We start from the raw sequence: 144,179 nt of genomic DNA, 5'->3' as shown, positions 1-144,179 counted from the left end.
TTTACCACCTGGTGATGTCACCAAAAACTCCATCCCACCAAAACAGGCAGAAATGTAAAGCAGTTTTTTTCAAACAGCTCTTACACTTAAAGGGCATTATCAATATTTTCACAATTTAACAGTATTATTTAAATATTGTATTTGTGGAAATACTGTACTTATAAAACACAGGAAAATCACATTTTTAACTGCATTGGGCCTTCAAGTGGATACAATTAACTCATTTGAGATACTGTACATGCCTCTGATAGCACGCTACATTTATTTGAGATTCGAAATTGAGAGCAACAAGGAAAGTCAGAATCAGAATGCCTATCAATGAAGTTGTGGCAACATTGCATTGAGGCTAAGCTATGAGATAGCTGAGCCAGGTGGAGCTAATGTGAAAGCAACATGCAGCAGATTGAGATATTCTAGTTCAACTATTAATTTAACTACATTTTGCAGTAGCTTGGTGGTAGTTTAACTAAATTCAAATCTACATGTAGGTGGTGTTTTCAGTAGTTAATGTACTTTTTTCCCCATGTAGCAGTGTAGCTAACTACTGGAATGGACTACACAATACTTTTTAGCAGCCATGCCGGGGTTCAAGCTTTGGCCCCACAGCGCCACCATCAAGACAAATTGGACACATTGCCCTTGGATGAGCTACTTCTGTACTTCTTATCACTTTTGCCAAATATTAGAACTCAAAATCGAACAGATCATGCAATATGCTTTTGATGGATTTAGGATAGTTTTTTAAATTATGTTGACTTCTACTCTAGAACCGCTTGACCAATCGGCACCACATTTGGTATATAGCATCTATAGACTCATCTTTAAACAACATTTTCAAAGCCTGTAATTCAAATAACATGGCAGTTATAAACCAGCTTGCATGAATGTGTTTTCCTGTCCAACAGCACCGCCAAGTTCCAAACTGAACCAGGTTAGCTAGACTCATATCCCTGAGCATATGTGCCAAATTTCATCACTCTGAGTCAGATCAAGAGATATAAACATGTCCCCATTATACACCACTGTGTGGTTGTTCTGAATGTTTATAGAAATATTGAGTCTGGACAGTGTTTGGAACATGTGTACCAAGTTTTGTTACAATACGAATATCTGTGTCAGAGTTATATGCATCTATGTGCCAGACCATGCCCACGTGAAAGTTTATTGTTTAGTAGCGGCCATGTTGTTTGAAATGTGAGTGCTTGGTCCATAGATGCCATGTATCAAGTTTTGTGCAGATCGCTCATTCGGTGCCAGAGGAGTAGCGTTTTAAGTGTTTTTCACAAAATTCTAAATTGCGTAAAATCCATCATGGCGGACCTTTAGGGTCCTTGAGGCAAATTTTCTCCTTGTGAGGAGAGGGACCTATGTACTACATTTTAGGACTCTAGGTCACACAGGGTGAGGGGCTTGACCTTTCAACGTTTGCAATTTAAATTGCTTGTCATAGCGCCACTATGTGACCAATTGGCATGACATAGCATGAGAGGGTGTGGCCCTTGGCCCTTTACCATCACGCAAGGTTGCAACCTCCTAGGCCTTACCATGCAACAGACATTTGTATTTTCTTCACAAAATTGACGGAAGAACCCGAACAAGAATACATAATAATGAATACCAACAAATACAATAAGGTTTTTATTTTATTTTTAACCTTTATTTAACTAGGCTAGTCAGTTAAGAACAAATTCTTATTTACAATGACTGCCTACCCCGGCCAAATCTGGACGACGCTGGGTCAATTGTGGACTGCACTATGGGACTCCTAATCACGGTCGGATGTGGTACAGTCTGGATTTGAACCAGGGACTGTAATGACTCCTCTAGGTCCCAGCTTTGATGCACCTGTWCTGACCACGCCTTCTGGATGATAGCGGGGTCAAAAGGCCGTGGCTCGGGTGGTTGTCTTTTTGATGATCTTTTTGGCCTTCTTGTGACATTGGGTGCTGTAGGTGTCCTGGAGGGCAGGTAGTTTGCCCCCAGTGATGCGTTGTGCGGAGCCCTCACCTCCTCCATGTAGGCTGTCTCGTCATTGTTGGTAATCAAGCCTACTACTGTTGTGTTGTCTGCAAACTTGATGATTAAGTTGGAGGCGTGCTTGGCCCCGCAGTCATGGGTGAACAGGGAGTACAGGAGGGGGCTGAGGACGCACCCTTGTGGGGCCCCAGTGTTGAGGATCAGCGAAGTGGAGGTGTTGTTTCCTACCACCACCTGGGGGCGGCTGGTCAGGAAGTCCGGAATCCAATTGCACAGTGCGGGGTTCAGACCCAGGGCCTCAAGCTTAATAATGAGCTTGGAGGGTACTATGGTGTTGAATGCTGAGCTATAGTCAATGAACAGCATTCTTACATAGGTATTCCTCTTGTCCAGATGGGATATGGCGGTGTGCAGTGTGATGGCGACTGCATCGTCTGTGGACATATTGGGGCGGTAAGCAAATTGAAGCGGGTCTAGGGTAACAGGTAAGACTGAGGTGATATGATCCTTGACTAGTCTCTCAAAGCACTTCATGATGACAGATGGGAGTGCAACGGGGCGATAGTCATTTAGTTCAGTTACCTTTGCATTCTTGGGTACAGGAACAATGGTGGCCATCTTGAAGCATGTGGGGACAGCAGACTGGGATAGGGAAAGATTGAATATGTGCATAAACACACCAGCCAGCTGGTCTGCACATGCTCTGAGGACGCGGCTAGGGATGCTGTCTGGGCCGGCAGTCTTGCAAGGGTTAACACATTTAAATGCCTTACTCACTTCGGCCATGGAGAAGGAAAGCCCACAGTCCTTGGTAGCGGGCCGCGTAGGTGGCACTTTGTTATCCTTGAAGCGGGCAAAGAACGTGTTAAGCTTGTTCAGGGAAGCAAGACGTCGGTGTCCACGACGTGGCTGGTTTTCCTTTTGTAATCCGTGATTGTCTGTAGACCCTAACACATATGTCTCGTGTCTGAGCCGTTGAATTGCGACTCCACTTTGTCTCTATACTGATGTTTTGCCTGTTTGATTGCCTTGCGGAAGGAATGACTAGGAATGACTACTCTGTTTGTATTCTTCCATATTCCCACCTTGCCACGTTTAAATGGGGTGGTTCGCGCTTTCAGTTTTGCGCAAATGCTGCCATCTATCCACGGTTTCTGGTTAGGGTAGGTTCTAATAGTCACAGTGGGTACAACATCTGCAATACACTTCTGATAAACTCAGTTATCGTTTGAGTGAATTCGTCAATATTATTCTCGGAAGCTACCCGGAACATATCCCATTCCGCGTGATCAAAACAATCTTGAAGCGTGGATTCCGATTGATCAGACCAGCGTTGAATAGTCCTTATCATGGGTACTTCCTTTTTGAGTTTCTGCCTATAGGGAGGGAGGATTAAAATGGAGTTGTGTTCAGATTTGCTGAAAGGAGGGCGGGGGTTTCGATGAGGTCCAACTTCCGTTGCTAGGGTTGTTGCTAGAACTTGCAAAATTCTGACTGGCCTATGTAATGAACCAAAGCTTCCGTTGCTATGTTGGTTTCCTGGCACTATTTGTCCTCGTAGGTGTCGCGGAAGACGGAGGACGTGGGCAGTTATAGTTCTATTCCACCTCATCAGCTCTCGCTCAGTCTGCACAAAATGATTACCTCAGAATTGCTCTGACGGTGACTAACTGCTGATTGAGGTATGTAGCTATAAGTTAACTCTGATCAATCAAATGGACAGGTGTAAGCAATTATGGTAATCCCATCTACCCTTAACTCGGTGTCTTAGCTAGTCAGGCAGACACAGACAGACAGACAGACAGACAGACAGACAGACGAGAAGACGCAAGACAGACAGACGACGTGAGAGGAAAGAGGTGGGAAGAAAGTGAGAGGTGGGAAGAAGTGAGAGGTGGGAAGAAAGTGAGAGGAAGGGGGAGAGGTGGGAAGAAAGTGAGAGGTGGAAGAGGAGAGGAAGGAGTGGGAAGAGAAGTGGAGAGGAGGGGGAAGAGAGAGGAAGAGAGGTGGGAAGAAAGGTGAGAGTGGGAAGAGAGAGAGGTGGGAAGAGGGAGGAAGAGGTGGGAAAAGATGAGGGTGGAAGAGAGGTGGGGAGAAGGAGAGGAAGAGGTGGGAAGAAGTGAGAGGTGGGAGAGAGAGGAAGAGGTGGGAAGAGAGTGGAGAGAGAGGAAGAGGTGGGAAAGAAAGTGAAGAGTGGGAAGAGAGAGGAAGAGGTGGGAAGAAAGTGGGAGGTGGAGAAGAGGAGAGGTGGAAGAGAGAGGTGGGAAGAGAGAGGGGAGAGAGAGAGGTGGGAAGAAGTGAGAGGTGGGAAGAGAGAGTGTGGAGAGAGGTGGAAGAGAGAGGTGTGGAAGAGAGAGGAAAGAGGTGGGAGAAAGTGAGACGGTGGGAAGAGAGAGGTGGAAGAGAGAGGAGAGGTGGGAAGAAAGTGAGGTGGGAGGAGAGAGGTGGGAAAGAGAGAGCAAGAGGTGGGAGAAGTGAGAGTGGGAAGAGAGAGGTGGGAAGAGAGAGAAGAGAGAGAGGAAGAAAGTGAGAGAGGTGGAAGAGAGAGGAAGAGAGAGGAAGAACGAGAGGTGGAAGAAAGAGGTGGGAAGAGAAGGAAGAGAGAGGAAGAAAGGTGAGAGGGTGTGGAAGAGAGAGAAGAAGTGAGAGAGAGGGGAAGAGAGAGGAAGAAGGAGAGGTGGAGGAGGAGGGAGAAGAGTGAGAAGAGGGAAGAGAGAGAGAAGAAGTGAGAGAGGGGGAAGAGAGAGGAGAAAGTGGAGAGAGGTGGGAAGAGAGGAGGTGGGAAGAGAGAGGAAGAGGAGGAAGAAAGTGAGAGGTGGAAGAGAGAGGTGGGAAGTGAAGGAAGAAGAGGTGAGAGAGAGGAAGGAGAGGAAGGAAAGTGAGGAGAGGTGGGAAGAGAGAGGAGAAAGTGAGAAAGAGATGGGAAGAGAGAGAAGAAAGTTGAGAAGAGATGGGGGAGAGAGAGGAAGAAAGTGAGAAGAGATGGGGGAGAAGGAGAGGAGAAAAGTGGGAAGAGATGGGGAGAGAGAGGAAGAAAGTGAGAAAGAGATGGGAAGAGAGAGGAAAGAAGTGAGAAAGAGATGGGGGAGAGAGAGGAAGAAAGTGAGAAAGAGATGGAAGAGAGAGGAAGAAAGTGAGAAGAGTAGATGGGGGAGAGAAGGAGGAAGAAAGGTGAGAAGAGATGGGAAGAGAGAGAGGGAAGAAAGTGAGAAAGAGATGGGAAAAGAGAGAGGAGAAAGTGAGAAAGAGATGGGAAGGAGAGGGAAAAAGTGAGAAAGAGATGGGAGAGAGAGGAGAAAGTGAGAAAGAGATGGGGGAAGAGAGGGAAGAAAGTGAGGAAAGAGATGGGGAGAGAGGAGAAAGTGAGAAAAGAGATGGGAAGAGAGAGGAAGAAAGTGAGAAAGAGATGGGGAGGAGAGGAAGAAAGTGAGGAAAGAGATGGGAAGAGAGAGGAAGAAAAGTGAAGAAGAGATGGGGAGAGAGAGTAGGACAGTGAGAAGAGATGGGAAGGAGGAGAGGAAGAAAGTGAGAAAGAGATGGGGGAGAGAGGGAGAAAAGTGAGAAAGAGATGGAGTGGGAGAGAGAGAGAAAAGTGAGAAAGAGATGGAAGAGAGAGGAAGAAAGTGAGAAAGAGATGGGAGAAGAGAGAAGAAAAGATGAGAAATGAGATGAGAAGAGAGAGGAAGAAAGTGAGAAAGAATGGGAGAGAGAGGAAGAAAGTGAGAAAAGATGGAGAGGAGAGGAAGAAAGTGAGGAAAGGATGGAAGAGAGGAAGAAAGTGAGAAAGAGGATGGAGAGAGAGGAGAAAGTGAAAGAGATGGGAAGAGAGAGGGAAGAAGTAGAGGAAAGAGATGGGGAGGAGAGAGAAGAAAGTGAGAAAGGATGGGGAGAGAGAGGAAGAAAGTGAGAAAGAGATAGGAGGAGAGAGAGAGGAAGAAGTGAGAAAGAGATGGAAGACGAGAGGAAGAAAGTGAGAAAGAAATGGGAGAGAGAGGAAGGAAAGTGAGAAGAGATGGAAAAGAGAGAGAAGTGAGAAGAGATGGAAGAGAGAGGAAGAAAGTGAGAAAGAGATGGGAAGAGAGAGGAAGAAAGTGAGAAAGATGATGGAAGAGAGAGAAGAAAGTGAGAGAAGAGATGGGGAGAGAGGAAGAAAGTGAGAAAGAGATGGGGAGGGAGAGAGGAAGAAAGTGAGAAAGAGATTGGGGGAGAGAGAGGAAGAAAGTGAGAGAGATGGGGAGAGAAGAGGAGAAAGATGAGAAAGAGATGGGGGAGAGAGATGGGGAGAGAGAGAGTAAAAGAGAGAGGAAGACAGCATGTACCTACGGGGGGTGATTTCACTGAGGAGAAAGCAGCCGTGCTGACCAACATGCATGTTGGCCATTTCGGAGTGAAGCGCATGATTGCCAAAATCAACCTACGCTTCTTCTTGCATGGATTGTCAAGGTGTGGACAGCTGGGCAAATGAATACCTTTGTTTTATCAATCATTCTATTATATCTGAAATTATTATGATTTCAATGAATGTTATCAGAGAGCACACAATGTTTAAATTTGTACTTTTTTGATTAATGGTCATACCTGGTTTCCCAGAGTTTGAGAGGGTGAAGACTGTGGGCCGGAGTTGAAACCCATCAGTTGTTCACCATGGCACATGATCGGTAATTGTCACCAACATTTTTGCCCTGATTGTTGTTTGTTATGGTTGCTTTATTTGACCACAGCAGAGTTCAAATTATAGAATGTGTGTGTGTCAGTATCCTTACAAATATGAAAAGCTGCATACTGTATGACACAGATACAGTTAAGAATTAAGTCAATTTTCTCTAACACTTTAAATGTTAGGGGTGGACCTCATCGGACCCTTTACGAAATCCAGGAATGGCAACAGCTGGTGTCTGACGGCGACCGATTACTTTACCAGTGGTGGAGCATACCCTTTAAAGTCAGTAAAGGAAGAGCATATGCTCAACTCTAAATTCCCTTCTGTAACCCATAAAAAGAGTGATTTGAACAAAAATATTTTTTCGTTTTTGACCAAGTAAAACAATTCTGGCTTTCAAATCAAATCAAATCAAATTTTATTAGTCACATACACATGGTTAGCAGATGTTAATGCGAGTGTTGCGAAATGCTTGTGCTTCTAGTTCCGACAATGCAGATAACCAACAGTAATCTAACCTAACAATTCCACAACTACTACCTTACACACACACACAAGTGTAAAGGGATAAAGAATATGTACATAAAAGTATATGAATGAGTGGTGGTACAGCGGCATGGCAGATGCAGTAGATGGTATAGAGTACGGTATATACGTATGAGATGAGTACTGTAGGGTATGTAAACATAAAGTGGCATAGTTTAAAGTGGCTAGTGGTACATGTATTGCATAAAGATGGCAAGATGCAGTAGATGATATAGAGTAAGTATATACATATGAGATGGGTAATGTAGGGTATGTAAACATTGTATTAAGTGGCATTGCTTAAAGTGGCTAGTGGTACATTTTTACATAATTTCCATCAATTCCCATTTTTAAAGTGGCTGGAGTTGAGTCAGTATGTTGGCAGCGGCCGCTAAATGTTAGTGGTGGCTGTTTAACAGTCTGATGGCCTTGAGATAGAAGCTGTTTTTCAGTCTCTCGGTCCCTGCTTTGATGCACCTGTACTGACCTCGCCTTCTGGATGATAGCGGGGTGAACAGGCAGTGGCTTGGGTGGTTGTTGTCCTTGATGATCTTTATGGCCTTCCTGTGACATCGGGTGGTGTAGGTGTCCTGGAGGGCAGGTAGTTTGCCCCTGGTGATGCGTTCTGCAGACCTCACTACCCTCTGGAGAGCCTTACGGTTGTGGGCGGAGCAGTTGCCGTACCAGGCGGTGATACAGCCCGACAGGATGCTCTCGATTGTGCATCTGTAGAAGTTTGTGAGTGCTTTTGGTGACAAGCCGAATTTCTCAGCCTCCTGAGGTTGAAGAGGCGCTGCTGCGCCTTCTTCACAACGCTGTCTGTGTGGGTGGACCAATTCAGTTTGTCCTGATGTGTACACCGAGGAACTTAAAACTTTCCACCTTCTCCACTACTGACCGTCGATGTGGATAGGGGGGTGCTCCCTCTGCTGTTTCCTGAAGTCCACAATCATCTCCTTTGTTTTGTTGACGTTGAGTGTGAGGTTATTTTCCTGACACCCCACTCCGAGGGCCCTCACCTCCTCCCTGTAGGCCGTCTCGTCGTTGTTGGTAATCAAGCCTACCACTGTAGTGTCATCCGCAAACTTGATGATTGAGTTGGAGGCGTGCATGGCCACGCAGCGTGGGTGAACAGGGAGTACGGAGAGGGCTCAGAACGCACCCTTGTGGGCCCAGTGTTGAGGATCAGCGGGGTGGAGTGTTGTACCCTCCTCACCTGGGGGCGGCCCGTCAGGAAGTCCAGGACCCAGTTGCACAGGGCGGGTCGAGACCAGAGGTCTCGAGCTTGATGACGAGTTTGGAGGGTACTATGGTGTTAAATGCTGAGCTGTAATCGATGAACAGCATCTCACATGGGTATTCCTCTTGTCCAGATGGGTTAGGGCAGTGTGCAGTGTGTTGCGATTGCGTCGTCTTGGACCTATTGGGTCGGTAAGCAAATTGGAGTGGGTCTAGGGTGTCCGGTAGGGTGGAGGTGATATGGTCCTTGACTAGTCTCTCAAAGCACTTCATGATGACGGAAGTGAGTGCTACGGGGCGGTAGTCGTTTAGCTCAGTTACCTTAGCTTTCTTGGGAACAGGAACAATGGTGGCCCTCTTGAAGCATGTGGGAACAGCAGACTGGATAAGGATTGATTGAATATGTCCGTAACACACCAGCCAGCTGGTCTGCGCATGCTCTGAGGACGCGGCTGGGAATGCCGTCTGGGCCTGCAGCCTTGCGAGGGTTAACACGTTTAAATGTTTTACTCACCTCGGCTGCAGTGAAGGAGAGCCCGCAGGTTTTGGTAGGGGGCCGTGTCAGTGGCACTGTATTGTCCTCAAAGCGGGCAAAAAAGTTGTTTAGCCTGTCTGGGAGCAAGACATCCTGGTCCGCGACGGGGCTGGTTTCTTTTTGTTAATCCATCGACCCAGTTCTAGCGTGATTGACTGTAGACCCTGCCACATACCTCTTGTGTCTGAGCTGTTGAATTGCGACTCGATTTTGTCTCTGTACTGAGACTTAGCCTGTTTGATTGCCTTGCGGAGAGAATAGCTACACTGTTTGTAGCTATATCTCTTTCCAAGAGATATGTAAGAGATACAGTATATTTGTAATAATATGAAATATAATTGCATTTATTTCTATTATCAATCAAGGTGAGACTGAACATCGACAAGGCGTAGGAGAAACAGATGGAGAGCTACCGGAGGAAAAGCAAGAAAGACCCCAGTGCTTCGACATCCAGGCGAGTGACTTGGTTTGGAAGAAGGACGAAAGGAAGGCGAGACCTGGAAAACCATGCTTTTTCGCTCCTAGCGGGGGTCACCATATGTTAAGGTGAATATAAAAATCTCAGATAATAACAATTTGCATTTGCAAACAAAATAACCTGAAGCTAGTTTTAGTTATATTTTTCTTTGTTCTCCTTTGGTTACCTTGCTGGAAGCCAACAATCTTCTCCAGTTGGAGCAGTTGGACGGTCGACCACTGAAAGCCCTGGCGCCCTACACTTCGGTGAAGTCCATGAGACAAAARATGTTAAGCTTTGGTTGACATTTAAGAAAGCAAGAAATGGTAGTTATGCTGAGCTTACAAAATGTACCTCTTCAATTGACCTCTCCAAATGACTTTAGGACCATTGACTGTCCAAGCCACCCATGAGGTATACCATCTACCAGAGCCAGTGAGTTCGGAACAGTCTGATGATTCTCTGTGCTCTGAGTCGGAGGGGGACCAGCTTGAGGTAGGCTATACCTTCGAAAACTGTTGAAAAGTACATATCTATCCTTCATAAAACTGCACAAATCCATCAAATGTTCTCACAGGTGGCTTGTGTCGACTGGAGGAACAGGGGCAGGTAAGTCCAGTCACTGGACTAGAAGACACTGTTCAGGTTCTCGTCACTAGTGTCCAATGGTGGCAAGTAAGGCCAGCTACTCTCTGTGGCCAGATGTAGGACATCCTTCCATCACACTCCTGGTTAGACAATTTTACAAATCATCATGTTCAAGCTCTTTTGCAGGTGTAGCATCCAGGAGTGGAAAGCCTCCTCGCAGTGGGCGCAAGTTTCTCCCACAAGTTTCTCTCACAACTCACCTCTCTCTTATCTTTTCCAGGGACCATCCCTTACCTACCTCATCAACCACACTGACATAAACAATTACAGACAGGTATCCTTTCTTTTCTGTCTTTTCTGTCTGGGGGGGCAGCAGTTAGCCTAGTGGTTAGAGAATTGGGCCAGTAACTGAAAGGTTGCTGGATCAAATCCCTGAGCTGACAAGGTAAAAATCGGTGTATCTACCCCTGAGCAAGGCAGTTAACCCACTGTTCCCTGGGTGCCAAAGACGTGGATGTCAATTAAAGCGGCCCCCCAAACCTCTCTGATTCAGAGAGATGCGGAAGACACATTTCAGTTGAATGCATTCAGACTTAACATTATTGCATGTCTAATCGAACATTTCATTTAAATCATTAAATAAATGTATTTTGACATACCTGATCAACCTGTAATATGTATGTTTGCTTGTTTACGTCTCTGTCTCCTACTCTGTTCCCTTTCCTCTGCTCTTGTTCTCCACGACCTAGGGTTTCTTCTAGGTTGACCTGATGTCAACCTGATTTTCTCAATTTCCAACCACCCTCCAACTTTTCATTACATAATATACAGCTACTGTTATTGTATGTTGTCATTATCTGCTAAGAAAGTTTTCTTGCTCTATCATACTGGGCACATAATATGTGAGATACACAGATGAACTAAAAACACTAGCACTGCAGACACTCAGAACAAAGAAAGCAGCAGTGCCTGGACTTGGCAGTCTCCCTCTTCGAGTCCTCCTTCCGAGACTGGCTGCCTGTTGAGAACAAGTGACAGGCAGAACTTCCCACGCACACAGCAGTTACCTCCTCTCTATTACACACACCAACATTTTGTATTGCAGTCTATGATTACCATGTGTGTACAAAAAAATCTGTGAAAATAAATGAATGACACACCTGTACCAAAAAAAGTTCAAAGATAATATACTTAAAATATATTTAAATATTGCCAGGTTGGTTTTCACAGCTGTTTCATAAGGTGTTCATTGTTGTAAATTATAAGGAATACCTTGATGGTATTTGTTAGTTCAACATTATTCATTGTTGTATTCTAGGACCTACAATAGATACATATTTATTCAACCACAAAAGTGTACTAATGAGCTATACGAGATAAAAAGAAATTAATCATAATAGAGGACTACTGAAATAATATTATTTCACTGTAGATAAGGGAAGGGCAGCTTCAAATAAAAACATGCCAGCCAGACAAGCCAGTTTATGAATCAAATATATTTGCATATGATTGGAGCAGAAATTCGCTGACTTTGTGATCTGTAAGTAACATTAACGTGTCAAGCAGATTAAACATTTGCTTTGCTATTTCCGAAACGTAGCAACGTTTAAGACATGGATTTCATGTTGTTTAAATGTTAACAAGGTACCCAAAAGTTTAAATCAATCTAGTTTAAATCAAATCAAACTTATTTATATAGCCCTTCTTACATCAGCTGATATCTCAAAGTGCTGTACAGAAACCCAGCCTAAATCCCCAAACAGAAAGCAATGCAGGTGTAGAAGCACGGTGGCTAGGAAAAACTCTCCAGAAAGGCCAAAACCTAGGAAGAAACCTAGAGAGGAACCAGGCTATGAGGGGTGGCCAGTCCTCTTCTGGCTGTGCCGGGTGGAGATTATAACAGAACATGGCCAAGATGTTCAAATGTTCATAAATGACCAGCATGGTCAAATAATAATAATCACAGTAGTTGTCGAGGGTGCAGCAATTCAGCACCTCAGGAGTAAATGTCAGTTGGCTTTTCATAGCCGATCATTAAGAGTGTCTCTACCGCTCCTGCTGTCTCTAGAGAGTTGAAAACAGCAGGTCTGGGACAGGTAGCACGTCCGGTGAACAGGTCAGGGTTCCATAGCCGCAGCGGAATTGTCGCAGAACTCAGCTTTGTTTGCATTGTGGGGATGAAAAGAATGTCATTTAGGCTGTAATGATCTCCAAAATTTAACGCATTAGCTCATCATACCGTCGATATAGCAACGGACACTAAAAGTTTAGCAAATCCCACTGTGATGCATGGGGGGAAACTTTTTGGTAGAGGGACACTATTTGGCATGACAGACCCCCTGGAGGTCAGGGCCCCTGACAAGAGGAAAACTGCTGATGCACAAACAAATTAAGAAATTGCACCTTGTGTATTGTACTATTAACAGCTCAACAGTAAGTCAAGACCCCTTTTTTGATCAGCGGCCCCTTAGTTGCCGGTGGCCCTAGGTGTCTGCCTATGTCGCTTAGGGCCGGTCATGTTGGTCTGCACTATGCTATAGTGGCAGTGTTTGTACTGGTTTTATTTGGGGTAGCAAATTGTGCTTTCCAAGCTCACATGCCCTTGCGACTGTCTGATCATCCATCAGCTTTACCGCTTTCCCATAGAAATCATACTGTACTGTAGCCTACATATGAAGGTTCATGACAGTCATGCGATCCAGCCATGTCCACATTCCTCATGCAGCAGCTGCACCAGGAGCAGCTGCTTTTTATTGGAGGTTTTTACAAGCCTGCTGAATCCCCCCAGAATGTTTCTGGCACATCATGAAATGATAAGTGTTAATCAGAGATCAGAGTCAGACCACGCCAAGGTAGCTGAAGGCAATGAAGGACAATCCCAAAGAATAGTCTTAATACATTCTTAGAAGTGCATGGCCTAGATATAATCGTATTATCAACTCCTGCAACTTTATTTTAGTAGGAAAATCTAATATCTGCTGAGATAAGTCAAAATGGCAAGGAAATTGCCTGACAAAAGTTGAGGAAATATTCCTCATTGTGCAACAGTCTTAATTCAATTTACTTATTCTGTCCCGTGAGTCGATAGCCATTTCCCCTGTCTCATCTAGCCATGGCTGATTTATAATATTCCAAGGCAGAGTAGTTTCTGTAGAGTAGTTTAAATAAAGTGTTTTTAAGTTAGTATTGTTCCATTCTCACAACCCTGAGAGCACTCAGGGGGAGGGGGTCCTCTCGTCCTCTCTCCTATTGTGGGTTATGCATATTCAGCAATAAGCTCGCTCCTTGAGAGAAGTGCTCGCCTCTACTGTCATAGCAAATAAACACAAAAGCAACCATAATTGTTCCTGTAGTTCCATAAAAATCCTAATAAACAATTCCGTCATTGATTCTATAATGCTGTTGTCTTGGTATTGTTAAATCTTTCTTGAAAGCCAAACATTAGAGGGACACAATGGCTCCCTTTGAAGCAACATTTAAATATTGGATGACAAGAAAATGTGTCATTATACAGTTTTATAATCAAATCAAATCAAATTAGTCACCTGCGCCGAATAGAACAGGTGTAGACCTTACAGTGAAATGCTTATTTACGAGCCCCTAACCAYCAATGCAGTTTAAAAAAATACGGATTAGAATAATAAATAAAAGTAACAAGTAATTAAAGAGCAGCAGTAAAATAACAATAGGGAGACTACATACAGGGGGGTACCAGTACAAAGTCAATATGTGGGGGCACCGGTTAGTTGAGGTAATATGTACATGTAGGTAGAGTTATTAAAGTGACTATGCATAGATGATGACAACAGAGAGTAGCAGCGGTGTAAAAAAGGGGGGCAATGCAAGTAGTCTGGGTAGCCATTTGATTAGGTGTTCAGGAGTCTTATGGCTTGGGGGTAGAAGCTGTTTTGAAGCCTCTTGGACCTAGACTTGGTGCTCCGGTACTGCTTGCCGTGCGGTAGCATAGAGAACAGTCTATGACTAGGGTGGCTGGAGTCTTTGACAATTTTTAGGGCCTTCCTCTGACACTGCCTGGTATAGAGGTCCTGGATGGCAGGAAGCTTGGCCCCAGTGACGTACACACTACCCTCTGTAGTGCCTTGCGGTCGGAGGCCGAGCAGTTTCCATACCAGGCAGTGATGCAACCAGTCAGGATACTCTCGATGGTGCAGCTGTAGAAACATTTGAGGATCTGAGGACCCATGCCAAATCTTTTCAGTCTCCTGAGGGGGAATAGGTTTGGTCGTGCCCTCGTTACAACTGTCTTGGTGTGCTTGGACCATGTTAGTTTATTGGTGATGTGGACACCAAGGAACTTGAAGCACTCCCTGCTCCACTACAMCCCCGTTGATGAGAATGGGGGTGTGCTCGGTCCTCTTTTTCCTGTAGTCCACAATCATCACCTCTGTCTTGATCACGCTGAGGGAGAGGTTGTTGTCCTGGCAGCCAGGTTCCTGACCTCCTCCCTATAGGCTGTCTCGTCGTTGTCGGTAATCAGGCCTACCACTGTTGTGGCATCGGCAAACTTAATGATGGTGTTGGAGTCGTGCCTGGCCGTGCAGTCATGAGTGAACAGGGAGTACAGGACGGGACTAAGCATGCACAACCTGAGGGGCCCCTGTGTTGAGGATCAGCCGTGGCYGATGTGTTGTTACCTACCCTTACCACCTGGGGGTGGCCCGTCAGGAAGTCCAGGATCCAGTTGCAGAGGGAGGTGTTTAGTCCCAGGGTCCTTAGCTTATTGATGAGCTTTGAGGGCACTATGGTGTTGAACGCTGAGCTGGAGTCAATTAATAGTATTCTCACATAGGTGTTCCTTTTGTCCAGGTGGGAAAGGGCAGTGTGSAGTGCAATAGAGATTGCATCCTCTGTGGATCTGCTGGTGTGGTATGCAAATTGGAGTGTGTCTAGGGTTTCTGGGATGTGAGCCATGACCAGCCTTTCAAAGCACTTCATGGCTACAGACGTGAGTGCTATGTGTCGTTAGTCATTTAAGCAGGTTACCTTAGTGTTCTTAGTAGTCTGATTCGATCATAGTCCTGTATTGACGCTTTGCCTGTTTGATGGTTCGTCTGAGGGCATAGCGGGATTTCTTATAAGCTTCCGGGATAGAGTCCCGCTTCTTGAAAGCGGCAGCTKTAGCCTTTAGCTCAGTGCGGATGTTGCCTGTAATGCATGGCTTCGGGTTGGGGTATGTACGTACCGTCACGATGTCATCGATGCACTTACTGATGAAGCCAATGACTGATGTACTCCTCAATGCCATCGGAGGAATCCCGGAACATATTCCAGTCTGTGCTAGCAAAACAGTCCTGTAGCTTAGCATGTGCTTCATCTGACCACTTTTTTATTGATCTAGTCACTGGTGCTTCCCGCTTGTCAGCAGGAATCAGGAGGATAGAATTATGGTCAGATTTGCCAAATGGAGGGCGAGGGAGAGCTTTGTATGCATCTCTGTGTGTGGAGTAAAGGTGGTCCAGAGTTTTTTTTTCTCCTCTGGTTGCACATTTAACATGCTGACAGAAATTTGGTAAAACGGATTTAAGTTTCTCTGCATTAAAGTCCCCGGCTACTAGGAGCACCGCCCCTGGGTGAGGGTTTTCTTGTTTGCTTATGGAGGAATACAGCTCATTCAATGCTGTCTTAGTGCCAGCCTCTGACTGTGGTGGTATTTAAACAGCTACGAAAAATACAGATGAAAACTCTCTAGGTAGATAGAGTGGTCTACAGCTTATCATGAGATACTCTACCTCAGGTGAGCAATAGCTCGAGACTTCCTTAGATATCGTGCACCAGCTGTTATTTACAAAAATACATAGTCCGCCGCCCCTTGTCTTACCAGACGCCACTGTTCTATCCTGCCGGTACAGCGTATAACGAGCCAGCTATATGTTGATAGTGTCGTCATTCAGCCACAACTCTGTGAAGCATAAGATATTACAGTTTTAATGTCCCGTTGGTAGTATAATCTTGCGAGTAGGTCATCGCTTTTATTCTCCAAAGATTGCAAGTTTGCTAGCAGAATGGAAGGAAGTGGGGGTTTATTCGATCGCCTACGAATTCTCAGAAGTAAGCCCGCCCTCTGGCCACTTTTTCTCCGCCTCCTCTCCACGCAAATCACGGGGATCTGGGCCTGTTCCCGAGACAGCAGTATATCGTTTGCGTCAGGCTCGTCAGACTCGTTAAAGGAAAAAAAGGATTCTGCTAGTCTMTGGTGAGTAATCTCAGTCCTGATGTCCAGAAGTTACTTTCGGTCATGAGAGACGGTAGCTGCAACATTATGTACAAAATAAGTAAAAAAATAAGTTACAAAACAACGCAAATAAACTAACAAAAATACGTGGGGACACGTAAAACGTCTGCCTTCTTCTCTGGCGCCATTAAATAATTGATGACACATTTTAGACCCTATAATTACACAAGCCCCACACTGCAGTAAGCCCTGAAGTTTTAGCCACTTCAAGTCCTATCCAAAACAGCACCACTCTTTCCTTTGCTCTGACACACACTGAGTTATGTGCTTTTCAGTTGCTCTTTGGACTTATATATTTTTCCACATAGAACCTCTTATTAATTTAGAAAGACAAAACCCCTGTTTTGAAAAAAATCTGTAGACACATCATATCTCTGCATTCTCTTTCAGTTATCTAAGTTGTATATTGTATCATCAATGATTTATCAGAGTTGACTGCACCAAAGGTTGGCTACATTCCAGTAGGCGAGGTCTCTAATGACATCAGAGGCACATCTATGGCTTTCAGCATCTCTAAAGTTCTGCTAACATGAGGGCCATAAGTCACCTATGTGATGTTGCTTTAGCTCTTTCTCACTCRCCCTCTCTCTTTCCCTCACTCCCTGTCTATGTATTTCTGAGAGTGTTTTGCAAATGCGGTTCTCTTTCAAATACTTGTTTCGGTATCTCATGATGGGGAAGCCCTTCGATGCATTGACCACAATGAAGCTTCAATCACACAACATCTGTCATAGACAGAAAGGAAGTGTGGCGAATAGTGGGGAACCTTATAAGGTGCCACGATCCCGCCCACTAGTCATTATTGTTTTCTCCCCTAACGGAGATCATAAACTCTCACCAACTCCCCTCAGCATGACTTGAATTACTGCTTTTCTGCTTAACTGGTAACAGGTGAGCCGCTAGAACTCACCTCCAAGAGTAGGATTACAGATTTTCCTCAAGAGGGTTGAGTACTTTTACAGAAAAGAATAGCGTTCGCCCCTCTAGCCCGCTTAGCTCCTGCTTCTTGCTGCTTTTTCACACCACGGTGGAATCTAAGATACTTTTTAGATTTGGTTAGCCCACGTTGCAAGGCAAAACCAATCTAGCAAACGCTCGGTACTACGGTATTGGGGGGTTTTCAGCCTGTAGAGCAACACCACCATGCAGTGCTTTCTTGGTAACAAAGTGCTAACTACAGCTACGCTTTAGCCCACTAGGCTGCTACTCGTTAGCTAAGCTGTACAGACCTCACGGTTAGGCTTGAGTAGCACACATATAACCTGGCTGAAAAAACCATCTCTCTCAGAGTTATGGCTACTGCTTTCCCCTTACTAGGCGAACTAAGCCAAGCACTCAAATTCCTGGAATTACTAGCTCCGGCTACACTGACTGGTTACACCGCATGGTACTAAGGTTAAAAGAGGCTCTCAAGAACGAAGAGCACATCATTTGCGCTGTTCTCTTCGGCTAACACAGTGCTAGCATTAGCTAGAAAAGTAGCCCACTGGGTGAACACTAGCTAGCTAATGAACACTAGCTAGCCAATTATGAGAAGCTCACAGCTAAGCGTCATCTAGCATATGCATTAGCCGGTTAACATGCTCAGGTAGTCCTGCGAGTATTGTACGGCGTTACTGAGAACCGGTCTTCTCAGTGATCCGGTCCAAAAGACGGCATAAAACAAGCTAGTTCACACGGCAAGGCTAACGTTACCACTGCTAACCTAAGCTAGGCTAAATGGTCCCGCGGCTTACCTCAGCTGGCACAAGGCTAGCTTAGCTCTCTTGCATAGTTCACCTGAGCTCAGTAGGTCATCTTGCTTACTTAACAGGTCCCACCTACACAGTACTCCAGTCCAAGAGACTCTAAAACCAAGTCAGCCACCCATGTCAAGGCTAGTCTTTATAACCAGTAGCTGAAGCTGGGATAAAACACGGTGTGTTCTGTGCACAAGTGCCTTCCAAGCTAAAGCTCTCCCCTCGGTACTGTTTTATGTTCAAGCCGAGGCTGGATGGGTAAATATCAGTCACCACCAAGCACTGTCTACAGTACATGCTTACAGCACTCTGCCTCCAAAAATAAACCACTCTCTAACCCCTTGCTGTCTCTGTCCACATGCAAACTTAACAGTGAAATGCTTACTTACAGGCTCTTCCCAACAATGCAGATGGAAAGAAAATAGAGAAATAATAGAAAAGTAAAACATGTAATAATAAAAGTAAAAATAAACACACAATGAGTAACGATAACCTGGCTATATACAGTTGAAATCGGATGTTTACATACACCTTAGCCAAATACATTTAAACTCAGTTTTTCTCAATTCCTGACCTTTAATCCTTGTAAAAATTCCCTGTCTTAGGTCAGTTAGGATCAGCACTTTGTTTTAAGAATGTGAAATGTCAGAATAACAGTATAGAGAATGTCACGACTTCTACCGAAGTCGTTGCCTCTCCTTGTTCGGGCGGTGTTCGGCGGTCGACGTCACCGGTCTTCTAGCCATCATTGATCAATTTTTCATTATTCCATTGATTTTGTCTTGTCTTCTCACACACCTGTTTCCAATCCCCTCCATTACATGTTGTGTATTTAACCCTCTGTTTRTCCTCATGTCTTTGTCAGAGATTGTTTCTTGTTAGTGTTGTTTTTTATGTGTATAGGTGCGCGACGGGTCTTCGGACCCATATTTGTTTATGTTCGTTTCTTATTAGTGTTATGGAGCATGTACTTGGACATTCATTAAAAGACTCCATTTTACACTCCGTTTGACTCTCCTGCGCCTGACTTCCCTGCCACCTATACACACGACTCTGACAGAGAATGATTTATTTCAGCTTTTATTTATTTCATCACATTCCCAGTGGGTCAGAAGTTTACACACACTCAATTAGTATTTGGTAGCATTGCCTTTAAATTGTTTAACTGGGGTCAAATGTTTCGGGTAGCCTTCCACAAGATTCCCACAATAAGTTGGGTGAATTTTGGCCCATTCCTCCTGACAGAGCTGGTGTAACTGAGTCAGGTTTGTASGCCMCCTTGCTCGCACACGSTTTTTCAGTTCTGCCCACACATTTTCTATAGGATTGAGGTCAGGGCTTTGTGATGGCCACTCCAATACCTTGACTTTGTTGTCCTTAAGCCATTTTGCCACAACTTTGGAAGTATGCTTGGGGTCATTGTCCATTTGGAAGACCCATTTGTGACCAAGCTTTAACTTCCTGACAGATGTCTTGAGATGTTGCTTCAATATAGCCACATCATTTTCCTGCCTCATGATGCCATCTATTTTGTGAAGTGCACCAGTCCCTCCTGCAGCAAAGCACCCCCACAACAAGATGCTGCCACCCCCATGCTTCACGGTTGGGATGGTGTTCTTTCGGCTTGCAAGCCTCCCCCTTTTTCCTCCAAACATAACGATGGTCATTATGGCCAAACAGTTCTATTTTTGTTTCAGCAGACCAGAGGACATTTCTCAAAAAAGTACAATATCTGTCCCGATGTGCAGTTGCAAACCGTAGTCTGGCTTTTTTTATGGCGGTTTTGGAGCAGTGGCCTCTTCCTTGCTGAGCAGCCTTTCAGGTTATGTCGATATAGGACTCGTTTTACTGTGGATATAGATTATTTTGTACCTGTTTCCTCCAGCATCTTCACAAGGTCCTTTGCTGTTGTTCTGGGATTGACTTGCACTTTTCGCACCAAAGTACGTTCAGCTCTAGGAGACAGAACGCTTCTCCTTCCTGAGCGGTATGACGGCTGCTTGGTCCAATGGCGTTTACACTTGCATACTATTGTTTGTAGTGGTACCTTCATGAATGAATCATGGATGAATCAGACTTGTGGAGGTCTTGACTGATTTCTTTTGATTTTCTCATGATGTCAAGCAAAGAGGCACTGAGTTTGAAGGTAGGCCTTGAAATACATCCACAGGTACACCTCCAATTGACTCAAATTATGTCAATTAGCCCATCAGAAGCTTCTAAAGCCATGACATAATTTTTTGAAATTTTCCAAACTGTTTAAAGGCACAGTCAACTTAGTGTATGTAAACATCTGACCCACTGGAATTGTGATACAGTGAATTATAAGTGAAATAATCTGTCTGTAAACAATTGTTGGAAAAATTACTTGTGTCATGCACAAAGTAGAAGTCCTAACCGACTTGCCAAAACTATAGTTTGTTAACAAGACATTTGTGGGGTGGTTGAAACATGAGTTTTAATGATTCCAACCTAAGTGTATGTAAACTTCCGACTTCAACTGTACATGGGTTACCAGTATTGAGTCAATGTGCAGGGATACGATGTAATAGAGGTAGATACAGTGTATTTGGATGGGATTCAGACCCCTTCACCTTTTCCACATTTTGTTACGTTAAAACCTTATTCTAAAATAGAGTACACACAAAATGTTCCTCATCAATCTACACACAATACCCCATAATAACGAAGCGAAAARAGGTTTAAAAAAAKCAACAGAAATAACTTATTTACATAAGTATTCAGAACATTTGCTATAACACTCTAAATTGAGCCCAGGTGCATCCTGTTTCCATTGATCATCCTTGAGATGTTCCTACAACTTGATTGAAGTCCACCTGTGGTAAATTCAATTTATTGGACATGATTTAGAAAAGGCACACACCTGTCTATATAAGGTCTCACAGTTGACAGTGCATGTCAGAGCAAAAACCAAGTCATGAGGTCGAAGGAATTATCCGTAGAGCTCCGAGACAGGATTGTGTCGAGGCACAGATCTGGGGAAGGGTACCAAAACATTTCTGCAGCATTGAAGGTCCCCAAAAACACAGTGGCTTCCATTATTCTTAAATGGAAGACATTTGGAACCACCAAGACTCTTCCTAGAGCTGGCCGTCTGGCCAAACTGAGAAATCGGGGGAGAAGGGCCTTGGTCAGGGAGGTGACCAAGAACCCGATGGTCACTCTGACAGAGTTCCAGAGTTCCTCTGAGAAACAAGATTATCTGGCCTGAATGCCAAGAGTCACGTCTGGAGGAAACCAGGCACCTCTCATCACCTGTCTAATATCATCCCTACCATGAAGCATGGTGGCGGCAGGGTCTAGGAGACTAGTCATGATTAAGGAAAAGATGAACAGAGCAAAGTACAGAGAGATCATTGTTGAAAACCTGCTCCAGAGCGCTCTGGACCTCAGACTTGGGCGAAGGTTCACCTGCCAACAGGACAACGACACTAAGCACACAGCCAAGACAATGCAGGAGTGACATCGGGACAAGTCTCGGAATGTCCTTGAGTGGCCCAGCCAGAGCCCGTACTTGAACCCGGTCTAACATCTCTGGAGAGACCTGAAAATAGCTGTGCAGCTCCCCATCCAACATGATCTGCAGAGAAGAATGGGAGAAACTCCCCAAATACAGGTGTGCCAAGCTTGTAGCATCATACCTAAGAAGACTCGAGGCTGTAATCGCTGCCAAAGGTTCTTCAACAAAGTACTGAGTAAAGGGTCTGAATACTTATGTAAATGTGATATTTCCATTTCTTATTTGTAACAAATTTGCAAACATTTCTGAACACCTGGTTTTGCTTTGTCATTATGAGGTATTGTGTGTAGATTGGAGGGGTAAAAAACTATTTGATCCATTTTAAAGTAAGGCTGTAACTTAACAAAATCMGAATACTTTCCGAATGCACTGTATGTGCATTTGACTAGGAATAAAGTGACAGATAATAAACCGTAGCAGCAGCATATGTGATGAGTCAAAACAAGTGAGTGCAAAAAGGGTCAATGCAGATAGTCCGGGTATCTATTTGGTTAACTATTTAACTACGTATTTATAAATCTTATAGCTTGGGATTAGAAGCTGTTCAGGGTCCTGTTGGCAGAGAGGTCAGTCTATGACTTGGGTGGCTTGAGTCTATGACAATTTTTAGGGCCTTCCTTTGAAACCGCCTAGTATAGAGGTCTTGTATGACATGGAGCTCAGTCACAGTGATGTACTGGGCCATACACACTACCCTCTGTAGTAAAGCCCTGCATGTGTATGAATTTTAAACCCAAGCCCTACCCATGCACACGACGTTCAGGCACTACCCTACCCAGGCCTGATTGATCTCTGCCCGGGCCTGCCAAACCCAAAATCAGAAATAACTTCCTCCGTTAGTATCCATTAGCTGCTTATCTGTCGGTCCCTTGCTGCCTGCATACCTCGCGCTGCATGTGCTCTGTGCATGGCTCTGCTTGTGTGAGTATCCATAGCAACGCCTCTGTTTGCTGTTCTGCTCAATAATGAAACAGAGAGCAATTAGTTATAAACTAGCTACTTCCGTCACTCTAAACTCAAGGAACATTATTTTCTGTAAAATAATCTCMCCTGTGGACTCGGATAATGTTCTGGTCTTATATTTGAAGAGGTTGAGGCACTTTGCTTGTGCTCTGCGCAGCATAGCTTCACAACAGTGGAATTATAGGTTCATCCACCAGTAGGCTAGGCTATCAGTTCACATCCGAATGTGGACAAATGCAGCAACAGTATTAATCATGATATGTAATTAAGACTTACAATAATCAGTTACTGACACCACCTTTACACAGACGCAGCYTCACACAGAAGGGAAATGAAATGCAAAATGCAAATAACACTGAATAAACTTACAAAACAATAAAACGAACGTGAAGCTATATATAATAAGTGCAGACACAAATAAGTGCAGGCATATAACTACCTAGACTAGTCAAAAACCCATAGACATACAAAACCCCCTAGACAAGACAAAACTAAACAAACCACCCCTTGTCACACCCTGACCTAACCAAAATAATAAAGAAAACAAAGAATACTAAGGTCAGGGCGTGACATAACTACTGGAACTACACAATACTTTTTTTTGCAAAACATAACATTTTTTTATATGAGTGAGGTAGGCAATAATTTATTTCGTTTTTCCACATCAGACCTGCCCAATTTTCACTTGAACATTTTTTTGTATTTAACTTCTTCCAGTGTGATGTGCTTGGTAAACTATATTTTCAGAGTAGCTTCCCCAACACTGCACGTGATCTCTTCAACTGTGCAGACTAGCCCACAAGCTTATACTCTGGAACAGCGCACATCTTCTCTCTTTACTTTCGACTCATGTTCCAGACCTTATGAACACAGAAGGAATCCCCTATATAGGGACAGGAGACTCCATCCCCAAGTGGTGGCCAAAGTGTGGGAGAAATACAGACAAGTGTCCATTGATCTCTTCGCATCACGCAAAGACACACTGTCTACTTTTCTTTGCACTAGCAAGCAGCAATGTGCCACTAGGGGTGGACAKGCTGGCACACGTGTGCCCAAGGGAGTGAAGGAACAGAGCTTATTCCTCATTCTTATAGCACCTCGATGACCAGGACAGCTGTGGCTAGTGGAGATAATTTCATTGCTTTTTATGGCCAGCCCTGTCAGCTGCCGTTGTGCAGGGATCTGTTGACCCAAGCAGACGGAGAGATTTTCCATCCTCATCCGGATATTCTGGCTCTTTGGGCCTGGCCCATGAGAGGATGAATCTTAATGCAACAGGCCTACTGCTCAGTCGTTGAGACTATTCAGAGCGAAAAGGCCCCTTCTACATGCTCACTATGACAATAAGTGGCATGTGTTTGAGGGATGGTGTGAGCAGAAACAGAGAATTCCCCTCCAATGCTCCATTTCCGAGGTGCTATGCTTTTTACAGGACTTTTGGACAAAAGTAAAGGTGTCCCTGGCTGCCATCTCTGCCTGTCATATAGGCTTTGACAATAATACAGTGTGACCCCCCCAATTTGTCTCTTTATGAGGGCGCATATTGCTTACGGCCTGTGTCCAAGCCTTTAGTCCCCTATCMATTGTGCTTGAGGCCATTTCACAGCAGCCGTTCAAGCCGCTGGAAAGCGTTGGAATAAGATATCTCTCATTTAAAACCGCTTTACTTATAGCCATTACATCTGCAAAGCGGGTGAGTGAGCTGCATGCACTGTCAGTCCACCACATGTGCCAGCAATTTGTCCCTGGGGTTATCCAAGGTTACCTTACAGCCTAACCCTGATTTTGTGCCTAAAGTCAGCAGTGCTTACAATTGCCTCACGTTAGAGCTGTTAGTCTTTCACTCACCGCCCTTTTCCTCTACGATAGAAGAGCATCTCCATCGCTTGTGTCTTGTGCACGCCTTACATGTCTACATGGACAGGACGTAGGGCTCTCGTCTCTTGGGCACCTCCCTATACGGACAGGCCCATTTCTCGCCAGTGCCTATCCTACTGGATAGTGGAGGCTATTATAGTGGCTTATAATAGAGAGGGGTTACCACCTCCGGAGGGCTTGAGAGCTCACTCCACCAGAGGTAGGGCTGTGTCATGGGCATTGTTCAATGGCATCTCTTTTAGAGAGATCTGTAATGCTGTTCTACCGACTGGACTTCGTTGGCGCATACAGTGCTCAGTGTCAGGGCCTTTGAGGGGTGATGCTCTTGAGACTATTTAGCTTCGGAGAGTATATGGGAGTTGGCTATATCTCCATCGTGAAATACGAAAATAAGTATTTGAAAAACAACTTTGCGTACTCTAATATTATGAGTGAGGTATATCACCACGCTTCCCTTCATGCTATGAATAACAAAGAAAACATATTCTTGATAATGGCTTGAGGGCTTGATCATGACACCTTATAAGGAGTGGGGTTCCCCACTATTGGCCACACTTCCTGTCAGTCTAAGTTGGGTGATTGGAGTTTCCTTGTGGTCATCGCCTCAAAGTGCATTCCCCATAGTGAGATACCTCACTTATATTATCAGAGAACCGGGGTTATGCAAGTAACCTTAAGTCAATACTTATATTTGGTCGGGTTGTGTTTTGACTAAACTCACCGGCTCACATTCTGAGAAAAAACAACAACTTGTGATACTGTATCTTTTCAGTAGTCTCACCGCCACATTCTAAAACCGAGTAAGAGCCATTCTGTTTCATAATCAATGCACCATCTGCTGACATGGTGAGAGAAAACAGCATTTTTCAAATTTTCAATTTTTTCAATTTTTTTCAATTGAGCATTTTTCACATCAATTATACAGTATATTCGAAAACTATTCAGACCCCTTCCTTTTTCCCCACATTTTGTTAKGTTACAGCCTTACTCTAAAATGTATTAAATTACATTTTTTCCTCATCAATCTACACACAATACTGGAAATGGCGCCAGAAGAAATGGCAGCAGTTTAACGGGCGCCCAACCAATTGTGCTATTATGTGTTTTTTTATTTATTTTTTACTTATTTTGTACATAATGTTTCTGCAACCATATCTTACGGCAAAAAAAGAGCTTCTGGATATCAGGACAGCGATCGCTCACCTCAGATTAGACAAAGATTWTTTTCTATAACAAAGACGACGCACAAGACATTCTCCAAACACCCCACAGGACCGACATKCCCGTTATTTGCAAGAGGAAGCGACGCAGGTACAGAGGACAAAGAGCCGGATGCCTGGTCAGGACCCGGCGAAGGCAACTGGGAAAGCTGCCGTTACCGTCAATACTACTCGCCAACGGCAATCATTGGACAATAAATTAGACGAGGTACGATCACGAATATCCTACCAACGGGACATCAAAAACTGTAATAACCTATGTTTCACGAAATTGTGGCTGAATGACGACATGGATTTTCAGCTAGCGGGATATACACTGCACGAACAAGATAGAACAGCACACTCCGGTAAGACYAGCGGGGGCGGTCTGTGCATATTTGTAAACAACAGCTGGTACACGAAATCTAAGGAAGTCTCCAGATTTTGCCTGCCTGAAGTAGAGTATATTGTGATAAATTGCAGGCCACACTACTTGCCTAGAGAGTTTTCAGCTATACTTTTCGTGGCTGTTTATTTACCACCACAGACAGAGGCYGTGCTCCTAGTGGCCAGAGACTTTAATTTTATTTTACCTTTATTTAACTAGGCAAGTCAGTTAAGAACAAATTCTTATTTTCAATGACAGCCTAGGAACAGTGGGTTAACTGCCTGGTCAGGGGCAGAACYACAGATTTGTATCTTGTCAGCTCGGGGATTTGAACTTGAAACCTTTCGGTTATTAGTCCAACGCTCTAACCACTAGGCCACCCTTCCACCCCAAACGCAGGGAAACTTCATTCAGTTCTACCATATTTCCATCAACGTGTTAAATGTGCAACCAGAGGGAAAAGAATTCTAGATCACCTGTACTCCACACACAGAGACGCGTACAAAGCTCTCCCTCGTCCTCCATTTGGTAAATCCGACCACAACTCTATCCTCCTGATTCCTGCTTACAAGCAAAAATTAAAGCAGGAAGCACCAGTGACTCGGTCTATAAAAAAGTGGTCAGATGAAGCAGATGCTAAACTACAGGACTGTTTTGCTATCACAGACTGGAACATGTTCCGGGATTCTTCCGATGCCATTGAGGAGTACACCACATCAGTCACTGGCTTTATCAGTAAGTGCATCGAGGACGTCGTCCCACATGGACTGTACGTACATACCCCAACTAGAAGCCATGGATTACAGGCAACATTCGCACTGAGCTAAAGGGTAGAGCTGCCGCTTTCAAGGTGCGGACACTAACCCGGAAGCTTACAGAAATCCTGCTATGCCTGCGACGAACCATCAAACAGGCAAAGCGCCAGTACAAGGCTAAGATTGATCATACTGCACCGGCTCCGACGCTCGTCTTATGTGGCAGGGCTTGCAAATATTTACAGACTACAAAGGTAAGTACAGCTGCGAGCTGCACAGTGACACGAGCATACCAGATGAGCTAAATCACTTCTATGCTCGCTTCGAGGCAAGCAACACATGGGCATGCATGAGAGCATCAGCTGTTCCGGACGACTGTTTGATCACGCTCTACGTAGCCGACGTGAGTAAGACCTTTAACAGGTCAACATACAAGGCTGCGGGCCAGACGGATTACCAGGACGTGTGCTCTGGGCATGTGCTGACCAACTGGCAGGTGTCTTCACTGACATTTTCAACATGTTCCTGTTGAGTCTGTAATACCAACATGTTCAAGCAGACCACCATAGACCCTGTGCACAAGAACACAAAGACAACCTGCCTAAATGACTACAGACCCGTAGCACTCACGTCCGTAGACATGAAGTGCTTTGAAAGCTGGTCATGGCTCACATCAACACCATTATCCCAGAAACCCTAGACCCACTCCAATTAGCATACCGCCAAACAGATCCACAGATGATGCAATCTCTATTGCACTCCACACTGCCCTTTCCCACCTGGACAAAAGGAACACTTATGTGAGAATGCTATTATTGACTACAGCTCAGCGTTCAACACCATAGTACCCTCAAAGTTCATCACTAAGCTAAGAATCCTGGGACTAAACACCTCCCTCTGCAACTGGATCCTGGACTTCCTGACGGGCCACCCCAGGTGGTAAGGGTAGGTAACACACATCCGCCACGGCTGATCCTCAACACAGGGCCCTCAGGTTGTGCATGCTTAGTCCCGTCCTGTACTCCCTGTTCACTCATGACTGCACGGCACTGACGGGCCGCCCCCCAGGTGGTGAGGGTAGTAGCAACACATCTGCCACGCTGATCATCAACACTGGAACTCCCCAGGGGTTCGTGCTGCTCCTCCTGTACTCCCTGTTCACCCACGACTGCATGGCCAGGCACGACTCCAACACCATCATTAAGTTTGCAGACGACACAACAGTGGTAGGCCTGATCACCGACAAGACAGCCTATAGAGGATCAGAGACCTGGCGCGGGTGGTGCCAGAATAACAACCTATCCCTCAACGTAACCAGACAGAGGAGATGATTGTGGACTACAGGAAAATAGGACAGAGCACACCCCATTCTTCATCGACGGGGCTGTAGTGGAGCAGGTTGAGAGCTTCAAGTTCCTTGGTGTCCACATCAACAACAAAACTGAACATGGTCCAAACACACCAACAGTCGTGAAGAGGGCACGACAAAGCCTATTCCCCTCAGGAGACTTAAAAGATTTGGCATGGGTCCAGATCCTCAAAAGGTTCTACAGCTGCAACATCAGGAGCATCCTGACTGGTTGCATCACGCCTGGCGGCAATTGCTCGGCCTTGACCGCAAGGCACTACAGAGTAGTGCGTACGGCTTCAGTACATCACTGGGGCTAAGCTGCCCTGCCATCCCAGGACCTCTACACCAGGCGGTGTCAGGGAAGGCCTAAAAAACTTGTCAAAGACCCCAGCCACCCCGTCATAGACTTGTTCTCTTCTACTACCGCATGGCAAGTGTTACCGGAGTGCCAAGTCTAGAATAAAAAGCGCTTCTCACAGTTTTTACCCCCAAGCCTAAACTCCTGAACAGGTATTTTTTTTAGCGCTGCTGCTTACTCTCTGTTCTATCCATATTGCATGTCACTGTTAACTATACTTCATGTACATACTACTCAATTGGGCGCGATCACCAGTGCTCCTGCACATTGGCTAACCCCCGCTATCTGCATTGTGTCCCACCCACCACCCGCCAACCCATCTTTTACGCTACTGCTACTCTCTGTTCATCATATATGCATAGTCACTTTAACCATATCTACATATACATACTACCTGTCACGGCTGTTGAAAGATGAGGACCAAGGTGCAGCGTGGTCAGCGTACATTTTCTTTTATTTTCGAAATGACGCCGACAAAACAATAAATAATACAAAACAAACCGTGAAGCTCAAAGGCTATGTGCCCTAAACAAAGTCAACTTCCTTTTGCGGACTCCGGCCGCAAAACCTAAACCTATAGGGGAGGGTCTGGGTGGGCATCTATGCGCGGCGGCGGCTCAGGTGCGGGACGCAGACCCCGCTCCACCGCTGGCTCACCCCACTTTGGTGGCACCTCCGGTGCGGGGACCCTCGCCGCCGGCCCCGGACTGGGGACCCTCGCCGCCGATCCCGGACTGGGGACCCTCGTAGCGGGACCCGGACTGGGCACCCTCGCTGCGGGCCCCGGACTGGGCGCCCTCGCTGCGGGCCCCGGACTGGGCGCCCTCGCTGCGGGCCCCGGACTGGGCACCCTCGCTGAGGGCCCCTGACTGGAGGCCGTCGCTGGAGGCACCGGACTGGAAGCCGTCGCTGGAGGCTCCGGGCTGGAGGCCGTCGCTGGAGGCTCCGGGCTGGAGGCCGTCGCTGGAGGTTCCGGGCTGGAGAACGTCTCTGGAGGCCCCGGGCTGGAGGCCGTCTCTGGAGGCTCCGGGCTGGAGGCCGTCTCTGGAGGCCCCGGGCTGGAGGCCCCGGGCTGGAGGCCGTCTCTGGAGTGGAGAGACACACAGGAGGCCTGGCTCTGGGAGCAGGCACAGGACTCACCAGGCTGGGGAGACATACAGGAGGCTTCTTCCTTGGCGGAGGCACCGGATACACTGGGCCGTGGAGGCGCACTGGCGGTCTCGAGCGCAGAGCTGGCACAACCCCTTCTGGCTGGATGCCCACTTCCACCCGGGAAAAATGCGGGACACTGGCACCAAGCACACCGGCCTGTGAATGCTCAACCGAGACACAGTGCACATCACCCCATAGCACAGGGCCTGACCAGTCACATGATCGCCACGGTAAGCACAGGGAGTTGGCTCAGGTCTCCAACCTGACTCAGCCACACTCCCCGTGTGCCCACCCCCCACCCCCATTTTTTTTTTTAGGGCTGCCTCTCGGGCTTCCTTGCCAGCCGTGTTCCCTCATAACGCTGCTGCTCCGCCTTAGCTGCCTCCATTTCCTCCCATGGACGGCGATACCCCCCGCCTGCCTCCAGGGTCCCTTACCATCCAGGATCTCCTCCCATGTCCAGGAGTCCTCTCTACCACGCTGCTTGGTCCTTTGGTGGTGGGAAGTTCTGTCACGGCTGTTGAAAGATGAGGACCAAGGTGCAGCGTGGTGAGCGTACATTTTCTTTTATTTTCGAAATGACGCCGACAAAACAATAAACAATACAAAACGAACCGTGAAGCTCAAAGGGTATGTGCCCTAAACAAAGTCAACTTCCCACCAAGACAGGTGGAAAAAAGGGCTACCTAAGTATGGTTCCCAATCAGAGACAACGATAGACAGCTGTCCCTGATTGAGAACCATACCCGGCCAAAKCATAGAAATAGAAAATCATAGTAACACAAAACATAGAATGCCCACCCCAACTCATGCCCTGACCAAACCAAAATAGAGACATAAAAAGGATCTCTAAGGTCAGGGCGTGACACTACCGCAATCAGCCTGTCTGTATGTAGCCTCGCTACTTTTATAGCCTCGCTACTGTATATAGCCTGTCTTTTTACTGTTATATTTCTTTACTTACCTATTGTTCACCTAATACCTTTTTTGCACTATTGGTTAGAGCCTGTAAGTAAACATTTCACTGTAAGGTCTACTACACCTGTTGTATTCGGCGCACGTGACAAATAAACTTTGATTTGATTTGAATACCCTGTAATGACAAAGCGAAAACTGACTTTTAGAAATGTTTGCAAAATGATTAAAAATAAACAACAGAAAAAACTTATTTACATAAGTATTCAGACCCTTTGCTATGAGAGCTTAGGTGCATCCGGTTCCATTGATCTTCCTTGAGATGTTTCTACAAGACCTGTGGTAAATTCAATTGATTGGACATGATTTGGAAAGGCACACACCAGTCTATGTAAGGTCCCACAGTTGACAGTGCATGTCAGTGCAAAAACCAAGTCATGAGGTCGAAGGAATTGTCCATAGAGCTCCGAAACAGGATTGTGTCGAAGCACAGATATGGGGAAGGGTCTGCAGCATTGAAGTTCCCCAAGAACACAGTGGCCTCCATCATTCTTAAATGGAAGAAGTTTGGAACCACCAAGACTAATCCTAGAGCTGGCAGCCCGGCCAAACTGAGCAATCAGGAAGATGACCAAGAACCCGATGGTCACTCTGATAGAGCTCCAGAGTTCCTCTGTGGAGATGGGAGAACCTTCAAGAAGGACAACCATCTCTGCAGCACTCTACCAATCAGGCCTTTATGGTAGAGTGGCCAGACGGAAGCCACTCCTGAGTAAAAAAGGCACATGACAGCCTGCTCGGAGTTTGCCAAAAGGCAAACAAGATTCTCTGGTCTGATGAAACCAAGATTGAACTCTTCGGCCTGAATGCCAAGCGTCACGTCTGGAGGAAACCTGGCACCATCCCTACGGTGAAGCATGGTGGTGGCAGCATCATGCTGTGCGATGTTTTTCAGCAGCAGGGAGTGGGAGATTAGTCAGGATCGAGGGAGAGATGAATGGAGCAAAGTACAGAGAGGTCCTTGATGAAAACCTGCTCCAGAGCGCTCAGGACCTCAGACTGGGGCAAAGGTTCACCTTCCAACAGGACAARGACCCGAAGCACACATCCAAGACAACGCAGGAGTGGCTTCGGTTCAAGTCTCTGAATGTCCTTGAGTGGCCCAGGCAGAGTCCGGACATGAGCCTGATCGAACATCTCTAGAGAAACTTGAAAATAGCTGTGTAGCAATGCTCCCCATCGAACCTGACAGCGCTTGAGATGATCTGCAGAGATGAATGGGAGAGACTCCCCAAATACAGGTGTGCCAAGTTTTTAGCATCATACCCAAGAAGACTCAAAGCTGTAATCGCTGCCAAAGGTGATTCAACAAATTACTGAGTAAAGGATCTGAATACTTAAGTAAATTTGATATTAAAAAAAAAATAATAATAATAATTCTGTAGATTGACGAGGGGAAAAAAACAATTTCATCCATTTTAGAATAAGGCTGTAACGTAACAAAATGTGGAAAAAGTAAATGGGTCTGAATACTTTCGGAATGCATTGTATATAGACAATGAACTTTAGATAGAGAACCCCTTTTAGAGCTAATTAACACACATAATTTCTAACAACAGTAGACCTTCTTTTTCATAGTTTAAATTGGTACAGCGATGCAGCAATGTAAGGGGAATGTAATAATGTAATTTCTAATTTTACAGTAAAGGTACAGTATGACATCAGCAGGTACAAGATGGCCAAACAAATGTTAATGTTCAGAAACTATGTTTTCTATTAGACCATTTATTATGGTATTGATCTACAGTCGTTGCCAAATGTTTTGAGAATGACACAAATATTAATTTTCACAAAGTTTGCTGCCTCAGTTTGTATGATATCAATTTGCATATACTCCAGAATGTTATGAAGAGTGATCAGATGAATTGCAATTAATGGCAAAGTCCCTCTTTGCCATGTAAATGAACTGAATCCCCCCAAAATATTTCCAATGCATTTCAGCCCTGCCACAAAAGGACCTGCTGACATCATGTCAGTGTTTCTCTCACAGGTGTGAGTGTTGACGAGGACAAGGCTGGAGATCACTCTGTCATGCTGATTGAGTTTGAATATCAGACTGGAAGCTTTTCAAAAGGAGGGTGGTGCTTGGAATCATTGTTCTTCCTCTGTCAACCATGGTTAACTGTAAGGAAACACGTGCCGTCATCATTGCTTTGAACAAAAAGGGCTTCACAGGCAAGGATATTGCTGCCAGTAAGATTGCACCTAAATCAACCATTTATCGGATCATCAAGAACTTCAAGGAGAGCGGTTCAATTGTTGTGAAGAAGGCTTCAGGGCGCCCAAGAAAGTCCAGCAAGCACCAGGACCATCTCCTAAAGTTGATTCAGCTYWWGGAMCGGGGCACCACSAGTACAGAGCTTGCTCAGGAATGGCAGCAGGCAGGTGTGAGTGCATCTGCACGCACAGTGAGGCGAAGACTTTTGGAGGATGGCCTGGTGTCAAGAAGGGCAGCAAAGAAGCCACTTCTCTCCAGGAAAAACATCAGGGACAGACTGATATTCTGCAAAAGGTACAGGATTGCGACTGCTGAGGACTGGGTAAAGTCATTTCTCTGATGAACCCCTTTCCGATTGTTTGGGGCATCCGGAAAAAGCTTGTCCGGAGAAGACAAGGTGAGCGCTACCATCAGTCCTGTGTCATGCCAACAGTAAAGCATCCTGAGACACTTCATGTGTGGGGTTGCTCTTCTCAGCCAAGGGAGTGGGCTCACTCACAATTTTGCCTAAGAACACAGCCATGAATAAAGAATGGTACCAACACATCCTCCGAGAGGAACTTCTCCCAACCATCCAGGAACAGTTTGGTGACGAACAATGCCTTTTCCAGCATGATGGAGCACCTTGCCATAAGGCAAAAGTGATAACTAAGTGGCTCAGGGAACAAACATCGACATTTTGGGTCCATGGCCAGGAAACTCCCCAAACCTTAATCCCATTGAGAACTTGTGGTCAATCCTCAAGAGGCGGGTGGACAAACAAAAACCCACAAATTCTGACAAACTCTAAGCATTGATTACGCAAGAATGGGCTGCCATCAGTCAGGATGTGGCCCAGAAGTTAATTGACAGCATGCCAGGGCGGATTGCAGAGGTCTTGAAAAAGAAGGGTCAACATTGCAAATATTGACTCTTTGCATCAACTTCATGTAATTGTCAATAAAAGCCTTTGACACTTATGAAATGCTTGTAATTATACTTCAGTATTCCATAGTAACATCTGACAAAAATATCTAAAGACACCGAAGCAGCAAACTTTGTGAAAATTAATATTTGTGTCATTCTCAAAACTTTTGGCCACGACTGTACTATGTCATACAGTTGTTGAGGTCATCTGTCTGTAAGTCCATAACCAGTAAAAACACAAGAGGAAATCCATAGCCAAGAATGATCTAAATGAAAATGTCTCGCCACAGTGGCTGCCTTTCATTGGATATGTATTTAGAACGTCAGTTTAAACAGCCAGCTCTAACATAAAACTGTCCAAACACACCTCTTAGTACCAAAAAGTAGTCCATCTTTTATCAATAAACTAATTTTCCCTTGTGGCGCAGCGGTCTAAGGCACTGCATCTCAGCGCAAGAGGCATCACTGCAGTCCCTGGTTCGAATCCAGGCTGTATCACATCTGGACGTGATTGGTAGTCCCATAGGGCGTCGCACAATTGGCCCAGCATCGTCCGGGTTTGGCCGGGGTAGGCCGTCATTGTAAATAAGAATTTGTTCTTAACTGACTTGCCTGGTTAAATAAAGGTTAAATAAAAAAGATATAAAATGACGACAACTAGCTGCATCCATCTCCCTCTTACTGGATGGCAAACATGGCTTGAATTGATATGCATACAAACAACAATTTATAATATGTGTCTGGTTGATGGCAATTGCAATCTGAGAGTAACTCTGCATTTCATACTTGACACAGAACTATACAGCTGATTATATTCAGTGAAGCTGTGCATTTCTCAAGGGCAAAACAGTAGTGTCCACATCTGGGAATTAAACCTGGCCACATGCCAATCCTCTGCTACATCATACTGCTGGATTCCTGGAGCATTTCACTACATGCCTGAATGGTATTTTCAATAAGTGTCATATTCAAATGAAGACCTATTTGTCTTTTCCTCCCTTATTCCAAAGGTTGAAATAAATGAGGTTGGAGAAACTTCTACATAGTCTACTCTCATGCCATGATATCAGGTTATATCAAATAAGCAAACTGCAATGTAAAGTTGCTATAGGTGTCTATCCTAAGTAGGTCACCAATCAAACATCTAGTTTAGAGCAATGAGTTATTTTTAGAGACCTGCCATAGATGAAGTTACAGCAATATGAAAAGGTCACGTATTCCTGACTTTGTAGAGATGCATCTAATGCTAACCATGGCTTGAAACACAACTATGAAAACAGTTGTGCTCTAACTTTACATTTTTAGAATTAGTTCGTTTTTTGGTGTATAAGCACAATCTTACTAGGTAGCTTAGGTTAAGGCTTGTGTTGAAATGTGATTTAAGAAGAAATAGTTTACATTGGAACCATATCGAGATATTTATTAATCAATAACAAATGTTAAATACACATTATAACTGGTAAAAAAGTTAGTTAATACGTTTTGAAAGAGCAAAGAGCATTACTATAACCAAGTAATGACTTTACAATAGGCTGCCATAACGTTGATATTAAACATCATTTCACTTCAAAGGCATCAAATATATTACAAGCAGGGAAACGTTTTAGGATATAACATAATAGGCCTATAATAGAATAGAAACAGAATAGATACAGCAAGATCCACTCGTGATAATGCGTTCTGTTTTCCCACAACGTTTCCACCCATTCCAATAGAGGGCAACATTGTCAAATGAGTATTGCAAGCCATCTTAGACCTACAAGAGTCACATAGAATAGCCTACCATCTGTAATGGGAGACTCGAGGAAACTTTAAAAATTTATATTTTGGATTATATCAAAACATCTTATAAGTAGCCCATGTAGTGAGCAAGATCTGATAATACATTTACCGTGCACTGCTACGTTAAACCTTATGTAGGCATACTATATTACCTGTTGATTGTGGAGACAAGTCTAGGCCACCATATTCACCATGTCTAATCAATTCATAGTTATGCAACATAGTCCGTGCATATGTTGAGAAAGATAATTATCTCTTAATTATAATGTATTCACTGTAAAGGCCCAAGCTGCACTATGCCTGAATCTCTTCAGTCAAAAGAATGTTCACCAACTGAATAACGAGAGGACTTCGKCAAGCTTCCTTGATTGGTTAGGAGGCCAGGGCTATCTAAGCGTTGCATTACGTACGCAGCAGTGTGTGCGAAAAAGGAGTATCGAATGCTAGTTTGGTGTGCACTGTACGCTGGAACCTTCACTGGTAAAATTCATTGCGAGTTCAAGTTAAATWGGCACAATATTGAACTTTATTTACAAACTGGTTTATTTTTTTTAGAGACTCTGAACTGGATTACTCACTCGTATCAATGACGTGATGTTTAAGATACTATTCATGCCCTTTGGAAAAAGCAGTTCTGCGCGGACTTCGAACATGAGTTGGTGTCCACAATATACAGGCAGACTGTAACATTTCAAGTGGATTCTAAGTTCAATGCATCGGAGCCTAATGTCCACCTGAAATAAGGATTTTGCGCATTTTATCACGACTGTTTTTGAGTCTGCTGCTACACTGATGGAGTAGGCTACTTTGGAGGTACGCAAAATATTTTCTGTCAGAGCGTTTTTTTTTTAATAGTCGCTAAAAATTAAATGGATTTATCTATAGACAACGGCTTCACCATACAAAGAAGACACAGTTGCACCAACTGGACAAAACAGATGTTTACTGAAGAAGCAAGAACAAAAGGGTCACATTTATTGTAGTCTGCTTGTTAAATGTGCATCAACAACCGAAAAACGCACTCCAGCGCACGGGTTCGTGGGTGAAGACTCCACTTGTTACCGGATTCAACATTATTTTCTGACCAGTAACAAGAAACTTGTTATATCAATGCGTTTAAACGTGCGCATATCCTACCTTACAAATATATTCGACACCGGTAAGGTGATGAGATAAAGAATCCAGAACATTGACTCACCTGCAAGATACTCTTGTTCTGCTTGCATAGCCTACACGAAACGGGAAAATAAGATTTCATATATTATATTCAATTGCTGGTTAATATTTTTCTATCGTCAACGTGGTTTTACGCATAATCTAGGCTAGGCTACATGCGACACTAGTGAATGGGATCTAGATTTGTGCGAGATTTACACTGTATCCACATTTTCGAATGATTTCATCGTGCCGTTGACTAATTTGCCTGACTGAATAAGCGTGGAAATGGCAGGCTCCGGTTCCAATTGGAAGTACTACCTTTGGATTTTGACAGTCTTGTGCAGGTCGCTGTTGCCCTTTGCCAAATCGTTGGAATCGGTGATTTGGAACTCGCAAAACCCCAAGTAAGTGTTAAATTTGCTAATCTAGTCTATAGAATACTTAAACTGTATTACCATGCATTGAATAAAACACTGAATACTTATGTTATTCTATTAGCATGCGTAAAGCTTGCTAATGGAAATAAATATGCATTGACGCCTGGACATGTTTTCGACTACTGTTTACGCTGAATGACATTCAGGACTCTGTGGTTGTGCTGGCTCTGAAGACTCACACCGTGTTGAATGAAACAGCATGCTGTAAAACAATATGAAAGAAGGCATCATAGGATAAAGCCAGACATTGTTTGATAGCATGTATCAGATAGGCCATAGTTTAAACTATACAACAATAAGCATTCAGTTCTGCCTAATGAGTCATTAATAGATTTCTACATGTTGTGGTAAATGTCTTTCATTTAAAGTGTATAGGTTATTTTTGATAGGATTCATTAACTCGTGTTTGCCATTAATCAACTTCCAACCAACATTTATGAGGTGCCAATTTCACCTAGAATCAACCAGGCCCCATCATTTACGGGTAGCCTGCATCTCTACTGCAGAGTGGTCTCTACAATTAAGGGAGAGGCAGCAACTGCTGTTTGTGTGTGTGTTCTCATATGTGTTTTTAGGTGCTCTCCTCTGGCTGGAATGCCACATTTATAAGTGTGTTTTCCAAGTTTAATCAATCTCTTTCTGGCTTTGATGGTAGACACATTGCCTAAGATAACATCCCAACTTAAGTCCCCAGAGAGTAACAGGGACTTTGCTTTTAGAATATGTAGGCCTTTTAATGTTATTTTGTTATTTGATCTAGATTAATATATATCAAATGTCTATATATTTGTATTTCAATCCAAGTTAGTCCTGGAATTATTTATATTACCTAGTCTTCAATAGATTCTATTAAGTTTTTCGCTGTTGCGGTCTCTGTCTGTCTACAGTGTAGAAAATAACACATATACAGTATATAAATAAATAACCCTTTGGCAAAATCCCTTCAATTAAACATTTCATTAATATAAGGGGGYAAAGTTGTGGTACCACAATGTAGCAGAGTTATGTATCATGCATATAAATATATATGGGCTGATAAGGTGAATCACACATTTCATAATCAACTCCMCAAAATGTGAAATGTTGAGAACACATCTCTATTATTCTTGAAAGCAGTTACCAAGGGACTCAATATTCAGGATCTAAACACCAGCTGTGGATGTAGACAAGTGAAGTGGCCTAGTCCTGGCCTTGTTCACTCATCAGTACACAGTTTAAAAGAAGTCACGACACTGAACAACGTAAAAGACAAGACTTCAATTGCCGTTTACCATTTGTTAAAATAAAGGCTATGTTGTTTTAAAACAGTTGGTGGCTGTTTTCTCAAGTAAGTTAATGTTTGTTTACTTATCCCACCAAGGGGTGATGCTTTGCTCTTCCTACCTCTACAATGCTGGTAGTTAGGTCATCCAGAGTGCAGACAGGCACTTAAAAGCTGATTACAGATCTATCTGGACATGAGGACATGCTCATGTTCATAAAGGCATTAAAAAAAACATCATTGATTTGTTATAAATTGAATTCACACAAACAAATGCAGGACTGCACCTCCAGAGAAGCTTACCTCAAAACATAAAATACAGATTTTCTTTCCAATGTATGAACTAAAATAATTAATTTTATACAGAGGCACAATGTTTATTTTGCTGAATTGGTGCAGACTAAGTTTGCTCCAACTGCAGCTGTAGTTTTTGAATTGGAATGCAGCAGCCATTTTGTATCAAGATATTGTATGTCAAAGTTGTCAGTAGTTGGGATTAGTTCCAGTGTGGATATAAACTCAAACTTCAGTTCTCAGATGATGAGCAGAGCCCACACATGTTTGTTGAAGAAGACATTGTCTCAAGTGTTTTATATTGCCTAATAACAAAAAAGGCCAAAGCAAGTCTTTTCAGGGAAGCTGAAAAAAGACATGTTTGAGTTCTTGTTGGCTGTAACGATGGTATGACTCGAGGTGATGGCCCTGCAAGAGGCTTATACATGTCTAACTCGGAAACAGACATATGGAATAACACTACCCCCATGCTAGCATTGGTAAATCACTCTGTAAAGCATTTTACAGGACTTTCCACAGTAATTTCAGGCAAATTGGCTCSCCCCCCCCCCCCCKAAAAAAAAGAAGCACATTCACGCAAATGCCCCTGGTATAAAATATTGGCTGATAGTATGTTTCAAAAGAACTGGTTATTACATTAATTATTATATTGTATGAATTTGTGATTTCCACAATTTTCTAAAAAAATAAACACATTCACCTGGTATATAATATTGGCTGTTAGTATGTTTCGAAAGCACTGGTTAATACATTAATTATTATATTGTATGATTTTATGATTTACACATTTTTCCAATGGGATACTTCACTTCTCTGTCAATGTTCACTCAAATGGTCTTTTACTTTGTCACTCAGTATTTCTGTTTCTTGTTCAGATTAACAGACTAACAGAAATGTTTTTGGGTTGCCACCATTCCCTTCTCCGGCTCTTTATTATTTTGCCTCATTAAAGTTATGCAGACGGTCTACCACATTGAGTCTTATACACTTCAGCCACACTGTCTGCTGAATTCTCACCAGTACCAGACCTCTGGCTTGGCTAGCCCACACCGGTACAGCTATAAACTTACGAAGAACGTTCCTTTCATTTAATCACATGAATCATGAAGTCACACTGAAACATGTAGATAGGCCTACTGAGATGCAGAGACCAAACTTGTACAGCATAAAAAGCAGAGCTGGTGATTGGGCACATGAGGAAAAGCTTGTGGTAGACCAAGGAAATTGACAGAATGCTTAAAAGTGTGAACTCTAGACAGAATGCAAAGATTAATGCACTTAAAAGCTGTTCTTTGGTCACAAGCCAACATTTTAAGATACTGTTAACATTTTGGACAAGTTGTTTCTTGCAGACTTCTAATTTAAACATTCAAATTAGGGCTGTCAAAGTTAACGTGTGACATGTATACCGCCATAATTTCTTTGCCGCATCTCCATTTCTTCAACGCACAGAACCATATTAAGTGCACATTTCCACACTGACCCTTTTAAGTGCAGAACACAACATGGAACACAGCTAGTCAATGCTTGCTTGCTCCTTTACATAGCTGAAGACCGTGTGCCTCTAACCAAAATCATGTGAAAGTTATGCCCAATATTACCAGAGTTATGCTTTTTCTTTCTGCCGTTGATTCGTGCACATGTCACGGGCCGTTTTAAACTACTTGTGAGCCTCTATTTTCTGGTTTGATAACAAACATTGTTTAGCTAGCTAGCAACCTGATAACTTGACCACTGACTGGGCTATACACAGTTGGATGGTATAGCCCATCCAAATAGATGCTTCAACACACACACACACACACACACACGGTATAGATGCTTCAACACACACACACAGCGAGCGCGTGCGTGTGTGAGAGAGAGGTGTTTGAGGGAGGGAGAGTGTGTAGGCCTATGTGTGTAAAGTTATCTGAAGATTACAGATGGTTACGGTGTTTTCTTAACATTGTTGGACATGTTTAAATGTCTTGTTATTTGTATCCATATAGCCAGTAATTATTTCCTATAGTCACACTCATTTAGAATGCCTGAAGATTTAATAGTACTTAAAGCTGTGTGTGTGTGTGTGTGTGTGTGTGTGCAAGTGTTAAACTTCAAGAACGTTGATAAGAGAGAGTAGTTCTACTTAAACATTGGGAGCATTAATAGCTGTATGCTTGTGACTTTTGTGTTGTTTATGGTGAAAATGCTATTAAAACATTCTGATGTTTCCGTCCTTTACAATCAAAGTATATTATTCTTGTAACTCAATGCACTACTTTTTAAGTGGAAAAATCTTTATTTTGGGCCAAATTGTAGAAAATAAAAAAATTGTGATTAAGTCGATTTTATTATTTTAATAGTTTCACAGCCCTAGTTCAAATCCATCATAGGTAAAGGTATCACACATTGTATTTCAGGTGTATATTTATAGATATAACTATTACAACCAATAGGTTGTTATTTTATTTTATTTTGCTGTGATATTGCTGTAGGAGTGCTGTTTCTTCTGCAAGAAGGATAGATAACCGTATATATTATTTGAGCTTTTTCTCTCTTCTGAGACAGCAGCTAAATGGAGTGTTTGCAAGGGGGAAATAGCTGTAATTGGATTTATTGATATTGAACAAACCTGCTTCTCTCTAATTTCTCAGGATGGAATAAAATGAGGTAATTGAAAATCTCAGAAGTGAGCTCACTATTAACTTAATATAGATTTACCTGCATTTACTACAGATCTACCATGATTTTTTTCAAAGCACAATCAAATATATTATGACAAACTTGTGTTTATTTTGTTATGCATGTTATAGCCTTAGAAAATATACTTGATGTCATATTTGTCATTTTATAATATAGTGTGGTATAGCAATTCCCATGTTGGTCTGGGACTGGTATCTCACAAAAACATTGAGAAAGAATATAGTCATTTGTCACCTTTATCTGTTTTTGAGACCCATCACTGCTAAATCTCATACATTCACCCTGCCATCTCTCTCCCTTGTGTGAACAATATGTAATTCTGGCCTTGTAATGTAATTCTGGCCTAGTAATTCCCGAGATTATGAGTTRGGTGTCAGACAGACCCAAGCAGGTGGTGGCCAGTTAGGCCTACTGTATGTCGTCAAGAGACTATATTTGTTGTGTTTAACCATTGGCACGTGAAATACAGGCAATGGTAAGCTTTCAGACAACTTGCACTTACATGCAAACAGTAATAGTTTTATAATATCTCCATGAGGCCATTTTCTGAAAGGTCTTCTCACAGAGGTTATGATAGGACAACACGAAGCTGGCTGTTAAGAAAAAAATAKGTTTGAAAGCAGTTTCATTCCATTTGATGGTGCACTTCATACCATAATTATACTTTTGCCAATGATTCAGAAATGATCTTTGCCTGTTAAAGCCAGGGAGTATTATTTTTGTTTGCGCAATCTTGAAATAAGACCCTCCAGCTTTAGGTAATTCAACAAATCCCTGATTTAATTCCTCAAGGAAAAACAAGTGGAGACAAAAAAAAGAGAAGGGAGACACCAGTCAGTTAATGTTTTAACCATTCAGCTAATGTGTTATTGAAGTTATCTTTAAGAGGGGTGAAACCTCGGAATTCTCACTCTGTGAAGACCGACACGAGGGACTGTCTGCAGTGACTGGTCTACGGTTATGTCAACAGTTTGACATCACATTGTAAAACGGGAGAGAAAATTGATATTGATCTGTGTTTTAATTGTTCCCACAAAGTCACATGGCCTTCCATACAGACAATTACAGATCTAGCTTGGTCGGAAGATTCAGCAGTGTATGATAAATTGAGCAAATATCGAGTGGCCTGTGTGTTTAATGCATTAGAGCCAAGTGAAGTAGCTCGAGCTTTGCCTGACTGTGCCATCATGATCAATGCTCCTGTGATTAAAAGTGACAGTCTAGAGATTAACTCTGTCACTGTTTAAATAGGCTGTGCCAACCCTGCAGCCTTTAATAAACCCACCCATGCCCCTGCTCCCTAGGTTTCAGCCGTAGTTTACACAAGAAAGAGATTCCTTTGAGAAGTGTCACAGGAGTGGTTTTGTTCTCCTCCTGGCCTCATCCCTTCACGCTGGTTCTGATAACGTTTCACAGAAACCCAGACCCCATCACAAAGAGGAGAGACTTAGAGCCACCTCAGGGCGGCTTAGTTCAAGAATGAAAGGAAAGTAAAAGCAGTCAGTCATTAGCAGTGTTGGGGTTAACGCGTTACAAAGTAACCCGTTACAGAAATAATATAKGTTTTTGTGGTAACAAGTAATATAATGGAGTACTGTTCCAATTTGAGTAATAATATTACAGTTACTGATCACAGATAGTTCATTGTTACTTCGTTACTTTTGTTATCATTCCCTTCCTATTACAGTTATTGATCCAAATAAATATTTTTGAAGATTATTATTCCCTCTCTGTTGGCGCAATATTTAAAATCTCACCAAGTTCCTGTTTACACTCACATGTTACTACTAACTGCTTTAGTGAGGGAGATTAAACATGGCAGAAGCGTTGAGTTTCTCAGCGTGGAAGTCCTCCCATTACTTTGATTTGGTAGGAGGATAAAATGACAAGAATATAACTGTAAAATATAAACTGTGCTCTCCACTGCTAGAAACAGAACTTCCAAATCTCTTGAAGCACCTGCAAAAGCAAGACAAAACTTGTAGCGAAAGATCCCTGAGGCCTGACCACTGCTGCTGAAGATGTCTTTAGGCCTACCTCATCCAAACAACCAAGGTTTGATTTCAATAGTTCTGGAGGACAGGCTGTAACCCGGGGGGAGCTGAACAAGCTTGTAACTGGGTATGTTGTAGAGGAAATTCTGCCCTTATCCACGGTAGAATAGTCCTACGTAATGTAGAGATGTAGGATCTTAATTTGATAATTTTTTTGATGCTGAGAATTTTACTGCACACAGGAAATGCAACATTTTAGTGTTTTTTGAGTTTTAAAAAGGCTTATAAAGTTTGTAATTTRCACTTTGACATTTCAGACTTGATTTGCCCTAACAACAAAATCTATCAACCCCGACAAAAATGTCCATAAATTATAATCCACATAATAATTCTAATTTCCTGTTGCTGCAGAATTATATTACTGCTGTAGCAAACTGGCACAAATTAAGATCCTACCGCTGTAATGTTGTTTACATTGAGCAACCTTTTGGGGTGTAAGGCAAAAGTAATATAAAGAGTATTGTAACTAATCACTTTTCRCATTAAGTGATAAGTAAAGTAATTTGTTACTGTTAAAAGAAGTAATGAGTAATAGATAATATGACGTTGTTGGAGTAACAACCCCCAACCCTCTTACAGGCCTGGGCAATTTCAGTAGTCCTCGGGGTCCTGATTGGTGTCACACTTTTCCCCTATCCCTAGCAAACACACCTGCTTTTATACTAATTGCATTTTTAACTGAAGATCATGATTAGTTTATTATTGGAGTCAGGTGTGTTAGCTGGGGCTGGAGCAAAAGTGTGACACCAATCAGGCCCCCGAGGACTGGAGTTGCCCTGCAACATCTGCTACTTACTAGCCAGCTAGCTAGGTTGCAATGGAGCCTGCTTCGCCTGGAATAGCTAACGAACGTCTCCAGCACTGTAGCAGCTGTGTTTATTACGCTCTTTTCCGGGACAATATTGACAATCCGGAGTTTCAATGCAGCAATTGTTTGCTTGCGGAGGATTACAGGAATGAGGTGGCTATCCTTAGCAAGCAAATTTCAATTCTGTGTGAACTTATGGGGGAAAACGCAAATTGGAACTTTTTCTCTCAACTCCTGTGCCTGGACGCCACTCGGGCTTAATGGATGTATCCCCACCTTGTCATCTGTCCCTATCTGAATGGCCTATGCTACCTAGAACTTGCCTGCCAAGGAAGTCGTCTCCATCTGCTTCTCCTCTTCCATCTTGCAGTGGAGTAGACAGAGAACAGCAAGAGGATTGTTCCAATCAGCGCTGGTCCCATGTCACAATTCGTGGAAAACGAAGGCAGRGGCATGCTGCTAAGCGGACTGGAATGCCTGCGAGAAGTCCGGAGCAGATTGACATGAGGAATAGCTTCGCCGCCCTGGTGCCTGATCTAACTGCGCCTTCATCGCTGGGACTACCTATGTCTGTGACGGCTGCGCTGACTCCAACTAGGCTGAATCCAGCAGCAAGTTCAGCTCCTTTCCTTCTCTCTGGATCTATCAGGGCACTGCCTGCTGAGGGAGGGCTGGACCTATCGCCCGGGAGCTGCGGGCGTATGCTATCCTGCTTCTTGTGGGCCTATGAAAGGTTCCACGAATTGTGTGAGGCGTAGGAATGAGCAGATTTCTTCATCCCCTTCTGTGTCCGTTGTATTGGGCAGTTCAATGGTGAGAAATGTCTCAGTTCTTGGAGCAAAACTTTGTGCTATCCAGGAGCACGAGTACAGGACATCAGTAAGCTGCTCCCAAACAATTTAAACATGCATCAGGAAATTGACTCTGATTCAAATACATTAAGGGCAGCTCAGAACAGCTGAAGATTGATTTTAAAGAACTGATTGGATCTCTGCTTGACACCAACTCCCCATAATATATGTCCCTGTGCCCTCCCTAAATCGTGGCATTGAARGTTTCAGCAGACTTTTAGCCCTCCATAACTGGCAGTTATGTGACTACTGCAGCTCTGTGGGTGTAACATTTATTGACAATTTTGATACCTTCTGCAAACAAAGCTATTTTTATAAAGAGGATGGGATCCACCCAAATCATTTGGGTTCCTGGATCCTTTCTCAGCATTATAAGGCACTGAGTTGTCATAATGCTTCAGCAAATGTACATTATCCCAGGGGTGTTGGAAGACAAAATGTAAGTAACCAAATGTATGTCCCTCTAACTGCCCTGAATGCCTCTGCTGATCCTACAGCTAATGTATGCAGTAATCATGTGCCTATGAACCACCGAGGCGGTGTCCCTAGTAGAAAGTCCACTGTGTGCAGCTCAACCTGCACAAACATAAATAACATGATCCTGTCTGCTTCTGCCATACTTTCCAGTAAAGCAATAAAAACAATCAAGCATCCCAAAAAAGTGGTAAAAATAGCCCAGGTTAACATATGTAGCTTAAGAAACAAGGTTCATGAAAACAATAATTTGCTAGTAACAGATGACATTAATATTCTGACAATATCTGAAACTCAGATAATACCTTTGATGATACAGTGGTAGCAATACATCGTTATAAGATCTACATAAAATACACAAATGCCAAAGGTGGAGGTGTGGCTGTTTATATTCAGAACCACAATCCAGTTAAGCTTAGAGAGGATCTCATGTTAAATACAGTTGAAGTAATATGGCTACAGGTTAATCTGCCTCACCTCAAGCCCACTCTTGTAGGAAGCTGCTATAGACCACCAAGTGCTAAAAGTCAGTATCTGGATAACATGTGAAATGCTTGATAATATATGTGATATCAACAGAAGTATATTTTCTGGGTGATTGAAATATTGACTGGCTTTCATCGAGCTGCCCACTCAAGGAAAAGCTTCAAACTGTAACTAGTGACTGCAACCTGGTTCAGGTTATCAATCAACCTACCAGGGTAGTTTACAAACAGCACAGGAATGAAATCATAAATATATATTGATCACATCTTTACTAATGCTGCACAAATTTACTTTAAGCCTTTGACACGTCCCAACATAGTGATCCCTGCGGGAAATGCTCAAACCGGTGTGATTATAACGCTTATTTAGAACGTCCAGTTTTGATTGACGCAACAGTCAGCGTTTGAGTTGGACACTTTTTTCACAGAAACATTTTGTACAAACACAGTCCTAATAAAGTTCTGTCCTGAATGTGTCCAGTTTATTTTTTAGATGCAATGGTCAGACATTCACAGAAGTAGTGACAGCATAACACAATCATCCAAACTGGAAAATGTAGGCTACATTAGTCCTAGCACTAACTGAGGAAAGATTGATCTAACACAAGTGGTCATATTTAGCTTGGCTGACAAACTCTTGGCTGACAGAAGCCACAATATGAATTAGCTTATAGCAATTACTATTTAGAATTCATTACATCATGGGTGAGCTCCACATTAATCTAAATAATTGATTAAAACACTTTATAGTATCCGAAAGTAATCTGACGATGGGTAGTTTGTGTGCGCCACCATGTTTTGTTTTTTCGTGTCAACCAAAGATAAGAAGAGGAGACGAGTTTGGTCTGTTTGCAGTATGTATGTTGAAGGGAGTGTGTCATCTACGATCATTCACTTCCCTTCATTCACTTCCGTAAGTGAATGATCGAAAGATGAGTGAACCATTCCTTCACCTCGAAAGATGAGTGAACCATTCCTTCACCTCATTATAACATCTTTGGTCTGACAGACTTTACGTGACACCCAGAATGCATTGTATAATGTCAACAAGCATATGGTACCACACYWAGCTGGCAAATAGCTTAGCATTAGCTCATCATAATCAGGACAACCTTCAAAAAAGTATTTTACACACATCATAAGTGTCTATTAAAATCTATGCAATAATCGGAATGCATTATTTGTCACCAGMACTTGAAAACATGTGAATAAAACTGTAAATACATCATGCTCCATACCTACTGTATGCTACAGTAGAAATGACAACACGATATACATAAAATAAGGCACTGACTTGGATAGGAACGCACAGATGTCCAAAGGTATTATTTGTAAGGAAAACAACAATGTAGGCAATTGGAGCGACAGACAGAAAATGTGCCAGTTCGTGCAAATGTATACTTGATCTGTCGGAAACACTGGGGAAGTGCTTGGGTTCTCCTCGAAGAGAGAAGTTTGTCCAGCTCAGTAAAGCATCAAACCTAAATTGTCCGCAATAGTGAAATGGGCTACTTCTATGTGAATTYATGAGGKGGAACACACCTCAATTCAAACTGTTGTTTTTTAAAGAAAATCATTTGAAATTGACAAGTTGAAACATATAGATAATGAGGCATATTGTCACGATCGTCTTGAGGATAATGAGTGGACCAAGGCGCAGCGTGTGAAAAATACATTCTCTTTTATTAGAGATGAGTGAAACACGAAACGAACACTTAAAACAAAACTAAACAAAACAACAAACGACCGTGAAGCTACAAACGTAAGTGCAATACAAAAGCTACAAACGTTCTACATAGACAATTACCCACAAAACCCAATGCCTATGGCTGCCTTAAATATGGCTCTCAATCAGAGACAATGAACCACAGCTGCCTCTAATTGAGAACCAATCTAGGCAGCCATAGACATACAAACACCTAGACAAGACACTGAACCCATTCAACATACAAACCCTAGACAATCCAAAAACACATACATTCCCCATGTCAACACCTGACCTAACTAAAATAATAAAGAAAACAAAGAATACTAAGGCCAGCGCTCTGGCAGATCCTGGCTGACTGGCGGCTCTGGCTGCTCATCGGCTGGCATCTTGGCTGCTCATGGCGTGGCATCGCTGGCTGCTCTGGCTGGCGACTCTGGCTGCTCATGGCTGGCTGGCGACTCTGGCTGCTCATGGCTGGCTGGCGACTCTGGCTGCTCATGCTGGCTGGCGACTCTGGCTGCTCATGGCTGGCTGGCGACTCTGGCTGCTCATGGCTGGCTGGCGACTCTGGCTGCTCATGGCTGGCTGGCGACTCTGGCTGCTCATGCTGGCTGGCGGACTCTGGCTGCTGCAGGCTGGCTGGCACTCGGCTGGTCGGCTGCTGGGCTCTGGCGCTCCTGGCTGGCTGGCTCTGGCAGCTCTGACTGGCGGCTCTGGCAGCTCCTGACTGGCTGGCGGTCTGGCAGCTCCTGACTGGCTGCGGCTCTGGCAGCTCCTGACTGGCTGGCGGCTCTGGCAGCTCCTGACTGGCTGGCGGCTCTGGCAGCTCCTGACTGGCTGGCGGCTCTGGCAGCTCCTGACTGGACTGGCGGCTCCTGACTGACGACGGCTCTGCGCGCTCGGGACAGGACGGATGGCTCTGACGGCTCGGGAACAGACGGATGGCTCAGATGGCGCTGGGCAGACGGATGGCACAGATGGAGCTGGGCAGACGGATGGCTCAGATGGCGCTGGGCAGACGGATGGCTCAGATGGCGCTGGGCAGACGGATGGCTCAGATGGCGCTGGACAGGCAGGCAGCTCAGAGCGGCGCTGGGCAGACGAGCAGTGCAGGCGGCGTTGAGCAACAGAGCAGTGCAGGCGCGTTGGGCAGACGGCCAACTCTGACCTGCTGTGGCGCACAGTAGGCCTGGTGCGTGGTCCCGGAACTGGTGGTACCGACTGGAGACACGCACACAAGGCTAGTGCGGGGAGAAGGAACAGGGCATACTGGACCCTGGAGACGCACATTAGGCCTAGTGCGTGGTGCCGGAACTGGTGGTACGCGGCTGGGGACACGCACCTGAAGGCTAGTGCGGGGAGAAGGAACAGGGCATACTGGACCCTGGAGACGCACATTAGGCCTAGTGCGTGGTGCCGGAACTGGTGGTACCGGGCTGAGGCACGCACCTGAAGGCTAGTGCGGGGAGAAGGAACAGGGCATACTGGACCCTGGAGACGCACATTAGGCCTAGTGGTGCGTGGGCCGGAACTGGTGGTACCGGGAACACGCATCTCAGGGCTAGTGCGGGAGAAAGAACAGGGCATACTGGACCCTGGAGACGCACATTAGGCCTAGTGCGTGGTGCCGGAACTGGTGGTACCGGGCTGGGGACACGCATCTCAGGCAGTGCGGGGAGCAGCAACAGGACGCACAGGACTCTGGAGACGCACAGGAGGCTTGTGCGTGGTGTAGCACTGGTGGTAATGGGCTGGAGACACGCACCACAGGCTAGTGCGTGGAGGAGGAACAGGGCTCTGGAGACGCCCAGGAAGCTGGTGCGTGGTGTAGGCACTGGTGGTACTGGGCTGGGGGGGGAGGTGGCGCCGGAAATACCGGACCGTGCAGCGTACTGGCTCCCTTGAGCACTGAGCCTGCCCAACCTTACCTGGTTGTATGCTCCCCGTAGCCCGACCAGTGCGGGGAGGTGGAATAACCCGCACTGGGCTGTGTAGGCGAACCGGGACACCATGCGTAAGGCTGGTGCCATGTATGCCGGCCCGAGGAGACGCACTGGAGCCAGATGCGTTGGGCCGGCTTCATGACATCCGGCTCAATACTCAATCTAGCCCGGCCGATACGAGGAGCTGGTATGTACCGCACCGGGCTATGCACACGTACAGGAGACACCATGCGCTCTACCGCATAACACGGTGTCTGCCCGTACTTTCGCGCTCCACGGTAAGCTCGGGGAGTTGGCGCAGGTCTCCTACCTGACTTCGCACACCCCTTCTAGCCCCCCCCCCCCAAATTTTTTTTGGCTGACTCACAGGCTTCCTACCGCGTCGTCGTGCTGCCTCCATTCGCCGGTATCCCTCCTCGCACTGTTCCAGAGAATCCCAGGCGGGCTCCGGCATTCGCCCTGGGTCGATCGCCCACTCTGTCGATCTCCTCCCACGTAGTATAGTCCAGATCCTGCTCCCATTGCCATAAATCCTGTGTATGTTCCTGCTGCCGCTTGACACGCTGCTTGGTCCCGTTGCAAACCCCACAAGACATGCCACCAAAGGTCTCTTGACAATCCCCAAGTCAAGAACAGACTATGGGAGGCGCACAGTACTACATAGAGCCATGGCTACATGAAAATCTATTCCACATCAGTATCTGATTCAACAGTAGAATCAAGAGAAAAAAATCTAGCTTATGGAACAGCAGGGATTGTGAAGACACACAGGTACAGACACACATACACATGATAAGACATGCACTCTACACACACGTATACATGGATTTTGTATTGTATATATGTGATAGTAGAGTAGTGGTCAGAGGGAACACACTTAATGTGTTGTGAAAAGTGTTATGAAATGTAATGTCATGTAATATTTTAAATTGTATATAACTGCTTTAATGTTGCTGGACCCCAGGGATCCTTAATGGGGATCCTTAATAAATACAAACACTGGTTATTAGGCACTCTAATATTCCACTTTTAGAATGCACTGGAGCTACTGGTCTAGACAGTTGTCTGGGGCTTCCTTTTGCAGCCATCGATGGCTTGATTTTGAGCAACTGAGATCCTGAGTAAAGCCTTTGTACGTACATGCCATTGTTAGATATGGTTTTAGACATTTTGAAATGAATACATGAGAAAAAAAATCCATAAACTGTTACTACATCTTATGTCTATGAGAACATTGATGTTTCTTCATTCTCATGTGGGCCACATTCTCATATCTGAGTGCTCTAGTCTAGCTGACCGATCAAGTCGCTCTAAGTGGCCTTTTCCCTTCTTGTTACTTATTTAAATCAATACATGAAAAGGGAATATTCAGGGGAATGTTTTACAGCATGTTTTCTCAGGGCTACACCAGGGAGTGAGTTTTCCAGACAAATGAACTGTTAATGGACAACCCAAATCTCGTGCAGTAAATATGTACTTTCTAGCTGTTACAATAATTTTTTTCATGTGGCGACTTGTATGTGCAGAATCCTTTTAGGAATCTGTCGACAGTCTGGCTGTAAAGTTCCTTAACAGTGACTCATGCATACACAGCCCTCTTAATGAAATACTCAGCTCTCCAATGCAACGAAAGATACCCACATGCTTAAGGGACAACTAATAATTAATGTTGTCTGTTAATGTCCTATTGTTGCACATGCGTCATTATATTGGACCCCAAAGCAGTTACCATTACATAGGTGCTCATATGTAGACAGTATCTGGAGGCAAATTCAGAATTGTAGTACATTAGTGGTAGCCATATAAAATGAAAGAAAATAGCCAGAAAAGTCATATTTTTCATTACTGACATTTTGTTGCATGAGAAAATGGATGCATGTGTTTTTCTATCTCTTGACACAGCCGTTACATACAGTTGACTCAAAGCCATTGAGTTTATATTTATTGGCAGAGTAGGCTGAGTCATTGTTGAACACCACAAGAATACCATTGTTTGGCACACTTGATCCATGACCATTCCTAAGTTAACTACAACATTCATGGGACTCTACTAAATAATCAAGGGCTTGGGATATGGGGGTTGGGGGGGTCAGCTCTACATGCCTAGCTCATGCTTACACCAACAATGGCGGAGAGGTTTCTGTACAGAATGAGGATTGTGTAGCACAAGGAGAGAGGAACAGATGTTAGATATCAGAGGCATAGGTCACACAAATGGGTATTCCACCAGACACTCTCTCCTTGAAACTCAGTACACATATCACCCAAACCAACTGTGAGATTTGGATCCAGATATTGCTTTCCATAAATGCATATGGCTCCCCTAACAATGTGCTCTCTGTCTCTGAGGGCTGCAACAATATAATCGTTTTTGCATTCACAGTTTGCAGCAGTACCACAGTTTGCAACAGGTGGTCTGTGTTAATAGTGTACAGAGGTTTTCTTTAAACATGCTTTGAATCGTTTTGTTATAAGGACGGCTAAAGGTATGGTAATGTGTAGACATGCTATGTCTCTTCTTGTGTTATCTTTTATCTTAGGATCAACGTTGTTATATCCTCAATATTTCGGAGAACACACACACACACACACACACACACACACACACACACACACACACACACAGACTCTGATTGGATCTTACTCCATTAGTTACACCTATGTGTTGAGCAGGATCCCAAACAGTGGTTTGATCTCCTTTATGGAGAAGACAACAGTAGGGAAACCCTTGTGTCTCGCTGCATTCCAGATCTAGTCCCTGGCTCTGGAACGGATGGGTGTGACAGCCAGTTCAAAGCCCATTAGAACCGGCGTTTCAAAGCAGATTTAACTAAACGGCTGATGCCATGGGCCTGCTGGGCCTAGTCCTCTGTAAGTGTGTCGCTGCGCCAGATGTACTTTTAGCTAGAATACATTTTATTATTAATTATGAAACGGACCCTTTAATTTCCACTGTGTGTAATGAGAGAAATTACACAGCAGAAATTGCGTGACACAGACATAGTGATTATAACCATAGGCCCTGACAGTGGCAAATAGCCATATCTTTCACATTTCATAAACCTGAGTATACACATCAGATGGGAGCCATCTTGAGCTACGCTGAGGTTTTCCTCTCTCCTTTGTCTGTCCGTCCAGCTCTACAAAGGCTAGTGATCCAATGTGTCTGTAAGCCAGGGCTTTCTCCATGCCACCTTTAACCCATTCTACTGGGGCTCCTCAAAGCCCTCTCGAGGCGTTGCTATGTGAATGACCAGCATGAAAGGATTCCCTAGTCCACTGCACAGTTGGGGGGGGGTGGATTAAAAGTCACGCTGTTAACGCCACAGCTCCCTAGGATTGGCGGACCCTCAAACCGCCGAGTGCCCTGGCAGCTGGAGAGGCCAGCTCAATAGCCCCATGCCGGGAAGCATTCTCTCCCGCTCTTTATAGGAGGCTGCTAAGGAATCTGCGCATACACAGAGAAAAAACAATCCCCTTTTCTCCCATTTTTGACAAATTTTAGGTAAACTATAGACGGCCCATAGCGGATGATTTGTAGTGCATATAACTTTTGACCATGTGGATGTACAGTACCAGCCAAAAGTTTGGAAACACCTACTCATTCAAGGGTTTTTCTTTATGTTTATTATTTTCTACATTTTAGAATAATAGTGAAGACATCAAAACTATGAAATAACACATATGGAATCATGTAGTAACTAAAAAAGTGTTAAACAAATCAAAATATATTTTAGATTCTTCTTGATGACAGCTTTGCACACTTGATGACAGCTTGATGACAGCTTTGAATTCTCTCAACCAGCTTCACCTGGAAGGCTTTTCCAACAGTCTATGCAGAGCACCTGTTGGCTGCTTTTCCTTCACTCTGTGGTCCAACTCATCCCAAACCATTTCAATTGGGTTGAGATCTGGTGATTGTGGAGGCCAGGTCATCTGATGCAGCACTCATCACTCTCCTTCRTGGTCAAATAGCCTTTACACAGCCTGGAGGTGTGTTGGGTCATTGTCCTGTTGAAAAACAAATGATAGTCCCACTAAGCGCAAACCAGATGGGATGGCGCATTGCTGCAGAATGCTGTAGTAGCCATGCTGGTTAATTGTGCCTTGACTTCTAAATAAATCAACAACAGTGTCACGTGCAAAGAACCCCCTCAACATCAAACCTCCTCTTCCATGCTTCACGGTGGGAACCACACACAATGTCATCATCCGTTCACCTACTCTGCGTCTAACAAAGACAMGGCGGTTGGAACCAAAAATCTAAAATTTGGACTTGGAATTCAGACCAAAGGACAGATTTCCACCAGTGTAATGCCATTGCTTGTGTTTCTTGGCCCAAGCAAGTCGCTTCTTCTTATTTGTGTCCTTTAGTAGTGGTTTCTTTGCAGCAATTCGACCATGAAGGCTTGATTCACGCAGTCTCCTCTGAACAGTTGATGTTGCGATGTGTCTGTTACTTCAACTCTGTGAAGCATTTATTTGGGCTGCAATCTGAGGTGCAATTAACTCTAGTGAACTTATCCTCTGCAGCAGAGGTAACTCTGGGTCTTCTTTTCCTGTGGCGGTCCTCATGAGAGCCAGTTTCATCATAGCGCTTCATGGTTTTTGCGACTGCACTTGAATAAACTTTCAAAGTTCTTAATGTTCCGGATTGACTGACCTTCATGTCTTAAAGTAATGATGGACTGTCATTTCTCTTTGTTTATTTGAGCTGTTCTTGCCATAATTTGGACTTGGTCTTTTACCAAATAAGGCTATCTTCTGTATACCAACCCTACCTTATCACAACTTAACTGATTGGCTCAAACGCATTAAGAAGGAAAGACATTTCACAAATTAACTTTTCACAAGGCACACATTTTAATTGAAATGCATTCCGGGTGACTACCTCATGAAGCTGGTTGAGAGAATGACAAGAGTGTGCAAAGCTGTCATCAAGGCGAAGGGTGGCTACTTTGAAAAATCTAAAATATATTTAGATTTGTTATAACACTTTTTTTTGTTACTACATGATTCCACTATTATTCTAAAATGTAGAAAATAGTAAACATAAAGAAAAACCCTTGAATGAGTAGGTGTTTCCAATCTTTTGACCGGTATGTTACATCCACATGGTCAAAAGTTATATGCACTACAAATCATCTGCTATGGGTGGTCCATAGTTTGCCTAAAATGTGTCAAAAATTGGAGAAAAGTGGGTTGTTTTTTCTCTGTGCGTGCACAGATTCCTTAGCAGCCTCCTAAAACGAGCGTGAGAGAATGCTTCCCGGCGTGGTTACTACATGATTCCATATGTGCTATTTCATTGTTTTGATGTCTTCACTATTATTCTACAATGTAMAAAATTGTAAAAATAAAGAAAAACCCTTAAATGAGTAGGRGTGTTATATATAAATAAATAAATAAAATTTGAGAGAGATTCTGAGAATAGTGGTTTTGAGCTTCATACACATTCTGTTAGGCTTCAGTTAAATCCTTAGTGGCTTAAAGCAAGTGGGATTTGAGGTCCATTTAATGAATTATTTTGATTGCTGGTTTGATGGAAAAAGTCAGATTTTCGGCAAGTTCTCTTTTTATGACCCTGATGTAATTATTTTACCTAACTGCAGTGTTGCGTTAGCTACTCTGAAAATATAGTTTACCAAGCTACCAATTACTTCACACTGAAAGAAGTTAAGCTACACTGAAGTTATCCTTAAACATATACACTACAAGGTCAAAGTATGTAGACACATTTTTGATTCTTGGAGATTTGTGAAAAATTATCATTCACTACAAATTGCAAGAACAGATCACTCTGGAGTCAGATGTTAACAGAATATGTAATTTGGCCTATTAAACACAAAAACGATGATTCAAGTGAGAATTAGGCAGGTCTGATGCTGAAAAAGAAAACATTCTTCCCTACTTTATCCATATTTTCCTTTCTCTTAGCAAAAATATGGTGTGTAGTTCCAGTAGTTAGCTACACCACTACATTGCAAAAAATGTATGTAAATAATAAAAAACAATACAGAGATTTGAATTTAGTTCAACTACCACCAAGCTACTGCAAAATGTAATTAAATTACTAGTTGAACTACATGTAGTTCACTACTCCCTAACACTGCCTGACAGTCAGGGACATTGGAAAATATTGAAGACAATGCAGGCATACCAATAGAGAATTAATCCTGCAAACAAAAGCATTTGTTTTGAGAAGAGGCGGTGAGCTGTCAGGTTAAAGTTTCAGAAAGAAAATAGGACAATGAAGTCCACACAAAGCCATATTGAAATTCCTCCCAGTGTGGCCTTTCACATGAAAATTAATGACATTGTTTGGAGACCAGGTACTCCTCTGGGGGAATGGGTCATTGTCTGGAGACCAGGTACTCCTCTGGGGGAATGGGTCATTGTCTGGAGACCAGGTACTCCTCTGGGGGAATGGGTCATTGTCTGGAGACCAGGTACTCCTCTGGGGGAATTGGTCATTGTCTGCCAGCAGTGGGGTTACAGTGTGGCTGCAAGTCACCGCGCCAAGGCTCTGACTGATGATGAGGCTGTGACACAAGCCACAGCTTCCTCCCAACAGAATGGCCTTTATGGATCTGGCAGATTAAAAACTTTTAAAGGCACTCTGAAGTAAAATATGACTGTGAAACCCCAGGCTATGCATCTCTGAAGCCTGTTTTGCATAATAGCAGCAAAATATATGCACGTTATATCATCTTGCCTCAGTAATGCTTGTAACGTAAACAGTAACAAGAGCACAAAACATTTCAATTCCGAGTTTTCAAGCAAGTTGTTTCAATAGAGTGGTCATGGTTATCCTCTGACTGTATTGGCTGGAACTTGATTGCTTGACAACCATTGTTAGGAGGGACATCAAATGTTATAGTAATGGTGGGAAACTGATTTACTGAGTTGAGATTCTGTGTAAAGAAATGTATGCTCCAGTGACTGATTTAACCTACTGTTTGAGTTAGAATTTTCTCCACACTAAAACTTAGAGCAATTAGTCTTGGTGCATTTGTCATGAGTGCAGGCTGGTGCACATGCYTAGCTGTAGGGGAAATTAAACTTTATTATATAAACTAACAGATGTATTGTAAGTCTAAGGAAAAGGCAAGTAACTCGATGGACTCCTTACACAAAGGAACAATATTTTCACGGTTGACTGCTGTGTTTTTGAAGAGAGGGTAGAGTTTGAGCAGTTGACACCTCAAACAGCTCCGTTAGCTCAACATCTGCCATACCAAAGCACCTAACACACATGCCCAAATCCTAATAGTTATTTGATACAGGGAACAATATCCACGGATCAGAATTCTCTGCCATATTAGGGGAGCTGCTGTGCAATGATTCCAATGTTCCCAAATTTTGTCGGACTGAATAGTCTGCTGAAAGAAGAGGGTAGGAAGAAGCTCAGAAAACAGCAGTCCTCTGATACATTATGCTGCCATTAAGATTGCCAGCTGCGTGACAAGTGCTATTATAGTGTGTCAGCATTTATCCCCTCAGAGCGAGGTTTGTAAAATAGCCTGGCTTAGCACACAACAAGTATTTTCAGGATTTTTAATACATTTCTTGTTCTCTGTGTGTTGAAAGCAGAACCAGGGAAGAATCAAATCTCCAAGAATCAAACATGTAGAAAACATCACATGGTTAGAGTTTAATTTCTAAATCTTAATAAAGAGGATGAACTAGTCTTATGCAATATTTCATTAAGACATTCCTGGGGAAAAAAGTTGCCGTTATGGCTGTGGTGGTCTTCTGCATTTGGCATTGTCTGCTTAAGCACAGTTATCACTTTGTATCCGTGTTCTGGTCAAGTGCTAGAAGAACAGTGCGTGTCCACAGTCACATTGCAAGGCAAGGTTGCAGCTGTCTCCAAAAAAGGGAAGACTTGTTGGGTAGAGGAAGGCTCCGGTGTCAATGTGGCCGATCTCAGTGAGATTAAGGCCCAGTATCTGTTGCAGATGGTACTAATGGTGATAATATAGCTTCCCTAATAGCGTGTCTTTCCCCCTGCTGTCTTAAGCTATTAGCCAGCTGTTCCTCAAAAACAAAAACAAATTGTTTCTTGAGAAGACTATAATTAAAAAGGGAACAACCCTACTGAAACAACAACGAAAGAACAGGACTGTCAACTTTCTGTCTGTCAGACCAGAGCTGTAATACACACCCCAGGCACTAAAGCAGACCTGTTCCAACACTATCACAACAGCTTTGTTTAGACTGCTCCTGTTTCTTCTGACTCTTGTCAGATAATGTTGAAACTCGAGTTTCACAAGAGAGATTAGCCTTTTTGTTATTAGCTATTCAAATGAAATGGTGCATTAGCAAATGTAGTATGTTCTATACACATCTGTCTAGTCTTACTCTTAAGCTATATTTTTGTTTACTGGTTGACCTTTCCATTGAGTGTGTTGAGAAGATTGAGATTACATTGTGTCAAATAATATACAATTATCCCCTTTATTAACATTGTTCTGTGGTCAGCTGTTTCTGTAAAGTCCCTCCTATGTATCACTGCTAATAGGCAGATAGACAGCAAATGTATGTCATTGCTTTGGGGTCTAACTAGTTCACAACCAGTGTGACAAAGAATCACACAAAGTGCTGAAAAGGTCAATAAGTTGTTTTAACCTTGTTTCCTCTTGACAGTGAACAGAATGTTCCCACGTGTTGGGTGGAGATTCTATTTGCATTTATTTAGATGTCACCTGGTTATACAAGACAGACCAGCAGTGTGATATAAAGAGGGTCCATTTTAGATGTTGATATGATCACAAGCTATGCCCTCTAATCAACTGTGATCCCCACAGTGGAATTGTTACATTGTGTTACTCTCAAGTAACCAATATGAGATTGAGTTGTCTTTCCCAATGACAGGCTGGGCTCCTTTTTGTTCCCTTGTGTACAATTACCCCATGTTCTTTTCTCATCCCCGGCTTGACTCTGAAAGGAGTCTCTTTTGGTTTGGTAGTTAATACGGGGACGAGGGCCATCAGACACAAATCTGGTCAGGCCAAGACATGTACTTACTTTGATTTTATGTGTTCATTTGGTGGGTTTTGGTTAAACACATTAGAAATGACTTTTCGGTTGTGCAGGGCTCAACATGTAAAGTGGTGTAATGCTCCTCTAGAAAATGATCTGTGCTTGATATAGTTTTATTGCAGTCTTTCCATGTTCCTGAGACAAGCCTTGACAATCAAATGGCTGTTGTGTCATAGATGTTTCAACTTGCACTGAACCAGGTGTTTTGTGAGCCTACCAATTTTTTTTCTTAGAAGAGGTGTTAGCTAGGCAGACTAGTCACAGTCGGCAGCTTCAATATCAGCTATTACTGCCAAATGATTTAGTTCTGTCTTCTCTAATGGTGAATTAGTGCTACAGATTCCTGTTATAGGATAGAAGACACCATTCATGCCAATGCAGCTCATTGAGCAAATCAATTGATCACATTACCCGTCTGTCTTAAATCTAAGGCTAGGGACTTTTTTTATTCACCCTAATGGAATTTATATGATAGTCATTGACATGGGTCTCTCAGGCTACTCAGGTTATCCATTCTTATAGTTTGCCAAGTAAAACCTGTTTATTTGCTGGTTTTTGGGCAGAGGGTAATCAGTTCTGTGTGTAACCTGATCAGCAACACCATCACGGTGCCAGATCCTCATTAAGTCCAAGTGGTGGGAAAAGTATCTCATTTTCATACTTGAGTAAAAGTTAAGTTTCCTTACTTGAAAAGGACTAAAGTAAAAATGACTGTCACCCAGTAAAATACTAGTAAAAGTCTAAGTATTTGGTTTAAATATACTTACGTATCAAAAGTAAATGTAATTGCTCAAATATACTTAAGTACCAAAAGTATAAATAATTTCACATTCCTTATTAATCAAGCCAGACGGCACAAACAAAGCATTTGTGTTTCATGAGTCCACCAGATCAGCGGCAGTATGGATGACCAGGGATGTGCTCTTGATAAGTGTGTGAATTGGACCATTTTCCTGTCCTGCTAAGCACTCGAAATGTAACAAGTACGTTTGGGTGTCAGGGATACTGTATGTGAGTAAAAAGTACATATCTTTTCTTTGGGAATCTAGTGGAGTAAAAGTTAGTTGTCAAAAATATAAATAGTAAAGTTACAGTTCATATAAGGAAATCAGTCAATTGAAATAAATTCATCAGGCCCTACTCTATGGATTTCACATGACTGGGAATACAGATATGCATCTGTTGGACACAGATATCTTGAAAAAAATGTAGGGGCGTGGATCAGATAACCAGTCAGTATCTGGTGTGAGCACCATTTGCCTTATGTAGTGCGACATCTRCTTCACATAGGGTTGATCAGGCTGTTGATTGTGGCCAATGGAATGTTGTCCCACTCATCTTCAATGGCTGTGTGAAGTTGCTGGATATTGGCGGGAACATGAACATGCTGTCATACACGTCGATCCAGAGCATCCCAAACATGCTCAATGCGTGACATGTCTGGTGTGTATGCAAGCCATGGAAGAACTGGGGACATTTTCAGCTTCCAAGAATTGTGTACAGATACCTGCGACATGTGGCTGTGCATTATCATGCTGAAACATGAGGTGATGGTGGCGGATGAATGGCACGACAATGGGCCTCAGGATCACGTTGTCACGGTATCTCTGTGCATATAAAATGCCATCAATAAAATTAAATTGTGTTCATTGTCCGTAGCTTATGCCTGCCCATACCATAAACCCACCATGGGGCACTCTGTTTACAACTTTGACATCAGCAAACCGCTCAACCACACAACGCTATACATGTTGTCTGCCATCTGCCCGGTTGTGAGGCCGGTTGGACGTTCTGCCAAATTCTCTAAAACGACTTTGGAGGTGGCTTATGGTAGAGAAATTAAAATTAAATTCTCTGGCAACAGCTCAGGTGGACATTCCTGCAGTCAGCATGCCAATTGCACACTCCCTCAAAACTTGAGACATCTGTTGCATTGTGTGACAAAACAGCACATTTTAGAGTGGCCTTTTATTGTCCCCAGCACAAGGTGCACCTGTGTAATGATAATGCTGTTTAATTAGTTTCTTGATATGCCACACCTGTCAGGTGGATGGATTATCTTGGAAAAGGAGAGATGCTCACTAACAAGTTTGTAAACAAATTTGTGCACTTTTCTTTAATGTATTTTTTTTTTTAAATAAGCTTTTTGTGGGTATGAAAAATGTCTGGGATCTGTTATTTCAGCTCATGGAACATGGGACCAACACTTTACATGTTGCATTTACATTTTTGCTCAGTATACTTAAGTAGTACTTTAAAGTATTTTTACTGAAGTACTTAAAACCACTGATTTAAGTCCTTCCTGTAACAGTACAGTCTATGAAAATTCCCGCTGAATTCAGATCACCCTCACTCACATCAAATGCTGCCTGGGAATGTCAGTGAGCAATATTCTACATCCAACGAAAGGTTTGTTTTCGCCTCAAGCAAGACTGCAGTCTCTCAGATAGGAAATGTAGCGAGTGTAACATTTGGAAATACTATGAATCATATTTGTTGACAAATACATCTTAAAGCTGTATGTACATTGCTAATGTATTACCTCAAAATAATTTGGAGAATGTTCTTAKTTAGAATCATATGTACAGTAACTTGTTGCCAGTGTACTGGTCGGAGTCAGATTGTATTATTGAGATATTTTTCTGACTGGGGGAAAGTAAAGAGAGCTGCCAATCACGTATTCCATGTCAAACCTAAAGGGGGAAGAAAGGAGCCAGCCTCATCGTCTCATTCCTCTGACCTGTGGCATTCTCTCCTCCTAACCAAAGCGATGGGAATGTGGGCAGAAGTCATGYACGTATCTGGGGAACCTGCCCCAGGAATGCTTTGCTTGTCCAATTGAGGCTTGAACAATAGTTGTGATGGTCCATTTCCTAACAAAGAAAGATAAATATTGAACACTGTTACAAGGGGGTAGAGAATAAATAAAAAACATTATACCCCTTATAGTTTGTTCAGTTGCATTATGAATCTTGCCTGCCTGTCAGGTTTTGTCCTGAGCTACTGTTGCCATGCTTTTGCATATGGGAACAGTTCTAAGGTCATATGCGTTCTTCAGACTTATTATCAGCAATGACTTGCTTCTGTGCTGCCGGGTGTGAGCAAGACAAATTATGCTGCCTTGCTGGACTCAAAAGTAGCTAATTACCTTCCCCAAACCAAGGCAAAACTGAGAAAGAAGCAGAGAACACATGAGTTGTGTAAGCAGTGTTGAGGCAACTTTTTAAAATAAGTTTAAAAAGTTGTGCTTCTTATATGCCCCATTGATTTGTATACATTTCTTTCTATACACTTTTCCTAGTACCCTTGAAGGGATGCAACAACAGAAGAGGCACTATCTGAACATCTTTATGGTGGTTTTAGTTTTGCATTGGTCTGTGTTGGAGGATATTGAAATTAGGTTGTCTTTGTTTTGCCTTCTTTGCTATCGCAGAAAGATACATGAACCCAAACAATAAAAACACTGAGTGGTTGACCATTTCGTATACTGGAAATACCTCTGATTCAAATGTATGTCCATAGCTAGTGCTAGCTAGTAGTCTCCTGTGGTAAATGTGTGATACATTTATTTCCATGTGCCATGCAGCCAAATATATTCCTGGTACGTTATCCAGGGCACCTGCCTCAGAAACACATCACAGAGAAATGTTGTCAAAGCTCTTTTGATAGTGAACAGAAAATCTCCCCCTCTTATCGAGTAGCAGGGTATGGATGTCACCTTCCTCTCCGATCCCAGGTAATAGTCTGTTTACCCCTGCATATTATAACACAGCATGTCTCATCATGTCATCCCTGTCTCCATGAGGCCACGCTGATATATCCTCATTAGAAGCACATATCACAGTCAGAGGCAGACGCCTAAAAAAAAACACATTTAAGGAGCATCCTGAGGACCTTGTGGTATGGAGCGCTCTTTTATCACTCAGTGTGTTTTGGCCACCATTCAGATCAGGCCTGGTCAGCTGGGCTGGGCTGCCACTAGGCACCCTGGGTCTACAGCCTGTAGTCGGTTTCCTCAGCAGATCAGAGTCCATCTGGGGTTGGGCTTCCTCCAGGACTGAAAACGTGTCTCTCAGGACCACAGTGACCCTGGACTGCCTCTGTCTCCAGCCTGCTTAGAATGGACCTAGATTTTATTTACTGTACTCATTTTTGTATCTAGATTTAAGAGTGTAGATAAGTCAGTYTTTCCACATTTCAGAAAAAAAATATTTAAACAAAGTTTTTGGTACGAGGCCCTTGTGGTCAGAGTGGCATAGTTGTTTAAAAGAGTTACCACCCCTCAGATGTAGGCTTTAAAAGTCCATTTGATGTTCATGCTTGCCTCAGTTGCCGGGTTGTATTTTTATGGTGGTGAATTTTATGTGGTGAATCCCACTCTCATTTCTAGGTGGAATTTATAATTTAGAAATCTTGTTTGTATTTTACAGCATAAGCTGGGACATATTTACTCATACGACAAGAATGATGTGTGGAAAGATTTTCAATTGAAAAGGGAATGTCTAAATTAGTCATACAGCAGGCACTTTTCTGCTTCTGTGTCTGATACCCTATATCAAGTGTTTTTAGCGTGGATATGCATGCATGTTTATACAAGTTTATATGTGTTTAAGCACTATGTAGTAGACAGATAGGATTTCTCTCCATTCAACTTGTCTGCTGTGCACTTCTATGATGTGACTGATAATTGTCCAGTGAATTATTAGGTTTAGCCATTGGTCACTGTTCGATGTGTAGGAGGATGTTACTACACTGAATCAAACCCCAGTCACAGTGACAACTCTTCATACTGCCACTGGCCTTTTTCAGAATCCTTAGCCTGCTTGAAGGTAATTGGGATCATTCGATAATTCACACAGCCAGCCTTGGGCTTCAGTCTCCAGCCCACGACAACTGATATACTCCAAACTGGGCTCTTGATCTGGAAGAGTCACAGCCATGTTGCCAATTACTGTATCGCTGTAATCTCAGGCAGCTCCATGCACTGGAGACCAGAATAGACGTAAAAGCAAATTTAGTAAGGAGGGTGATTATCTCTCTCCGTCTGTTGGGGGCATCTGTTGCCCCAGGGTTTACCCTTCCTTCTTCGATATGTATTTGAACATTTCAGTGAGGGTTTGGCAACTTTATGATAACACATTACCAGCCCTCTAGCTGTTTAACTGTGCCTGATCAGGGGCATCATGCACCCCAAAAATCTGAGGGGGCACAAAATACGTGAGGATGGCTGGGGTGTGGTCCGAAACAGCCTTTTCCTGCAATCTAGAGCCTTAATAATTATGCATAAATCTATGTAAAAAAAGATGTCTGTATCCTCCTGACTGGTGGTTCTTGTTTAAAGAAACTAAATATGCTAAAATCTGGGTAAAAGATTGAACGGAATATGACACTTAATCAGTTAATTTAGTTATTGTTTGCTTACATGTAGTACATTTAGTCTACCAACCTTGTCAGCAGGCATGTCAGCTAAGATAGTTGGCTACTCTAACTTGAATGATAACCTGAAATGGCTTCTTGACAGCTAGTTATGAGGTTGGTAGATTGGGAACCTATCTGGGCTAGCTAAAGCCAACTTCATACAATTGCTAAGTGGCAATGTTTTTTTTGCAGGACAAATCTGAGAGGGCATGTGCCCCTATTCTTTTTATTTCACTAGGCAAGTTAGTTAAGAACAAATTCTTATTTACAATGACAGCCTACCCTGGCCAAACCCAGACAACACTGGGCCAATTGTGCTCCACCCTATGGGACTAGCAACCACAGCTAGATGTGATGCAGCCTGGATTCGAACCAGGGACTGCAGTGACGCCTCTTGCACTAAGATGCAGTGCCTGACCGCTGCACCACTCGGGAGCCCGTAAGGAGCCCTGTGCCCCCTATGGGCATGACACCTCTGTGCCCGATCCTCTGTAACTAAGTCAAAATAGTTTGAAGTAGTACTTAAGTTATTTTTGGGGGGTATCTGTACTTTACTATTTATATTTCTGACTACTTTTACTCCACGACATTCCTAAAGGAAATATGTACTTTTTACTCCCATACATTTCCCTGACACCCAAAAGTGCTCGTTACATTTCAAATGTTCAGGCAGGACAGCAATATGGTCCAATTCACGCACCGACTCACTAAACACAAATACTGCGTTTGTAAATGATGTCTGAGGGTTGGAGTGTGCCCCTGGATATCTGGGGGAAAATATATAAAAAATAACCATCTGGTTTGCTTAATATAATGAATTTGATGTATAGCTTTTACTTTTTACTCAGGTATGACAATTCAGTACCTTTTCCACCACTGTACTTACATACAAACCCCAGATACTTTTAGACTTTTACTGAAGTAGTATTTTGCTGGGTGACTTTCACTTTTGCTTGTTATTTTCTATTTCTTTTACCAGGCAAGTCAGTTAAGAACAAATTCTTCAATTATGTGCCGCCCTATGAAACTCGAACTAGGGACTGTAGTGACGCCTCTTGCACTGAGAAGCAGTGCCTTAGACCGCTGCGCCACTCGGGAGCCCCTATTAAGGTACCTTTTTACTTTTACTCAAGTATGACAATTGGGTACCTTTTCCACCACCGGACACTAACTGGCCATCTGCTTTACAAATCCTTGTTGAGGGCAAAATGTCTTGGTTCGTTGAAATTGCTGTGATACTTAAGGCAGAGCACTGTGATGTACGTGGCACGAGGGCCTCTGTAAACCACAGTGTAGCCCATTGACACAAAAGCCATTATTCCACACTGAACTCTAAACAATGACCAGTCTGTATTTGAGCAACCTTAACCAAGGAATTGGTTTAGGGGTGAATGGTATCACAGGCCTTTTTATACTGTACCTCATGAATGGCCGTACATTTCTGTTTACATGATATGTTCCGCTTGGCAATTATATGAAGTACAACCAGAATCAACCTGAAGCAAAACAAACAGAAAATGTGTACAATATGACAATCGTTTTTATAACCCTACAGTAATAATTTATTGACCGGTACTAACTGTTTCTGATGCAATCTTTTGGACAGGAAAGCAACATCCATATCTGAAATATATACTGAACAAAAATATAAACGCAACATGCAACAATTTCAACCATTTTACGGAGTTACAGTTCATTGAAGGAAATCAGTCAATTTAAAGAAATAAATGAGGCTCTAATCTATGGATTTCATGTGACTGGGCAGGGGTGCAGCCATGGGTGGGCCTTGGAGGACATAGGCCCGCCCACTTGGGAGCCAGGCCCACCCACTGGGGAGCCAGGCCTAGCCAACCAGAATGAGTTTTTCCCCACAAAAGGGCTTTATTACAGACAAAAATACTCCTCAGTTTCATCAGCTGTCCGCGTGGCTGGCCTCAGACGATCCCGCAGGTGAAGAAGCCGAATGTGGAGGTCCTGGGCTGGCGTGGTTACACGTGGTCTGCGGTTGTGAAGCCGGTTGGACGTACTGCCAAATTCTCTAAAACGACAGAGGCTGCTTATGGTAGAGAAATTAACATTCAGTTCTCTAGCAACAGCTCTGGTGGACATTCCTACAGTCAGCATGCCGTTTGCACGCTCCCTCAAAACTAGACATCTYTGGCATTGTTTTGTGTTACAAAAATGCACATTTTAGAGTGGCCTTTTATTGTCCCCAGCACAAGGTGCACCTGTGTAATTATTGTGCTGTTTAATCAGCTTCTTGAAATGCCACACCTGTCAGGTAGATGGATTATRTTGGCAAAGGAGAAATGCTCACTAACAAGGATGTATACAAATTTGTGCACAAAATTTGAGAGAAATAAGCTTTTTGAAAAATTGCTCATGAAACATAGGACTAACACTTTACATGTTGCGTTTATATTTTTGTTCAGTATTCTAACACAATCACGGACTTGCAGGAAATGTTTTTAAGATTTGATGTGTGTTGATTTTCTTTTTTGAGGCATTTGTTTTTCTTCCCTCTCTGCATAACAGCTCATTTGGGTTGCGGTTCCCTTACCCTCAAATTACTGTCAGAGCAAGAAGATGTTTTTCTGTTAGTTAATGATTTGCAGGCATGAAGGAAAACGATACCTGCCAATCTCCATTTTTAGCCAACATTGAAAATAGGACTAGGGGAAAAGTACTTATGGTGAAATAAAGAAACGTTTCTTTCAGAGAGCCCAACATCCTTCAACTGCAAAAAAAAAGTAGTCAATAGCAAGTTTGCATAGTCAATTTTGTCTTCAACTCAAATGTACCGATCATTATATCTATATATTAAATAACTAAGTATGCAAAGTGCATGTTTGAATGTAGAGTGTATCCTGCCTTCTAGCTAGCCCGAGGCCTATTGAGAGTGTTGTATGAATGGTGACTGCTTTAGAGTGTCAGACTAGTTGCACTGCTCTCTGATATTCCATTGGATAGCCTAAATCCTCCAGCAGAGAGGCATTGTGGGATGGAGGGGTCTGCCAAGTCATGTGCTTGAATTCCCCCTTGGAATGTATGAAGGGGGGAGGAGAGTGTGGCGATGCCACTTATGAGAGCTCCTTTTCCCCCTTGGCTGTGAGAAGAGCTCAGTAGCATTGTGAGAGCATGTGAATGAATAAACTTCATTTGCATGGACTACGAATTGTAGCTCTTTAATTGGTAAAGAGAGAGAGAGAGAGAACCTGGGTGCTTCATGTTAAAATGAGAAAAGCAGAACGCTGTGATAATGATGCCCTATGAAGTTTGTCATTTGTCACTCTGTGGGTGGGGTTGTATCGCATACAATGTAACTTCAAACCTACATTTTATATTATTTTCCTGGCTTTGAATAAATTGACTTCACATTTTAGTCACAGACGAAAGTACATGTAAGTCTTTACCTTCATTTTGAATAAGATAACATATTTTCCCTCCCTACAGCTGTATACTGTTTAATCATTTTCAATCAGAGATGATGGGGGGGAAGGAGGGAGAGGAAAAGGGACAGATTGTGCAACAATCATAACATTTCCATGGCAACTTGTTTATGCCCTAATGGTGCATCTTGTAAATCCGATTGGCGAGAGAATGAGGCCTTGTCTCCTCCAAAGCCTGAATGGAACTGCCTAGGCTCTAAGTGTGTAGGAGGCCCAAATGAGTGGAGAACAAAGGAGGGCTATTTTTTCAGTCTTTCCACAGTTTGATAATGAGCAGCGCAGACAATGGAGATCAGTTTGCTTCTTCAACTTTGCTCATATTGCTTGAGTTTGTCCCCTTGCACCTGGTATATTTGACACATATTTGATTAAGTAGTTTTGCTAGCAGTGAGAAAGATACTGGGACATTTGTGTTTTATTTGATTAGATGTCTGCTTGGTTTGTTCAACCAGAGGCATGTATCAGTGATGGTTCACAGAAGTTGACATCTTCATTGACAGGCTGATTGAATGTCTGTGATTCAGTGTTTGACCATAATGGAGCCAAATGTCCGCCTGAGGTTGTAGCCTTAGGAAGTATATTTTAATGCAAATATGTTGACTCCTAAAACATCAATTTAACATTCAAACAAAATATTGACTTAATTTTTATGCTTCGATTTCAGAGCAAGGAGAACAATCAAAGTTTGTTTTAAAGGAGTGTTAATTTAGCTTGTCACTCACTCAATGTTTTTAGAATGATCAAACATTAAGATAACAATACTGTAAAATGTTAACAYAAGCTGGCTTAATCTAGCAGCCCCTTATCTATAAGCAATAATTCCCCCACGGTTTAAACTGGGTGTTTTTCTAATGTTTATTAGATTATTGACTTTGAGGGGCTGTGTCTTGAGATTAAGAGCAGCAGTCACCATATTGTGTGTCTGCTGGACCCCAGTTAATTTTATTTTGCATGTGAGGCTGTGATAAGGGGTTGACCTGGTACCTAATTATGTTAAACAGGATCTCAGGGGCCTCGAAGCGGAGGCAGCATCAGGCCCAGGGTGGCAACGTACAGCAGGAGGAGAGGCAACCTGGTCATGGAGGATTAGCTCAATATTGAAATCAAATCCAATCTTCTTTTTTTATCTGTTTTCACAAATGCACTCAGTGCAATATTGCTATTTTTCCCTGCCCTGCAAGACCTTGACAATTGAATTTCAAGTCAATAGTGGCAGATGTTATTATGCTGATAGCTATTTTGCTTATTGTCATTGTATCACTATCCAGAATGAGACTGACCATTCATTGTTTTCCCCCACTATTGCATGTGATTGTTTATGTAAATGTAAGTTACTTGTTTGATTCGGCCTTTTTTAAGACCTTGAGTAAAACATCTCTATGTTGTAACAATGAGTTATGGTGATTTGAACATGCTTGTACCCATATTCTATATAATGCATTTTATTTGAGGATCACCATGCATCCTAAACTGAAAAAGATCCTGGTGTGCTAGCTGCATGTGCAGATAACAGCACTTTAAAACCCCACTGACTGTGGAGAAGGCTGTAATAATACCATTCTTCCTCTGATGAAAAATGACCATTGAAAAGACATGAAAGGATTTGTATGACGGCAAACTGAATGAAATGGCAATCATTGAGCACTTCTGATGAATATGCCAATCAATCTCATTCATATTCATTCCACTTTAACACACACATAATACCCCACTGTCTCTGCTGATATCTGTCCCTGAAAATAATAGTGATGAATAAAAATATAAACTCCTGCCTGCCATGTTAAATTGTCACTCTTTAAACCTCATTTCCTATGGAAACTAAAGTAGTGGGAGGATATTCAGAGCCTAGAGCCTTAATCGTGAAGATGACCTGTAATTTCCAGTGTTCAGTCTTGACTCTGAACAGTCTTTTGCTCTGCCTCTTAGCTCTTCTGATTAGCAGTCCTGTTGGATCAGCACAAAGGAAATGGAGAATCTGTTTGGACATCTACTTGTAAAATTGTTAATAATAGTAATAATAGGCAGGCAAAGAAGCGTCACAAAACCTGAGACATCCTAATCAGCACAGAGCCGCAGCAGACATGGTATTATGTGGTTTTAAAGTTATCCTTGAGTTATATCCTTCTCTGCCATCTACACTCTGTTGTTCATTTAGTCAGGTTTGGGTATTTATTGTTGGTGTTTTTGTTCATGTACTATTCTCTATTTTTGTTGGCCCACGCAGAGTCGGCCAACTATCAACAACAATTGCTCTGCCAGTGTATAGAGAGATATCTAACATGGTTTTTGTCATATTTTTCTATTGATGTACTCCATTTTGAGATGATTGTGTGAAGCCATAAAAGTGAACTGAAGAAGGGGCTACTGCTGAGAGACTGCAGAATGAGACAATCAGTGTCGGTTTTGTAGACAGCTATGAATTATGTGTTGGTCACTTTAGTTTGAAATACAGTTGGTTTGGTTTCTTTTTTTATACAGTATGTTGCTAGTCTGCGGTTACCGCAAATGCAGTGAACCCTTTGTTAGCCGCATTACTTTGTGCTGGCCCCTGGCCGTTTACCTTATCCTTCCAGGGTCCCATGATTTGTAAATACAGAGGATTATAGCAGAGAGAGCATTGCTGCTTTGTGGAGGTTTGAATGTTAAGGCATCCGCATGCTTCCCATCCGAAACAGTTCAGAACAGTTTGTGCATATATTATGACATTTTGTGACGTTTTTGTTCGTTTTGGTCTTCGGTGATTGGTCAATAATAGGGATTCTTTAATGACGTGTTTGTTGTCATTCAATAAGAGATGAATCGTTTCCATGAAGAAGAAAAAAATCACTTGAGAAATACTGCACCAAACATCTTAGTTAGGTGTAAAATTGCACGACTAAGATCTCCTTGACAAAAACGTAAAAATGAATGACAGATTTCTTGACTTTTGAGGAAGTGTATACTGGCGCCAACCGAACCGAAGCATGCGAAAGTCTTTAGTTTGAGAAAGTTTGCTAACAGAGCTGCATTATGTAGCCTACACACTTTGAAGAATGCATTTCCTTTGGCTCAGAAACACATTGTAGACAATATGAAAACTATAGCCAGACATCTGATCAGTCTCTGAAGAAGCCTGAGGATAAGGGCAAATCAAACAGAGGACCCACTGTCTGAGAAACAAAGACAACACCAAGCTAACCGCAGGGCCAGGCAAACTGTACTGACTTCAGACTGTGCACTCTGCTTTGTCTTTATGTACAGTATGGTAATAGTATGCCAGTTCTGCTTCAGTATATGGGGAATAATAAGGCATCATCATCACTCCTAAGCTGTAAGCGAGCACAAGGGGCCCTTTTTAATGCATGGCAAAGAGCTGTAATCCCACATATAACCAGAGAACGAAGAACTGAGAGAGGGAGAGATCCTAATTACAGCATGTAGAGAAACAGGGTCGGTGCAGACTAGATACTAAACGAGCCATGGTGGATTGACATAGTGGCACCAGGGCACGTACTTTTGTCTAAGATACCATAGCAAACCATAACTAATGTTTCTCACAGACAGATAAAAGCAGACAGACAATGCTGACTGTTGATTAATTGTATGTGTGTTGAGTATTAGTCAGCCTCCTAACCACCAGGGCCTTAATTAAGATGAGTCATGAAAGCTGTTTTCTTGTCAATTTAACCATGTTGAAATTGGTCTGGAAGAGTGTATATGCAAATCAAATGTAAATAAGGATCAGATTGTCCCTTTCCGTCTCCACCGTAACCAAATACATCATTATCAAATTGAGCAACGTCACTCTGGTAACTAGGACAAGGTTGTTTAGACTTTAAGCTGAACAAAAATACATTCAGCACAGATTTGTTTGACTTCTTACAGTACCAGATCAAATATTGCCTACATCAGTTCTTCTTTTATAATGAATTGTGTGGATTAAGCATGTCGGCAGACCTAAGGGTTCTTATCAAGAAGGAAAAAAGGAAATGAAACCACTCGAAGTATCATACACCAAAGGCAATCAGCGGGTCCAAATCCTCAAATAGAATTCAGCAGTGTCTGTCGCTTTGAGTTAGAGGGAAGATATCAAAATTAATGTGAAAGATAAGGCGTGGAGCATCTCGATAAGGCATGCATGCCATCTGACCATCACAGTGCTGTGTGTTTATCTGTACTCTCCCTCGCCGGGCGCAGATTAAGCTCAGTCAGGACCCGGGCAGCCCTCTGTCATACTGATTTCCTATTGACATCTACCCTGGCAATGTGCTGTATGTTTGCTAAGGTAAAGATGGGGGATGTTTGCTTTGTTTACAGTGTTTTAAATCAAAGGGAATTAATGTAAATTAATGCATGTGTTTACCGTATAACTGCTTGGGCTCTCGGTTGTTATCTGTGGGTTTGATGTTGTAAATACCCGCCCCTGCTTCCCTTAACCTGTTCCTTACAATGAATTCACTCATGATTTATTTTGCACCGGCTTTAAGTGAAGTGAAATAACAAACAATTGACTCTATATTTGGGCGTTTTCACACAGTTTTGAGCTATAGTTCAAATCGGTTAGAATAGTTTGATTATTTGTATTTTTTTCATTTGGTCCGGTTGGTTTCACATTTCTAAATGTCAAACAAACTAAAATTCCAAAACAAAACCACGTGCCCATGCAAGTCATTCGTTTTTTGGACAAAAATGTTAATGTTAAATCCATCCATGATTATTATAAAGCATCACTTTTGTTTCCCAATCTTCATATTACTTTCGCTTTGGTTTTCCAACAACATGCGGGAGGAAACAGCGCAATTGCCGCTCTAATTGCGAAGTGAATATGCTATATTCAGTAGCCTATATTCCCGGTATAGCCCCCGTCTGCATTGGATGTGCTCCTAAATGCATCAACTCTCACAATGTTTCAAAGATGTCAAATTATGCTCGCAGTCAACAAACTAATATGACTGCGCAACTCTGGTTCTTTTTCCTGTGTTTGGTCTGGACTGCGTTCTCACCTGCAAAGAACCACACCACCACTATATGAATTGAATCGGACCGAGACCACCCTTTTTGAACGAACCACGGTGCTTTGTTTAGTGCGTAGACCAGTCCAAACGAACTGAACTAGGGGGATAAACGCACCAGAGTTTGGAAAAAACGCTCCAAGCCAATTTGGTGTGAATGCCCCCCTTAGTCGCTGTTCAGCCAGAAACAGAAAAAAAACACTTGTGTGAAGAGAAGAATGGCATTTTACAGAGTTATTACACACTGTTACGCAATTAATGTGATGTATGCCCAAACGTTGCATGTATGGTTATTAGAATATTTGAAATATTCTAATCTTTCTCTGTCATATTTTGTCTGTTTCAGATTTCAGTATGGGAAGGGCTTGGTGATCTACCCAGAGATAGGGGACAAGCTGGACATTATCTGCCCAAAGGCAGACATGGGGCGGCCATATGAGTTTTACAAACTGTACCTGGTGAAGAAGGACCAGGCAGACCAGTGCAGCACGGTCATGGACCCCAATGTGTTGGTCAACTGCAATAAACCTGAGAAGGACATCAAATTCACCATCAAGTTTCAGGAGTTCAGTCCAAACTACATGGGCCTGGAGTTCAAAAAGAACATCAACTACTTCATCACATGTGAGTATCTGGCATTTTACATTACTGATGTATCTTATTTTACACCATCTATAAACATTTTATTTATGCTTACAAATTTCAACATAATTGTTAATGGATTGTTCATAGTTTAAAGGGATAATTCTGAATTTTTGAAATGAGGCTATTTATCTACTTCCCCAGAGTCTGATGAACTTGTGGATACCATTTTTATGACTGAGTGCAGTTTGAAGTAAGGTGCTAACTAGTGCTAATACAATTGCTAACTAGAGTTAGTGCAATCACTGGATGTCTATGGGTATCCATGTTAGCAGATACCCATAGACTTCCAGTCGTTGCGCTAACGCTAGCTAGCATTGGCTCACGAAACTATCTCTAACTTCCTTCATAGTAGACACATAAAACTCTGACACTAGGGAAGAAGATAAGGGTCATCCTTGCCAAAATCCCGAAGTATCCCTTTAATACAGTCCTGGCTTGGAATACAAATGATTCACAAGGCACTTAAATGCAATGAGGCTTTTCCTTAATCTACAATTTAGAAACGGGTATTGCAGTGCTGCGATAAAATCAAACAATTGTGTTTTCCATGGGCTTAACGTTCCGTAGTATGCAACATATAGAAGAGGTACTGTACTGTACTTGTGCCTTTTACTTGGAATAAAAGCTTATAAAATATTTGCTGTGGAGCATGTAACTTTCTGAAAGAGACCTGTCTAGTACCACTGAATTGATTATCCTGCTGAGCCTGAAATCATTACAGCTCACATTAACCTCCCTTGGCCCCCCATAAACATTTTCTTAAGGTCGTCTGAATATAATGTGTGTTGAATAAAAGCCTTATCAAGTAGTCCTTGGTCAGGAATGCCTCAGCAGCCTTGATATCTTTTTGACCCATTGTGTTTAAGTGCAGCCACTACTAGCCTAGCTCTCCCTGCTCTGCGCGACTCTAAACGCAGTGACGTTTCTGAATTTTCTGAGGCAAAATCGTTTCTGTCAGATCCGGTCAGTTGCAATAACACTAAAACTCAGTGGCAGAGGGGTCAGCTCCAGTCAAGCAGGCCTGATTTGTTCTGTTACACATCGCTGAGCCGAGCCCATTGGCTCTGACATCCTAACACCAGCACATAATCGACTTCAACTGACTCCACAGGCCCAAGGCTGCTTTTCTTTAACCCTCTAATCCACATGGTATGTCTTTAGATAATCACTGGTGGCTGGCTGGGGAAGGTACTCTGCTATTGTCCTATCCTCTCAGAGATCTAGCATTAGAACATCAATGACACCATAATGTCCAGTCTCGCTAATGTCTTCCAACCCAACGTGAATGACCCATCAAAACATTCTGAATGACTGGTGAAGCATGAACAACAACAAAAAAGGCTTGCACTTTTGATGCTTCCCTGTGAGGAAAGCAAAAATATTGCATATTTGCCACAAACCGATTACATTTTCGACTATCCTTGAAAGTAGTCAGTATATTTTCCTCATGTTCTTTAGTCTTGTTCCAAAATAACGATTTTATGTGGTTTCACGAGTAAATGGGCCACGTTTATCAAAACGTGTGCACACTGAATATGTAAGAGGTGTCCCAGCCACACATGTACAGTATGTTGGATCAGGTATCCAGTATCTTTTTGACATCCATTTGATAAACAGTGCCTCTTTTTTTTTTTTTTTAAACACCCTTGATTTAGGGGAAATGAGCTCAAGTGCTTGTTTAATTACTGAACTCTGTAGCTTTCTGAGTAGTGATGGATTAGTGATGAAGACGAGAGGCGAGGCAGAGTGCACTCTACACTGCTGATTCAATTGTTTCCTCGTAAATCAAAGTATGGTTTAATAAAACGCAGGACGTCTATTGCCAAGAGTGCTGCTGTCAGTGTAAGTCTCTCTGAGATCTTACTGACTTTGTTTCTTTGATGATCTGATCAATAGTGGTCAACTTCTACGTTTCAAAACATTAAGAACACCTTCCTAATATTGAGTTGCTCACCCCCCTTTGGGTGGTGGACCCTTCTTGATATACAAGGGAAACTGTTGAGCGTGAAAGTCCCAGCAGCGTTGCAGTTCTTGACACAAACCTCCTACTACCATACCACATTCAAATGCACTTAAATATTTTGTTTTACCCACTCACCATCTGAATGGCACACATACACAATCTAAGTCTCAATTGTCTCAAGCCTTAACAATCCTTCTTTAACCAGTCTCCTCCCCTTAATCTACACTGATTGAAGGGGATTTTACAAGTGATATCAATAAGGAATCATAGCTTTCACCTGGATTCACCTGGTCAGTCTATATCATGGAAAGAGCAGGTGTCCTTAATGTTTTGTCCACTCAGTGTATGTCAGACACAGACAGGAAATAAAAWATATATGTTCGTAAGCCATTGACAATATAATCTGTTATACAATATGTCCATATTAGAACATATGTAATTAGTTTACTTGTTGGTGTATTGAAACCTCATTTTCAGAAAATTGGCAGAGAACCTAGGGGTTACATTTAGAGTGTACCAAGGGCGTATAAAAGCTGTTTTATGGGTCCAAGTAGTTTTTATGACATTAGGGAAAATAAAGTGCCTCGAAGAGTTTCCCTGCTGAGGTCAGATCTTTGTTTCCTTTGACTCAAAACAAATGACCATGAACATTCCTCAGACAGTACAGATTAATCATATATTTTTTTCAATTGGTATGCCAAATTGTCTCAATCTAACTCTGTGATAACAATTTTTCTATTAGGTATCACTCGACTGATAAGATTAAACTTCCCTGGCACTTTAATATTGTCTCGAGGCAATGGGACACTGCTGGTCCAGCTTTGTGTGCACTTTAACTCTCTCTCTCAGAATAACTGTTGCTTTATGACAAACTGTACTTGTTTTACTGATCTGTGGCAGAGTAGCCGTAATGCTTCATCAAAGATTTGTATACTGCTCTGTAAACATCATCTGACCAGAGATAATGCCTCTAATTAGCTCCAGTGATTGGTGGAGAATACAGTACACAGAGAGGGCTAGCATGAACTTTTTAACTCCCTCTCTCTTCTAAGAATAAAAATATATGCTCTGGCATACAGAGCCGGCATTATTGGCAAGCCTTAGGGGGCTTGGCCCGCTCTACCTTACCTCCTTGCCCATCCAAGTAAAATATAGACATATTTATAATTTATTTGACAGAGACGCATGCCGACAGACAGACGCATCAATCTCAGATAAAGCATCCGAGCGAGCGAAACAGTGTCCCTCTGTCTCTGTATGTGTAGCCCATGTATCTGATGCCATACTCTTTTTGACCAGACAGCATCAGATATCTGGGCTACATATAGTAAGACAGAGTGGCGCTGTTTCGCTCGCTCCGATGCTTTCTCCGTTGAGATAGTTTAAGCAGAGAGGAAGAGACGAAGCGAAAGGGGCTCACTCTTGCCAAAATCTGTCCAGAATAATCCCTGTGTGTTTCTATGGGCTTAATATGCAGACCTAAACTTGTCACCTGCATTCTCGCCTTTGGGACAACGACTCCCATTGTTAGGGCGGAGACATGAGCATCTCGTCATTATATACAGCTCTCTGGTTTCAAGCAGTCTCTTGCGAATTGGAAAGGAAAGTTGGCGGATGCAGAGTGCACTGTTCAGATGCTGGCTTTACCTAAAATAAATGTATGTTTTGCCAGTATTATATCATTACTCCTAAATAAAGAAAATCAAAGCACTTCACCAGAGAGCATGACCTAGCCACAGAGGATCACTAGCTTCTTTCAAAAAAAAATCTGTGGATTGTTTCAAATAACAAACGCATAGAGCTACAGTGCCTTCAGAAAGTATTCACACCCTTGACTTTTTCAATTTWTTTTTGTGTTAGACTGAATTTAAAATGGATTTAAGTGAGATTTTTCAGCCATTCCCAAACCTGCAACCAAAAACAAGCTACACACAGTATGGGCAGTACCAAAACAATAAATCTAATATATTTAACATTCTATTGGTTGCAAGAGTTCTGTATAATAATTTAAATTTAAAAACATTTTGTGTATCAGTTCATAAACCATGTACCATGGAAATGGTACATCGGAAATCTCCTCCAAACTATTTTGCAACCTGTATGGTGCAGCTATACATTTTTTGGTCCTTAAATGAAACTGGTATAGTTTTTTATTTATCACAATTTTAATGCAGGGCCGACAGACAAGTTCCTTACCTTCTCCTCTTTCCACTTGCCTCCTCCATTTTTGCAGTAATGATGCAATCAGTTGGTTATAATTTTGGATAGAGCAGACATTTCTTTATATATTTGTTAACTGCATGTGTGGGCATACCAGTCCAATTTTTATATATATATATCTTTTTTTTTATCAATTAGTATATTTCCGTTTAACCATAATATTTTTTCTAATATTTGTTCTGTCTTTTCTGGCGGATTAAATTGAAATTGCAACCAGCTTTCTATGGCTTGTTTTAAAAATAGCAATATTTGACTGAAGCCTTTAGTGAGAGGTCCAATGATTTAATATTTAATCATTTCTGCCCTCTATTAAAGTGATAATGCCAGAGAAGCCGGTGTTTGAAGGATACGTCTCGGTCCGGCAAACCGTGCCAATATATTCTCCATTATCAGTTTTATACAACGGGTTACCAACATATTCAAATAATGATTGACATATTTTCATTGGAAAACATTTTTTATTCATACTATTTCATCATTCCACAAGATATAGTTCCGACACAAATCTAGGGTTGCTACCCAAGCCGGCTGGTCGTTCGTTCTATTGGTTCGGTTGTCTTTCAGTCTTTTTGTTCTGTATCTATGGTCGCGACCCAGTTGTTTGTTCTAAATGTAGCCATACTGGCTGGCAACGTTCTTATCCCTTGCTTGCTAGCTAGCCAACAACTGGCTAACTTACAGTCACGTCATAAAATGTAGCCAGAATAACAACAAAGTAGCTGCACTTGTTAAGCTGTTTTCTAGTGACATTTATTTGGATACATCCATAACAATGAGCTAATGAGGCGCGATTTTGCGCATAGAAAATGTGCTCACTCGTAAGGACACTGTTATTCAGAGGATCTAGCCAACAACACAGCTAACAGAATCACTTCAAACCGAAGCTGGAAAGATTGCAAGCTAGCCCTACTTTGTATATAGCCATAAAAATGATGTCAGTTGATTCATGATTTCGACTGGCTGAGAAACGCTGACTGCCTGTACAATGGGACAGCTGGAAGTTGACTTTGAATATTGAAAAATGTGGCAAATGTCAGAGAGACAGACAGCAAGGTTTATACAAATTTACGCTATTGAAAACTAAGTATTAGTCTAAAAGAAATGTGAGAATGTCTAGATACTTTTTATAGTGGAGATCAAGTTTATAAATTGCTTGGCTGAGCTGATGAGACAGTGGATTGCGCAGTCACATGGAACAAAGTAAATAGGCATTTTAACATCATAGATTTAGCCGGTGGTGACTTGTGGAATAGACACCAATCAGCATTCAGGATTAGACCCACCCGTTGTATAATCAATATATAAATAGGCACGTTAAATGTTTTGCTCACATAATTTAAAAAGCAAGTCGTTAGGTGTAGGCAGGGCAATAAGTAAATAGGTAAACGGGAATATGACTAAAGAATTAATCAGGGTGATTTTTCCACAAATGGACTGGTGTTGTCCTTTCCAAGGTAGCCAAATTAGACAAGATGTTGCTAACTTTCTATAAAATGTATTGTAGTGAGATCATTTCTTTCTTTCAGGATATGAATACAGAGAATGTCCACTTCACCGTCTGACTATTTTATTGGTAAAATACACTTTAATGTAAAAGTTGTATAGAATTTCTTCATTGTCTTTTGTTTGGAGTGTTCCATGTGAACAATGAGCATGTATCTGGTGTATCTGTTCTAATAATGTTGAGGGAGAGCTGCGTGTGAGCATGTATAGAAGTACCTGACCTGTTGCACGCAAATGTAGGAAAATGCCCATCTGGGGATGTCTGATTTCTGTTTGTCTTAACTCACCACATCCACCACTTATATTATATTTTTCTTCACTTCACACAGTAGCCTAAGTCAATGGAGTATGTTTTTTAACATCCGTTGCGAATTATAATAGTTCCTCACCGGCCTTGATAATCACCAAGCCTCCGTGTGAAAGAGCAAAACATCATGATCTAATGATCCCGTATATCCAGTGGAAATGCCATAAAATAAAGTACCTGATGTTTTTTTCCCTTGCTCAAAAATAGCTCTCTGTCCTGAGCTCACTGGCGCTGGAAACTGAGGGCCCGGAATAGGCTAGTTGATACAATGTTACAAGTTCGCTAGCTACAGCTTTGGGCCACACCCAGTTGATTGATTTGATACAATGTTGCACTTTACTAGTGATAGCTCAAATCAAGACAGATTAAAAGGGAGGCAGACAGGCAGAGAAGAGAGATGAATGTGATTGAAAGTACCTGAATGTATCAGGATATGTTCTGGTTTTAATTGTTGACTTTAGACCTACAGTGCATTCGGAAAGTATTCAGACCCCTTCCCCTTTTCTACATTTTGTAAAGTTACAGTCTTATTCAAAGGTGATTCAACAAAGTACTGAGTAAAGGGTCTGAATACTTATGTAAACGTGATATTTCAGTTTTTATTATGAATAAAAAACTGTTTTTACTTTGTCATTATGGGTTATTGTGTGTAGATTGGTCAGGGGGGGGAAACAATGTAATTACTTTAGAATAAGGCTGTAACGTAACAAAATTTGTAAAAAGTCAAGGGGTCTGAATACTTTCCGAATGTACTGTATGTATTTTACTTAGCCTATAGGCCAATGCATCATCAACTATCTCGGAGTTCCATGCGCTCATTTCTTTAGCCGCCAATGGATCACAGTTTATCAGTGTCCATATGGCAGAGGCTGGTGCTCTCCTTCAGTTCAATTTTTACTTTTAGATTTTTACTTCAGATTTTTATGATTTAAACGCCTGACAATGATTTTGAAAAACATAAAAACTTTATTCATGAAATGAAACAGTTCCACGAAAATGCACATATGAAACTCTAACCTGGCATGCAGATCAGTATAAATGTATCAATTGTAAGCTTCCCCAAACTTGAAACTCACACGTCGCTTATGGTCTTTACTGTAACACCCTTTAAAAAAAAATGTCTTGTGTTTAAAAAAAAAACGTCCCCGCGTATGGAAATCAAATGCCTGTCCAACTGATTCGTTGGAATAGTTCCCTCATGTTCACACTGACATGGAGAGGATTATCTTTGTTGACTGTATGCACACCGGTATAGTTCGTACACATGTTGTGTGTTGGGAGGCAGCTCTCGCGCTGGCTGCACTGCATAGTTCAGCTCCATAGTAAACAGTGACTGTGGTGGCCTGTGGTGGTCACCTACGCCCTCCCCCTGTGGTGTGGGTCTTTTCCCATGTGCCCCTGTGCAGAGGGTCATCGAGTCTCAGCAGGAGGGGTGTCAGTAATAACCCACTGATGTCAACTCCAACCTGACCACCATTTGGCAGCAGGGCCACAGAACTGCAGGAGAAAGAAACAGACATACTGGAGTGATTATACTCCCAGAGAAGAAAACAATCCTCCAAACAAAAATCCATCTTAGCATGGAGTTCTTCCATGCTATTTATCTAGTTCTCTTCTTTAGAAGAGAACGATGCTATGAACGATGTATATGTCTATGTACAGTAGGTTATTTGTTGGGAGAGGGATACTTTTTTTAGCCTGCACTAAACCAGTCTGGCTGTGTTGTCAGCTGCACACTGATTCCTTGTAACCCGCCATGCCTGATGGTGACGCATTTTGACAGCTGCCACTCCAGTTGGGACGGGGGATTGGGGATTATTGTCTGTGTGTGGGGGGGCTTGATCACATACAGTAAGTAAATCTGCATGCGTATGTGTTTTTTCTGTCCATGTGTGTGTTCATACGTGTGTGTGTGTGTGTCTGTGTGTGTTGGGTGGGCTGTTGGCAGGAAATGGACATAATCCACTAAATGTCTCTGGAAACTGAGCTGATTGGCACCACAGCCTGAATTTCCATCCAGTGTATTGCAGGGGCAGACGAGGACATTTGTGCAAGAAAAGCTGAGTAAGGAGATGCTACAAGATAATATAAACAATACATTTTTAACTGTACTGCCCTACAAAGGCAAAACACAGTAACTATGTAATTAATGTTACTGCAAAATCTGAATCTGAAAGTCTTTTTCCATCTAGACAAACAGTCATTTCTGATATTCCATGATATATTCTGATCAACTGGCTCATTCTTGTCTCAGGAAACTAAATACCACACTAATCAGATTACAACAGATCAAAGTTTTTCCTTTGTAGGGCAGTGTAGTATACATACATTTTACATTACATTTGAGTAATTTAGCAGATGTTCTAATCCAGAGCGATATAAAGTGCATTCATCTTAAAATAGCTAGGTGAGACAATCAAACATCAGTCATAGTAAGTACATTTATTCTCAAAGTAGCTATCAACAAAGTCAGTGCTGGTAAGAAAAGATAACCATGAGTGTAAGTTCAATAAAGGCAAATGTTTTTCATGAGAGGTATTGTGGAAGAAATACATGAAGATTTTCAAAGAATGATAGATTTGAACAAATTACATGAAATAATGAGTACCATTTCAAGCAAACAAACAGTTTTAATGTTTTTCAGCATTCAAATGTGACTAGTTATCCCATTATGTCTCCCGAGTCATTTGATCTGGCCCATGCTGTTACAGCAAAACACAACAAAGCCTTTGCAGGCAGCGTCTTTCAGGAGGTGTTGCTTCCATGGCTCTCCCACACCATGTGTAGTGCATTTGCTTCTACCATAATCTCCCTCTGCTTGATTCAGCTCATAAAGCACTGCGTCTGCAGAATTCACTGTAGCTTTGAAAATCTTCAATCCTGGGCCCGATAACAATTAAACTCTTTCATCGTGTTCCGCTAGCATCATCTCTCACTGACATAACTTCTCTAAAATGTTACAGTGGGAACCTTGATTATAGGACTCGCAACATTGGAATGCATTGCACAAAAATTACACTTCAAGCGGAACATCACTGATGCATAGTCATTGGTTCAACACGCTGACTAGTCAAATCTGACTTGTGTATCCAGTTAACTGGTCTCTGTTACTGGTCAAGGTCGCTAACTGAGCTTGACTCAAAAGCCTTCTTCTAGTAATTCAAACGGATGTGAAACACAAACACAGCCAAACAGCTGCTCAGGCATTACTCCATCTTTATGACTGACCGACCGCCCCGATCTGTCCGATGGTATATTCCCCATGTTGCCTCTCTTCTATTGTCCTGATTCCTCTTGATTTTTCTCTGCTACCTTCCATGCCCGGCGTTAACCCCCTCTGGAGGTCTCCTTCATATCAGGTTAATCAGGAAGCAGGCAGAGAGCTGCAGGAGCCTTGTCACTGAGGAGGATGGAATCACAGTGTAATTGGGCCAGATATAGCAACGTTCCCCCCTGAGCACAGTGGATGCAGGAGGGGAATGGGGAGGTTTGTCATGGAGGTTCCCTCGGACAGCTGACTCTCTAATCTTCAGCACAGCCCCAGGAATGATGTCATCTGCTGCGCTCCATCTTACCTTTTGACACACCATGACATGTCCATCGTCTACGAGTCGGTTTAAGACCTTCCAATTAGTCTCTCATTGCACACGAGTCGAGATGCACCGAGAGAGAAACAACTGGGCCAGTATTCATATGCATACAGTGCGGACTGAAGGCCATGGAAGAATATGCAGAATATGTTTCTTTTGTGAAACTTGTGGTTATGTGTCAGGTCACATACAGTGTAGTAACCATGATTTGGCTCATAATGAATCTGTCGTCAAATTAATTGGCTTTGCTTTTAATTTTTAAAGCGTAAATCTGGAAAGAAACATGCCTGAGCATAAAGGAAAATAAAAAAGGGTCTGGTATTGTCTAAGAGAAGATAATGTGAAAAACATGATCCTGGAAACTTTAGTGTCATCCTCTCTAGAGAAGTATTACAAATCTGGAACAGACTGAAAAATGAAGATCAGGAAATGTACAGTTGAAAGGTTCTCTTTTTATCACTAGTTCAACTGGTCCCTGGATACCCCTAATGGTTTGTTTCATCAGGAATAGGTCCACATTTTCAATTGAGAAGGCATAATGAAAAATGTAAGGCCTATCAAGTGTATTGTGTTGCACATCTTACAACAATGGCACTGGAGTGTAGAACCTTTGCTCATGGCTTAGTTATCCAGGGCAGCATTTCCGCTGCACTACACAGCTGATTCAAATAATCAAAGCTTGATGATGAGTTGATTATTTAAATCAGCTGTGTAGTTTGGGAAACGCTAATCTAGGGCCTGGTTTATTCTAAAAGAGCCTCTGATTATTTATTGATAGTCGTCGCTGGCCTAGACTGCACCTTGAGGGTGAGATCGGAGCCCTTCCGGAGCTGACTAGAATGCATAAGGAAGTTGAATAGCCGGTCACTTTGGAATAAAGAACATATGATTCTGATTTTGAGGACATATCCCTGGCTTTGATGTACCGCAGTGCAGCCACAGCTTTTGGAGCCGGCCTGAGCAAACATTTTTCATATGCCACAGATGAAAAATGATAATTACCAGGTTCATTTTCTGTTTCGTAGTGGCTGCCATGTCAGAGGGGTCAAGTTTCCCTGAGGTGGGGACCAAGGGGCTTTCCACAGTGGTCGCTATTATAGTGTGAAGAACATCCTATTCAGAGGTTTATTCAAATTATGTGAGGTGGTGTCTAAACTCCTAAATCTCTGTGTGACCCACAGTGTCAAAGGCTTGAGTTATTGACAGAAGCAGTGTGTGGTGAATAAACTGAAAATAGAAATCAGTCGTAGAGGAGTCTGTGACATGAAACGCCTTAATGTAAAGGAGTCAGTTGTCCCATAAAAGATAGTGTGAAAAGTTTAAACGTGTGTTACATAGTAATGTACTGTATATCTACTGTATCTGCATTTTCTGGGTTTTGTAGACTTGTTTACTGCCTTGATGTGAACGTAATGAGCGCTTAGGCTTAGAAGCATATTAATTGTTCGCTCTGCAGACAACACATTTAATCGCAGGCATTGGAGTTCCAACAAAGCATATGCTTTAGATTTTTTATCTAATTAACTAGGTTCTGTCGAGATCGTAGGCAAAGCTTTCCTTTTGTTTCTTGGTAAATATCCAATCTTAGCTCGTTTTATTTTAAGTTTTTATTAACTTCTTACAAAGGGCCCAATCAGCAAACTACTTTCAATATGATTTACTAGTCTGTATATCAGTTCTCAGAGGATTAAATACTGTTTTAGATAAATACTTTTAATCTCTTCTCACCTTTCTCTTTTGTAGGGGTGGAGATGAGAATGAACTTGTGTAACTTTATGAGATTCCTGTGGGGAGCTGTGGAGATGATTAAAGTTGACCTTTGCCTCCTCAGTGTGTAGCTGTTTTTTCAGTCATTGGTCAGCCTCTGCTTATTCAAACACTGAACCATCTGAGCCCCCACATGGATCAGATCCTCCACCTGTTGCCATAGCAATATCCCTAAGGTAGTCACCTTGACCTTTGGGGGCCATAGAGTGAGGCATGATGGGATGTAGTGATGTGTGTTATGTAGGGTAATGAGTACGCTCCCTGTGCGTACAGCAGAAACTAAGACTAATTTAACACCAATTAATGCTTTCAGGGACTTTCTCACATCCCTGAGGAGAGATTGTAGTTAAGTTGATGCTCTTTCAGAAATCTTGCAGTGTGAGATCAAGCTTGCAGTTCCAACGAACTGTCCTACAATCCTGGATCATGATTTTTTCCATTTAAATAAAATTGCTTGGACAGGTCTTAGAACACGCTCCACCGTTGTAAATGTTAGGTTACACTGCACTATTTTGGAATAATCAAATTTTGAATAATAGTGGACTTTTTAAATCAGACATTTGAAAATGACTGCAGAAGTTGTGTTCACTTATACACTGAGTGTACAAAACATGAATGACATAGATTGACCAGGTGAAGCGACAGTATGATCCCTTATTGATGTCACTTGTTAAATCCACTTCAATTAGTGTAGATGAAGGGGAGGAAACAGGTTAAATAAGGATTTTTAGGCCTTGAGACAATTGAGACATGGATTGTGTATGTGTACCTTTCAGAGGGTGAATGGGCAAGACAAAATATTTACATGCCTTTTGAATGGGGTATGGTAGTAGATGCCAGGCGCCCCGGTTTGTGTCAAGAACTGCAACGCTGCTGGGTTTTTCACGCTCAAGTTTCCGTGGGGTAAAGAATGGTCCACCACCCAAAGGACGTCCAGCCAACTTGACACAACTGTGTGAAGCATTGTAGTCAACATGGGCCAGAATCCCTGTGGAACGCTTTCGACACATTGTAGAGTCCATGCCACTATGAATTGATGCTGTTCTGAGAGCAAAAAGGTGGGGTGCAACTCAATATTAGGAAGTTGTTTTAAATTTTTTGTGCACTCAGTGTACATCATTAAAATAAATGAGAGCAATCATAATCAGACCAGAGAAAAGTGTTGCTGCCAATGGGATTTCTAGCTGGATGTGAAAGCCCTCTTTTGTAAACCATCCATCTCAGTCCTGGCCAAAGGATCGGTAGTTGTGGAAATTATTTCTTGTGGTAGGGTTTCATAAGTCACTGTTGACTTTAACCATGCCTCAATCGATGAAATCAAAAGGGCACTATGAAAAGGTCGGTGTTGGTACTGTCAGATCCATCATAGACAGGGAGTGCAGTGAGGACAACAGGGCACGCCCCAATCTACTGCCATTTGTCTTGGCTGAGACATCAAAGACCGGGAGGAAGGTTCATTGGGAGGATGTTTTTCCTCCACAATATTGTTGCTCATAAAAAAACTATTGTTGCTCTATAATAAATAAATGTGCTAATATGGACATTGCTAGTCGCTCTGAATCTTTTTTATTTCCAACGCCTCTCCACAGGCCCTTACAAATATTCCTGTTGTCTACCTTTCTCATTATGTCTGAGATAAAGCTGTAAGAAAACACAGTGGGCATTCTGCCTTTCATCCTATTAAGCTGTTTCTAGGAATTGTTGAAGATTAGAAAAATGTTGCTGAAATATGACAAACGACATGCTTCTAGGAGCCATGATTTGGTTTCTATGTCAATGATATGAGTAAAAAAAAATAGGTTGATATCATATGAGTCCCTTTTGGAACAATAATTCAAAGTGTTTAATATCCCTGGAGAGTAGATGATAGCATGTCCTTGGACAAGAGATTTGTGAGAAACAGTGCCAATCAAAAGCTTGGACACACCTACTCATTCAAGGGTTTTTCTTTATTTTTACTATTTTCTACATTGTAGAATAATAGTGAAGAAATAAACTATGAAATAGCACATATGGAATCATGTAGTAACCAAAAAAGTGTTAAACAATTTTAGATTTTTCAAAGTAGCCACCCTTGACTTGATGGCGGCTCTGCACACTCTTGGCATTCTCTCAACCAGCTTTACCTGGAATGCTTTTCCAACAGTCTTGAAGGAGTTCCCACATGCTAAGCACTTGTTGGCTGCTTTTCCTTCACTCTGCGGTCCAACTCATCTCAAACCATCTCAATTGGGTTGAGGTCAGGTGATTGTGTAGGCCAGATCATCTGATGCAGCACTCCATCACTCTCCTTCTTGGTCAAATAGCCCTTACACAGCCTGGAGGTGAGTTTGTCATTGTCCTTTTGAAAAACAAAATGATAGTCCCACTAAGCGCAAACCAGATGGGATGGCGTATCGCTGCAGATTGCTGTGGTAGCCATGCTGGTTATGTGCGCCTTGACTTCTAAATAAATCAACAACAGTGTCAACAGCATAGCACACCCACTACGTCACACCTCCTCCTCCATGCTTCACGGTGGGAACCACAAATGCAGAGATAAACCGTTCACATACTCTGCATCTCACCAAAAAAAACAAATCTCACATTTGGACTCATCAGACCAAAGAACAAATTTCCACCAGTCTAATGTCCATTGCTCGTGTTTCTTGGCCCAAGCAAGTCTCTTCTTCGTATAGGTGACCTTAGGTAGTGATTTCTTTGCAGCAATTCGACCATGAATGCTTGATTCACGCAGTCTCCTCTGATCAGTTGATGTTGAGATGTGTCTGTTACTTGAACTCTGTGAAGCAGTTATTTGGGCTGTAATCTGAAGTGCAATTAACTCTAATGAAGTTATCCTCTGCAGCAGAGGTAACTCTGGGRCTTCCTTTCCTGGAAGACCCAGAGGGCTATCTTCTGTATACCACCGCTACCTTGTCACAACATAAGTGATTGGCTCAAACGCATTAAGAAGGAAAGAAATTCCACAAATGAGCTTTTAACCTTTTCACACGTACCAACACACGGGTGAGAACATTCTACAGTGGTCCCTGTAGCGTACGATCAAACCGGTGTGATTAGAACGCTTATTTAGAACGGCCAGTTTCAAATGACGCAACAATCAGCATTTGAGCTGGCCACACATTTTTCAGAAACATTTTGCAAAAAAACAGTCCTTACAAAGTTATGTCCAGAATGTGAGCAGTTTATGTTTGGATGCAATGTTCAGACATTCACAGAAGTATCTACAGCATAACACAATCATCCAAACCAGAAAAATGTAGGCTACATTTGTCCTAGCGCTAACTGAGGAAAGATTGACGAAACACAAGCAGTCATATTTGTATAACTCTCGCTGACAAACTACAATATGAATTATCTAATTGAAATTACTATTTATAATTAATCACATCACAGGTGAGCTCACCATTGATCGAAATAATTGAGTAAAACACTCTAGAAATTGAAAGTAATTCGAAGATGGGTAGTTTCTGCGCGCTGCCATGCTTTTTTTCCCTCACAGAAACTAAAGATAATAAGAGGAGACAAGATGAGTTTGGTCTGTTTTATAGTTTGCATGTTCAAGGGAGGGTGTCTTCCACCATCGTTCACATCCCACCATTCATTTCCGGAAGTTTATTCATAAAATTTGTGAACACTTACTCACCTCATTTGGTTATAACGTCTTTGGTCCAACAGACAATTACATGAAACCCAGAATGCATTGTTTGTCAACAAACATGGCTACACACAGCTGGAATTAGCTTAGATCATCATAATCAGTACAACCTTTACACACATAATATGTGCCCATTACAATCTATGCAAACAATTGGGAAGTGCCTGGGGAATTTTGTCTGGGTCAGAAATGTCCCAAAAATGTATTGTCCGCAAAAGTAAAAAGGACTATTTTTATGTGAATGAATGAGGAGGCGGAACACACCTCAATTCAAACTGTTCTTAGAAAATAAAAACTTGTTAGAAAATCATTTGAAATTGAAGTTGAAACAATCTGTTTTTATTTATAGGCTAAGTGCCGTGGTTTGAGGGCAGCACGGATTAAATGTACTGTTGCGTAACAATCACATTCTGAAATGGAGAGAACGTTCTAACATCATGTGCATAAACAGAACTAACGCTGGGGCGACCGTTAGACATATTTGGAACTCACGCATGAAAGGGTTAACAAGGCACACCTGTTAACTTCTCTGGGATATGTGGGACGCTAACGTCCCACTTGGCCAAAAGCCAGTAAAAATGCAGAGCGCCAAATTCAAATAAATTACTATAAAAATCAATCTTTCATGAAATCACACATGAAAGACACCAAATTAAATCTACACTTGTTGTGAATCCAGCCAACATGTCTGATTTCAAAAAGGATTTACGGCGAAAGCACACCAAACGATTATGTTAGGTCAGTACATAGCCACAGAAAAACACAGCCATTTTCCCAGCCAAAGATAGGAGTCACAAAAAGCAGAAATAGAGATAAAATGAATCACTAATGTTTTGTTCGATAATGTGCATATTTATATACAAAAATCTCAGTTTACATTGGCGCCATATTCAGAAATGCCTCCAAAATATTCGGAGAAGTTGCAGAGAGCCACATCAAATAACAGAAATACTCATCATAAACTTTGATYAAAGATACATGTTTTACATAGAATTAAAGATACACTTGTTCTTAATACAACCGCTGTGTCAGATTTCAAAAAAACTTTACGGAAAAAGCAAACCATGCAATAATCTGAGACGGCGCTCAGATATAAACAACATTCCTCCGCCATGTTGGAGTCAACAGAAACATGAATTTACATCATAAATATTCCCTTACCTTTGATGATCTTCATCAGAATGCACTCCCAGGAATCCTAGTTCCACAATAAATTGTTGTTTTGTTCGATAATGTCCGTTATTTATGTCCAAGTAGCTACTTCTGTTAGCATGTATAGTACACATATCCAAACGCTCGCGCAGATCCAGGCGAACGTCGGACGAAAACTTCAAAACGTTATATTACAGGTAGAATAAACTTGTCAAACTAAGTAGAGAATCAATCTTTTGGATGTTGTTATCATAAATATTCAATAACGTTCCAACCGGAGAATTCCTTTGTGTCTATAGAAGTAATGGAACGCAAGTTGATATCATGTGGAATGCGCATGACCAGGAACTGGCACTCTGCCAGACCACTGACTAAAACAGCTCCCATCCAGCCCCACATCACAGTAGAAGCTCATTCAACGTTCTACAGACTGTTGACATCTAGTGGAAGGCGTAGGAAGTGCAAACAGATCCATATCCGACTGGGATTTCAATTGGCGATGAGTTGAAAATCGACCAGCCTCAGAATTCTCACTTCCTGTTGGGATTTTTTCTCAGGTTTTTGCCTGCCATATGAGTTCTGTTATACTCACAGACATCATTCAAACAGTTTGAGAAACTTCTGAGTGTTTTATATCCAATTGTAATAATAATATGCATATATTAGCATCTGGGACAGAGTAGGAGGCAGTTCACTCTGGGCACGCTATTCATCCAAAGTGAAAATGCTGCCCCCTATCCTAGATAAGTTAATTGAAATGCATTCCAGGTGACTACTTCATGAAGCTGGTTGAGAGAATGTCAAGAGTGTGCAAATCTATCATCAAGGCAAAGGGTGGCTACTTTGAAGAATCTCAAAATATCAAATATATTTTGATTTGTTTAACACTTTTTTGGTTAATACATGATTCCATATATGTTATTTCATAGTTTTGATGTCTTAACTATTATTCTACAATGTAGAAAATTGTAAAAAAAAAAAAAAAAAAATTTGAATGAGTAGGTGTGTCCAAACTTTTGACTGGTACTGTATATATATATTTTTTTGCTACTGCTCGACTAAAGAAATGTTGGTCGACCAACAGCCTATCGCCCAAACAATCGACCAGCCTACTAAATGGGATCAGCCCAGCAGCTACTTTATCCTTTAAAATGCACTGTTTTATTAGAAATAGAAAACATGGGGAAAATGAGAAACAAATGTGAAACATATCTATCACGCCCACCCAACACGCACAACCAAGTGCACATACACATACACACACCTCCAAACCATGTAATGTAGGTTATACACACCATGTATTAATTCCCTATACCAGTTTGGGAGCAGCTCCATCTTGTCCAGTGTATAAGGGCCTGATAAGGTTTGCAATATCTGCCTCTGTGTCCCACTGCTATCTCATTGCTCCGATGCATAAATTATCCAGGTATCTATTGGATTTTAGGAGTCTGTTTAGTCCCAGTGCTGTCAATCCTGTACAGAATGGATGGTGAGACTTTAGAGAGCAAGTTAAGATGCCATTTTTCTCCTTTAAACATCCATTACTTTAACATAAATAAAATATAAGGAGATAGTCAGGACCACACTGCTGGGAGGCTGTGAAATGGTATTGGTCGCGTACACATATTGCATATTGCAAATGTTATAGCGGGTGTAGCGAAATGCTTATGTTCCTAGCACCGACAGTGCAGTAATACCTGTCAAAACAATCCACGCGAAGCCAAAACATTTAAAGAAAATTATTAAGAAATATAGAAATATTTGAACGAGCAATGTCAGAGTTCAGAAAATAAATATAAACACTGAATGTACAAAATGTTACGAACACCTTCCTAATATTGAGTTGCAACCCATTTTGCCCTCAGAACAGCCTCAATTCATCTGGGCATGGACTCTACAAGGAATCATAAGCGTTCCACAGGGATGCTGGCCCATGTTGTCTCCAATGCTTCCCACCGTTGTGTCAAGCTGGCTGGATGTTCTTTGGGTGGAGTCCGATTCGTGATAGACACGGGAAACTGATGAGTGTGAAAACCCCAGAAGCGTTGCAGTTGTTGACACTCAAACCAGTGCACCTGGTACATACTACCATACCCCATTCAAAGGCACTTAAATCTTTTGTCTTACCCACTGAATGGCAGACTTGCGCAATCCATGTCTCAAGGCTTAAAAATCCTTCTTTAACCAGTCTCCTCCCCTTAATCTACACTGATTTTGAAGTGGATTTAACAAGTGACCTCAAGAAGGAATAATAGCTTTCACCTCGATTCACCTGGTCAGTCTGTCATGGAAAGACACTCATTGTATGTACAGTTAAAGTCGGAAGTTTACGTACATCTTAGCGAAATACATTTAAACTCAGTTTTTCACAATTCCTGACATTTAATCCATGTAAAAATTCCCTGTTTTAGGTCAGTTAGGATCACCACTTTATTTTAAGAATGTGAAATGTCAGAATAATAGTAGAGAGAATTATTTATTTCAGCTTTTATTTCTTTCATCACATTCCCAGTGGGTCAGAGGTTTACATACACTCAATTAGTATTTGGTAGCYTTGCCTTTTAAATTGTTTAACTTGGGTCAAACGTTTCGGTTAGCCTTCCACAAGCTTCCCACAAAGCTTCCCATAAGTTGGGTGAATTTTGTCCTATTCCTCCTGACAGGGCTGGTGTAACTGAGACAGGTTTGTAGGCCTCCTTGCTCGCACACAATTTTTTAATTATGCCCACAAATTTTCTAAAGGATTGAGGTCAGGGCTTTGAGATGGCCATTCCAATACCTTGACTTTGTTGTCCTTAGGTCATTTTGCCACAACTTTGGAAGTATGCTTGGGGTCATTGTCCATTTAGTCCCATTTGTGACCAAGCTTTAACTTCCTAACTGATGTCTTGAGCTGTTGCTTCAATATATCCACATAATTTACATTCCTCATGATGCCATCTATTTTGTGAAGTGCACCAGTCCCTCCTGCGGCAAGCACCCCCACAACATGATGTGCCACCCCCATGCTTCACGGTTGGGATGGTGTTCTTCGGCTTGCAAGCTTCCCCCTTTTTCCTCCAAACATAACGATGGTCATTATGGCCAAACAGTTCTATTTTGTTTCATCAGACATTTCTCCAAAAAGTATGATATTTGTCCCCATGTACAGTTGCAAACCGTAGTCTGGCTTTTTTATGGCGGTTTTGGAGCAGTGGCTTCTTCCTTGCTGAGCGGCCTTTCAGGTTATGTCGATATAGAACTAGAATATAGATACTTGCGTACTATTGTTTGTACAGATGAACGTGGTACCTTCAGGCATTTGGAAATTGCTCCCAAGGATGAACCAGACTTGTGGAGGTCTACAATTTTTTTCTGAGGTCTTGGCTGATTTCTTTTGATTTTCCCATGATGTCAAGCAAAGAGGCACTGAGTTGAAGGTAGGCCTTGAAATACATCCACCAGGTACACCTCCAATTGACTCAAAGGATATCAATTAGCCCATCAGAAGCTTCTAAAGCCATGACATCATTTTCTGGAATTTTTCAAGCTGTTTAAAGGCACAGTCAACTTAGTGTATGTGTGTGAACAATTGTTGGGAAAATGACTTAGATGTCCTAACCGACTTGCCAAAACTATAGTTTGTTAACTTCTACTTGCTACGCATCCCGGATCCGGGAGCACCCCCCACAGTAAAAAAGCTGACTAGCATAGCCTAGCATAGCGTCACAAGTAAATACTAGCATCTAAATATCATTAAATCACAAGTCCAAGACACCAGATGAAAGATACACATCTTGTGAATCCAGCCATCATTTCTGATTTTTAAAATGTTTTACAGGGAAGACACAATATGTAAATCTATTAGCTAACCACGATAGCAAAAGACACCATTTTTTTTTCCCCCCATTTTTTCTGCATGGGTAGCTATCACAATTTCGACCAAATAAAGAAATTATAGCCACTAACCAAGAAACAACTTCATAAGATGACAGTCTGATAACATATTTATTGTATAGCATATGTTTTTTTTTTTAAATGTGTATATTTCAGGTATAAATCACAGTTCTACATTGCAGCTGCAATCTGAAATAGTGCCGAAGCTGCCAGAATAATTACAGAGACCAACGTCAAATACCTAATTACTCATCTTAAAACATTTCTGAAAAAAACACAGCGTACAGCAAATGGAAGCCCAACATCTTGTGAATCCAGCCATATGTCAGATTTTTTAGGTTTTACAGCGAAAACACAACATAGCATTATATTAGCTTAGCACAATAGCCAGAAACACAAGCAATTTACCAGCAGCAACGGTTAGCGATCGTAACAATACAGCAAAAGATATATAATTTTGGACTAACCTTGATATACTTCGTCAGATGACATCCTGTAACATCATATTACACAATGCATATAGGTTTTGTTCGAAAATTTGCTATTTAGCAGCACAAATCATTGTTATAACAATGGATCAGTGGCAACAGGTCATGCATTCTGGCCGCGCCATCTTGGAAAGGCACCTAAGTTTACGATTATTTATCGATTAGATTGACTAAAATACAGGTTGACAGCAAATGAAAGATGCATTAGTTATTAATGCAACCGCTGAGTTAGATTTTTAAAATTAACGTTACTAGACATACGTGTTGCGTTACAGCCAGACTAGTGCCGCAATAACGGCGACAAAATGCGTTTACATTTTTCCACAAAATACGGAATAACATCACTAAATAGTTCTTACTTTGGACGACTTCCATCAGAATCTGGGCAAGGTTCCTTTGTCCAAAGAATCATTGCTTGGTTGTAAACGTCGTCAATCGGAATTAGCAGCTAACAAAGCTATGTGCCACAACATTCCCAAATCCCCAAAACGCAATACTAAGGAAATTCCGAAAAATAGCAATATACTCGCATAAACTGATATAACTCGTTTAAATAACTTCGTATGATGTTTCTAACACCTATATCGAATTAAATTACAGAGGATATAGCTAAGGCCGATAACTGAGCGTTTCAAAATGCCATTTGAGGTCTTGCTTTGCGCAATGACGAACGACGAAAAGAGAGCGCACTTCGTTCCTTGGCCTTTTATAAGCTCTGAGAACTACGTAGACACTCCATTCCACTTCTCATTGGTTACTGATCCCAGGGAAGGCGGGTGCAGTTCATTGTACCCATAGGATACATACAGAGCTTTAACTGAATCTCACAAGCGGCGACCGGCGAGAACAGAGCCTCGTTTTCAGACCTTCGCAGTTCCTGTCATGGATTTCGCTGCAGAAAGAGTTCTGGTTCACCCACAGACATAATTCAAACGGTTTTAGAAACTAGAGATTGTTTTCTATCCAATAGTAATAATAATATGCATATTGTACGAGCAAGAATTGAGTATGAGGCAGTTTAATTTGGAGACGATATTTTCCAAAGTGGAAACAGCACCCCCTGTATTGAGAAAAGGTTTTAACAAGAAATTTGTGGAGTGGTTGAAAAACAAGTTTTAATGACTCCAACCTAAGTGTATGTAAACTTCCGACTTCAACTGTATATGATGGTGTGTATAGACATTTGTGGACAGTGTATGAATAGAAAAGGTGTGAACAGCAGTAGTTATATAGGGTGAGCCTTGACTAGAATACACTATGTATACATAAATTGTGTAAAACAGTATGTAAACATTATCAAAGTGACCAGTGTTCAATGACTATGTACAAAGGGCAGCAGTCCCTAAGGTGCAGGGTTGAGTACAGGGTGGTAGGCGGCTAGTGACAGTGACTAAATTTCAGGGCAGGGTACTGGGCAGTGGCCGGCTAGTGGTGACTATTTAACAGTCTGATGGCCTGGAGATCGAAGCTGTTTTTCAGTCTCGCGGTCCCAGCTTTGATGCACCTGTACTGTCTCCTCCCCCGCCAACTGTCTATGAAAATTAGTGGAGTATATTGGTTCAATGAACCTCCTGCCGGGTGGGGGACCGCATTACTTTTTTGTGTTTCCCATCAAACAATTTGCCAGAGTTCAAATCAAATTACAAACACTCTGCAGCACAGTAGCTGGAGACGAGGGAGGACTCAAACGTTTGAAGAACCCATATATCGGTGGATAATGTGTGTGAGTGTGATGGAGTACTGTAGGGGTTTGAGTTAGTACCAAGCAATATAGGTCTATGATAAAGCTACAAGAATCTGGATCCTTTTTATGTTTGTATCACCCCTTATGGTACTAAAGATGAACTGCTGTATGTTCACAGGATGTGATGTGGTGAGGCATGGCGCTACCATCATGCTGTATATAGGATGGGGGGTGAAAAATGTCAGTTGTCCCCATGAAAAAAGAGTTCAGAGAGTATAAAATCCAACTGGCAGTATACTAAATATCACATCTGCCTATGGGAGGGAGACTGAATGGACACTAAAGCAGTTCAGCTCCAGTGTTGGAATGCTGGCAAGCTTCTCTTCTGGAAGAAAAGCAATATGTGAGGCTACACCATTCTCGTAATGTGCAATTTCCATCTTTACACTTGTGCCAAGATTTCTACAGAAAAATAAAATAAAAAATGATCCAACTTTGTTCCTACACAGTAAATCAAGGATAGTTGAAATCAGTGTTAAAAAATATGGGTTAAATTGACTCTACTGGGAATTATCTTAACACTCAAGAGAGTGATACGCTCTCTAATGTTGATAATTATGGTTAATTGGGACAGAGTACATTTAACTCCATTAAGAGTAACCAGAGTAACCAGTTAAATCTATTGAGTTATCCACATATGTGGGAGGGGCCTTACTGTCATATTTCCCAGCATGCTCTGTTGCAGGTTGATTTTTCAAATTGTTTGTTTCAATATCTGTGTTTTTGCATTTACATTTGATTGTTTTTATCTTATGCTACACAAAGATAAGAAACACACGTTTTTCTAAACTAATCCAATCTGTAAGTGGTTGGATTAATTGCAACTGTTAGTTAGTGAGAGAGTTGTTCCAGTTTACATGGTGCCGGTCAGGGGTATTCAACTCTTACCCTACAAGGTCTGGAGCATGCTGGTTTTCTGTTCTACCTGATAATGAATTGCACACACCTGATGTCCCAGGTCTAAATCAGTCCCCGATTAGAGGCAAACGATAAAAAATTCTGTGGAACCAGAGTTGAGTTTGAAGGGTGTAGGTAGTCTTCATGTACGATATTTTCTTCCCTACCCTGATAGGGATTTTAATTGCAAGTTGTGAGTGATGTAAAAGTGATGGATTTCTTCCAGCAAGTTGGCTTCCAACAGAGATTGGATATCACTTTGCAAACCACCATAATGTGACACATACATTTTTTTCTCCAAATAAGGCTTTACACCCTTATAACTCAACGGAGGTAAACTGAAATAAAAATGTACTATGCTGCAGTTGATTGTTAACACAGGCAAGTGTAAAATGGCAAGGGAGTTGATAAAAAATAATACTGAGAAGAGTAAAATTGTAATTTAAGTTTAATTTTAAGCAACTCTCTGAGAGTTGAATATTTACTCCATTTAATGTCGTTAAAAAGAGAAAAAAAGATCAACACCATAACCAGAGGGGATTCTGCAAAATGGGGGTGGGACAATATAAACCCCAAAATACTGTTACATTTGAATCCATAGGAGCTGAATGAACTCTTATGATTTTACTGTGTAGGGGTACTTGTGCATACCTAAATTCTGCCCTCTTAAAAAAATCTGAAAACCGGTTGTTTCATTTTTAATTTGAGGGATTTCATTGCAAATATGCATCATAAAGATAAATATGTGCACAGAAAATAATAGGTTAAATAAACATGTCACCATTACGTCCTCTTCAAGTCAAGCTTTCTGTTTGAATTGCTTTCTGAAACTCTTTTGATCCTATTCTATTTGATCCCACTCTACGTGAATCAGTTTGAACAAGAATGAAAAATGACATCCCCTCTCAACTATTGTATTCCTCGTTAATCCCTCTTTTAGCATGACCTTGAGAATAAAGAATCTTTGGAAGTGGTATTCAGCATATCAAATGTTTGTTTCCTGAGCTCAGTAGTTTTCCAATAAAACCCTTCTGGTGTCTATTGAAGGATTGTATATTATCTCTGTATTCTCCTTTGAGTGAAATCAGATACTCCCAGCTTGCAGGAAGATCCCGGCAGAGCCTTCCAGACATCGTCTCCTCACCACTGTTCACAGAAACCTAAATTCCTGGTGCCGCCAGAGTGACCCAGAACGAGTCGACTGGGGTCTTTTCAACTCACTATTTCTGTCAGAAACGCCGCTTCCCCAAAGACAAACAATTACTGTGCCTGTGCATCATCTTTAAACATGGGTTACAGCTTTGATCTGTGCTCTGTGTATAATTACAGTTATGCCCATTAAACTGGGGATTTGGGTAAAACTAGTCATTTACTGGTCCCTGTCAAGCTCAGGCAACCAACCCAATACATTAATGAAGTCATATGGAACGGAATTAAATGTTGACTTTTCAATTTACATTTGACTGCTGTCAAAATGTAAAAATACACATCTGAGGGCTTTTCATTATTGCTACACCCTGGAGTGTTTACAGAATCCTGTTGTGGAAATACAGAACCCTGTTGTGGAAATATTGAGCACGTGTCTCCACTCATAACCCACATTTAATTGTCTGTTCAACCACAGGCACCCTCTCAGGTGCCCACTGGACAGTTTATTAGGTACACCCATCTAATACTGGGTTGGACCACCCTCTTTGCCTCCAGAACAWCCTGAATTATTTGGGGCGTTCTACAAGGTGTCAGAAATGTTCCACAGGGATATTAGTCCATGCTGACGCAATGGCATCATGCAGTTGCTGCAGATTAGACGGCGGTACATTCATATTGTGAACAGCCTGTTCCTTTTCATCCCAAAGATGCTCTATTGGGTTGAGGTCTGGGGACTGTGGAGGCCACTCAAGTAAACTGAACTAACTGTTATGTTCCAGACGATATTTTTCCACTCCTCAATTGTCCAGTGTTGGTGATTGCTTGCCCACTGAAGCCGCTTCTTTTAGCTGATAGGAGTGGAACCGTCTGCTGCAATAGCCCATCCGTGACAAGGATCGAGGAGTTGTGCGTTGCGAGGTGTCGTTCTGCACACCACTGTTGTACAGCACCATTATTTGTCAGTTTGTGGCACGCCTTTAAGCTTGTACGATTCTTGCCATTCTCCTTCGACCTGTCATCAATGAGCTTTTATCACCCACAGGACTGCTGCTGACTGGATGTTTTTTGTTTGTCGCACCATTCTCGGTAAACCCTAGACACTGTTGTGCGTGTAAAGCCCAGGAGGCCGGCCATTTCTGAAAACTGGATCCGGCGTGCCTGCTTTATATATCAAGCCACGGCCACGTGACTCACTGTCTGTAGGAGCGAACCATTTTCATAATCTAAATGTTGTACCAAATAGACTGTCCAGTGAGTGTGCATCCACCCTAGCAACCACGGAGACACTCACAGAGCTGACAGGTTCAGTGGGAGAAATAAAAAATGCGTTTCCCTTTCCCATTTTCGTCAAAGCCCTGCTTTGGTTCTGATGTCGTGTAGTGAGCCTGTGGTCTCATTCTGATGTGAGGTGGGTAGGCGGGAGACAGTGGTGGCGGCTGGGCTGAGTTCCCCCTCCCTCCTGGTCTGGGACTCTCAGCTCCCATGGTGCAGCTGGCCCCCGGGATTTAAAGGTTGTTCTTAATATCATTGGCGGAGCTGAGCGTGCTGTAATCTCGCAGCAGCGCTGAAATCTCCACTCCAGACCCTCAGCTTAATTTGTCAGCAGGCAGGTCAACTGTGCCTGATCTGATGGGGCAGCCTTGGGACTTAGCCACTCTCCCTTGAATCCCTAAAACAACTGCTTCTATTCCTAACCCAAATATTTTGCATCTTATTATCTTACTGACCATAAACACAGACCAAACCCAGCTTCTCGCTAAAGATAGTGAGTCCAAAATGTTCTCTATTTCACAAGCGATTGACTTCGTCAAATTATCATTTTAATCTGTCTAACATACCACAGTTTCTTACTTTTCAAGACTTTTATAATTTCCTTCTATTATGGACAGAATAGCTAGCTGCAATGTTTCCAGTGTCCCCTGTGTGTCTAAATGATGTGGGTCAGAGAGTAGCTGTGGCCTTGTCTCAGAATGCTGAATCCCACTCCAGTTTCTGTCAGGGTGGCTACCTGGCATAGTCCTTGGAACACAGTTATCAGTGCTCATCTGGGAGTTGAGTTTACAACAACCCTTTCTATTCCGCTAAGCCTATCACTCATCAAGGCCTTTTAAAGGTGCTTTGCATGTTTTGCTTTGCTTTGTTTTCTCTGTGCCTTTTTCTTACCATTTGTCCCAAGGTTTTAAAGTGGCGCGTCAGTGAAGGTTCTGTCTCCACTGAAACAGATTACATGAGTTTTTGTCAGACGGGGCAAAGCTCAGACATGTCAGATGGTGTTTGGGGCAAAGATGCCACTAGGAGTTACAGTAAGTTACAGGGAAAGAATACAGAAGCCGTGGCATTAACATTATGGGCCTGATGTAGTATACACTGGCAAGTTCTGTAATACTGCTAAATCAATATGTAATAAAATATAATTGAAAAATGAATAATGAGTATACAGTATAGATTTTGCTCATGTATAATTACAGTACAGAGGGTCCTTGTATGTCAGATGTTGAGTCATGCATGCATAAGTACATGCTATTGCTCAGTGAACACATGTACAGGACTGTGTACAAGGGATTGTCTACGCATTCTACAGAAGCATGCTGCAGAGCACATTAATTAAAATTGAATGCGCTTGGCTTTTGTTTTTGGAGAATGTCTTTGTCATTTGATCAAAGTACAGAGAAGAATTTTTGGACAAATCGTGTTTGCTTCTAAACATGGTGTGCATTGGTGAGTATGTGGGGATGTGGTATTGGCTGCACTCAGAGGAACATCCATAGCGTCCTACAAACTGAAATGACAGTTGAGTTTGGAAATACTGTCTGCATTTTGTTTGTCAGCTAAATGAGGACAAACCACAGAGAATGTCAATTGTAAAACAAACTGTTTTGCTTCATATCCTCACCCACAATGTCTTACAATGAGTAAATAAGACTCCCTTCAGATTGGCTTATGTTTAAACAAGCAGCACAGTATCTGTGCTGTTGCAGTTGCATACAAGTATGATAGCCTGCGAGACCATGCTATTTGTCCTTGGAGCAAAGAAAGAAACCATAATCAAGAGGAAACATGTTGGAGTTAATTAGAGGTGCTAAAGGAAGAAACCTAGAATGGCACAAGATTTATTTTAGTCATGACAGAAGCCTCCCTCAGAGCCACACACTATAGCATATAGAGCTTATTCTTGCCAAATGAATTATGTGCTAATGTCTGTTGGCTCCCTACCCCCAGTGGTAAGGCTCCAAACAACCATGCTATGATTCAAACAGAAAGGCTCCACTTTCTCAAGGGGATTTTTATAATTGGTAGCTATACAGTAAGTCATTTATATTTTGAGCACCGTATATTAACAAAGGGTCCCATCAGTCTTATAAACATATCTAGAATTGAACAAGTTAGAATTCTCAGACCTGGACTATGCACTATATGATCCACATTCTTTAGAAATAAACAAACATTTGCCCTGATAATTTGAGGTGGTAAAATGTCAATAGTTTAGTCATCTTACATATAACACCTCTCGGATTCAGAGAGGTTGGGTTAAATGCGGAAGACACATTTCAGTTGAAGGCATTCAGTTGTACAAATGACTAGGTATCCCCCCTTTACCAAAAGGTATATTGATCTATTGGGTAAGAAGGGAACTTTTTGTCGATACAGGCTGTCATGCAAAAAGTATCCATGGTCCCTAAACTAATCTGCTGTGTTCAAATCTCAAGATGTCCTCCAGATGTTTTTGGTACACTACAGTACAGTTGGGGACAACAAAAAGACAATTTCCTAGTACCCACCAAACGGAATAGTTTGAGTATTGTCCTTGAATTTTTCTTCTATGACTATTATTTCAGACTTTTACAGGAATAGTATAGGAATACCTATTTTCCAGACTCCGTTTCATGGAATGAGTGCAGTAGCTTTGTTGAAGTTGAATGATAGAGACCAGTGTTGTTGCAAGGTAAAGATATCTTTCCAACATCTCAGAGCCCCATGAGTTGTGAAACGTGACCCCCAGTTCCCTTGAAAACAGAAGTTAGTTTCACCAGCTGTAGAAGAGATGGGACTGCTGATGACCCTGCTTCATATCCTGTGTTAAATTATGTTTTCCCAGTTCAAAGGTTGGCCTTGACAGTCCTGGAACCAACTAAGAGTTTACTCATTGCAGTGACAAACAGGAAATATAAATACAGTGCTTACAACAATAACAGACAACTGCAATGCATGTTATATAATTCCCTTATCCTTTCTCAGTGATGCTGTGATTTCCTGTCCTAGAATCTAAGTGTTTCTCTGATGGGCAACATAGTGGCCTATAATTGGAGGCCTTGTTGGATATTTGTCTGTATCTCTGCCCTGCTTCTCGCGGGCACGGTGGCATGCTCACATTGTGCATGACGACTCGGTCGGAGCCTGGCACCTCTCCCAGGCCCATGCATCTTAATAGTTGTGACATCATTCAGGGTAGCAGGGCTTTCTCCCACTCTCCCACTCAACTTTCCACTAACAGAGCGTTAAGCATCCGTTCAATTTTTTTTGTTACGCAATTTGTTCTTGGGGTTAAGTGCTGTAAGCTATTGATTGCTCATGTTTTTGTCACATCCGTTCTCATTTCATGAGTGCTCTAAACCTAATAAGACAAGCCCACATTTTCAACGACAAAGTTTAAAAAGGCATCTGTCAAATGAGGGGTTCTATTTGTGGAATACTGGACAGATATAGGATGTCTGAGACAGTTGGTTTTTGAGAAACATGGTAAGTCTATTTGGTGGTTAACGCAATCAGAAAATACTAATGAATTGTGTCTAGGGTTTTGCTTCTCTTGCTCCATCAAACCGTTCAAGGTTAGCTTGTCACTTTTATTTAAACCCAACATTAGTTTGCTGGAGCCTCTCTCGACTGACAAAGAAGTCTCATTTGGTGGTAGTAGTAGTAGTAGTAGTAAAAGAGTTACAGAAAGTGCCCTGCATGATATAGCATGCAATGTGAATGAGACAGGCAGGTAATGTAATCAGCTAAGGTCGCGGCTTGTAGGTAGACAAGGCTAGGTTACACGTTTATTCCCTGCATTGGCCAATAGTCAATGAGATTGTCTTTTCACTGTACTTCTCAAGCTCCTTAACTTAATGAATCCCTTTCCATTATAATGTCTCTTGATTGGCTATACTGTACGGCTGTCAGTATATGCAGGGTGTCATTAGTGAAATGTCATCAATATAAGCTCCTTTAAGCTTTGCCTGTAAAACAAAATAATTCAAATTCTCATTTTATTCTATCTGGCTACTCCATAAGAAGGAATTGCTAACCCAAAATGTTTGTCATGAGCCCAGTTTTGTGTGTCCTCTATCTTCTAATTGCATCCTTGAAGAATGAAAAACAAAATGTGGGAAAGAAAGAGTGAAATCGGGTTCACAGGCCTCCCATTCTGTGTTGTTGAGCGGTTGGTGATTTGAGCCAGTGGTGTGGTGGGATACCTCTGCTGGAGCAGCGCCACATGCCCCATTCTCACCGGCCTACCGCCATTGTGCCTGGGCTCCACTGAGAGGGGCTTTGATTCTCCTGGAGAGGGACCTTATTAGTCAAACACTCTCCTACATGGCAACTCATTCATGACTCTTAATGAGAGAGGAATCTGGACCAGCTAATAAGGTGGCCGTCCCTTTAGTGCCTTGTGAGGGGGAGAATGGAGCAGATGGAGAAAAAAGCTGAGGTTTCTGGAGGTAAAAATACCCACGGAGCAGGTCTGAAAAGAATCACACAGGGCAGGGCGGGCCCCAGCTTTCACTGGCATGGAAACCACCTCCTCGTATATATGGGCTGAAAGCATTATTGAGAACCCGATCCATATTCACACTCCTTGGTCTTTTCTGTCCCAACTTAGAATAGAGAGTGCCAATTGCGCCCCGTTTCTGTGACTTAAGTCCTTTGGAAGCGGAGCTGACAGAAGCAACACAGGGCGACAGAGATCCTATTGGCCTCCCCTGTCCCCCGGCCTCCTCAGCTCCCCTCAGTGGATATTGATTTGAAGGAAAGCCCCTCAGAGATAAGGGCTGCAGGCCATTGTGCCACCCAGTCTCTAATTACAGGACATGCCGAAAGAGAAAGCTAAGCCCCTGGCATTTGCAGCTTGCGATAATTGCTTCTGGCATAACATGCCTTGCCAAATGTTTGGTACATTGCTTCAGCAAAAAGGAAAGAACAAAAACCTGTTTTAAAGAGGAGGGGGAGAGATAGAGGAGGAGGTGGGTAAAAGTGATTACCACATATACATTTTTGGACTATGCATCTTGCACACCTCCCTCTCTCCACATGTATGATTTCAGCAGTGTTTTGAAGGCCACCACATTCCCTTGGGGTCAGATTACTATCACAGCCATGTCTTAGTAGGAGGAGACACCACTTTTCATCATCCATTTCCTTCCCTATGTACAGATATAAGCAGCACCTTCAAAAATAATAGAGCCTTGTTTTTATATGGTGCTACAGCCTGAGCGGACATTACCAGTGTGCGGTTTAGAAAATGAACCTGTTGTAAGCAATATATACAGCTTGGTGTTAAAACGTATTTTCTCAGCAAAAGTGGTTAGATTGTATCTTATGAAGCAAATATATTTTCTCTTCATGAATGAACAACCAAGCCGTACATTAATTCTGAGTGGCTGTAATTATTATTTATGTTCCAACACTGTTTCCTGTCTCATCACAGCCACATCGAATGGGACCCTGGAGGGTCTAGAGAACAGGGAAGGAGGGGTCTGCAACACCCTCTCCATGAAGATCGTCATGAAAGTGGGACAGGGTAAGTAAGCATCTCGATGCGGGCTGGCAGGAATGCCAGAAAAGCAGTAAAAGGCAGTCACAATAGAGCCAGGCAGGATATAAGTATGGATGAGTGATAATGAAAGCTTTGTATGGGGACTGTCATGACTGCAGTGCAAGAGGAGCGTTTCATGAGCTATTGTTCATAAACCCAGACACCCCGGGCGTGGGTTTTTACAGTGGGATACTCCGCTGCTCACAGTGTGTGGAGAGTCGCCCAGTGACTTCATCGCTCATAAAATAAGGGCCTCAGACATCACATTTCACTCCATTCTTTACTTTTCTTTTTTGAGAAGGGAAAGATGAAACAAAGAAAAGCTATTGTGCAAATACAGATGGACACACTGAAACACTTTCTCACACATACCAAAAGAACTCACTCACACAATGACAAAAAAAAGCTGTGGAAAACATAGAGGACATTCCATAGAGCATGTTACGGACTACCTGTTGTCCTATTACTTAGACTGTCTGTTGGTCTAACATGAATGAGATTGCTTTGCCTGAAGAGCCCAGGTTTCTCATACACTGTCACTCTTAAATTTTAACTTTGTCTCTCACAGTGTCACAAACTCAAATAAGTGTTAACATTGTTTTCCAAATGAGGCAGCAGCCTTAACAGAATGTCAATGTATTGAGATAAGTGGGGCAAGAGTTCCCAGGCATTCTACACTGGTGTGGTGTGGGCTGTCTAATCTGCCATGGCATACCCCCACTAGCTTTTAGAAATAACACTGTGCAACATGTATACGCATTTGTCTCAATACATAATCACGCTGACAGTGGATTACAAGGCCAACACAAACCAAATCAACACAAATCAATGTGATGAAGGAATAAAGACGTTTACCACACGCACCATCAGCCGTGTGGAACAGATGAGACCATTGGAAAAACCCAGGTTCTCCATATAAATGCCATCAGTCAGCACATGCACTCTCCCTCTCCTTAAATCCTCACTGATATATTGGCCCACTCATCTACACACTTAGAAAAAAGGGCTCCAAAAGGGTTCTTAGGCTGTCCCCATAGGAGAACCCTTTTTGGTTCCATGTAGAACCCTCTGTGGAAAGGGTTCTTCATGGAACCCAAACTAGTTCAACTTGGAATCAAAAAGGGTTCTTTAAAAGGGTTCTGCTATGGGGACAGCTGAAGAACCCTTTTAGGTTCTTTCGAAGAGTGTAGCTAGGTCTCTAAAGAGACCTTTGCTTGGCCTGCCGTCATGCTAGGAGTGGCAGGGTCCGTCTTAATCACTGCCCTAGTCAGCGTCCACACATCCAAAACAAACAAACCACAAAGGGAGGGTCTGCTGATAAGACTCTTATTCTACAGATAGGGATTATTTGTATAGCTGACCTTAGATAATAATTATCATAGTTGGCTTGACATTCCTTTTGTCTTTCTCAAGACTTGTTTGCGTAAACCTGTGTTTAATACACAAGATGCCCATTATGTTAGGAGCTAGGAAACAGTAAAAGGATTATAGATGTCATTAACTTTGCTGTCTTGTGCAGGTAGTTACGGTTGGAATGCAACGGTTTATTTCTTTAGGATTTGGAGCAATGACGTTACCGACCCTAGGTCATAGTACATTCATCTGTGTGTTTGCTGAAGGATTGGGTCCTATTTTCAGCCACTGAGTCATAGCAACTCTGTTGCCACAAATATTGTAGACACAAAGAAACGGTTTACATACAATAAAGTAAGGAAGAAACAGTATCGTCTCTTTGTTTTTATTACACTGACTCATCCAGGGCAACAGTCACTAAAGTATGATTGTTAACAACACACAAAGCAACATGAACAAGCATTATATTATCAGAAGAGGATACATACAGTAAGCTATAAACCCTTTTGTAAAAACAAAAGTAATTCCTAAATTTTTCATGGAGAGAACTTTATCTCTAACAAAATGCCTTTGTTAACAAAAATGGCATTGATTGGAGACGATCATATGACTAATATCTGGATATGTAGCAGACTGTCAATCTGCTGATGCACTTCCTCATACTGAGTCACTCTTGTATTACTGCACACTATGAGATTTAATTTATTGATTTGTATATGAACATTGAATTTTATGCAATTATAAGATGACTATTCACCCATGAAATGAGATTGTATGGCACCGTATGCTGGGTAGTTTAAAGGGAGGCTGATGGCTTTGATGGACTCTCTTATCTGCAGCCAAAGCTTTCAAAATGTTAGTACAATGAGAAAGAGCCAGGCCTGTCGATGTTTGAAACTCAGGTGAATTGATAACATTTTATAAAACAAGCTGTCATGTTAAAATGTGTGATATTGTCTTTGGGATGGAGATCCTTTAGTGGTTGTTGACATACCCATTTGTTGTGTTGCACATTAGAAACTGGCACTCAGCAGTAGCAGACAGTACACCACCAAAGTGTCTGGAACAATAGTTCTCTTAACTTTAATCAAACAGACAAACTGAGGGTGCAGTTTAGGTTATACATAGCACACTGTAGCAGCAATATGAGCTGGTTTAAATTAATGAATATCAGTAGCTATGCCTTTATAAATACTGTGTTAATAACCAAAGAGACACACCTCCATTAGGGCTCTTAAAATGCAATTCTAAAAATAGAACAATTGGACATTTAGAATATTTTCTATAAACTATTACAGTAAAATAATTCCAAGATCTCTACGTTCTCTTGGAAGGAGGGGCAGTAAAACCTCATATGCACACTTCAATGATGTTCCAGTCGATGAAATCTCCCTTAATGCCAGTGTATCCCCTTAGACTTCTGCATGGCATCGATGGGACTCAGGTGAACCATGAAAAAAGTGACTCATGCATTTTTGTCAGGAGACAAGTTACATAATTTCTTATAGCTTAATTTGGCAAGGTATAGCAGATACTGTCATGCATGTCTCAAAATATGACATGACTTGTCAGTTTTTAATTTGAAAAGTGTGCCATCGACTACTTTGAAGAAATTGAGTTCAAAGGAACTGATAAATATGTCTCTCATTCCAAACCCCATTTTCAAATCTTTATTGGAAAATTATAAAAATAGCAACAGAATTTACAATATTCACATTAGAATCTAACTTGGTTGACTTTCTTCATCTAAATTGCAGACCCAAACACAGTTGTACCGGACCCAGTTATAACAGACAAGCCAAGCCAAGACCAGGACAACACTGTGAAGGAGACAACCACCAGCCCAAATAAGAAAAAGGGGGGCAGTGGTGGGGCTGTGGAGCCAGGCAACAAAGGTGAGGATGCTCAAACTTGTGGGAAAAGGAGTATTTGTCTCAGTATGAGCCCTGTTTCCCTGTTTTGTGTTCTAGTCCTCATTATCAGTGGATTGGACTGTAACCTTCAATGCCAAAAGGTCATGGTTTTGCTTCCAATACTGTATCCCACATTGTGAAACCATTTGTTACTGCATTTTCTAAGTACAATGCTTCCCCACGTCTGCCACACACATATTCTCGCAGTCCAGGGGAGGCTGGTGGGAGGAGCTATAGGAGGATTGGCTCATTGTAAAGACTGCAAACTAATAAATGGAACACTACCAAACACATCAAACGTATGGGAACCACATGTGTGACTCCGCTCCATTTATTCCATTCAAGCTATTACAATAAGCCTGACCTGCTATAGCTCCACCCACCAGCCTCCTCTGTTTCGCACGCATGCACAAACACAGACACAAAAGTATTATATTTTTCCATTTTGGTTTGAGAAAGCTACACTGATCTTCTTTTTTAATTATGCTGAGTAGTAATGTGGATAGACAGACACAGTGTTCGAGTGTGGTAATGAAAAATTAAAACCATATCTGCTCGGCTGAGATCTAGCCGCAGATGATAAAATTATCAGAGACTATTAAATCCATCAGCAGGGTTTCTGCACATTAGATATATCCATTTGTGTTTGTTTTGCTTGGGTTTCAGTCACCAGAATGGTCTTTTTTCACAGGGAGGCAGAAAATGCTAAAGTTTACATAGGTTTAGAAAGTAATTTGGGCCCTAGAGTTCTGGCTCTGCTGCAGGACAAACAAAATGGCCTTCCCTCTCATCCTGGAGAGCTGCCAAGTCTCCCACAGTGGGGTTTTCTTTCAATTTGAAGGTTTGGCAGTCATCTTTCTTGGTGTGTTACTTTGAACTTTTGTTTCTGTCCTATTCCTTTACCTGCACATGAGAGCTCCGCCTAACAACCTTTTGCGTCTGACTTCTCTTATACCACGGGTGAAGAGGAATGTAATAAAGGTGCACAGTTTATCATGCCTGTCTGCACAGCTCCACAGCTGAACGCTGAACAGTGGCTAAATGGGCACAACTGATCCAAAGCCAATCAGGACAACAGACAAAATAAATGCATGGGATTATTGTCAGAGCTGCCAGCAGGAGCAAAATGATACGTTTCAATTTACAAATACTTCAGCATTTAAACAGTCAGGGATACTGTTGGGAGGTTTATCCCTCTGCAATAAAGTGAAAAGGTACTGAGATATCCGGTACAATGCTTTGCCTTTGTGGTGTTGAAGCTTTGACAGAGGAGCACAGGTACCATCTGTATCTGCTTATTATGGCAGAAAAAGGCTTTTATCAAGCTGCTTCCTTCTGCCTATCATTCATTCAGTGGAAAGATCAAATGTTGTTTTGCCTCTGTAATACAAAGAGGTAATACCTCGTTTTAATTTGTATGCACATTTTTTTCCTGAGCCATTAAGGTCTTTGGAAGCAGAAAAGGTCTCAGCAGAGTGTGAGGAAAGCACATTATAATAACACTCACAGTCATTCATGCTCAGCATCTAAATTAAACTGGGTAGAGAGATGGCCACTCTGAAGTGTTGGCATGGGTCTACAGTTAGGTGCAAATGTGAAAATTAGTTCACCCAGAAGTCATTTGAATAATTCTAGTGTTTTAGAATCGTTCAGACGATCTTGAGGAAAGCTAATGTTCCATGTCACGATAACGTCCTCATGCTCATTAACRGGCAGGTGGTCTTGACTTCATTAATATGAGCGAGAACAAACTAGTCTTTTGTTCACAAACTAGTCTTCTGTTCACTCGACATATTCTTGACAAGCTGGAAAATAAAAGCAGTGGGGACTGACAGACACTGATCAGCTCCATCGCCTTCAACACACATTGGGCTCTATGGTCTCGTGTAAGATCAATAGTCGACTGTTTTCCATCTGTCAACTTTGAAATGGGGTTTTCTTCCCCTTTCATCAGGGTCGTCTTACCCTGCAAAATGAAAGAAAATAATAAGAGCTGGGAATAATTCCAGTGGTGATTTGGTTATGTTTGGGATCACTGTGGAATCCATTCCTCTACCCCCAGTGTAAATGCAGCTAGCAGCCTCTGATTTGACAGTGCAGCAGCAGTGTTGGGCAGGCAGGCAGACAGCGGTGGAAGCTGTGCTCCCAGGCAGGCAGCGCTGGGATGCAGTGAAGTATACATAGTGAAAGGAAGGAGGGATAGGGAGGGAGGCTTCAGGACCACACAGGAAATAGGCATGCCACTCTAATTGGACTCAATCCTCATCCTCTGTGTCTAATAGAGGGACTGGTGTTGTTTTCTTTTCCCTCGCAGCCGGGTTATATACGTTTAAACAGTTTCTCTTCCTTTACCCCCTCATGTGGAGTTATAACATATGGCTAAACATACACAGTTTAATCCTCCCCTCGCTCTCAGGATGCATGCCAAGAAGAAATGAGCTATCATCTGTGGAAAACGGACACTCCCACACGCTCACAAAGGCCACACAGTCAGGAAGCCCCTAGCTACTCAGTCAATTCAGAGAAATAATGGAAGAAGCCTTTTTCTCATTGAGAACCCATTTGCACCCTCGCAGGGTTCCACCTCTATCCTGATCAGCAACAGTACAGCTTTGTCTGACTTGGCTGCCAAGCAGACCACCGCTTGTTCATTCCCTGCTGCTAACTGATTCCTTTATTTTTCCATCCACAGACACCATGAACCAGGACAACAAGTCCAACTCAGCAGAGGGTATTTTTGCCTCCAAGCCAGCGCTGTTTGCTGCCATCGGGGCGGGATGCGTCATCTTCCTGCTGATCATCATCATCCTCATCGTCCTGCTGATCAAGCTGAGGAAGAGGAACCGCAAGCACACCCAGCAGCGGACCACCGCTCTGTCACTCAGCACGCTGGCCAGCCCCAAGTGCTCTGGGAACGCTGGCTCAGAACCCAGTGACATCATCATCCCTCTACGGACTACAGAAAACAACTACTGCCCCCATTACGAGAAGGTGAGCGGGGACTACGGCCATCCGGTTTATATAGTCCAGGAGATGCCCCCGCAAAGCCCAGCCAACATCTACTACAAGGTCTGAGGCAAAGACTATCTTTAGGATGTTTGCTTGTAGGGGAGAATTCTGGCCTACCTTTTACTACCTTGTCCATCTGATGTTCAAAAACACGTTTGATGTTCAAAATAGCATCACAAGAACAGAAATGAAAAACAGGTCGTCATGGACACGGTAGTTGAATAATTGTTTGTTTCCAGATAGGCCAAAGGGCAGGTTTTGGAGGGTTTGTGTCGTCTTCTCTTCCTGCTTCTTACTAGAAATTGAATTCACCCAAGTTTTGCTATTCTGTGTGTCTGAGAGGACTGTAAGATGGTCAAGCCTATGGAGTAGAGAAGCTATTGCTCTGACAATGGAGACAAGTTGCAAACAGGGTATACTACACAAACAAAGGACCCGCGATAGGGCTGTCGCTCATGGGCTCCATTCCTGTAATGAAGCCTCCATGGTTTGCTCAGAGACAGAAAAAGGCACAGTGTGATGATATAGCATAACACACTTTCCTTTAATATGTTTTACCTGCACTATTATTTTTTATCAGTCACCTACAGTAGCTCCCTCTTCACCAAGGTCTGCTCCTTCAACATTGTTTATTTTCTACTGTATATCCAGTTAATACATACAATATTATGGTAAATATTAATATTTTTCATGTGTCCTTTAGTGATACTTTGCCACTCTTTCTCTTATATATATATATATACATACATACACACACACACACACACACACACAGTACCAGTCAAAAGTTTGGACACACCTACGCATTCCAGGGTTTTTCTTTATTTTTACTATTTTCTACATTGTAGGATAATAGTGAAGACATCAAAACTATGAAATAACGTAGTAAGCAATAAAGTGTTTAACAAATAAAAATATATTTTCTTCAAAGTAGCCACCCTTTGCCTTGATGACAGTTTTGCACACTCTTGYCATTCTCTCAACCAGCTACACCTGGAATGCTTTTCCAACAGTCTTGAAGGAGTTCTCACATATGCTGAGCACTTGTTGGCTGTTTTTCCTTCACTCTGCAGTCCAACTCATCCCAAACCATCTCAATTGAGTTGAGGTTGGGTGGTTGTGCAGGACAGGTAATCTAATACAGCACTCCATCACTCTCCTTCTTGGTCAAATGGCCCTTACACAGCCTGGAGTTGTTTGCGGTCATTGTCCTYTTGAAAAAACAAAACATTTTGCTTACTACATGATTCCATATGTGTTATTTCATCGTTTTGATGTCTTTACTATTATTCTACAATATAGAAAATTAAGAATATTAAGAAAAACCTTTGAATGAGTAGTTGTGTCCAAACTTTTGACTGGTACTGTATGTAAAAAAAAACACATCGATCTAGGTGACATACTTGTGTTAAATAAGTGTCTCCTCTTCTACTTCTCTAAGCTTGTCTGAACAGGCAAAGTCAGTTATGCAAATGTGGGGGGAAAAAACGAGCAACGAAGGTGCCTCACCCTGGATATAAATTAATGAAAAACAAATAGCTCATACTCAATCATGGTGAGAGGCCATCATGACTGAAATAAAAGAAAACAAAGGTTGTTTCAAATTGACAAGTCACTTCTGTATCTGAACAGCCTCAAGGGGTTTTGCTCCTCTTAAATTAGGCCAGAGTTTTCCCTTCAGTGAAAAAAAATAACAAGATCTGATTTGTATGAGCAGAAAAGGTGTGGGCACAATTAAGATGTTATCAAACCTTTCACTCCCACCTAAAGGTCGTGCTCTCAGAAGAATTGGATGGCTTTGGAGGGAATGAGTTGTGTTCACCGAGTGGTATGACATTTGTAGTGTTAGTTCTGCACCCGGAGACAATGGAATGGATAGGGATGTTGCTAAAGATGGTTTTATTGTTTTCCACATTCCCTTTGGGGTCTGAATTCATTCATAGTCACATACTGTAGACATGGTGCCTGGATCAGTCATGTGCTCAGAATGAGAAGTGGGTGCAGGTAATGTCAGTCATGTGTGTGGTGCATCTCAATAAAAGCTTGTTTCAGGAGAATAAATGATAATAGAAAGAGTTTGGCAACCAGCTCCAGTCCCTATTCTCCTCAGCTGTGCGATGGTGGGAAAACCAAACCTTTCAAAATCACTTAGCGCAGATGAGGCACAGAGTAGACACTTAAAGTAAATAATGATTCTACATTACAAATTGTTGTACAAAACGTAATTGCAATACAGTACATTTTTATCTTAAACAATTCCTGCTCATGAAAAGGCTTTTTTAATTCCTAAAGAGTTGTTACCACCGCAACGGGGTGGCGCTTAAACATCTCTGGTGTCTTCAGGAGGACAACTAATGACTTACAATTCCTATCACATGGCAACCTCAAAGACCAGGGAAGATTACACTGGTACCAAATAGTTTTCAACATGAATCATTACACGTACAGTATTTTCTGTGTCAATATCTTATCTCCATGTTCTGAAGTTGGTCCCGTTGTTTAGTTGTGTGTGTTTATTGTGAAAGAAGATAGATACTGTCCTGTATTTACAGTAGAGGTTATTCTGGCATATTTTTCATGTTGATAACATTGACATTATTTAAAGTTATTAAGAAGTATAGCAGCAAGAGCAGGACATGTGCGACCAGTTTGTTGGCATTGTTTCAGATAATTAAGGTGCCACCAACCTCCTGTGCTGTACACAGACATATTTGTTGCTTTGAGGGCTATAGTAGACTGCCTGTTCTTCTATAAAAAAAWTTTTTTTTTCCKCAGTCTGGATTTATGTTGATACATTCACATTTGTTTGGCTTAAAAAGGGCCTAGAAAAAATGTACTATTGCCTTCCTAGTGTCTTGTACATTGTCACCTACATTGAACAAATACATTGTTTACAACATATACAAAATGACTGTAATCATGATTTGGCATTACATTTTTTAAAACATATTTTGTTCAATACTGTAACTAAGTTTTATCGAGGGCACAACTCAATAAGTGATATAAAAATAAATAAACCTCAGATGAAGTCAATGACAAACTGGTGACCAACAGAATCCAAATTCTTCAGATATTGAACAAACATTGTGTGGTTGTTGTGTGTGGTTTGTCATTGGATAAAGGTGTAGTTGAATACAATGATAATCGTCAAAATGTTGGAAGGATAATGTCTACACCACTGTATGGTCTTCAAATAACACTACCACAAACACCCTGTGGTCCTAGAAGTGACATCCATTTATTGCTTGTTTATTATTGTTTGGTTAGTTCAGTGGCCTAAAATAATGTAAATATTTGAAAAAATTAAATTTAAAAGTTACATTTAATAGAGCCCCATTTATGAACATATTTGTTTTTTTGTATGCAGAATTGTGTAAATAGGTGTCTTTTTGGAAATACATTTCATATAAATCTTGATATTTTTTTTTTAATAGATAACACATCTCTTAGAGCCAGTGTTTAAGTGTCAGGCATTGCAAGGAGGGAAGAAAATCGTATCATGGTTTACCACATACATTCAGCATGAGAGATTTTTCCCCCCTCAGTTTCATTCTAGCTGTCCCAGATTTTTTGTTTGTGGGTACTGGATTGAGAACCTAGAGAAGGGCTAGACACTCTACTATACATGTAATCGATTTTCTCTGTGACAGTCACCCCTTGAAATCAATGGAACTGTTAGTGAACGTAAAACAGGGGAGGGTCAGCAACCAGTTAAATATCTGATGCCTTGATCAAGATTCATCTGAGTATAATAACATACTCCATAGGTAAATAAATAAACCCATGCTGATTTAAAATATTCAGATGGACAGAACATTATTCCGGGCATCTTTTTGGCAGTATATTATTCTGGGCAAGTTTCCCTAAACTCTGTATTTTCTCACAGACCAAGGATACAGTCATTCCATCTCTAGTTGTGAGAGTCCAAGGGGGAGCAGCGGTCTTGGAGCTCTGCTGAGCTTGCGACTTTAGGAAATAAATAAGGCCAGCATACATGGCTCGATCTCACTCCTTTGTCAGCCCTCAAGGTGAAATGGAGATGCTCTCTTGACCTTTGCAGATTATCACAATATTATCTCTGGCTCTCTCTAATGATAAAGCAGCTCAAGCCCCAGACATTTCTTCAGCTATCAGCCGCCACACAGCCAAGTTCAGCCAGACTCTGCTGTGCTGTGTGTGGTGGCCAGGCCGCTCACAAAGGAAAATATTCCAGCAGTGATTAGCGACATGATAGCGGAAGTACAGTACATGAACTTATACAGCTCCATGCTATTGGAGTATTAAAACAGTGTTTTGGTTTTCCTGCTCATCACAGTTTAAACAGTACTGGCCTGTTCACTTTGACTGGTTGCTCACGTTCCCTGCTCTGTGTCATTATTGTCATTGTTTTATTTCTGTTCATGATACAGTATTATTTTCAATGTACATGTATGCAATCCCAGTGCATTTGTGTTTTTTGTATCTGCTCCATGTTCATATTTCGCCTTTCATTCACACGCAGCTTCAACCCATGTTCAACATAACCAGTTACTATGGAATGGAAATTCCATGAGCCAAGTTTGAAATCCTGATATTGCATATTGATAAATAAATTTTTCCTATGGAATTTATCTGGTGTCTTTTATTTCAAAATGTATAGAAAGCAGATGGTGCATTGAACCATGCACAGTAGAATGAGTCTTACGCTAGGCAGCACTGATATGGGTTTTATTGAAAACCAATTCAGAGTGTATATCTTGACTGCCACATTTCTTAGCTGAACAAAATAAATGTGGTTGTATAGCTACACTACATGACCAGAAGTATGTGGACACTGCTCGTCGAACATTTCATTCCAAAATCATGGACATTAATATGGAGTTGGTCCCCCTTTGCTGCTATAAACAGCTTCCTCTTCTGGGAAAGCTTTTCACTAGATGTTGGAACATTGCTGCGGGGACTTGCTTCCATTCAGCCACAAGAGCATTAATGAGGTCAGGCACTGAGGTTGGGTTATTAGGCCTGGCTCGCAGTTGGCGTTCCAATTCATCCCAAAGGTGTTCGATGGGGTTGAGGTCAGGGCTCTGTGCAGGCCAGTCAAGTTCTTCCACACCGATCTCGACAAACCATTTCTGTATGGACCTCACTTTATGCACGGGGGCATTGCCATTCTGAAACAGGAAAGAGCCTTCCCCCAAACTGTTGCCACAAAGTTAGGAGTACAGAACCGTCTAGAATGTAATTGTCTGCTGTAGCGTTAGGATTTCCCTTCACTGGAACTAAGGGGCCTAGCCCGAACCATGATCAACCATGGTGATCTTAGGCTGCTCGGCCATGGAAACCCATTTTATGAAGCTCCCGACAAACAGTTATTGTGCTGATGTTGCTTCCAGAGGCAGTTTGGAAATGTGTAGTTTGATTTTGAGAGAGAGAGAGAGAGAAAAAAAACTGGGTGTTTTAGTGTACAGTGATGGCCAAAAGTTTTGAGAATGACACAAATATTAATTTTCACAAAGTTTGCTGCTTCAGTGTCTTTAGATATTTTTGTCAGATGTTACTATGGAATACTGAAGTATAATTACAAGCATTTCATAAGTGTCAAAGGCTTTTATTGACAATTACATGAAGTTGATGCAAGAGTCAATATTTGGTGATAGGGGAGTTTCCTGGCCATGGACCCAAAATATCGATGTTTTGTTCCCCGAGCCACTTAGTTATCACTTTTGCCTTATGGCAAGGTGCTCCATCATGCTGGAAAAGGCATTGCTCGTCACCAAACTGTTCTTGGATGGTTGGAAGAAGTTGCTCCRGGAGGATGTGTTGGTACCATTCTTTATTCATGGCTGTGTTCTTAGGCAAAATTGTGAGTGAGCCCACTCCCTTGGCTGAGAAGCAACACCACACATGAATGGTCTCAGGATGCTTTACTGTTGACATGACACAGGACTGATGGTAGCGCTCACCTTGTCTTTTCCGGATGCCCCAAACAATCGTAAAGGGGATTCATCAGAGAAAATGACTTTGCCCCAGTCCTCAGCAGTCCAATCCCTGTACCTTTTGCAGAATATCAGTCTGTCTCTGATGTTTTTCCTGGAGAGAAGTGGCTTCTTTGCTGCCGTTCTTGACACCAGGCCATCCTCCAAAAGTCTTCGCCTCACTGTGCGTGCAGATGCCCTCACACCTGCCTGCTGCCATTCCTGAGCAAGCTCTGTACTGGTGGTGCCCCAATCCCGCAGCTGAATCAACTTTAGGAGACGGTCCTGGCGCTTGCTGGACTTTCTTGGGCACCCTGAAGCCTTCTTCACAACAATTGAACCGCTCTCCTTGAAGTTCTTGATGATCTGATAAATGGTTGATTTTGGTGCAATCTTTTTGTTCAAAGCAATGATGACGGCACGTGTTTCCTTGCAGTTAACCATGGTTGACAGAGGAAGAACAATGATTCCAAGCACCCCCCTCCTTTTGAAGCTTCCAGTCTGTTATTCAAACTCAATCAGCATGACAGAGTGATCTCCAGCCTTGTCCTCGTCAACACTCAGACCTGTGTTAACGAGAGAAACACTGACATGATGTCAGCTGGTCCTTTTGTGGCAGGGCTGAAATGCAGTGGAAATGTTTTTGGGGGATTCAGTTCATTTACATGGCAAAGAGGGACTTTGCAATTAATATCAATTCATCTGATCACTCTTCATAACATTCTGGAGTATATGCAAATTGCCATCATACAAACTGAGGCAGCAGACTTTGTGAAAATTTATATTTGTGTTTCTCTAAACTTTTGGCCARGACTGTACATTTCTTCTCCATTGACTGTTTCGTTGATGCTATCCATTTGTTCCGAGCCTCAGCTCACAGCACACATCTAATGAGCAAATGTTGCTCTCATGGCTGGAGTTAGTGCAGGAGGTCTTGTAATAAATGTGTATTTGCAGGTTGATCTCTAACTGTGGATATCTCTGCTGCTGACTCATCCTGGTGTTTGACATCCTCYCTTTTTGACATCCAAACTGGCGATTGATCCAAATTAACAAATCATCTGCTGTTGCAGTGATCCCTATTAGCTCCCTGAAGTCCTCCAGAATTTATAGAAATTAAACTCTTCAAAGTGATCATTTATTTAGATATTGCTGGTTATTTTAATCTCAAACACAACCACAGCAAGCTCTTAGGTGTTGTCACTTCAAACAGAAGTCCAGTCAAACACATGTATTTGGTGGTATTAATTGGAAGTATCCTGTCTCTCTCACGGTTTGCTAAATGTTTGTATAAGGCATTGAATCGGTTCTTAAACAGATGTTCCAGGCACTCCCCAATACATGTTTCATCCTCAACTATTTCAGACACTCTGTTTGTGAAAGAAAATTCAGCACATATTTCTTTGACTTCTCAAAAAGTTTCATAAGTGCCACTGTCAGCAAATATCTTGTCATGAATATAAAAAAATAAACTTTTCCATATTTGCTTCATGGAGTGAAAGAAAACTGTCTGGAGGGAAGAAATCCTTACATGCACCGCCTTCAAGAGAAAAGTGAATGCTAACGCTGCTAACTTTGGAAACTTGCCTCTCCTCCCTGCAACTTTAATTTGTTCCTCTTGGAACAGACCAGCAGAGCTAGAAAGCGGTGCTGGGCCATGTGACCCAGTAAGGCAGCAGACTTCCCATTAGATAAAGGGTTCCACCTATCCCAACCCATCACTTCAATGTGAGAGTTATAATATAGAGATCTATGTGTTCATAAAAATCTAACCAAGGCTGTTCACCCTCAGGAGGGCCACGCATTATCTTGCATTCGTGAGCTCAAGGTCTGATTTTACTGTTAAAATGTTGTTGTTTTTATTCACGGGAAGACCAACGTGGTATTCCATTCTGAACACAGTAGGGAGAAAAGTACAAACGTTTATATGGCACAATCAATAAGCAACATTAAGCAGTAAGCAACCGATCTAACATAAAGAAGATGGTAGAAGTAATTGATTATTTAAATAAAATGGTGCCGAAGAAGATGGCCAACGTTTTACATGGCCGTAATCAATTGTGCAATTTGTTCATTTTTTTTGCTTATCCTATCAACGGGAATTTAAGAACTGTAATATCCTATGTTTCACCGAGTTGTGGCTGAACGACGACATGAACAATATAGAGCTGGAGGGAGTTTCAATGCACCTGCAGAACAGAGAAGCTACGACAAAGGGTGGTGGTGTGTGTCTTTTTGTCAATAACAGCTCGTGCGCAACGTCTAATATTAAAGAAGTCTCAAGGTATTGCTCGCCTGTGGGTAGAGTACCTATTGATAAGCTGTAGATCACACTAACTACAAAGAGTTCTCATSTACGCATATTATTCGTAGCCGTCAATTTACCACCACAGACAGAGGCTGGCACTAAGAGCGCAATCAACCAACTCTATAAGGCCATAAGCAAACAAGAAAATGCTCACCCAGAAGCGGCGCTCCTAGTGGCCGGGGATTTTAATGCAGGCAAACTTAAATCAGTTTTACCACATTTTTACCAGCATGTAACATGTGCAACCACAGGAAAAAAAAACTCAAGACCACCTTTACTCCACACACAGAGATGCATACAAAGCTCTCCCTCGCCTTCCATTTGGCAAATCTGACCATAATTCTATCCTCCTGATTCCTGCTTACAAGCAGGAGCAAGAAGTACCAGTGACTCGCTCAATACGGAAGTGGTCAGCTGGCGTTGATGCTACATTACAGGACAGTTTTGCTAGCACAGACTGGAATATGTTCCGGGACTCATCCAATGGCATTGAAGAGTACACCACCTCAGTCATTGGCTTCATCAATAAGTGCATCGACGACGTCGTCCCCACTGTAACCGTACGTACATATCTCAACCAGAAGCCATGGATTACAGACAACATCCATATCGAACTAATGGCTAGAACTGTCGCTTTCAAGGAGCGGGACACGGACGCCTATAAGAAATCCTGCTATGCCCTCAAATGAACCATCAAACAAGCAAAGCGTCAATACAAGATTAAGATTGAATCCTACTACACCGGCTCTGATGCTCGTCGGATATGTCAGGGCTTGAATTCTATTACAGACTACAAAGGCAAACCTAGACGTGAGCTGCCCAGTGACGCGAGCCTACCAGACGAGCTAAATGCCTTTTATGCTCGCTTCGAGGCAAGCAACACTGAAGCATGCACGAGAGCACCAGCTGTTCTGCATGACTGTATGATAACGCTCGTTAGCCGGTGTGAACGAGACCTTTAAACAGGTCAACATTCACAAAGCCGTGGGGCCAGATTGATTACCAGGATGTGTCCTCAAAGAATTCGCAGACCAACTGGCAAGTGTCTTCACTGACATTTTCAACCTCTCCCTGAATGAGTCTGTAACAGACGCCTCACAAGTCCTCAACTGGCAGCTTCATTTAATATTACCCGCAAAACACCAGTCTCAATATTCAACAGTGAAGAGGCGACTCCGGGATGTTAGCCTGTAATTGAACCCACAAATGCTGATGCTCCAGATACTCAACTAGTCTAAGGAAGGCCAGTTTTATTGCTTCTTTAATCTGAACAACAGTTTGCAGCTGTGCTAACATAATAACAAAAGGATTTTCTAATGACCAATTAGCCTTTTAAAATGATAAACTTGAATTAGCTAACACAACGTGCCATTGGAACACAGGAGTAATGGTTTCTGATAATGGGCCTCTGTACGCCTGTGTAGATCTTCCATTAACAATCTGCAGTTTCCAGCTACAATAGTCATTTACAACATTAACAATGTCTACACTCTTTCTGATCAATTTTATTTTATTTTAATGGACAAAAAAAAAGCTTTTCTTTCAAAAACAAGGACATTTCTAAGTGGCCCCAAACTTTTGAACATGAGTGTACATGTTTCAAGCAGACCACCATATTCCCTGTGCCCAAGGAATCGAAAGTAACCTGCCTAAATGATTACCGCCCCATAGAACTCACGTCGGTAGCCATGAAGTGCTTTGAAAGTCATGGCTCACATCAACAACATCCTCCCGGATACCCTAGACCCACTCCAATTCGCATACCACCCCAACAGATCCACAGATTACGCAATCTCAATCGCACTCCACACTTCCCTTTCCCACCTGGACAAAAGGAGCACATATGTGAGAATGCTGTTCATTGACTACAGCTCAGCGGTCAACACCATAGTGCCCACGAAGCTCATCAATAAGCTAAGTACCATGGGACTAAACACCTCCCTCTGCACTGGATCCTGGACTTCCTGACGGGCTGCCCCCAGGTGGTAAGGGTAGGCAACAACACGTCTGCCACACTGGGGCCCCTCAGGGGTGTGTACTTAGTCCCCTCCTGTACTCCCTGTTCACCCACGACTGTGTTGCCAAACACGACTCCAACACCATCATTAAGTTTGCTGACGACACAACAGTGGTAGGTCTGATCACCGACAACGATGAGACAGCCTGTAGGGAGGAGGTCAGAGAACTGGCAGTGTGGTGCCAGGACAACAACCTCTCTCTCAATGTGAGCAAGATAAAGGAGCTGATCGTGGACTACAGGAAAAGGCAGGCCGAACAGGCCCCCATTAACATCAACGGGACTGTAGTGGAGCGGGTCGAAAGTTTCAAGTTCTTTGGTGTTCACATCACCAACGATCTATCATGGTCCAAACATACCAAGACAGTTGTGAAGAGGGCACGACAACACCTTTTCCCCCTCAGGAGACTGAAAAGATTTGGCATGGGTCCCCAGATCCTCAAAAGGTTCTACAGCTACACCATCGAGAGCATCCTGACCGGTTGCATCACCGCCTGGTATGGCAACTGCTCAGCATCTGACCGTAAAGCGCTACAGAGGGTAGTGCGTACTGCCCAGTACATCACTGGGGCCAAGCTTCCTACTTCCTCCAGTAACTATATAATGGGCGGTGTAAGAGGAAAGCCCATTAAAATTGTCAGAGACTCCAGTCACCCAAGTCATAGACTGTTTTCTCTGCTACCTCACGGCAAGAGGTACCAGAGCGCCAAGTCTAGGACCAAAAAGGCTCTACCCCCAATTAAACAATTAATCAAATGACCACCGGACTATTACATTGACCCCCCTCCATTTGTTTTGTACACTGCTGCTACTCACTGTTTATTATCTATGCATAGTCACTTCACCCCTACCTACATGTACAAATTACCTCTAACCTCTAACCTTGAACACTGACTCAGTACCGGTACCCCCTGTATATAGCCTCGTTATTGTTATGATATTGTGTTACTTTTATAATTTTTTCTTGAGTTTATTTGGTAAATATTATCTTAACTCTTCTTGAACTGCACTGTTGGTTAAGGGCTTGTAAGTAAGCATTTCACTGTAAGGTCTACACTTGTTGTATTCGGCGCATGTGACAATGTTTTATTTTATTTATTTTAACATTAGAGCTTTAATAATGAAATCTAAACATTATTATTATTATTATCTAAACATTATTAGTATTATCTAAACATTATTACTTTCATATACAGTTCACCATGAACTTTTCACCTTGGAAGCCATGCATGCATGATTTTGTATCATGTCTATAATATATAGTGTAGATGACATTTCTCTCTTCATCTTTGATGAGAGCATCAAGCCAAAGTGGAGAGACAGAGATCTGGTCAGTGAGGTGGGAGAAACACTCTTTTAGGAATGACCGTAAGCAACAAATGGATTAACGCTGAACGTTTTCAGCAGTAAATTTCCTGACACTGCCTGCAGAGATAACACTCTGCCCACAAATTCTGGTTATCTGGCTTGTGCTGTCAGACCGGTGCTCAAATTCAGAGTGAAATTACTTTTCTGGGCCATGTTTATGTTGCAGACACTCTGCAGTGCATCATACTGTCATGAGGAAAAGTCGTTTCCCCCTCTCTCCTGCACGACGGACTGTTTGATCTCCCCATCGCTGTGAATTCGCATGCATATCATGAATGTTTGTGCTGCGAATGGAACGAAAAATAAACCACTTTCTGTGACATGAAAAGGGCCGACTCTCGACCTTCACCCTCTCATGACATCACTCAGCAATCTGTATGCTAGAGGTGATCTTAACACACGCTCCTACACAGCAAACCGAGGTGTCTTTAAATAAAGAGATGCAGTCATGATTAATCATTTCTGGTTTAATAAATGCATTTAATTTACTGATGGCGATGCCACTAGGAAATTAGTCTCATTGACCCCCATTACATTGTACTTTGAGATTCATAAACACTTATATATTGGCATTACTGCCCTTTTATGTCAGTTAAACCAACATTTCAGCAATTGAATACATCAATTGCAATATAAACTTTTCATGTGCTGGATACTTGTGATACACAGATATCCAAGATACACAGGACAGGATGTTGTAATGACTGTAGTTACTGTAATTTTCTGACAAGTAATGTGTCTCCAGTAACATCACAGGTGAGAACCAATTGGAGGCAAATCTGAGGCTCCACTGCTCCGAATGAGCTAATTTCCCCTGGAAACAGCCTCAACAGACCAATCCACATTTAGGGCAATGCACCGGACCGGATCCTAACACACACTGTCACTGCATAGGCTGAATACCAACCAACACAGGAGATGCTCATGTTAAAGATTCATATTGGGGTGCAGATTAAACTGCTAAATATGTAAAGCAGGGGCAGCTCATTTTCCTACAATCTGGGAAATTATCAGGCATTTATTCAGGTACATGGCTGAGAGCATTACATTTTTCTGCCAGTTTCAAATCTTTGCTGGCTACGTGTACCTCCTCCGGCCATCTGATAACTGGGTACATGACAGGCTGGCTGAAATACGTGTTTGGCACAACCACAGGATCGTTTTTATGAGTGTGGAGACGAAGACAGCTTGTGGTTTGTTTAACACTATTACCTTAATTACGGGATGCCTGGAATTCCCCCCGCATATCAAACAAGCCAAAACAAAACATACTGAATACTCCAATAAAATAAAACATTTAATTGTGATGGAATAGTTTTGCCTATTAGATTACTTTATGACGGTACAGGATTAAAGATGTATTCAAAAAATACATATTCAATATATTTTGAGGACAACAAGGACAAACATGTGCTCTAATACCTGTCCCTTGATCTCAAATTGCACTTGATAAATTATTTAAACTGCTAGTCTCATGATCCCAATGATTACATGATTCTCCATGTTTCACTGTAGACCTACTTACTGCATTATTTTTGTCATTGTGAGTCAGTCATTGGGTAACACTTAAGTGCAGTGGTCCGATATAAAAGATGCCCATCATTTTTAAAAGCAATGCATATACAGTTATGTGTCTATATGCTATGTCAATAACTAATTCAATATTTTATCTGTTGTAAAGTTTGAAAGAAAACATTGCCAAACTCATAAAAATACTTTGATGGGGTCTTGTTACGCTTCATAGACTGAGCAGTGCATAACTGTTCCCGAAATCCACTCACCCTCGTACATAGTGTACAGTTCAGTTCACTCACTATCAATTGTGTCATGTGAAAAGTGCAGATCGGCAGCCCCTCCATCTGAGACATGACCTAAATCTAGGAGCCATGTGCAGACAGTGTGGGGGGGGGGGGGGGGGGGGCAGAGGCAGGGGCGAAGTAGACTGTAATACCATCTAAACACTAACAACTATCAGCAGTCCTACTCACTGCCACAAAAGCAACATTACCCATATCTGACGGGCATCACACAAAATCTAGATGGAAAAGGTAAACTGTTTAGTCTATTATGACACCTTCATTTGCATTTAGAAATACGTAGTAAAGTGGAAACATGGGTACAGTATGTTGGACAATGAGTGGAAACCACAGAGGTTGTCCATCCTTCTTCAGAGGTTTATTTTCCTGTGGTTAGAATCATTGCTTCTGATTTAAGTGTCTCTGTGCAGAAAGAGAAAGAATCCATTCTCTGGCTTTAATATGTTATTATTTACATTTTGGATCTACTTTTGGGATGTTTTCTACAGTAAGACTGGAATCATTTAGTCAGGGATTTTGTACATGTGCTTTTTTGTCAAGGGGGGCTTGTTGATTTGGTTAAGGCCAAGCAATGCTATCCTACAATCTTAAGAGAGAGCAGAGGGAACTGGTAATTTGAATATCAGGCACAGTCATGGCTTTAGGACCTGGACCGATGCCCATTCAACGGTGCCTCTACCCCAGAGCCAGAGCAAGGGGCCTCTATGACTCTTAATATAGCTGTATTAGTCATACACAAAATGTCACGGTCTGATCAAAGAACATAGCAATGTGAAAAGCATACAGCATGTGTTTATGACCTGTTCCCCATCAGTAGTACAGTGTATTTTTTGGACAACAAGGTATACAGTATATTGTTGTTAAAAAGGTATATAGAGAATTCATATCAGATTTTTTTCATGTGTCTTGCTTGGCATTGAGGGAGGGAGTAAAGATGGACTATATATACTATAATACTTTGAGAAACAATTTGTTTCCTATCAAGCAACTTCTCCTTCAACATCAGCAAAACAAAGGAGTTGATTGCGGACTTCAGGAAGCAGAGAAGGGAACAAACCTTTATCCACATCAACGGAACAGCAGTAGAGAGAGTCACACGTTTTAAGTTCCTCTGCGTCCACATCACTGAGTACTTGTCATGGACCAACAACACCACAACTCTTGCCAAGAGGGCGAAACAGCGTCTCTACATCCTAAGGCGGCTAAAGAAATTCAGCATGCCGCCACGGCTCCTCTTCAAATACTACTCCTGCACCATCGAGAACGTCCTGACCTGTTGAATCATAGTCAGGTACAGAAATTGCTTCGACCCCGACCGCAAGGCCCTTTAACGGGTGGTGAAGACGGCCCAGAARATCACTGGGACCGCGCTCCCACCCATCCAGGACATATACTCGAAATGGTGCCTGAGGAAGGCATGTTAATACCAAAAGGCTCAGAGACTGTTTCTATCTACAAGCCATCAGWCTGCTGAACACTTGAACTGGACTGACTATCTGCTCTGATTCTCCGCACCTTGCACGCATACACTCACTCTTAAAACCTCTACGGGATCGGTGTCCCTATACCGGGACTGTTGAGCTAACGTGCGCTAATGTGATTAGCATGACGATGTAAGTAATAGCAAACTTTCCAGGACATAGACATGTCTTATATGGGCAGAAAGCTTAAATTCTTGTTCATCTAACTGCACTGTCCAATTTACAGTATCTATTACAGTGAAAACATGTCCATGCTATTGTTTGAGGAGAGTGCATACCAACAACACATTTATCACGGCAACTGGTTTGATACATTCACCTCTGAAGGTAAATAATGTACTTATATTCAGTAATCTTGCTCTGATTTGTCATCCTGAGGGTCCCAGAGATAAAATGTAGCATAGTTTTGTTTGATAAAATCTATTTTTATATTCAAATGTAGAACTGGGTTTTACAGTTTGAACTCCTGTCGTCTCTGGCTCCACACCACCCCGCGCCGGTCATCTAGATGTGTGAAAGTTAGTGTATAAGCTAATGATCCATCATGTATGACTTTCTGGGAGTGTGTAAACTTACATTTTGTATTACCATATCATTTTTGTATGTTCTCTATAGTTTAGTACTTGAAAATGTATAAATTGACCAATTCAGCACATTTGGGCAGACTTGACACAAAATATTGTCCAGTATTGCAATGCTTCACAGGATCAATCTGAGACATTGCCCATACACTGCTGCCATCTAGTAGACAAAATCTAAAATTGCGTCTAAACTGCAATATTATATTATGGCCTTTATCTTGCATTTCAAAATGATGGAACAAAAACATGTTTTGTTGTATTATCTTAAACAGATCTAATGTGTTTATATCCTACATTAATTTCACATTTCCACAAACTTCAAAGTGTTTCCTTTCAAATGGTATCAAGCATATGCATATCCTTGCTTCAGGTCCTGATATACAGGCAGTTAGATTAGGGTATGTAAATTCAGGATAACATTTTTAAAAAGTGTCCTTAATACACACACACACACACACCACACACACCACACACACACACACACACACACACAACACACACACACACACACACACACAACACACACACACACAGTACATCATACTACACACACACACACATCTGCTGCTACAAGGGAGAGCTCGGTTTCTTGTTATGGAAAGTTTGATGTTTTGAAGTGTATTGGAAAGTTTCTTTGTAGCTAGCTAACCTTTGAGTTTGGATTCCGCGACGCAGTTGCATCAGTTGCTGGGACAGCTACTCTCTGTCTAGTGATCCTGCCGACCAAGGCCGTATGGTTTTCAAGCTAGTATGGTTTTCTTGAGGGCTTGAACACAGCCCGGGACGCGGTTAGCCATTGTGGCTGGGACTGCGGATTGTCCCGAGTTMGTGGCTGTCTAGATCCCTGCTGTTTGTTGTTGTTTTCAATCTTCCCTGTGACCTGCCCTGTCTGGAACTGTGAGGAGTAACAGCYTAACCTAGGTTGCTAGCAACCATGACAAAGACTAAAGCTGGCGGGAGTACCATTGAGCACAGTGGTGTCACTCTATCACATGTGAAGGATCTTTTAAACAAACAAAAAAAGTTCTACAAGTTGTTACCACCACAAGAAAATAGCTTCAAGTGTTTTGTCCCAAAAAATGGTGGAATGGACAACCTGACCAGAGAGGTCCAGGACCTGAAGAACAGTTTGTAGTTCTCCCAGGGTAAGCTCGATGAGTTGAAATAGGAGAACGGCAAGATGACAGCAATCTGTAAGTCATTGAGAGAGGACATCAGTTCTGTGTGTGAATCCATGATAACAATTARGGAGAAATCAGACTCCAGGAACAATCAAGGCRGAACAACATGGTTGTGGACGGAATTGCAGAATCTCCACATGAGACCTGGAAGGAGTCTGAGGACAAAGTGATGGAAATGATCTCTGAGAAATGGAAGATGGACCACAGGAAGATTGAGGTGGAGCATGCTCACAGGTCTGGAAAACCCACCACCGGCCCAAGTGACAGGCACAGGCCGATAGTGGTCAAGTTCCTGAGGCTGAAGGACAAGGTAGCTGTGCTGAAAATAGCCAAGAACTTGAGAGGAACATATATCTTCCTCAATGAGGACTATCCTGAAGATGTGCACCAGAAGTGGAAAGAACTTATCCCAGCCATGAAAGCCCAGAGCGCGTGAGGATATTGCTTACATCAGCTATGACAGGCTCATTGTCCATCCTCCCTCCCAGAAGTAATACTTAGAGAAGATCTTATGTCAAGTGTTACTCAACTGTGCTTGCAGGTTAACCTGGCACTTCTGAAGTCTTTTCTTTTGGGGTGTTGCTATATGCCACCAAGTGCTAACAGTCAGTATCTAAATAACGTGTGTGAAATGCTTGATAGTGTACAGTATGTGATGTAAACAGAGATGACSACTTTCTTGGGGACCTGAATATTTACTGCCTTTCATCAAGCTGTCCGCTCAAGAGGAAGCTTCTCACTGTAACCAGTACCTGTAATCTGGTTCAGGTTATTAATCAACCTACCAGGGTGTTTACAAACACTACAGGAACATGATCATCCACATTTTTACTAATAGTGAATAACTTTGTTCTAAAGCTGTATCCGTACCCATTGGATGCAGTGATCACAATATAGTGGTGATATCCAGGAAAGCCAAAGTTCCAAAAGCTGGGCCTAAAATAGTGTATAAGAAATCATACAAACGATTTTGCTGTGACTCAGACGCTGCATTTGATTAATTTGTGAAACTGCTTCTTCCAATTATTAAGAAACTGACTGTTAGAATTGATGAGGAAATAAAAAACGGTATGGTTGAAAGAGATGGGAGAAAAGGAGTGGCTAATAAGTCTGGTTGCACATCTTACTGGCTGGCTTACTGCAAATTGAGAAATGATGTGACTAAACTCAACAAAAAGAATAAACTGTATTGTGAATCCAAGATCAATGATATAAAGAATGATGAAAAAAACGTTAGAGTACTTTTATTTCACCTTTATTTAACCAGGTAAGCTAGTTGAGAACAAGTTGTCATTTACAACTGCGACCTGGCCAAGATAAAGCAAAGCAGTGRGACACAAACAACYCAGAGTTACACATGGAATAAACAAGCYTACAGTCAATAACACAATAGAAAACAAAATAAAGTCTATATACAGTGTGTGCAAATGGCGTGAGGAGGTAAGGCAATAAATAGGCCATAGTAGCGAAGTAATTACAATTTAGCAAATTAACACCCGAGGGATAGATGAACAGATGGTGATGTGCAAGTAGAAATACTGGTGTGCAAAAGAGCAGAAAGGTGTTGGCTTTGGGGATGACCAGTGAGATATACCTACTGGAGCGCGTGCTACGGGTGGGTGTTGTTATCGTGACCAGTGAGCTGAGATATGACGGAGCTTTACCTAGCAAAGACTTAGAGATGACCTGGAGCCAGTGGGTCTGGCGACAAATTTGTAGCGAGGGCCACCCGACTAGAGCATACAGGTCGCAGTGGTGGGTGCTATAAGGGGCTTTGGTGACAAAACGGATGACACTGTGATAGACTGCATCCAGTTTGCTGAGTAGAGTATTGGAAGCAATTTTGTAAATGACATCGCCGAAGTCGAGGATCGGTAGAATAGTCAGTTTTACGAGGGTATGTTTGGCGGCGTGAGTGAAAGAGGCTTTGTTGCAAAATAGGAAGCCGATTCCAGATWAATTTTMTATTGGAGATGTTTAATATGAGTCTGGAAGGAGAGTTTACAGTCTAACCAGACACCTAGGTATTTGTAGTTGTCCACATATTCTAAGTCAGAACCATCCAGAGTAGTGATGCTAGTCGGGCAGGCGGGTGCGGGCAGCGAACGGTTGAAAAGCATGCATTTGGTTTTACCAGTGTTTAAGAGCAGTTGGAGGCCACGGAAGGAGTGTTGTATGGCATTGAAGCTCGTTTGGAGGTTAGTTAACACAGTGTCCAAAGGAGGGTCAGATGTATACAGAATGGTGTCATCTGAGTAGAGGTGGATCAGGGAATCCCCAGCAGCACAAGCGACATCGTTGATTTATACAGAGAAAAGAGTCGGCCCGAGAATTGAACCCTGTGGCAACCCCATAGAGACTGCCAGAGGTCCGGACAACAGGCCCTCCGATTTGATACACTGAACTCTGTCTGAGAAGTAGTTGGTGAACCAGGCGAGGCAGTCATTAGAGAAACCAAGACTGTTGAGTCTGTCGATAAGAATGCGGTGATTGACAGAGTCGAAAGCCTTGGCCAGGTTGATGAAGACGGCTGCACAGTACTGTCTTTTATCGATGGCGGTGATGATATCGTTTTGGACCTTGAGCGTGGCTGAGGTGCACCCGTGACCAACTCGGAAACCGGATTGCACAGCGGAGAAGATGCGGTGGGATTCGAAATGGTCYGTGATCTGTTTATTAACTTGGCTTTCGAAGACTTTAGAAAGGCATGGCAGGATGAATATAGGTCTATAACAGTTTGGGTCTAGAGTGTCTCCGCCTTTGAAGAGGGGGATGACCGCGGCAGCTTTACAATCTTTAGGGATCTCGGACGATATGAAAGAGAGGTTCAACAGACATTTTTTWAATTAAATTATGAGCACAAAGACAAATTCAACTCCATCTTTCATCAAATCAGATGGCTTATTCATCACAAAACCATTTGATGTTGCCAATTATTTTAATGATTACTTCATTGGCAAAGTGTGCAAACTTAGGCAGGAAATGCCAACAACAAACAGTGAGCCATCGTATTCATGCATAAAAAAACTAATAATGAAAGAAAAGCTTTGCAGGTTTGAATTGAATAAAGTTAGTGTGGGAGATGTAGATTTTTTTTGTTATTGATCAATAATGACAAACCTCCGGGCATTGACAACTTAGATGGAAAGATACTAAGGATGGTAGCTGACTCTATAGCAGACTCTGTCATATCTTTAATCTGAGCCTAGAAGAAAAATGAACAACAGACTTTCAGCATGCTTATAGAGAAGGGCACTCATATGTACTGCAGACTCAAATGACTGATGATTGGTTGAAATTGATAATAGGTAGATAATAATAATTGATAATAGGAAGATTGTGGGAGCTGTACTGTTAGATTTCAGTGCAACCTTTGATATTATTGACCATAACCTGTTGTTGAAAAAACATATGTTATGGCTTTACAACCTTTGCCATATTGTGGATTCTGAGCTATTTATCTAATAGAACTCAAAGGGTTTTCTTTAATGGAAGCCTCTCTAATGGCAAACATGTAAAGTGTGGTCTACCGCAGGGCAGTTCTCTAGGCCCTCTACTCTTTTCTCTTTTTACCAATGACCTTGCATTAAACAAAGCATGTGTGTCCATGTAAGCTGATGATTCAACCATATATGCATTAGGAACCACAGCTAATGAAGTCACAGAAACCCTTAACAAACAGTTTCAGTCTGTTTTGGAATGGGTGGCCAGTAATTAACTTGGTCTTGGACATCTCTAAAACTAAGAGCATTGTATTTGGTACAAATCATGGTAATGAATGGTGTGGCTGTTGAACAAGTTGAGGAGACTAAATTACTGACTGCATCACTTCTTCTTTTCATAAGAAACGTTAATGTGTTGGAAATCCCAAATTGTTTGCATAGTCAACTTACACACATCTCTGACACACACACTTACCCCACTAGACATGCCACCAGGGGTCTTTTCACAGTCCCCAAATCCAGAACAAATTCAAGAAAGCGTACATTATTATATAGAGCCATTATTACATGGAACTCTATTCCCTCTCATATTGCTCAAATTAACAGAAAACCTGGTTTCAAAAAGCAGATAAAGCAACAACTCACGGCACAACACCTTTCCCCTATTTGACCTTGATAGTTTGTGTGTATGCCACTCGTGCCTTTAATTTTTTGTTGTTACTGTATGTAGTTCTGTCCTTGAGCTGTTCTTGTCTATTCATGTTCTGTATTATGTCATGTTTCATGTGGACCCCAGAAAGAGTAGCTGCTGCTTTTGCAACAGCTAATAAGGATACTAATAAATACCCAAAATACCAGTCTCTTATTATACTGCTCAATTTATACACTTGCCCACCATCCCCACCTTCCCCAATACACATGTACAATTGATTTTTTGTATGAATGTTTATATTTGTAGTATTTTTTAAATATATTTTTTATATATACACTGCTCAAAAAAATAAAGGGAACACTTAAACAACACAATGTAACTCCAAGTCAATCACACTTCTGTGAAATCAAACTGTCCACTTAGGAAGCAACACTGATTGACAATACATTTCACATGCTGTTGTGCAAATGGAATAGACAACAGGTGGAAATTATAGGCAATTAGCAAGAACCAAGGAGAAGACCCACCTATAACTGCACCAGGATGGTTCATGCGCGTTGGTCGATTCGGTTGGAGTGAGGTAAGACACTAGTCTCAGTGTCACTAATGCTTTATCTGGCTGTCTTGCTTTTGTGGTACAGCCTTCTTTGAAAATGCTGGCGGTGCTCTCACCATCTAACCGTAGGTAGCATGAGACAGAGTCTACACGACCTACAAATCGTCCAGGTTAGTGGCCCGCTCATCCAGGATGGACATCAATGCGCGAGCTGTGGCAAGAAGGTATGCTGTGTCTGTAGTGTAGTGTCAGAGCATGGAGGCGCTACCGAGGACAGTTGCAGACATCGGAGCAGTGAGGAGGGTAGGAGCGCGTGGAGGAGGCCGTAGATGGAGCTACTTCACCATAGGACAGTACCAGGAATGAAACACATCCACTTTTTTGCGCTGTCAACATAACCTGAAACCATTTAGTTTTAATCTGCATCCGCTTTCTTGTGGATGGAGGAGCCGTGAAAGCGAGCATCAAACATGCCAATGAGCCCTGCAAACACTCGAACGCTCCACGCACGACAGGCGACAAAACTAAGGGTGGATCCTCTCATGCATGCACAATTGCTCATTGCTGGTCAAACGGTTCAGAACAGACTCCATGTAAGGGTGGTATGAGGGCGACGTCACACGGTGGGGTTGTGCTTAAAGCCCAACACCGTGCAGACGTTTGGCATTTGCCAGAGAACCACAAGATTGGCAAATTCGCCACTGGCGCCCTGTGCTCTTCACAGATGAAAGCAGGTTCACACTGAGCACATTTGACAGACGTGACAGTCTGGAGACGCGTGGAGAACGTTCTGCTGCCCTGCAACATCCTCCAGCATGACCGGTTTGGCGGTGGGTCAGCCATGGTGTGGGGTGGCATTTCTTTAGGGGCCGCACAGCCCTCCATCGTGCTCCCAGAGGTAGCCTGACTGCACATTAGGTACCGAGATGAGCTCTTCAGACCCCTTGTGAGACCATATGCTGTTGTGCGTGTTGCCCCTGGGTTCTCCTAATGCAAGACAATGCTAGATCTAATGTGCATCGAGAGTTGTGTCAGCAGCTTCCTGCAAGAGGAAAGGCATTGATGCAAGGACTGGCCGTCCGTGTCTCCCAGACCTGAATCCAATTAGCACATCTGGGACATCATGTCTCGCTCTCATCCACCAACGCCACGTTGCACCAACAGCCACAGACTGTCAGGAGTTGGCGGATGCTTTAGTCCAGGTCTGGGAGGAGATCCCTCAGGAGACCACCCGCCACCTCATCAGGACGCAATGCCCAGGCGTTGTAGGGAGGTCATACGGCGACGTGGAGGCACACACACTAACTGAGCTCTCATTTTGACTTGTTTTAAGGACATTACATCAAAGTTGGATCAGCCTGTAGTGTAGGTTTTCCACTTTAATTTTGAGTGTGACTCCAATCAGACCTCCATGAGGTTGACTAAATTTAATTTCCATTGATAATTTTTGTGTGATTTTGTTGTCAGCACATTCAACTATGTAAAGAAAAAAGTATTTAATAAGAATATTTCATTCATTCAGATCTAGGATGTGTTATTTTAGTGTTCCCTTAATTTTTTTGAGCAGTGTATAACATTTTGTTTAACCCCCCCTTTCTCCCCAATTTCGTGGTATCAAATTGGTAGTTACAGTACAGTCTTGTCTCATCGCTGCAACTCCCATACAGCTCGGGAGAGGTGAAGGTCGAGAGCCGTGCGTGTTCTGAAACACGACCAAACCAAGCCACACCGCTTCTCGACACAATGCCCGCTTAACCTGGAAGCCAGCCCCACCAATGTGTCGGAGGAAACACCGTACACCTGGCGACCGTGCGTGCGTGCATGCGCCCGGCCTGCCGCAGGAGTTACTAGAGTGCGATGGGACAAGGACATCCCTGCCGGCCAAACCCTCCCCTAACCCGGACGACACTGGGCCAATTGTGCACCGCCCCATGGGTCTCCCAGTCGCGGCCGGCTGCGACAGAGCCTGGACTCTAACCAGTATCTCTAGTGGCACAGCTTAGACCACTGTGCCATTCAGGAGGCCCCACATGTACAATTTTGGACTATAAATTGTGCCTTCCTGTATTATGCTTATGCTAAAATGTATTATTCTATTCCACTGAGCCATTTACTTTATGTTCATATTCTTATATTTTATTATTTATTATTGTTGCTGCATTGTGAAGAAGGAACCTGCAAGTAAACATTTCGTTGGACGATCTTTACCATGCGTATCCGTACATACGGCTAATACAATTTGAAACTTGAAAGTAACAATAGCCATATGCAGCCCTGTCAGGATAGCATCAGTATCATCTCCACTCTGCCTGAAAATGAAGATAAAGTAAATATTCATGTTGGAAAGAGAAAGTCCCATTAATCTCTGCTCTGAGTAATCTCCATGTACTGTATTCATAACTTAAATACGAGTGTTAAAGTTACTTGCAGATGGGAGGTCCTTTGCAGACGACAGTGGAACGGCAGTGTTTATGGTACAATATAAATCCCCTGACAATAAAGTACACATCCTGAGAAATCAAATCAACGCTGCCAAGAGAGCGGACTGTCGTGTTATTCAGAATATTTAAACAAATGGCAATTTACTCCGAACAGTATGATTTTTCTGTGAGTCAACCAGACATTGAGAAATACAAGTAGTGTTTACTCAAGCCTTTAGCTAAGGTGTGGTCTTACATTATACAGTCCTAAAGGCTGAATGTGTGAGCGTTTGAGAAGATAATGAACCTTGAATGACCCTAAATAAACCCCAAATGTTTCCCTCTAGAGTTCACATATAAACAACTAACACTGCAGTTTCTCTCTCTCTCTTTCTKTCTCTCTCTCTCTGCAGTGTTAGATTATTTTAATGCAACTAAAAAGCAAGGGCATTAAGTTGGTTTTTGAACCCTGCATCAAGAATACATCTGCAGACAATTAGACTTGACCTCTGACATTCCCAGGCCACAGAGCCAAGCAGCTCAATAAACCTCACAATTTCAATCAATTCCTTTCTACACAAACATTTGGTATCAATTAAAAGGCTTCTCACTGGTTTGGGAGGAATTATGTACAGTAGCTAAATATCCCACACTTATTCTGAGCAGTAAAACAAACCTCAAAAAGCTTATTCATGGGAGTTTTCCCCCGCAGAGAGCCTGAGGCTATAGGAAACACATACTCAACCCTCCAGCACCTGTTACGATTAAGCAAGCTTTGACACTTTTAAAGAACAAATACAAGTGTATGATCTTAATTTGATCACTCTGTTGTTTCTGAGAATTTTCCTGCGCTGCAGGAAATGCAAATGGCCTTTGTGATTTACATAAATTCCCTGAAAACCCGCACTAACACGCAATTATATTAACAGTATTGCACTTTTCATGTAGCCTAATTTTAGCCAGCGAATATCCTATCCACCGGTCAAGCAAGTTCAAATAAAAAAACATTAAAATCCTGTTGCTYGAGGATTATTTTTGCTATCGCAATACTGGTCAAATTAAGATCATACATCTGTACACACATCATTAAAAGTCCCAGTGTGTGAAAACTTTCCCATTAGTTATCTTAGTCTCCTGGTCTACCTGCTTAACAGCCTTCTCCCCAATGCATTATGAGGTTTGTCGGTGTCACTTTCTTTCTCTCTCTCCCTCTGTCGCACACACGCGCATACACAGGCACACACACASAGTGAGGAGGGAGGATGTTTGGAAATGTCAGATTTAATATTGCCTTCCTATTCTCGACAGGAGCCAAAGAGCCTTGGCTTAAGACAAATAACCAGAATGTCTGTCAGGGAGCTTTGGAGAAACGATGGGCAGAGAAGAAAGAGCAAAAAATGACCAAGAACAAATTGCCATTTTTTTCAGCCACAATTGAGGGGATGGAAAACAAGCTTTCTTGTTCAGTAGGCTTGTTTGTGCGTGTACGTGCAWGTGTATGAATATGTCAGGGTGTGTAATAAGTGTGAGATTCTTTCACAGTTTTTCACAGCTTTCTTTCTTATAGTATATTTTATTCACCGACAGTACTTCCTTTTACAATGCATATCAGATTGAACAGGATCCATAAACATTCTCGTCTGTACCTTGCCTGCTTGAATCAACAGTCAGCAGCTTATCTGGGACATTCACATAATGTGTGAAATACTGTGACACAGCCCACAAATTGCTGCACTGTATCACACAATAATTTCCAGAGGTCCCTGTCTGCACATATTATAATGTGCTCTGTACTTTATCCTGGTTAGTGAGCTACAGCACACCGGCTGGTGATGCCTTGGCAGTATTATAGACATCCACATGCCACCACATGATTTAGCCAAATTGCTTCACCTTCCAATTTGTACATATGACATTAAAACACAGATTACCACGCAGGATCAGAATGACACTTAATTAAGCTGTTCTCAGACGTGCTGGGATACTAGCATAAAGGACATGCCAGGTGTGTGTGTGTGTGTGTGTGTGTGTCTCGTTCTCTCTTTTCATCTCTCTCTCTCTCTGAGTGCACATGTGTGCATTTTTGTGTCTGTGTGTGTAAGAGAGAAGTTAGGGTTGTAATGTATGCCCTTTCTGGTTTGTCAGAGTGCCGGCCATATGGGGCTTCAAAACGTTTGGGGGTCCCCTGCTGCTACTTTCATGATCTTTCACAAGCAGAGGCAGAGGATGACATCCCAACCTAGCGGTTAACAGCGTTGGGCCAGTAACTGAAAGGTCACTGGTTCAAATCCCCGAGCTGACTAGGTGAACTATCTGCCAATGTGCCCTTGAGCAAGGCCCCACCCTAACTTCTCCGAAAGTCGCTCTTTTTCTGTCCTTGTTCCTTAGCTGAAGACAGTAGTAGTGTTTTAGAACATAATTCACACATTCTCCAAGATGAATGCTTTTGTGTAGGGTCTGTCACAATTGCTCCCCTTGTGTCACCATGTGTTCTAAATGATCTATATACATCAGCCAGAAATAGATTCCCGCTTTTTATACACCAGCAGGAGAGACCAGAGTATTGTATAGCCTTCCAAGAACACACACCGGATCTTTATTTTACTTTGGAGAYGTAAAAAGGAGCACAAGTATTATAGATTATTAGGGGTGATAGGCTTAAAGCATGTGAAATGTATTAACAATTTAAAATGTTGTTATACCATATCACAATTGAGAGGTAACGTATGAAAATCAACTTAGAGATGGTATTACTGTAAGTAGTGTATTTTTATTAGTGAAAATATGCAAAAAAATGTATGCCACCCATTTGTCATTTCAAACAGATAGTACATAGAGAGTATACAGTGACACTTTGGTTTTAAAGTTCACAGCCAGTTTTACATGGACACGAAATGCCTCTTCAAAGCGAACTAGTACATTTATCAGTTAACTATGACCTTATAAAAACAAATGGGTGAAATTCAAGAGTCAACCACCACAATAAATAAATATATGCCCAAAAAGAGTTATAGCTCCCAGTTAAACTCAAGTAAGTGTTACTTTCCACTGTGTCAAGCCTTGGCATGATCAATGATCAGTTCCAAATACAGCGGGGAGCACCATCTTTTCTCAAAGCCCTTTTAAAGTTCTGCTGCCCAGCAAAATCAAAACAGAATAGTTTGAATAGTTGGCCATGAGGCTTCCTGAGACTTAGTTGAAAGCTACAGAATTATTCCTGGAGACGGTCTATCAGGCATGCAATCCCCCTAAAACGTGGTATTTCCTTAGTCATTTAGTCACCAGATAAACCCTGATAAATATTTTCTGTACCATGTACAGTATTATCCTTTCAATACTGTTCTCTATGTAGCTGCTAAATTAAACAGTGCCATTAAAAATGTGTCAATTACTTAACCTTTCGTTCGTCCTCAAATCACTGTAGTGGGCAAATCTGAAGATATGAGATTAATTTAAACTCCCAACCTCTTCTCATAATGCTTTCTGTAAGATAAATGAGTTACTTACTGTAAGATAAATGTATTAAAGTATGTTATCAGAATGACTGTGGCATACAGCATTGCTCTGCTATCCAACATTGCAAGTTTTCATATCAGGGTTTTCTGGCACTCGTAGAACAGTACTCACACATCAATCCAAGAGCACTCAGGCCCTGGATGCAGAGTAGGGGGTGGAATTAAAAAAACATGTGGCTGAGATTAAGTGATATCATATCATACATGATGACTTTAGCAGCCCTCCCATTAGAAGTTGCAGTGCACAACCCAGCAGATAACATCTGAACTGGTGCAGAGCTCAGATTTTTTTCCATTCAAAAAATATGGAAGCCTTAAGAGTGAATATAAGTAAATGTGAGAAAATATGAGTGGCTCATTCTCATATAGTCTCATAGTCTCACACAAATMATGTGAGTAAAATCATAAGCACCTCACTCAACTGAATGAATGAATGAATGAGCCTTGACTTTGTGTATCTGAATGAGTGAATTCCTTATACAGTAGTTTGACTTGGGATAAATTAAAGAGTGAGCTTTAACTCATATAATATTGATGAATATGAACAGATTTCATTCTCATCCCTGGAAGGCATTTTAAGACTGCCACCTTTGAAACAACAGATGGGATTTTTTTTCACATAAAGTAGGCAGTTAATAAATCTCTGTGGATGAAAGTGCCAAGAGCATTTATTATGAGTCTCTCCACAAACTTCATGTGGCACACACATATTATGACCACAGACGTAATTCACCACCACAGTCATTATTTTCATTAGGATCATTTTTGAGGCAAGACCAAAGGCTTGTGTGGAATTCAATTTGATAATTAACACCTCACCTTCATGAAAATGTATCATTGGATTACCTACAAACCTGCATCGGGTTGATACGTTGTTTGCATACAGTATTTGTTCATCTGTGCATACAATATGTAGCTATATTTACAGTGCACACATACTGRACACAATCACGCACTTGTGAGCACGTTTGCAGTCTAAATTGGGTCAACTGTACATATGCTGGTCATATTTTAAACTCCTGATACCATAATGCAACACCTGAAGACCTATGGCCATATGCATTATGCACTCTGTACACTTTGCATGTACAGCACTATGTAATTTCAACATACAAGGGCAGTGCCGTTTCTAGGCATAAGCGACATAGGGGCGGCCACCAGGGGTCCCCAAATATTTTTTTTTAGGAAGTCAYTCGTTGTCTCAACTTAATGTTAGTTAGGATAGTAGAATACACGATGTATAAAAAAGTTTAATGTTTTACTCTTGTTATGTCAGTAACTGACAGTCATTCAATAAGCCCATATATTAGCTAACATTTCATAAATTGCTAGGTAAGTTAGRRSYSRSYYCTATCTAAACATTGTAGTAATAAAGGCCAAATTACTGACRGGGCACGCAAGACACGTGCKCAGGGGCCCTGCCCTCCAGGGAGCCCGCATTGATTTTGTTAGTCACTCTCACTCAGATATCATATAAACATGGAATAAGTCATGGCAAAATCTGTAGAATTGCAGGAAATTTGCTTTAAAACTGCAAAAGGTTCTCTCCATCCCAAGGCTAAGTGTTCTCTCCATCCCAAGGCTAAATGTTCTCTCCATCCCAATGCTAAATGTGTAGAACTGCCAAATATTTGCTTCAAAAAGGGATTTATATTTTTTAACCCTGTAGCAAAATGTGTAGAATTGCAGGAATTTTGCTTTAAAATTGCAGTTCTCTCTCCTGCCCATGGCAAAATGAGTAGAATCCCATGTAATTCATTTTAAAACTGCAAAATCTTCTTTCTGCCCCATAGAAAAATGTGTAGAATTGCAGGACATGAACTTTGAAGCTGCATATTTTTCTCTCCGATGCCAAGAGGGGGCCATTAAAATGTTTTGCCTACAAGGTGGGGTGGAGGGGAGTAGGGGTGGGCGGCAACCAAATCTCACTTAGGGCCCCAAAAATGCTAGAAACGGCCATGTCAACATCATAATGTCCTAAAGGCTACAGTACAGACACAGTATTCATGGTCTTTCATGGTTACAACAACACAAATTCATAAGAAACCAATTTGTGTTTATTTGCCCCACAGAAATGGACACTCCCTATCTCCCACATTACGGGGGCGATTCACTAATTAAAAAGAAGCGTATGTAGCTCTGCAGCTCCTGCAGGCACTGCCACTGTGATAAATAATGTTCTAGTCTGGAGGAGGCCAGAGGCAAGCCAAGTCTGCAAAGTCTCCAAAAGCTCTGGCTGTACAGTGGGGGAGAAAATCAGTAAAAAGTCTTCATGTTTGAACTTGAATGGTAAGAGAAGAGTAGACACTCTTAAACTGGGGTAGCTAGGAAATACAGTAGTATATGATGACACAACACTCATACGTTAACATGATTTACTATATAGAGTTACAGCCATGTGAAGTGGACATCTTCACACCAAACCCTCCAGTGGAGGAGAGGATAACGATCCTTGTCTCCAGATCAAGATGTGGATCTAAAGTGAGCTATGGCCACAAGAACAAGCGGAAGGACGGGTAGAATCAACCTTGGCATGGAATGTTTCAGGAATCCATAAGATGAAGTGCGTGTAGGAATGGTCGGAGACAATGGCTTAGAGACGGTGTGTCTCAGGACAAGAACACAAGAAAGTCATCAGAGTCATGGAGAGAGACGTGACTGTTAGAGGAGCACGTATAGGGAGGAAGCGTTGGTTTTTATGGTGCGGAAGAGAAGGATCAGGACAGCTTTGTTGCATTTAGCTGTAAGCTCTACCGACTCTCATGCATGGGACACAAATTACTATCCCATATGTATGGTTCTTATTGAACCTACAGTGATACATTATTTCCTAATAGCCTGAGATATAACAGAGCATGTGCATTAATAACATTCCCTGATGTTAGGCCCATCTCCCGACTAGCCGAAGAGGTCCATCAGCCAACTCTTGGGCTACAATACCTATTTTGCCAATTGGCCTGGACACTTTTACTGCCGACACGGAGCCCCGCCGATCCATCACGACTGGTCTGCCGACGTAACCGTCCGAGGGYGTTTCAACAGGCTCTTCCGTTGCGACGTCCCCCTGAGGTTCATCTGCTAGCCTGCTCGCCCTGGCCCGCTAGCTGTCTGAATCGCTGTGTCTCCAGCTTGCCTAGCTACTCACTGGACCCTATAATCACTCGGCTACACATGTCTCTCCCTAATGTCAATATGCCTTGTCTATTGCTGTTTTGGTTAGTGATTATTGTCTTATTTCACTGTAGAGCCTCCAGCCCTGCTCAATATGCCTTAGCTAGCCTTTTTGTTCCACCCCCCCACACATGCGGTGACCTCACCTGGCTTAAATGGTGCCTCTAGAGACAAAACCTCTCTCGTCACTCAATGCCTAGGTTTACCTCCACTGTACTCACATACCTACCATACACTTGTCTGTACATTATGCCTTGAATCTATTCTTCCYCGCCCAGAAATCTGCTCCTTTTACTATCTGTTCTGAACTCACTAGACGACCAGTTCTTATAGCCTTTAGCCTTTAGCCGTACCGTTATCCTACTCCTCCTCTGTTCCTCTGGTGATGTAGAGGTTAACCGAGGCCCTGCAGCCCCCAGCACCACTCCCATTCCCCAGGTGCTCTCGTTTGTTGACTTCTGTAACCATAAAAMCCTCGGTTTCATGCATGTTAACATTAGAAGCCTCCTCCCTAAATTTGATTTATTCACTGCTTTGCCAACCCAGATGTCCTAGCCGAGTCTGAATCCGGGCTTAGGAAGGCCACCAAAAATTCTAAAATGTCCATCCCTAACTATAACAATATACTGCAATCTACTGCAGAAATAGCCTGCAGAGTTCTGTCATACTATCCAGGTCTGTGCCCAAACAATTCGAGCTTCTACTTTTACAAATCCACCTTTCCAGAAACAAGTCTCTCACCGTTGCCGCTTGTTATAGACCCCCTTCAGCCCCCTGCTGTGCCCTGGACACCATATGTGAACTGATTGCCCCCCCATCTATCCTCAGAGTTTGTACTGTTAGGTGACCTAACTGGGACATGCTTAACACCCCGGCCGTCCTACAATCAAAGCTAGATGCCCTCAATCTCACACAAATTATTAAGGAACCTAACAGGTACAACCCTAAATCCGTAACCATGGGCACCCTCATAGACATCTTCCTGACCAACTTAAATACACCTCTGCTYTCTTCAACCAGGATCTCAGTGATCACTGCCTCATTGCCTACGTGCGTAATGGGTCCACGGTCAAACAACCACCCCTCATCACTGTCAAACGCTCCCTAAAACARTTCTGCGAGCAGGCCTTTCCAATCCACCTGMCCCGGGTATKCTGGAAGGATATTGACCTCACCCCGTCAGCAGAGGATGCCTGGTTGCTCTTTAAAAGTGCTTTCCTCACCATCTTAAGTAAGCATGCCCCATTCAAAAAATGTAGAACTAAGAACAGATATAGCCCTTGGTTCACCCCAGARTTGACTGCCCTTGACCAGCACAAAATCATCCTGTGGCGTTCTGCATTAGCATCGAATAGCTCCCGCGTTATGCAACTTTTCAGGGAAGTCAGGGACCAATATACTCAGTCAGTTAGGAAAGCTAAAGCCAGCTTTTTCAAACAGAAATGTGCATACTGTAGCACTAATTCCAAAAAGTTTTGGGACACTGTAAAGTCCATGGAGAATAAGAGCACCTCCTCCCAGCTGCCCACTACACTGAGGATAGGAAACACTGTCACCACCGATAAATCCACGATAATCAATAATTTCAATAAGCATTTTTCAATGGTGTTCGATGCTTTCCACGTTGCTACCCCTACCCCAGCCAACATCTCAGCACCGCCTGCAGCAACTTGCCCAAGCCCCCCCACCCTTCTTCTCCTTCACCCAAATCCAGACAGCTGATGTTCTGAAAGAGCTGCAAAATCTGGATCCCTACAAATCAYCTGGGCTTGACAATCTGGACACCCTCTTCCTAAAATTATCAGCTGAAATTGTTTTAACCTCTACTAGCCTATTCAACCTCTCTTTCGTATCGTCTCAAAATCTTTGTGATTTTCTGGATTTTTGTTTTAGATTCCGTCTCTCACAGTTGAAGTATACCTATGATAAAAATTACAGACCTCTACATGCTTTGTAAGTAGGAAAACCTGCAAAATCGGCAGTGTATCAAATACTTGTTCTCCCCACTGTATAAATGATGTTGCTCATGCTGCTGGTGATTCTCTGATCCACCTCTATGCAAACAACACCATTCTGTATACATCTGGCCCTTCTTTGGACACCGTGTTAACTAACCTCCAAACAAGCTTCAATGCCATACAACACTCCTTCTGTGGCCTCCAACTGCTTTTAAATGCTATTGAAACTAAGTGTATGCTCTTCAACCGATTGCTGCCCGCACCCCCCCGCCCCCGCCCGACGAGCATCAATTCTCTGGACGGTTCTGACTTAGAATATGTGGACCACTACAAATACCTTGGTGTCTGGATAGACTGTAAACTCTCCTTCCGGACTCACTCTAAGCTTCTCTAATCCAAAATTAAATCTAGAATCGGCTTCCTATTTTGCCACAAAGCCTCCTTCTCTCACCCCGCCAAACATACCCTCGTAAAACTGACGTTTTGTCACCAAAGCCCCATATACTACCCACCACTGCGACCTGTATGCTCTCGGTGGCTGGCCCTCACTACATATTCGTCGCCAAACCCACTGGCTCCAGGTCATCTATAAGTCTTTGCTAGGTCAAGCCCCGCCTTATCTCAGCACACTGGTCACCATAGCAACACCCACCCGTAGCACGCGCTCCAGCAGGTATATCTCACTGGTCATCCCCAAAGCCATCACTTCCTTTGGCCGCCTTTCCTTCCAGTTCTCTGCTGCCAATGACTGGAACTAATTGCAAAAATCACTGAAGCTGCAGACTTATATCTCCCTCTCTAACTTTAAGCATCAGCTATCAGAGCAGCTTACCGATCACTGTACCTGTACACAGCTAATCTAAATAGCACACCCAACTACATCATCCCCATATTGTTACTTATCCTCCTGCTCTTTTGCATCCCAGTATCTTTACTTGCACATCATCATTTGCATATCGATCACTCCAGTGTTAATGCTAAATTGTAATTATTTTCCCACTATGGCCTATTTATTGCCTTACCTCTCTATTCTTCTACATTTGCACACACTGTACATAGATTTTTATTGACTGTACGTTTGTTTTTGTGTAACTCTGTGTTTTTGTCGCACTGCTTTGCTTTATCTTGGCCAGGTCGCAGTTGTAAATGAGAACTTGTTCTCAACTGGCCTACCTGGTTAAATAAACGTGAAATAAAATACATTTAAAAAAACTAGAGAGAAAC

General features: G+C 42.2%; 1 protein-coding gene across 2 annotated transcripts; it reads left to right on the top strand.

The window, feature by feature from the left end:
- Positions 1-35,824: 35,824 nt before the first annotated feature.
- LOC111951020 (ephrin-B1-like) lies at positions 35,825-115,143 on the top strand. 2 transcript variants are annotated; one of them, XM_023968984.2, is made up of 5 exons: positions 35,825-37,001; positions 72,847-73,124; positions 104,151-104,243; positions 107,369-107,506; positions 110,217-115,143. In XM_023968984.2, the coding sequence occupies exons 1-5, from the start codon at positions 36,883-36,885 to the stop codon at positions 110,597-110,599; spliced, it is 1,011 nt and encodes a 336-aa protein (XP_023824752.1). In that variant the 5' UTR covers positions 35,825-36,882; the 3' UTR covers positions 110,600-115,143. The 2 variants fall into 2 exon arrangements, with proteins under 2 accessions (XP_023824752.1, XP_023824753.1); XM_023968985.2 differs by lacking the exon at positions 35,825-37,001 and adding an exon at positions 71,694-71,773.
- The last annotated feature ends 29,036 nt before the right edge of the window (positions 115,144-144,179 follow it).

The sequence above is a fragment of the Salvelinus sp. IW2-2015 genome, linkage group LG23, assembly GCF_002910315.2.
Source record: "Salvelinus sp. IW2-2015 linkage group LG23, ASM291031v2, whole genome shotgun sequence".
Taxonomy (NCBI): Eukaryota; Metazoa; Chordata; class Actinopteri; order Salmoniformes; family Salmonidae; genus Salvelinus; species Salvelinus sp. IW2-2015.
Note: the sequence above shows the minus strand (reverse complement) of the source record. Positions and strands in the feature narration are given on the sequence as shown.

Excerpts from the sequence above, each read along its gene's own strand:
- LOC111951020 (XM_023968984.2), top strand. The coding sequence starts at position 36,883 with ATGGCAGGCTCCGGTTCCAATTGGAAGTACTACCTTTGGATTTTGACA. Across the intron at positions 104,244-107,368 it reads CGTCATGAAAGTGGGACAGG|ACCCAAACACAGTTGTACCG; the intron begins GTAAGTAAGCAT and ends TCTAAATTGCAG. Across the intron at positions 107,507-110,216 it reads TGTGGAGCCAGGCAACAAAG|ACACCATGAACCAGGACAAC; the intron begins GTGAGGATGCTC and ends TTCCATCCACAG.